The sequence below is a fragment of the Eleutherodactylus coqui genome, chromosome 10 (assembly GCF_035609145.1).
Source record: "Eleutherodactylus coqui strain aEleCoq1 chromosome 10, aEleCoq1.hap1, whole genome shotgun sequence".
Lineage (NCBI taxonomy): Eukaryota > Metazoa > Chordata > Amphibia > Anura > Eleutherodactylidae > Eleutherodactylus > Eleutherodactylus coqui.
The window spans coordinates 36,976,380-37,120,558 of record NC_089846.1 but is presented as its reverse complement, the minus strand read 5'-3'; the positions used below and the strand labels follow the sequence as shown (position 1 = coordinate 37,120,558).

The window sequence follows — 144,179 nt, the reverse complement described above, 5'->3', positions numbered from 1 at the left end:
GTCCTCTGCGGTGAATCTGGATGATGTAATAAAGTAGTCCGCACACAGGAATAACTTTCTGGACATACCGGGAACGGTCGGTAATGTCCGTTTACTTAACTTCTTGCAAACATCAGTAACGAAACAAACAGTTCATGAATAAATGCAGAATATTGGCAGTGGAGGTTCTCGGAGCATACAAGCAACTCACAGTCCCAGTTATCTGTGCGCTATCCTTCTCCCGGTACAAACTCTCTCAACACTGGCCAACTCACACTTGTTCCTATTCCTCGCTGTGAAGTGGTTTTATTTACTCGGCTCGCATTAGAAGTACTGGAAGCTGTGAACTTCAGATGATCGCTGCACTTCTTCCATTCCTCCACACATAAGGTAGTAGCTAAGTGTGGGCAGACTCTCACAAAATACTTTTTTACTCGCATCCTTACTAATATATACATGAAATCACAGTCACATGACATACAACAAGATACATTTCTCAGATATAACCCAGACCTTAACTCATTCAATGCTGCAAAGGTGCAATACACATCAAATGCATATCACATAGAAGACACTGACAATACAATTAGCACGAGACAAACATTTAACATTATGTAGGGGCCCCACTTACTCAAGGCCCCTACACATCCATAGAAGCCCCAGTTACAGGGGGAAACATTCCCCTGTAGTGACAATAGTCACTAACAGAGCTGATCAGGGTTTGCTAGGACCCTGCAGCTCTGCTGTAACGGGGAAGATCAAGTGGTCACGTGATCACCAGCTTGCATAGTAGAAGAAACACTTCCGCTTTCACTCTTTAGTGCTTAGCACTTATTGAGCACTATGTATCAGGCAAAGGAGAAGGCAGAAGTGGTTAAAAACCGCTTCTCCTTTCTCCTTTGGGACAAAGCACCATATATTTACTGTGCTTGGTCCTTAAGGAGTTAAAGAGGACCTATAATGCCTCTGGGGCTGGCTGCATAGCTTTGATGCATCTAATGCACCTCTTCTTTTCTCCTCCTTTTTTTCCTACACGAACCACCATTAAATTTGGCTTCCGGTATTTTGATAATGTCAAGTGGTTCTGTCTCCTTTAATCAATGTCAATGGGTGACGTCAGTGGGCAGAGGCAACTTTAAATTATCCATCAGGACTGGCTCCAGATTTATGTGGGGCATCAGAGGATAGAGACTCAATGGGCCCCTCCTTCTATCAATGCCTTTTTTGCCCCAGTCAGCAATAATATCTTGTCTTGCCATCTTTTAAAAATAATTTTAACTTTTGCCTCTTTTAGATATAATGCCACTTTTTGCACCTTTAGATTTGCCATCTTTTGCCCCCGTTTAGATATGTGATAAAATAAAAAAAACAACATACTCACCTCTTCTGTCGCTCCCCAGCAGCTGTAATAGGCGCCACCGTCCCTGCTGTCTGACCAGGTGACACACATGATCGCTGCAGACATTGCCCAGTGTCAGTGAGGCCGGGAATATTCTTAGCACTCATGTGACTGTCATCGGGGAACAGCAGCGGCGACGACATTTTCCGAGGAGTGACAGAGGAGGTGAGCATGGACTGTTTTTATTTTATTAATTAAACTTTACAATAAAAATCAGGGGGGGGCACCTGCTGTGCCTGACCCATCAATCTGGGGCCCCTCCTCAAACTGGGCCTCTGTGCTCCGTGACACAGTGGCCCATGGCACCTATCCAGGCTTGGCGGATGCTGGCCCTATCATCCATTGACAGTGAGCGGAAGAGAATGTCCACTAGAGTCAGTGGCCCGGAGCTGCTCAGTCAGCAACACTGCAAGTCATAGAAGAGGGGTATATCAATTCAAGTGATCACAGAATGTATCCATATTTACTACATAATGATTCAAATGCAAGGGCAGGTCCAGACACCGCATCCCTCAGCATGCAGACAGCCAAACTGCTACCCTGTTTCCCTGAAAGTAAGACATACCCTGAAAATAAGACATAGCATGATTTTCCAGAATTTTTGAGGATGCAAAATGATTTTTCAGGCTTTTTGAAAATGCTTAAAGTATAAGCCCTACTTCAAAATTAAGCCCTGCTAACAGTTAATTAAAAATGTCAATTTAAATAGTGTCCAGGCAGCTATACATGTAAAAAGGTTAAACCTTTTTGAACAAAAATTATTTTCGGGGAAACACGGTATATGGAGGAGCATTACAGAGGTGCAAAATACTGAAGAACATTGGGGAGGGGGTGTGACTGCTTAGTATTAGGTTGCTTTCAACCACGGCTTAATACTAAGCAGTTACTCCCTCCCTATTATGTGGTAGATTTGTGAGTGGTTGTTCTTCAGTATTTTGCACCTATGCAATGCTCCTCCATATAGCAGTTTGCCTCTCTGTATGCTAGAGACATGGTGTATAGACCTGCCCTTGTATAAGTATACCAGTAAGTATTGAAACATTCTGTGATTTTTTGGGGGGGGACCTTTCACACGGAAGTAATATTCTGCAACAGCGTTGCAGAATATGCCGTCCCTGAATCCCACGCCAAAATCTGCACGGCTAACTGTGGATTTTGATGCAGAATTGCCGGCAGCATTCAGCTATTTTTAATTCTGCACCAAAATCCGCATGTTAGCAGAGCATATCTTGATGCTGAGTATTCCGCGGGACAAAAAACACAACTAGAAATCATCAGGCTAAATTGCCTTTAACATCACGGTGGGGGGGGGGGGGGTGTCCCGCGCCCATGTTAGGTGGTCCTGTGAGCATCAAAAAGTACAGCAATATGCGCAAAGGCTTATCGTTCACAGCACAAATTCCTTGCACTTAGCGTTTTTGTGCATATGCTCAAAGGGGTCCTAAAGGGTCTTCATTTTTTTCAGACCAAGCACCACTCTTGTGCATAGGTTTTCTCTGGTATTGCAGTTCAGAGCTGTTCACAATAAGACGCAATACCAGACAAAAAAAACTAGACCCTTTTTCTCATGCAATTCTGCAAATGTCTTCCATATCATGCTGATAAGGGTCCAAGAAGATATGAAGGGTTGCTGGTTGGTGTCTCCTAAGTGTAAATCTTTGCAGTTCTTGTGTCATACTATGAGATAGATAGAGGGAACACACATCAGTGATTGTCACAAGGACAACTAAATGAGAATCTCTACTTTCTGGACCACAGTGATTGTCACTTGAGGTGAGTGAAAAGTATAGCAAAGTACTATATGGCTTCAATCAGGGGTGTAACTATAGGGGGTGCAGGGGATGCGGTTGCACCCGGGCCCAGGAGCCTTAGGGGGCCCATAAGGCCTCTCTTCTCCATATAGGGAGCCCAGTACTATGAATAAAGCATTATAGTTGGGGGCCCTGTTACAGGTTTTGCATTGGGGCCCAGAAGCTTCAAGTTACGTCTCTGTGCAGCATGGTTTAGGTATGGGTACGGGTACAGATACAGATAGAGGGGGGGGGGCAGCTCACCTTTGAGCCTTTACCTACGCCCCTGGCTCCAATGCATTGAAAATAAAAAAGCTATGCGTCTCTAAGGTTTGTGTAGTCTTATCCTGCAGTCATGTGTTACTTTTTTCTATCTGCTTCCTCTTCTTGATAACTTATAGACAGCAGGCTAAATGGTCAATGACTTTTCAAACAACTTATATTACTAGTCAATGTGATAACTAGAAAAAGTGCAAATCACTTTATTTACCTAAAGTGACATTTTTGTGTTCAAAACTCATTATAAGGCCGGCTGCACATGAACGGGTCGGATTCTGTATGCAGGATCCCACGCCGGAATCTGACCCTGTTCCCAGCCAGTGACCCCGAGTATCTGCAGTTTTCTTCTTTCTTCTGTACTGCAAATGGTCCGTCCGGCAAGCCGTCGGACATGCGCAGTACAGATTTTCCCATCGCCTAGCAATGACGCAGAATCCGCAACCTTTCCGCAATGTTAATTGCCGAAGAGCTGCGGGTCGGAAGGCTTCCATTGATTTCAATGGAAGCCGTCCAAGAAAATCTGCTAAAAAATAGAGCATGCTGCAATTTTCGATTTGCATGCAGGGAGAAGTGCTTTTCCATTGCATGCTATGGGCAATATTTGCTGCAGAACCCGGAGGCGGACGCTTGACCCAGATTCCACAATTCAAATGTGCCAGTGTGCAGCCCGCTTTTAATGCTGGCCACTGTCTATTGTCATGTGAAGTTTGCCTGTAGTAAGAGAGATAACAAGAACAGGCAGTGGGGCAGGATGATGTCTCATTCTACCCAGAGAAGCCTATGGAGACGAGAATGGGGGGAGGAAGAGGAGACTGCTGCAGCTCCAGGGAGAAGCACAGAGGCTAACTGGTAAGTGTTTACCGTCTGATAGCTACTGAAATCACATTTATACTGCTCAGTACTGCTATGTATCCTACATGATGCTTTTTATTAGGAGGGTCTGCTACAGCTAGAGAAGATATTCTACTTTTCTACGTGCACAGCATATAAAAGATATCATAGCCCCTAGTCTACACCAACCAGCTTAGGGAAAACTGGTGAAATCCAGATAAAAGTATGTAAAGGCCACAAATAGTGTTATATATATACGATACACACATGGCAGCTTATTCTTAAGTTATCTGAAAAGCAGGTTACGCTGTAAATTATACTTTAAAGTGAATGCGCTAATACATTTTAAAATCAAAATAATAATGGCCACCTGTCCGTGAGTGACTGTGTGAGTTACATGTGATGATATCACTGTCATGTGATCAGTCACCAGGCTCTAAGCTCCGTCTCTGATGACATAATGGTGACATCATCACAGGTCCTAAAATATGCAGAGCCTGACAGCAACCGTGTGCTTACAAGATCTGTGATAATGTCACCATCATGTGATCAGGGGCGGAGCTCAAAACCTCAGTGACTGATCACATGAGGGTGACATCATTACAGGTCCTAAAATATGCAGAGCCTGACAGCAACCGTGTGCTTACAAGATCTGTGATAATGTCACCATCGTGTGATCAGGGGCAGAGCTCAAAACCTCAGTGACTGATCACATGAGGGTGACATCATTACAGGTTCTGTGAGCACATGGCTGCTGTCCAGCTCTGCTGGTTTAGAAACTGTGACCAACTCCAATCCCTTTCACTATATCATACCCTGTTTCCCCGAAAATAAGACGCGTTTTATATTAATTTTTACTCCCAAATATGCGCTACGTCTTATTTTCAGGGGGTGTCTTATTTCGCTGCGGCAAATCCGTCTGTGGCCGCTAATCCCTCAATTGGCCAGCTTTGTGGACGAAATTTCTCAGAAATCTCGTCCACATGGGACATCAAATCTGTCACGGCAAAGCTGGGAGAAGCCGGTTTTGTGGTGCGGATTCACCGGCCACAGAAACGGAAAAGCGTGCAGCCAGGTCGCTTCAAAACAAGCGGCTGAGTGCCGTGGGTTTTGAAGCAGCGCTTTCCCGGCGGAAATCTCGCTGTTTATCGCTGTGGCCAAACTACAAGATTTCCGCTGGAAATACGCTCTGTGAGAACCCAGCCTTAAGAATCACACACAGGTTGCCTGACTCACACACAGAGCCATAAAAAAATAAGGGCTGTAAAGTAACGTACCTGTCTGCAGACAGAAGTTCCTGTACCACTTGTAAGCAAGGATGGTATTGCAGCTTCCGGACACCAGGGGGAGCTCATCACAGCAGACATGTACAGCAGGAACAGAACGTACATTATGGACTTTTCCAGCCAGCAAGGGGAGCTCACAACAGCACACTCGTACAGCACAGCAGGGACAGGATAACAGCAGACTGTCTGCAGATCTACCTATACATGTGGAGGTAGGAGACAACGGGGATGGCAGCAGGGGACAGGCCTCTTGACTTGCCTGCACACTTTACTATGCCTTACTATCGGGGGGTGCCTTATATTTGGGACTTCAGCAAATTTCAGGGGGTGTCTTATTTTCAGGGGGTGCCTTATTTTTGGGGAAATGCGGTATTAGTAAGTGGCGCATTGAGCCACCAGAAACATTGGTGCTTTGTAGTACTTCTGATTATTTCTTTTGATACAGAGCTCCAAATCCCTGTAAAGCCATAAAGTTAAAGAGGTATCTCCATCTTGGCCTGTCGTGGCTGTGGCTAAAATAGCTCGAAGTACAGAAACAGCTGAGTGGGTTGTTTTAGATAATTCTGATAGAAATAAATGAAAGTTTTGGAAACAGCGATGAAGCCGAAGTGTAAACATCTCAGTTCAACGCTCCTACCTAGGGCTAATTTCAAATTGCATGGGGGGAGTATGTGTCAATCACACAGGATTGGGTGGGTTACAAACCATGACATATAATTTGTATACATCGTGACTACTCATTAAACTTATTTTTACCAAGGGCATGGTTGGAATACCATTGAAAAGTTCTGCTTCACTATGCCCTTGGTTTAATAACCAAATAAATTACCTGCAGGTTCTTTTTAAGGTCTAAACTATGCTACGCCCTTAGGGTGGATTCAGACGACCGTATATCGGCTCGGTTTTCACGCTGAGCCGATATACGTTGTTCTCATCTGCAGGGGGGGGGGAGGATGGAAGAGCCAGGAGCAGGAACTGAGCTCCCACCCCCTCTCCGCCCCTCTGCACTATTTGCAATGAAATGAGGCGGGGCAGGGCTAGGTTCTGAGAATTAGCCCCACCCCCATCCCGCATCTCCCCATTGCAAATAGTGCAGAGGGGCGAAGAGGGGGTGGAGAGGAGGCAGAGAGGGGGCTGGAGCTCAGTTCCTGCTCCTGGCTCTTCCATCCTCCCCCCCTGCAGATGAGGACACCGTATATCGGCTCAGCGTGAAAACCGAGCCGATATACGGTGGTCTGAATGCACCCTTAATGGTTAAGAAATTAAAGGAATATTCCCATCATGGACATTTCTGGTATATCTGAAGGATTTCTTTTAAATGTGGAATAAATGTTGGTCCCAACACCTAGTGAGATGGCCACACGCCAATTCATGCAGTCGAAGAATGAATGGAGAAGTGACCACGAATGGCCTCATTCTCGACACATGTGTGGGTCCAAAAGGTGGAACCTGCAGCTGTCAGACATTTATGGCATGTGCTATGCTTATGATGGGAACATCTCATTAATGAACATACTTTGGGCCTATTTAATTTAAAAAATCTTCACTGTAAAATGTTTTTCTGGGCTTGTGTCTAGGTGGGGTGTAGTTTATGGAAAAATGTAGCTATGTTTTTCTAATTCTGGATGACCTCTTTAAGCCTAATTGTAATATGTTGGGGCCTTTATCCCAACGTGTCAGATGTGGAGTTATTGGAAATAAATAGTAGAATAAAACATTCACTTTTTCTTCATCGAAAGATAACTTTATTGTCTATGAAAAAAAAAAGATTCCCCGGGAGGATTCTCTGACAACATAATTGGATGTGCTGCCATTTTTGGGATTTGGTAACTATATTCACTATAAATGAATTGTATTGCAAGTAAATAGACTGATCGTATAATACTGAGACATGAGAACATTTCTTTCTTGGCAACTTTTTGGTCCAGTGATTTATATAATATGTCAGGATGAGAAACTAAAGGCAAATCTTAAAATGAATGATCCCAGTGTGAGGATCTCTAAACAAGCTTATTTCACAGCAATATATAAACATAACAGGAAATGTGAGAGATAGAAACTTGTTATAGACTTACGGAAAAGCAATGTCCACAGCAGAACAACAGGAATATATATGGGTGTGTGTGTGTATGTATATATATTTCATCCACATACACTATCGGTCAAAAATTTTAGAACACCTCAATTTTTCCAGTTTTTACTGATATTCAATGTCTCAAATGAACACTTAGGCTGCTTTCACATGGCCAGGAAAATCGAGCAAGATTTGTGCGTTGAAGATGGCATTCTTGTCGAAACAAAAAAAAAAAGCACCTAAAAGGAGTTCTAGGAGCTGATTAAAACTTTCCCTGTGTGATTGAAACGGTGATATAAGTAAGGCCGGCTGCATACGGGCGTATTTGCATTGCAGGATCTGGAGTGGGCGTCCGCCTAGGGATTCTGCAGCAAATACCACCCACAACATGCTATTGATAGCTGCTTTTTCCTGCACACGAGCGGAAATCAATTGCGATTTTCCACTCGCAAAGGAAAAATCGCAGCATGTTCTATTTTTAAGCGGATTCCATGTGAAGTCAATGGAAGCCGTCTGACCCACAGCCCTTCCGCAATTCACATCGCTAGGCGATGATGCGGGAAAAGCAGGGGTTTAAAAAGAAAATCTGTACTGCACATGTCCGACAGCTCGCCGTGCAGACCATCCGCAGTACAAAAAAGAAGAAAGGACAAGTATGCACGGATGCCAACTGGGCACCGGGTCAGATACTGCATGCAGAATCCGACCCAGTCGGGTGCAGCCGGCCTAAGTGATTACAATTAGAGATGAGTGAGTATATTCGCTAAGGCTTACATACTCGAGCGAGTATTCGGCTGGCGGCGGGTGACAGGTGAGTTGCGTCGGTGAGCGGGGGGGAGAGAGGGAGAGAGAGATCTCCCCTCCGTTCCTCCCTGGTCTCCCCCGCCGCCCCCCGCTGGCCCCCGAATCTTTAGAGACGAGCGGGAGGATACTCGGCTAAGGCACTACTCGCTCGAGTAGTTAGCCTTAGCGAGTATACTCGCTCATCTCTAATTACAACGTCAGAGCAAAAAGATAGTTTATTGTGGAAAACTGACCACTTGAAGGGGGTCTCTAGTACCCTGTTGTATCGCCTCTAACTTTGATACAAGATGTGATATGACCGGACATGGAGGTTTCCAATACCCGGTTGTACCACCTCTAGCTTGGATACAAGACGTAATACGGCAGGCATAAAGGCTCTAGTACCCTGTTGTACCGCCCAGGTGTGGGACAATTCGTCGATGCAACCATTAAGCTACTCGTCATAGAGGCGCCTAGTAGTCAACAAGCTCTACACAAGTATCCTTTAAGAGCCTTTTTATAGGCCAAGGGTGGAACCACTTTTAGGGCCTCAGATAGTAAGACCGTTCATCTAATCACACCACAACTCTCATCATTTCCATATCTGCCTGGGAAGTAACTGCATGCCGAGTGTCTCAGCCAAACCACAACAACCTCTTCTAGGGGCTTGATTGTTTTAGACAAATAGCGTACTTTGAGATGAAAGCATAGAACAAATAGATAAATTAAAATGAATACAAATAATCGAATAACTTTGTTTCACCAAATTAAATCTAAATTTTTAACTCTTCAAAGTAGTCACCTCTAGTTGATCTAATAGCTTGCGGCTGGGCTGACACGACTGCAAGCATAAGCGTCTTACCGCTGTGTCAGCCGGCTATTGCTGCGTATGGCAGCAATTGTGCTCTGCACATGACAGCGTATCTGACGCACACTGTCATGCGCAGTGTGACTAGTTTCTTTTTTTTTTTAAATTCTCTTCTCTGTCTCTTAGTGGTGTTGCGTATTAAACAAGCACATACGCAATGTATTGCATATGTACAGTGTCCCCTTCCCGCTGCAGGGCGTAAGTTTATGTCCTGGCAACCTGGTACTTCCCGCAACAGGACGTACACTTACGTCCTGGAGATAGCGCGGGATCACATAAGATCCCGCGCTATCCCGCAGCGGGAGCCGGCTGTCAGTCACAGCCGGCGTCCCGCTGCAACAGCGGGGGGGGGCATCGGAGATGCGCCCCCCGCTGTAAACCCCTTCCCTGCCGCGATCTAAGTAGATCGCGGCAGAGAGAGACTTCACAGAGGGAGCGCGGCTCCCTCTGTGTCTTCGGCCGGAACTCGCGATGTCATCGCGAGAGCCCGGCCTGTCACCATGGCAACAGGACGCCAGACACTGGCGTCCTGTATTGCCTATGCCTAGGATCGCTGTACAAGCGATAAGGCATGGCAGAGCAGTAGCTCTGCCATGCCTTATGACAGCGATCATCAGGGCAGTTGTTAAAGTCCCTCAGAGGGACACAAACAGTGTAAAAAAAACAAAGATTAAAAAAAGAATTTAAAAAAAATGTAAAAAACATTTAAAAGGCAATAAAAGTGATCAAAAAAGCCGTATGTACCCCAAAATGGTACCAATAAAATCTACAGCTCGTCTTGCAAAAAATAAGCCCTCATAGAGTGCCGTACATTAAAAAATAAAAAAGTTACACGACTTTGAATGCAGCGATTTAGAAAAAAAAAGATTTCCAAGAAAAAGGGTTTTTATTGCAGAAAAGTGGGAAAACCTAAAAAAAATTTAAGAATTTTGGTATCGTTGTAACCGTACCGGTCCGCAGAAAAAATGGAATGTCTCATTTATGCTGCATGATTAACGCTGTAAAAAAAAATAAAAAAAATCTATGGCAGAATTGATGCGTTTTCTCTCCCTGCTATCATAAAAAAAAAATAAAAGTTTTACGATATAGTCTATGTACCCAAAAGTGGCACCAATAAAAACTACAGTTCGCCACGCAAAAACAAGCCCTCATATGGCCGCGTCGACGGAAAAATAAAAAAGTTATGACTTTTGATAAACGGAGAAGAAAATCCGCCAAAAATTGTTGCGTCCTTAAGCCCAAAATAGGCCATGTCATGAAGGGGTTAATACACCCAACCCATAGAGAACAATAGGGCCATACACACATAATATGCTGTAAAATATAACATTCTTTTTTTTTTTAATACTGTAAATTTTTATTTGAGATTTTCAAATTTTACAATAATGTAATAAACATTTAACTGAAATACATCACAGTCTCATTAATATGTAACAAAAGCAGTTTGCAATGATATAGATTAGGGGAAAGAGAGAAAAAATCACATCTTCTCTTTTAGTGTCCCAGTCCAATCTTGAAGCTAGACTGTTAATTGAGAGTAACAGAATATTAATGGCCTGGCCAGGGTCTAACCTGGATTTAGGGGGAAATAGGGAAAAATTAGGAAAAGATAGGAAAGTGGATTATTAGATACCAGTCCATCCTGCGCTTAACCTCAGTAAAGTCCAAGGAGGTGATGCTTCTATCTTCTCTAGAGGAAAAAAGAAACCAAAGAAACAACCTTATAAACTATTTGTAAATCAACAATAAAACAACATATAACAGATTTAGTACTCATTAAACCGTGATGAACAATATTGGTCACACAGCAAAGTTTTCCTACCTTTAGGGCTTAAACATATGGGCGCATGCACTAATACACTCACTGCTACGCGGCATATTAGCACATTAACCACTTTTTTTGGTATTTGTTCAGTATTCAAACTCTGCACTATTGCGCACAATTAAAAAAAAAAAAAAAGGCTGAAAGATAGGTCCTACCCTATCTTTCTCGCATGTAGGTAAACTAGAACCCCGATACTGAAAACGAAACCATTGAAATCAATAGTTTTGTTTCGCCCCATTTTGCAGCTATGATTTTCACGACTGTAAAACAGAACAAAAACATGCTCATACGTTAAAGCCCTTCAACAGCAATATACATACGCTCTCCAAGTACTTATCAAGTTCCATGGCTTTTCTTGGTAATAATAGTCTGGTCTAACATGTAAATTAAGCTGATAAAACACTTGTCTCCTTATTGACCAGGTAGCCTGAAGATCATGCATATTCACAGGGTCAGGACATTAAAGGGGTTGTCCCACGCCGAAACGGGTTTTTTGTTTTTTTTCAACACCCCCCCCCCCCACCCCCCGTTCGGCGCGAGACAACCCCGATGCAGGGGTTAAAAAAGAACACCGGACAGCGCTTACCTGAATCCCCGCGCTCCGGTGACTTCTTACTTACCCGGTGAAGATGGCCGCCGGCATCCCTCCGTGGACCGCAGGGCTTCTGTGCGGTCCATTGCCGATTCCAGCCTCCTGATTGGCTGGAATCGGCACGTGACGGGGCGGAGCTACACGGAGCCCCATTGAGAAGATAAGAAGACCCGGACTGCGCAAGCGCGTCTAATTTGGCCATTAGACGGCGAAAATTAGACGGCAACCATGGAGACGAGGACGCCAGCAACGGAGCAGGTAAGTGAATAACTTTTGATAACTTCTGTATGGCTCATAATTAATGCACAATGTACATTACAAAGTGCATTAATATGGCCATACAGAAGTGTATAGACCCACTTGCTGCCGCGGGACAACCCCTTTAATGCTGAAAAATTTTCTTCCTGTTCCCTTTTGTGACAGAATCACACTACACACACAGAGTCAAGAACCAGTTCACCATTTACATACAGATGTCTTACTCAAAAACATACCGTCTGTCGGATTCTTTAAACGTGGATGTCATATTACGACAGAAATGAGCTTCCTTTGCAGCAATCTCAGAACGTTAATAACTTTGAGGGAGGGCTGGATGAAATTTTGTAAGAAAATTAGCTTTCTTACCTCTTTTTTATGGAAGCTCCTTAATCCGTCCATTCCAGAATGCAGAAACGCTTCCATCTGGGATAGCTGCCTTCAGAAGAATGACTCTTTATCTACCTGTTGGGATGCCAAATTTGTTAGCGCAATATTCGGTAGTTGGTATGCTTTCAGGTGGTCAAATTTAAAGAGTTAATGTTCGAGCTCGAGGAAACTTACAAATCACACACAAGTTTGATGGGATAGAAGGCCGTCTGAGTTTATTATCAATAAGCACTTATATACATAACACTGGATTTTGCCCGTGACTTAGTCTGCGTAAAATTTGTATAACGCTTTCTAGATGATACAAATCATAACTATCTTTTTAATTATTATGTAGCAACCCATCACTAATTAACTTATGTTCTAAAATTTTATCTGTCTTTATCATATAATGTTACGTTCGTGTGGGCAAATAAGCACCAGGCCCACACGAACGTGACCAATGGTCAGGGATTTGGGACAACTGACATACCGACAGACTAAGGAAAATGACAGAACTGGCATACAAAACACGGAGGGGGAAACTGACCCTTTGCTGAAGGGAAGATGGCGAGACCCTACCTAACAAGCAGAGCGATCGCCTCAATAAAGGCGGCCCTACTCTGGAACCTCGGCCCTGGCTCTCCTAGAATAGGTGGTACGTGGAACCAGGACAAGTACAGACAAACCCAATGCGCAAACTCACTTACCACACAACCTCGCACGCTAAAGCAGATGGTAAAGCTGAATATAAAGACGAGGGATTGGTTCGTACATTGGCCAATGAACTTAAGCTGCAAGGCCGCGATCAAGTATCCTCGCAGTCCCTACTCTAGCAAGACACAAAACAGGCAGCACAGGTCTCCAAACACCCAGCAAGCTACAAGCTGACCAGACACTACACACACAGCAAACTGCAAGCTGACATGACACAAACACAGGCAGACAAGACTGAGGAGATAACGCTTCCTCCTGCAGAGGAGCTGGAGTATATATATCTACCACGAAACCCAAGGGATTGGCTGACCAGCACACCCAGCCAGCTCAATTAACCCTCACCTGTGCAGATGTGCTCCTGGAACCCAGAGTACTACAAGTCCCAGAAGCACAACCTAACAGTACCTCCCCTTTAAAAAAGTTGCCTCTGGACATTTAAGGTATAAACAAAATTTATGCAGATCCTCCATACCACCCATGTGTACAGGATATACAATGGCCCTGACACAAATGGCATGGCTGAATAAATGGGATGGAGTAAAGTATTCGTGGTACAAATGCAGCTTCCTCTTTAGCACATCCAGTGATTACTGTGGCTTCGATAACATTTCAATAGAGAACTTTCATTTGCACTCTGGTGCCATTACTGCTCATAATTTCGGAGGGTTTAGGTTCATAATTGGTGCTCTAAACTTAAGAATGAGGTTATGGAGCGGGAGACCAGTTGGGTTGAGGGTATTTGGGAATTCCACAGGATATATTACTGCATCATCAGTTTGTAGTACTGAATGTCTAGTCTTATGTTGCATTTCTTCTCCTTCAAATGATTTCAACAAAAGATCATTAATAGCTGCTTTGTCTTTTTTGGGAGTTAGCTCGCATAACCAATTTATTAGCTTCGCTTTGATGTCAGAGATGTCGGGGTACACCTAAGTAGTCAATTCTGTAAGAGATGTCACCACTATGGCTAAGCTTGGTGTTATGATGATCTTACCCTCAAATGTAGAGTTTTCTCCATCTCCTCTTCTATGTAACATCTCTGAAAAATGTCCATTGGAAGCGTCACCTCTTAAGAGAGCTCTCATGTTTGTTATTAGGGCGAGCTTCTGATTATGAGGCCACAAATATGAAGATTTTAAACATGACCTTACTTTATCAGCTTGTGTTCCCCTGGCCACGACTGGTAAGGTTTGCCAAAAGTTTTCAGCTATGAACTTGAAACTTGGCAAAAATAATCTATTGAGCAAATTAATGGTGATGGCACTTGCATGTTTAGAGCAATATCCTATACAGTGGAACCTAGGGGTGCGAGCGCCTCAGCTTGCGAGTTTTTTGACTTGTGGGCAGGCTCTCTTCCGAACTTTTGCTCTGATTTACGAGCAAAAACTCGGGTTATGAGCCTGCTTGCAAGTCAAAAAACTTATAAGCTGAGGCTCACGGGGGGTCTATACTCACCTATCGCTGGCGTTTTGTCCTTGCGATGGTATGTGGCGCTGCTGCAGGCTGTTGCACCCTCCTCCACGCCGACAGAGCATTGCTTTCTGGATGCAGGGCTTGAATGCCCCGCCTCCAGCAAGCTAATCCTCTGATTGGTTAATTCAGCGCCGCGTCAACCGATGAAAGCCGGCACTGGGTTAACCAATCACAACCATTGTTATTTTAATGCCTCATGTCCGCGGGGCAGGAGGGACCCGCTGCGGATTCTCCATGGAGAATCCGTAGCGGGCCTGATTTTCCCTGTGGACATGAGGCCTTAGTGGATCTCTACATTATACAAAGAAGCTACTGTTTAAATTTCATGTTTCTAACCTCAGTAGTTTCGGGTCTGCGTTGATGAATCAGTCAGTCATTGTATATGTATGGATTCACACAAAGTCATTCCAACCAAGGTGAAAGTAAACTAGTTATTGGTTGTAAGAGTTGATGATGCATGATGAGTATACTCGCTAAGGGCAATTACTAGAGCAAGCATTGACCTTAGCAAGTACCTGCCTGCTCGGAAGAAAAGATTCGGGTGCCGGCGCGGGGAGTGAGCAAGGGGAAGCGGGGGGGAGAGAGAGATTTCCCCTCCGTTCCCCGCCCCCCGCCGCCACCTCGCTCATCACTAATGATGACTCGTCTCTGGGCTGTGAAGCGATCTTGAGAAGATGGCTGTTCCTGGCACTATTAAACTCAAGTAGTTAAGGTACTGTATAATTAAAATAGAAGTTAATTATTAATCTACCAGTATAGCTGTGCTCTATTATTTAAAGGGGGGTATATATATAATATAAATTAAAAACACACATACAAAAATAGAGAAAATCTTATTTATTCTCACAATGGCTTCTGTCGCTAAATACATATGGATGCAGAAATTGATGGTGGTGGCTCCTAGTGGTGGTCATGGCAATTGATAGGGATGGCAGCAGATGGTGGGAGAGGCAATTGATAGTGGTTGGTGGAGACCTTTGATCTTCACCATTATCACTAGCCAGCCCACCACCTGCAGACACCACCATTATGCATTATCTTATTCTTCCTGACTTTTCTTCTTGGTACAGATGTCTATCAGTTTTTTCTTCTGGGATTGTATCTGCACACTTATTGCACATTCTCCTCATGCAGGGTAATAACAGGCAAGCGCACAGAGCAATGATTACCAGGCCAACTAGAAGCCACTTGGTCAGCCTGGAGATGGCGGTGCTGATGGTCTCTTTGATTGTGTCCAGAGACCGAGACTTTCCTTGATCTTTACTTTGGATCATAGTGTCTTCTGGCCCTAATGTCTCTTCAGTGGAAGTGGTTTTCTGTTCCATTCCAGTCTCATTAGCGGAAATAGAGACCCCTGGATTAATCCTTTCCCTCCATTCTTCTTCCATATCCATTTTGTTCTTTGGCAATGGTTTTGCTTCCAAAGTATCTCCAAGAATTAGGCAGAGCAGGATGAACAGGTACACTTTAAACATTCGTGCCATATTTGGCTCAAGAACCTCTTGCTGGAGACTGAATCTCTGGAAGAGCTAGTGAACAACTGAGAAGATTCCAGTGCACCTTCACTTACCTAATGATTGCTGGCTGTGACATCACTACATTCTAATGCAGCACATTGACTCTATTGATATTACCTTTAGGTATGCCAGCAGGGCCATATTTACAGTTCATGCTTTCCTAAGCACTCAAGCAGCATATATCTAAATTTAGCCAATTAAGTTCCCATTTGCAATAAATTATATATAGGTGTAAATTTACTTCTACCAGTGATTTATATGTCAGTCTACATAAAGAGCTCACTGGAATAAAGTGTAATATATTAAGATATGACAGTCACTGCAGTACCCAGCTTCCTATAGGCTGTAAATGACACATGCATTACCACTGCTACTGTATGCAAGATTACATTCTGTAGCGATGGAGGCTTAGATGCCATTCATGGACTTAGAAAGCTGGGTAATGGTATCTGTTGGCATTATAGTGGCAGTCATTGGTCATCGTATGTTATAATACTACAATATAATGTATTATACTATGCTGTAATACACTGTACTATACTATGACAATCCAATGTCTATGTACTATTGTAAACGACACCATACTAAATAATTGTACTGCATACTGGAACATCCACATCCTTTAGACCCTGGTCAAGTGCAGGGGCATCCAATAACTCAAACCCCTTATCACCCTTATAAAAACAAAAAAAAGCCACAACATTGGTATTTCCATGTCCATGACAATCCAAACTGAATGGGTGACATGTTATTTAATCTGCATGATGAACTGTGTAGAAAGCAAAAAAAAGTGCCAGAATTGCTGTTTTTTGGGGATCTCATCTGCAAAAAAAATTAAATGAGAAGCAAGCTGAGCTGTAGGTTTTAGTGTTACTATTTTGGGGATACATATGGCTATTTTGATCACTCGTTTTTAGCTCTCTTTTTTTTTACAGCCTCTACCATGCAGCATAAAAAGTGTGCTCAATTTATTGTACAGGTTGGTTTTGGGAGAGTGTGTAATAATTTTTTTTTTCTATTGCTATTTCTTTTCAGTTTTATTTCTTTTTTTTTAAACTTTTTTTATGTCTCTGTGTAGGAATTGAACCTGTGAACCTATGATTGCTATGGCAATACATTGCAGTATGCAAGTACTCCAATGCATTATCACTAAGAATAGTAATCATAGGCCATTGGCCACCAAAAAGACAAATGTTTAGCTAAAATTTCAAGAGGTATCCAGAAAGGCAGAACTAATATAGTGTAGAAACCCTGCGCTTGCCTATAAGGCCCAAGTCTATAGATCCCTGACATATGGAATAATCGACCCAAAAAGGGCAGCCCCTCCTTCTTTGAACTCTTTACATGCCGTAATCAACATTAATGGCAGCATGTAAGAGGTTAATAGCAGGGATCAGTTTTTCACCGATCCCCCGTTGTTGCAGCAGGAGGCTGGCTGTCAGTCACAGCTGACTTCCGATGAGGATGCACAATAGTAGATCGGCAAGGGTTCGCCACCCAAGACCGCCAATGATCAGCCCTTCATCAGGACTTGTGCTCATGCTAAAATCTGATTTCTGCAGGAAGTAGACAGCTCCTTTCTCCCTGCATCGGAAACAATGCCTATAACATCAAACCTGGCCACTGCAGTGAGAACGGAGCTGTCGGCTCCCTGCAGAAATCATCTCAAAGCCCAAGCATAGTGACCTAGTGAACAGTTGATTGGCGGGGGTCCCGGGAGGCAGAAAATCCAGAAAACTTAGCCAAGATTTGGAGCACAGAAGTCAGAAAGGTCAAAAAATAGGCAGAAGTGAGAGCAAACACTAATTTAGGTTTTGTCATAATGGATGGGACCAATTGCTTAGGCATCCTCCATAGGGGAGAATGCCTAATTTAGCCAGGGGTGAGTGGTGATTGGAGGGGAACAGGTTTAGGAAGCATGCACTGGCCCTTTATGAGAGAGCGCTGGAGCACGTTTGAGCCTTAAGGGTAGACATCGAGCAGTGGAGTTAGTGCAGCACGTGGCTGACAGCGGTGTCCAACCACAGACCCAGTAGCCGGTGAGCAGGATGGGCAGCAGCAGCACACCATGACAATTATGTCCCTTTTCTCAGGAAGACGAACATATGTACTATAAAATTTACCCATACCCAACATATTCCTGAAAATATTAACTCCTTAACAACTGCTCATATGCCTTTTGACTGTGGTCACTAATGGGCTTTATTCTGATGCAATCACCTTTTTACAGAGCTGCAGCAGAAGCCTGGCATGGGTCTCCCATACCATGTGGTGCAGGTGCTTGGCTTTTAGGTGACAGCCTGGCTCTTGCTCTAGCAGCAGGGATCGGAGAAACTGCTTTTCTCCGCTGTTTAACTTTTTACATGCCATGGGCAATGCAACAGCGGCATGTAAAAGGTTGACAGAGGAGGGGGGCTCCCTCTGTCACCCATCAGACCCCCATAATCCTGAACGGGGTCCCAATGGGTTACTATGGCACCCAGGGGCTTGAATATGGCTTCTAGGTGTGTCTGAGCTTAATATGCTTTATAATACACTGCTATACTGAAGTATAACAGTGTATTATAAGAATTATAAAATATGCTGATATTCAAGTCCCCTAGTGGGACAATAAATAGTTTTAAAAAAGTATTTAAAAAAAAACACTTTTTCCCCTTTACAATGTAAGGGGGGGGGGGGGATCACCAATCTGTTATCGTCGTGTTCATAATAACACAGAGAAAAAAGTCAGTTCATTATTTAGCCTGCATGGTGCACGCCATGCAAAAAAATACAAAAAACATGGTGAAAATGGCTACATTTGCCTATCTCGTTAACCAGTCTGTAAACCTTACTAACGCCTCTTCCGCAAGAAGTATCTGCTATTACAATCTGTTATAATATATAGTATTAAATAAGTGGCGTACAGTTGGATACTGAAATAAGATTATTATCTTCCAAGCCTTTCCTGCAAGACCCACCGTACAGTATAATTTAAGTGTATTATCTATTACAGTTGGCAGGAATGGTGCGGTGGAGCAGGGCACCCCATCATACTGAGAATGGTTAATACAAGTATTTCAGCTGTGATAACAGGATGATGTCGTTTTCTAAAAGCATTTCAAAGAAAATGATGGGATATTGCTAATAAAAACCTGAACTCCTTAGTGACCAACTATTTTGTGTCTTAAGGACCAAGCGATTTTCTTCGTCGCATTGTAAGAACATAGCCAAATTGTTGACATAGCCAAATGAGGGCTAGTGTTTGGAGAAACACAAGTCATATATGTTAATGGTACCATTCTGGAGTACATATAATGCATTGTATAACTTTTATTATGTTTTTTTTTTAGGATGGGGAAGATGGTGAAATTCCTTCGATGTTTTGGGGTTTTGTCTTTATAGTATTCGCCATTTGGTAAAAATAACATATGTATATTTTTTTTAAATATGGATCAGCATGATAACTGCGATACCAAGTTATATCATTTTTAAATATTTTTAACAATTTTAGTACAATATAAACATGTTTTTAAAGAAAACCAATTCTATCTGCATCAATGCATTCTAAGGGCTTATTTACACGACCGTATATCGGCCGGTGTTTTCATGGCCGGCTGATGTACACTTCCATCTGAGCAGTCCTCCCCTTCCCTCCCCCTCACTGGCTCTCTGCTTCTCTCCTCCCCTCCGAGCGCATTGCAATGGTAGTGGGCGGGATGGGGGCAGAGCTAAGCTCCTGCTCCCTCCCCTCCCCTTGTTCTTAGCCAGCAATGGGAGTGGGCAAGAACAAAGTGGAGCTTAGCTCCGCCCTAGCCCCCTCCCATTGCAAACGCCAGAGTGGAGGAGAGAGGCAGAGAGCCAGTGAGGGGGAGGGAAGGGGGAAACGGCTTAGATGGAAGCGTATATAGGCCATCTGTGAAAACGCTGACCAATATACGCTGGTGTAAATAAGCCCTAAGACCAATAACATTTTTATTTTTCCAGCAGCAGAGCCATGAGACGGCTTGTTTTTGCAGGAAGAGTTGTCGGTTTTATTGATACCATTTTTAGGAACACGTGACCTTTGCATCGCTTTGTATTTATTTATTTGAGAGGCAAATAAAAGAAAAATAGCAATTCTGGCATTACTTTCTAAAATTATTTTTACAGAGTTCAACATGCGAGATAAATAACAAAATATTTGCTTTTCTGTGTCAATTATGTTTTTTTAATTTTTTTATTTTATTTTGCGCATTTAAAACAGATTTTCATATGGTAAAATATATATATATTTTAACTGGATTTTTTTCTCTTTAAATTGAACTTTATTGAACCTCTTTGGACACTGCTTTTAGATCCTGAAGGAGACTTGAAGATGCATTTGTTTGATCATTGGCATAGTACACTGCCTATTAGACTTTGTGATATGGGGGCCTAATAGGAGGCTGAGTTTCATAGAAGGCATGGAAGGCTTTATCAGGCTTCCAGCTGCCTTGGGAACCCCTTAGTACCTTGCAATCGCACTGCAGGGTGCTGATGAGTGATGGAAGGATCCCTCTCCCTCTGTCAGCTGCTTAGATGCTGCAGTTTCTATCAACTGTGGCATATAAGAGGTTAAACTGCCAGGATCTGAGGTTTCTCTGTTCCTGGTTGTTAGAGCAGGAGCCTGGCTATCAGTAGTCAGCTAAGCCACCACCTTAAAAAGATGTGCTTGTTTAAGGCCTTCTTCACACCAGTGATATCCCACGAGAGAATTGCAGCTCTATTGCAGCTGTGTTCTGTGCGATATCGCTGCGTTTTCTCATGGCGATATCGTGATTTTGCGGCTCTACAAAGTCGCGCCACTAAAGTGGCAGCTTACTGCAGCCAAGTAATCAAAGACTGGCACAAGGCGGCTGTGCTGGAGCAGAGGGGGCTTAAATGGGTGAGTAATGCTTTTTTAAAAATCTTTTCCCTGCTTTTGGCTACATTTTTTGCATATCGTGCAAATCCCCTTTAAGAACAATTTCGAGGCATTGTTTGTGTCATGAGCTTTGGACAACCAAGCTATTTACACAATATTTCTCTTGAGGAAGGGTGGGAGAGGATAAGGAATGCACCGAAAACTTGGTAAAGTGCATTCTTTATATGATATAGGGTCCTGAATGTTCGCAAATTCCCAGCTGAGGGCAAATGTACTAGAAGTCATGCACAAAACACCCTCAGCTCTGCTATATCTGCTGCAGTAGAGCTACAGTGGTCATTGTGTTAAAGGAATTGTTTGCAGTCAGGGTTGTTTACATGCAGTCTTATTTAAGACTACAGAAAAGATATCACACTCAACTCTACTACACACAGGTATATGTAGTGGCCTACAGATAACTGGGACTGTGGATTATCCGATTACCCCGAGAACCCTCCCTGTTGCACCACTCTGGTTTTTGCACTTGTACCAAGACTGTTTGGAATTACTTTGAGACATTTACAGTAAACGGATGAAGCCGACCGTTCCTGGTTCTTGTTCAGAAAAGTTGCCCTGTGTGTGTGTACTACTTTATTTCATCGGGAAGATCCACTGCAGAGGTGGGAACGATGGCGTCACGAGTGACAATTGGAATTAAGGTAGCCCCCTGTTACAACTCCTCTGATCTCCCCCAGCAGTAACGTGATCGGGTCCTGAGCTACCCCCCGGGGAGGAGATGGTAGAGCCCCGTGACAAGGCCTTTCTCTACTCTGCTGTCTCCTCGGCTGTGGGCCCGCTCCTCGGACGATGCATATATACACTCAGCTCTGCTACATGCAGATATATACACTCAGCTAAGCCAAATCCTCAGCTTGACAGCTCTTAAAACATTACAACCATTCTTGCTAACATTTTATGTTCGCGTAGCAAACACCGCGTCAATCTAGTTAGCCAAATTAATCAACGGTAAAGGGAACAATCAATTGGCTACAACAAACATAATATAATGCAATATATAATATAATGCAAGCAATGCTGTATACTAAAGATGCCAAGGTCACAGATAGATGTAATAGTTACATCAGGACAGTAGTAACAGCTGGCAGGTCCATCGCAGGATAGAAGCGCTGCTGCATAGAGCCATGCGGATATTATGGTCAGCTGATTAATGCAATCGATACGGTGTATTAAATCAATTATGCTATTGTGAAATATATATATATCAAGGCGTTGCATGTGGCTCATTAATTATTTTGTTTGATGAATTGATTGTGCTTTATGCATATACTGCTACTTTGTGTGTATTGAGACATTCATTCATTCATTGTCCCCTTATGAGCTAGCAGGTCTACTGAAACGCGTTGGTAATTCTTTTTTTTTTGAGCTATTGAGTATTTTTTGCACATTCAGCACTTTAAGGGATTAGACCTCTATTGTACAGTATTTCCTAGCATTCAGCACTGTATGGTCTGTAGAGCTGTTGGTCGTGTGCAAATGGTGCCCTTACTGATATGATTGTGATATTTTGGATATGACTAGTTCCCTATCCTTGTTGCATGGTACTGAAGGCAACAGGACAGAAACTTACGTCCTGTGCATGGCACCGCCTCAGACGTCGAGCCCGTGCCATCTGCAGTGGAAGCCAGCTGGGACTGACAACCTCCTCCTGCATCAGCAGGGATTGGTCAGAACACCGATCCCTGCTTTTAATGTCTTACTTGATGCAATTGATGTTGATTGTGGCTTGTATGACATCATTGTCCCGCCACAATATTTTTGTGTAGGACCAATGGATTGTCATGGGAACCAGATATATGATCGCTAGCAATGGCAATAATAATAATAATAATACTGATCATATGATCATGTTTTCAAGTCCCATACAGGGACATAAAAAAATCATGAAACAAAAATGTAAATAATGAAAATAAAAATGTGTAATAAAATTAGTAGTGAAGAAAAACTTTTTTGCCCACTTTCTCCATTTTTAATTAAACTGCACCTTTGGTATTGTCATGCCCATAACGGCCTGTACAATAAATTGAACACATTATTAATCCTTCACAGAAAAAAAATCCCCCCCCCCCCTAAGAAACAGCCAAAATACTTGCTTTAGTCATCTCACCTCCCAAAAAAAACAATAAAAATAATCAAAAAAGATGTATTTCCCTCAAAATGGTACCCATAAAATCTGCAGCATGTTGTGCAAAAAACTAGCCCTCACAGAGCTCTGCCAATAGAAAAATAGAAAAGTTATGGGGCTTTGAATGCAGCAATGCAAAAAAAAAAATTCTAGACACATGTTTTTTATTGTGCAAAAGTGGAAAAACCTAAAAAAGTATAATTTTGGTATTGTCCTAATCATACCAACACGGAGAAAGAAATAATCATGCCATTTTATGATGCATGACTACCACTATAAAAAAGGGCCAAACAATGGCAAAAATCGTTGCATCCTTGGGCTGCTGGGACATGCGTGAAATCTAAAACGAGGATATACTCACCTCTTCTGGAATCCCGGGCCACAGTTGACAGTCACAGCTGGCATTTGGCGGTGACTTCCATGAAGTCGGACTGCGGAAGCACTTGACAGCTGCAGCCAATCAGAGGCCGCAGCATCATGTTTCCAAACTCCTGGTATCATGGTGTCCAGTGTTGATGCCAGGAGCGCAAACATTCAAGAGCTTGAGAGAACTTTAGTGGTAAAAACTTCCAGCAGACAGGTACAAGAAGCTCGTAGATGGCTACAAATAAGGTTTGGAGGCTGCCATTGCTGCCAAAGGTTATACAACCAAATATTAGGGTAGGTGCCTTTAATCCTATCCACGTCATACATGATCAGTGGCGTGCTGCCAATGTAGGCATATCACGCGACTGCTACGGAGCCTGTGACACAGAGCGGCCAAGGCTGATGTTCCACTGCTGATCCGCCTTCCCCTTCTCCTAATGCCCGGCCATCAGCCGCAGCGCATATCTCTCAGTAACTCCCTTTCCTGCTGCCGGGACGCTTCTGCTTTCTCACTCTGTGCAGGCTGCTCCCCCTCCTGTCTCGGCAGTACTACACAGAGAGCAGAAAGGAGGGGGGAGAGCAGCCTGCACTGAGTGAGAGAGCAGAAGCTTCTCGCCAGCAGGAATGGCAGTTACTGAGAGATTTAGAGACCTAAGAGAAACACAAAGAGGAGACACCTGAACCATGAGGGGGACATCCGGGGGACATCTGCACTTTGGGAGGGCCACAATGAGGGATGCCTGCACTGTAGGGACGCCTGCACTGTTGGAGGGCCATAGGGTTGACACCTTCACTATTGTGGGGCCACATGAGGGACACCTGCACTATGGAAGGGCCACAAAGGGAGTATGTCTGCAATACAAAGGGGTAGTGAGAGGTTCATAGCGGATAACAGCTGGATGAGTATAAAGTGCAGAGACGAGTCATGGCTCGAGGAAGGCTTCATGAGAGTTTGGACCCACATAAAGGACAAAAACAAAAATGGATGTCACCAATCAGAGGAAATGTCACCACACTGTAATCACTATCTGACTATTATACAGTGACTGAGTGATTTAGAGATATACTAGAGCTGAGCCGCTGTATCTTCATGTTATAGATATACTGCCTCTAATATAATTTTTATTTTTGGGGGGGTCAAATTCTGAGTTTGGCTATGGGGCCCCATGATTACTATGTATGCTTCTGTATACTATGTTTATATTTTTTCTTTTTGTATGACAGCTTGTGTGGTGTCAGGAAGCTTTTTTGATGAATGCATTTGGACATGCTATTAACCCTTTCCAATGCAGTGTTGGACCCTGGCCGACATTGAGATTTTCCTGCATAGCTCCCATATCCGGTGAGGTCCATCACGGTTCCAACACTATGCAGAAGAGAGATCCAACATCGGACCTCTCTTCTGCATATGTATATTACAGTATGTGGGGGAGAGCCCCAACATCAAACCTCTCTTCTGCATATGTATATTACAGTATGTGGGGGAGAGCCCCAACATCGGACCTCTCTTCTGCATATGTATATTACAGTATGTGGGGGAGAGCCCCAACATCGGACCTCTCTTCTGCATATGTATATTACAGTATGCGGAGGAGAGCCCCAACATCGGACCTCTCTTCTGCATATCTATATATACATATTAACTCACATTTAATTTTCAAAAAATTGCTAATCATCGTGATTTCACTTTTATGTGTCTCTGTTGAGTAATTCCAAGCAATGAAATACATAGACCTTCTCTATTTTCTCCAATCTTATGGGCCTGTTTCGGGTATGAAAGCATTAGAACTTGATGCTGTCCATTAGTTACAAAGTGATATTAAGACTTCCTAAGGACGTCACTTTGTTACCAGTGTGGAGAGTCATCCAAAAAGGACCAACCTGTCACGGAACCATCAATACTGTTTGAACATTTGAAAAGCAACATAATTGAGAATTGTTGTGATGAAGACGGCTGGACGGAGACAGACAAGAAATTGCTTTCGAAAAAGTATCTGCCTAGTTTATGATTCTGCAACACAGATCGAGGCTGGCATGTCAAAGTTTACAGCGTGCATACATTTCGCCGTCTTCTCAGCAGAATGTCACTCCAATCTCTGCCTCCCACATTCACTGCTGATTAGACACTATTTCCACTGCCATTTTCGAAAAACTCAAGTGTTTTTTTAATCACTACAGAAGCTCATTACGGTTTCCCAGTGACTCTTATGTCCTTCAGTTTTCCTGCAAGATTAGATTCTATACTCCGATGAATATTGAATGATTTCATTACATACAAATGCAATCAACACTTTTGCATAAATTTCCCCCTCTTTTCTTGAGTCCCAATTGACCTTAGCACCCATCTAGGCAGTGGCACAATACAAATGCAAATGAGCCAACACAAGAACATATAGAGGCAGTCAAAGAATACATTATGAACGGAGAAAGAAGGGGACGCACATTTTCACTATATTGCAATGTATTATCCTGTATCATTTCTTTAGTGAGAGGGCAATGTATTCTGTTGTGCAAACCCTAATCTACCTAGATGGTGTAAATGGTAAAGTACACAGAGGAAGGAAGTGTAATTACACCTGATGGGACGGCTATGGTATGCTGAGTTTACTTTGTTAATAGGAACTAATACTTGCATCACTGCGTTCTTCTGTTACTTGGGTATAAACAATGTGTATTGTTTTTTCAGCAAGTGTTTAGTCTTGACAGGTTACAAGGAAGGCAGCCAAGTTTTGTGAAATGGTCACTCCCACACGACGGTCTTGAAAACAGGAAACAATAAGGGTCATTTACAAAGCACAAAGTATACGGATGCAGCATGCAAGGTGCCCCTGCCAAGTGAAGTTCTTTGAGCTTGGCCATCCCCTACTCTTACAGAAGTGCACCCCGTTACACCTACAGGGAGTAACGGGAAGGCTTTTTCTGATTATATTGTACGATAATCCATTTTATTAGCCAATGGAGTTTAACTTAAATTAAGGGCGCACAACATGCATCTACATGAGGTCCTCAATGCCATTCTGTGTGACCCCAAACATCTAACCGCGCCTGTTCACATGTAGTTTCCATGTCAGGGTGAAGAAGAGTGGCACATAGCAGGGCAAATGTAAAGGTGTAGTGACCCAGAGTTATGCCGTTCACATGGCATGCGCTCTGGCGCAAATATGCTGAGGCTACCATGCCGTCGACCCTTTCCCCTCCCTTCCCCTCGCAGGCTCACCTCTGCTCTCCTTCCCGCTCGCTCTTTGCAATGGGAGGGGGCAGGGGCGGGGCTAAGTGCCACCCTGTCCCGCCTCCCCCCATTGCTGACTGCGGACAAGGGGCAGGGAGGGGGCAGAGCCTAGCGCCAACCCTTGTCCACAGCCAGCAATGGAAGGAGGCGGAATAGGTGATGCTTAGCTCTCCCTGTCCCGCCCCCTCCCATTGCAAAGAGCAAGCAGGGAGGAGAGCAGAGGGAGGGAGTTTAGCAGCCACGCTGGTAAACTCCCTCCCACCTCCGGCCACTGTCATTGGCTCCCATAGGAACCCATGCAGCGGCCAATGTATTCCAGCCCAAAAGATATTTCCAGGATGGGCCGGTATATGCTCATGGGAAAGAAGCCTAAGTCAAAGGATAGGAGAACAGCAGGGCTGCTGGGGCCAAGAATGGGTAAGTACTGCTTGATTTATTATTTTACCACATCTGCAATTTAAATTTAAAAAGTTACCAAACAACCTCTCTAAGTACCAAAGTAGGCCGCATCATGAAGGGGTGTAAGCATGTTTTTTCTGAAGTACCGCAGTGTTTCAGAATAAAACATACGTGTCTGCAATGTCTGTGCCCGTAGATAGGGCTGCATGAACCTAATGACAGGTTCTCTTTAAATGACATTGGAATATCAAGTTTCAAATACTTTATTAGGGCACCCTGAGATAATAGAAGGGGAACTCATTAGGAATCGCCAACATTTAACTAGGTTGGGCATCTTTCTCTCACTCTAGATGAACCAATACTCCCATTCATTACACTTAAAGTCCAAATGGGGAGATGGAACAATGCCTCTACAGCGCCACCTATTAGAATGCAGCATTTCTGCATGTCAATGTCAGACCCTTTAACAAGTCTTATAACAGTGATTGGGAATATAAGCCAAAGCCAGAATCTTATATAGTAACAAAGACATGTCCATGCAGTTCTTCCTATTATCTCCCTATGTTGATCCAGAGGAAGACAAAACCACAATGCAGTAGAAGCCTATTTTACTCCATTTCCCGAGGGGAAAAAAATCCTTCCTGACTTCAATCTGGCAGTCAGAATAATCCCCGCATCACTGACCCTATTGAAGTAATCAGTGATATAAGATGTAATATTATTACTCAAGAAAGTCATCCAGGCTCCTCTTGTACTCTTTTAGTGAGTTCTCCATCACCACGTCCTCAGAGAGAGAGTTCCATAGTCTCACTGCTTTTACAGTAAAGAAGCCCTTCTATGTTGTGTAGAAACCTTCTTTCTTCTAGACGTAGAGGGCGCCCCCATGTTACAGTCACAGTTCTGGCTAAAAACAGATGATTGGGGAGATCTCTGTATTGCCCCCTGATATATTTATACATAATTATGAGGTCGCCCCTCAGCTGTCTTTTTTCTCAACTACTTAACCCCAATTTTGATAACCTCTCTGGGTACTGTTGTCCATGCATTCCATTTATTACTTTATTTGCCCGCCTTTGTACCTGCTCAAGCTCTGATATGTCCTTCTTGAGTGTCAGAGCCAAAAACTGTACACAATATTCCATGTGTAGTCTGACCAGTGACTTGTAAAGAAGGAGAACAATGTTCTTGTCATGCGCCCCTAGATATCTTTTGATGCATTCTATGTTCCTATTTGCCTTGGCAAATGAATGGGACTGAGCTGCTATATTAGGTACAACTGCTATACAATGTACAGCACTTTGCCTGGAAAGGACTGAAGAGCTCACCTGAATGCCAGTGTCTTTTCAGTCAGCAGATGAAGGGGGATCCCGAAAGGAGTAGCCTCATTGATTAACTAATAACCTATCCTGAAGATAGGCCCTCAATAATTTGGTCACAGAAAACTTCTGACATCTCATAATGGTACGTCAGAAGTTTTGATAGCTGGGGTCTGGATGTTCAAAAAAGGAACAAAAGCGCTCAGGAAGGTAGTTCAAATGAGCGCTTGTGCCCCTTTGTTTCAGCATTTGGATCCCACCAATCAAAATTTCTGGCATGTCAGCATTTTTATGAAACTTTAGTTACCCTTTAAGAATATTATTTCCTGTGGGAACTCTTCCATATGATTAAAAAGTACAACAAACTGTTAAATCTCAGTCTAAAGACTTTGTTTCAGTATTTCTTGCTCCTCACAACTTTCTTTCTCACTTTACTCATCCATAGTATATAAGGTTGTCGATGGTGGCGTTATAGGAACCTGAATCTTGGATACATTCTTGATGTATCAGTGCATGAATCCCTCAGTGTTATATTGGAGTTCTGTCAAGGCTTCCTGAATCATGTCCAGTACAGGATGTTTCCAGCTGGATCTTTAGCACTACAGTTCTTGGCTTTCATTTGTAGAATTAAATCTCTCGCTGTGATCTTCACTTTCACTATCTGATTATCCCACTGGGAAACCTGAATTTAGCACTTATGGATTCTGTACCTATTTTGTGTTACGGAATGACCTATCAGGAGCAAATGCCCAACAGCTGGTCCCAGTGATGATCGTTTCTGTGCTTTTACACAGGAACAAGTTTTGCTCAGTGAATGGAGGTGGAGCGCGCCGGGTGTCTGTTTACACGGGTGGATGCTTCTTTCAGTTTTCTGGATGCAGAAATTGAATGCCGAAGGGAAACAAATGAATTCTTGTTCGTCTTTCAGTGGGGCTTGCATGCGGAAATCTGAATCATTTATCGGCCCATGTAAAAGGGCCGTTAGTCAGTGGAAGGGGTGTTTGGGGAGCAGGAAAAGTGGAATCCCTTGACCAAATGGGTCGGTATTATGATGGAATCAAACAACGCCAAATGGAACCTATTGACTGTAATGGCGTCCGTTCCTTTTCCGCTCATCTGCCCACATTTTACGGGAAGGAGAAGCTCTGCATGCAACGCTGTTTCTTCTGGGATTTTGTACCAGATCTGTGACAGAACCTCTGAACATAGCTTCCAATGCAGATGTTCTTTAACGCCAGGCTCACACATGCGGTTTCCATTAACATTGTGTATGGACCATGGGACATAAATTTGAAAAAAAATATCTGTACTGTGCATGAACAACGGCAAGCCGCCACGGTCATCCGCAATACAGATTGTTCAGGTACGCAGGGCCGCCGGCCAGGCGTGTGAGCCCAGTCTTAGTTCTTCTCCCTCCACCCCATGGCTTGGCTACAATACATTTACTGACTGTACTCTACTGAAAAGTGTTTATCAGGATGTTTTAGTGACTTCAATTAGCTTATATTATTACCTGTTATCATTTAAGAGCTGGTTTACATATAGCAGTTGGGGGCAGTTATTTTCTGCCAGAGCTAGACACAAATAAGGTTGTGTACTCTGTGCCTATCTGAAACTGTAGCTGGGAAACCCAAGAGTGATGTCCACGATAACATCAGCAGGAGCAATCTTGCTCCATCGTTATTTCCTGCTTTCTAATGTTGCTATTGGGACAGTTGCCATGATCTATTGGAGGGGATCAGTTAACCACATTGCCGAACCCTGTCACAGAGAGGAGCATTTGATTGGGTAGCCTGTCTTTAAATATTCTTTGTTTTCAGCAGTGTGGTGCTTTTGATAGCTGTGACGATGTGTGTTCAATCCAGTATTGCTTGTTCAACAGTAATACTAAGCTTGCATAGACAAAAAATCGTAATGGACTATATCTCAAACTTGACATAAGTCCATGCATGGTTCAATGTCAACTCCAGCAGTATGCAAGTATATCTTGTTCTCATTCTAGTTCAGTTCTGTTGTCTAATCTGCCCAGTCAGCGTGTCTTGCTCCCTGGCTTTCTAGTCCCGTCTGTATTTCCAGTGTGTGGTTAGTCTAATCTTTCCTTGTTTGCTTCTTTTTGTCTTGGGGTATTCCAACATTTGCTTCTTTAGCTTCTTGTCTGGATCCTAGTGCCCTCTGTTCTCAGGGATAGTGTTTTGTACAAGATCATCAATAGGCATAACGTATGATTGTTTAGGGACAGTGGGATCTGGTGTTGAGGAAGAGTGTCAGGGAGAGATTAGGGACAGCTGTAGGGAAAGCCAGTGTTAGGGTCAGTGTTTTAAATTATTTCAGTTCCATACAATCTGCTCTAGCCACCCCTCCAGGTTCCTTCATACTCATCACCATTCTCACATGTGTTGATACATGCTTCATATTTCTTTAAATAAATAAAAATAAGGGAGATGGAATAAATCCTCCACAGTGCCACCTACTGAAAGGCAGCATTCCTTCGAGTCAAAGTGGGACTTTTTATACAAGTCTTGCTACAATGACTGGGAATCAAAAGCAAAGCCAGAAAAGAGCGTTTCTGACCCCTCATATTTCTTTGTCTTGTAATTTCCGTTTTTTATGATATTCAGCTCTACTGTAAGTTCTGGGGGTTTCTGAGCAGTTGAGAAATTGTTAGCACCCAGGAAAGGGGATTGCTAAAAGTAAAGCCATTTAGCCTCCAACTGACGTTGTTATAGTCCGGTGGCAAAATTGCTGACACCGGATTAAGAACTGACCCCTATTGGAAACTATGAGATGAGTTTTGTCTTCAGTACAAAAACACCGGAGGAAGAGAAGACTGCAGGGCTGGTAATGCAATCTAAAATACTAAAAATATTAAGTTTGCATATATATCTATCTCCATAGGCCAGGCATTTAGGACACTGAGATTTCATAACGGCTGTTTTTTTTATGTCATAAACACTGAAAAGACATTATGAAAGCCATTGGAGTATAGAAGATAGATTCCTGCCAAAATATTGGTCGTCAGGTCCCCTCTCCAAGAATCAAAGCTCCCCTTCTTTTCCCCTCAATGCATTCCTGCATCTAACTGAAGGGACAATATCAACAGAGCCTCAAGCGACAAACTTTCTGTACTCTATAATTAGATATAAAATGATAACATTGCCCAAAAAGCCTCCAACAGAGCGACCACTCAGACACAATACATCGCATTGCCACCAAACCCAGGAGCCGGCCAGCAGGCGTATTTAACCATCGGAGAATTCTATAATTAAAACACTGAGTTCTCCCTGTAGATACAATTGGAAAATTATCCATAATTTCAAAGTAAATCTCTGAACATTAAATTTCTGTACAAAAGTAGAAAAAAAATAGCACACCAGAATACACATTTTTGGCGAATTGTAATCTTTCCAAATGATGTTTAATTAGTGGGAATGTTTTGGGGTTTATACAAAGTGAAATGTAAATGCTTTCATTTTACAAGCCAGATTGTAGAATTCTATAATCCCTTCATTTTCCCAACTTGATGATATGGTAAAAGCTGTACTTTTATAGTAGCCCCTGTATTTTGGTGTGTTTTTATGCAGTGAGTTTTTCTTATAATTGCGTTATTTTAAACACCATATAGGAGTGTGGGGGCGGCTCTCACTTTTTTAATGGTACGTAAATTTGCATTATCCTCTCTGCCTCCGAGCTTTCATAGAATGCAGGATAATATATGCTTGTTTTTCAAATTCATGGTATAGTAATGATGTCTCTATAACGCACCCATCATTCTTTCCTGATGCAAATTTTTAGTAGTGCCAAGCACTGACCTTAATAGATCACATAAGGATATTAATTGTGACTGTGCCAAGAACCTAGATCTCCTAACAATGAGATTGGTGATATCCCAATCAGGCTGTTTGCATATCGATCTGCCCATGAATTAAATACATTGTAGCAGAGGCGTAACTTGAAGCTTCCGGGCCCCAATGCAAAACTTGTAACAGGGCCCCCAACTATAATGCTTTACTCATAGTACTGGGTTCCCTATATGGAGAAGAGAGGCCTTATGGGCCCCCTAAGGCTCCTGGGCCCGGGTGCAACCGCATCCCCTGCATCCTCTATAGTTACGCCCCTGCATTGTAGGTTGTCTGGACTACTTTTGAAACTTGCCAATGATCCTCCACTGTGCATAGCCCGTTTATAACACACTTAAAGAAAGATATCGGGTCTGCTTATCGCGGTATCACGTTCATACGCCTACTAAGCCCCGCTATGTCTTCCAGGTGCCCAGGACAGCTGCTTGGCACCAACCACAATCACAACATGAGCATGTTGTAACATACTTACCGGTCTGGCGATGCATCCGTTCTTTGTTCCGGCAGTGCGTCATGTGATCTGTGACATTGCCATCACCTCCCGGCCTAGTGATATCTCATACATAGTAGTCTACTGCCATCAATGCGTAATGACGGGTGGTAATGCTTGGTGTTGCAGGATGCGAGATGGTGAGGCGATGATGATAGGCAGAGGCAGATCATTTTTACTTCAAAATGGTTTTATTAACTTTTTCCATAAGTAGGGCAAGCTGTAGATGCATGGTATACAGCGATAGAGGATACTAGATCCTTAGCAATCATTTTCAAGTATTATGGTACATATGTCTGGTTCTGAGGACCCAATTTTAGTTTATAGCAAATGTTTAAAATATATCTTGTTGCATCAGGAAACGTTTTTGGGAAGAGTTGGAGGGGGGGAAGAGAAAGGAAAAAAAGAAAAGGAAAAAGGGGTGGATTAAAAGGGGTCTATGTGGGTAGGATTGGGGAGGGAGGAAGGGAGGTATGAGGTCTTGTAACTAGACCTTTATAACAAATGTAAACTGAACAGCAAACTTTGTTGGCTTCATGAGTGATTTAAGGTCAGTTTTTAGAGTCTGTCTCCTCCTGCATGGCCCCAACAGGGCTCGGATAGAGGCAGAGCATTTAAAAAAAAAACTTTATTGATGATCATTAGCATGAACATTATTACGCTCTATAGGAGGGTTCGTGATACTTTAACATTACCAAAAACTTGCCATTAACTTTCTCTCTAAAGCGACAGCACTCTGCGTACGTTCTATGACTTAAAATATATGTTATGTTCGTGTAGGCAACTAAGCACCAGGTCCAAACGAACGTGGTTGAAAGACACGGTTTGGGGGAAACTGAACCTGTGCTGCAGATGACTTGGCCCTACCTACAAGCAGAGCGATCGCCTCTATAAGGGCGGCCACACACTGGAACCTTGGCCCTGCTCTCCCTGAAAGGATGATACAACCAGGCAGAACTGACACGTTGAATGCGCAAACTCACTTACCACACAACCTCGCACACTAAAGCAGATGGTAAAGCTGAATATAAAAGCGAGGGATTATTTTGTACATTCGCCAATAAACTTAAGCTGCAAGGCCCCGACAAGGCTCCTCGTGTCTTGCAGTCCCTACTCTAGCAAGACACTAAACAGACACTACTCACACAGCAAACTGCAAGCTGACAGGACACTACTCAGACAGCAGACAAGACTGAGCAAATACATCTTCCTCATTGCAGAGGGGCTGGGGTATATATCTACACCCAGACCCAGGGGATTGGCTGACCTGAACAATCACACCAAGCCAGCTCAATTAACCCTCACCTTTGCAGGTGTGCTCCTGGAACCCTGTAGAACAACAAACTCCAGCAGCACAACCTAACAATATACTTCCTCTTGATACAGCATTTCTTGACAACATATACATCTCCATTACTTCTTCATTTTGCCAAAGCAAGGCACATGATTAATCACACCTTTATCCAATATCACTTCTCTTGATTATGGCTTAAGCACTACATAAATAATCATCTATGGCTGTAGGCTCTGTTCTCAAATGTCCCATAGGAGCATCGTCCCCTATACAGAATGCTTACACGCATCGTAGACATCACTTACATATCTAGAGGTCGTCACACACTAATACTGGCAGCTCATCTCCCGCGTTACATTGCTCGAATCCATATTACTGCTCTGACATGTGCCTCTTATATTCCATCATAGATGTATCATATACATTAAACATCAACATAACACTTTACATAACATTATAATATCACACCACAATGCATCATAACCATGTAATATTTCCCCTACTTAGCCAGGTCTTGCATTAACCTATGGCACCGTATTAAACCTTAAATGCTAATGTTAGCACAGTCCATTATCCCCAACCTTCGCCAGGGATATTACATAAAGGTGTCCTGGGAAAAAGAGTCCTATTACAAACATCCCAGTGGCATGAACCCATCCTTTTTCTGCAGCATCAACCTCTTTGGCACCACCGTAGTGCCAAGTAATTGCGGCGAGGGAACCTTCCTCTCCTCCAATGCACTGCAGGTCACTTCATCCCAGGAATCTGGCCACTTCTTCATCTTCAGTTTTGCCTGGTCCTTGGGGTCCTCTGATGGTCTATCTGGTCAGTGGCTGTGTAGTGGCCCAGGGTGATAGTGTATTTGTGTTTGTCTAATGTCACTGTCCAGAGTGGTGGATTGTATACTGTGATGTGTATTGACTCAGAAGGGTCACAAAAGGGTTAATGTCTGGTGTTGTATCAGTCTAGTCTGGTTATGTGTCCTTCCTAACCTCCTGTGTATGCGTCTGATGTAAAGTGAGTCAGATGATAGGGGGAGGAATTAGTCTGTGGACTGTTATTCGGGAGAAAGACGTGAAAGGAGGTGGTTGGAGAGTGGAGATGCAATGGAGAAAAGGAGCTGTGTGAGGAGGCAGGAGTCTTAGAGCTTACCCATGCTGTGTCCCAGGCGCCCTCCCGCAGCAATAGAAGGCCTTTACTTGGGAGAGATTGGGGAGCTGATCATGTTTTCCTGGAGTCGGTGGTGGCGTGTACATGGTTCATCCATATGTCTGCTTCACTAAGGAGTGCACATGAGAGAGACTGTATAGCTGGAGTTTGGGAGTAAGGAGATATTTAAGAGAAGAACTGTATTGAGTTATGTGCCTAGTTTTGCAATGGAAGCACTCCAATAAGGGTCTGTTAGATAACTTAGACTACAGATGCTCCCAAAAAAGAGAGTGACTTCTGGATACAAGGGAAGAATTTAAGAACAAGTGTTTGCATACTTTTGCTTAAGACTGTTGAAACCGTGTAATTGAACCGCACTGTTTGAATTAAGATATAAGAGAAAAACCGTGTGCTTTTGGCTTTGGAAAAATTATTCCTTTGTCTGTGGACTTTGTTATTTACACACAACATTTGAAAGGGGCACTGGCGTCACGAAGACAATCAGGTATTGAATGTTTCCCTACACAGGTGTTATTTACAGGACCTGTGAGCGGCTGGTTAAACTACACTTTGTGGCCTTGAAGGGGAGGTGGTGGAGCCGCCCGTGACAAAGGTAAGCGTTCTATCCCGCCATCTTCCCCAGCGCCAAGGGTGGTAACGGGTCGCTGCACCTGTGCGGGTACAGCCCACTGAACTGCCCCTCTCTATTGGCCACTGCGACAGCTTTCACAGGCATGCTGTGATGTGGGTCAGAGCCTTTTAGATCGTGACTGTGGCGCACAATTCTGCTGTGCTCTGGGGAGGTAGCTAGAGCTTTTGCAGGGTCTAGCCCCATTCCCTTTATTCCTATAGTGGGGCCACATCATTAAGGGAATGGAACCTGCTCTCAGAAGCCCCCGAAAGGCTACAACAAAATGGTGCATCCATACACCTTTCTGCTTCTCTCACTCACTGATGTGCTGTCTGGCAGTGGAGCAAAGACTCAAACTAGCACTGTGTGCGTCTGAACTCTTCACTCCCAGTGCTGGGCCAGCAGAGGTATCCATCTCCGGCACTGATAAGTGCCATTCTCCTCTTCCCTTCCTGGGGGCAAGACCTACCCCTGCATGCTCAGGCCGCTGTCAGAGCGACTTGTCTGAGGTGACCTGTAATGCCTGCATCGCACTGTGGCTCACTTATTCTTTTCTTTGGACCTTTGCACGGGTATCTCATCTCGGCCTTAGGGTGATGGCAGTGAGGAAGACTCCTTTTGCTTCCATGCACTGCGGGCTCCTCAGCCCCAGTGGTTCAGCTGCTTCTTCCCCTGGTGGCCACTTCTTTATGTGCTGCAACAGCCTCTACAGCCTTTCCTTCATCTGCACAGCAGACCTTTTGTAGGCCCCTCAGTTTTTCATTCTGAGCCCCCATCGATCATACAGGAGCCTTCTGGCCAGCCCCCACTATGAAAAAATGGTTGTTGTGTCTCTACGTGTTGGCGGACCTCCACTACTTTAAATCCTGCTCCTGCTGTGCCCCACTCCATGCTGCTGCTTTCTGCATCACAATGCCCAGGGCTGTTGTACAGGTACTTGCGTTTTTACAATGCCTAACCAGCACCTCGAATGTTCAAGCTCCATCCTGGGGGCAGAGCTTAGCCCTCTATACTGTCCCTAATGCGGGACAGTTCGGGGTGGTGACAAGCAAGCTGGATCATGACCAAAATCACTAAGGGGTAGGAGTCTTCTCTTCTAGCGCTAGCAGTGCCCGTCTTTTTATTGACATGGCCCTCCTTATACATTTATTTAATGGACAGCACTTGCACCCATTAGAGCCAATTAGGCTATTCAAATGAGTGTTTTTCACACAGACCGATGGTCCATGTGAAAAAACTCACAGCATTTTCTATTCTGATCTGATTATTGGACCAAACTCAGACACGCAATGTCCACTGCCCACGGGTATTAAACAGCATTCAGATGTGTGTGCTGCCAGATGTGAATTTTGCTTAAGAATCTCAGGCGCAACTTGCACTTGGCAGTCTGCATACGGCCTAAAGGTGTCTTTGGTTATGCATATGATGTTCCTGCATTGTTCCAAATGATGCCACTGACAGCAGATAGTCTCCCTGCATACAAGAATCATGTAGTGTCTAAACACTGCTGTCACCTTGCTGTTGTGCCTATGAAATAGTATGGATCATACAGTAGTGGTAAAACTATAATACTACCGACACAAAAGTGTTCATACTATTGTGCCCATAATGTAGAATGACCTCTATTATTGTTCCAGCCTTATAGCAGTCTGAACATATAAAGTTCACCACCGGTGGGGTGGATTGATTCCCGGAAGCTTCCTTCTTGGCCATATCGAGCATTCGGATACTCAGACCCAACTTACCATGGCACTCACCAGAAGGGCCCATCAGGAATTGCCCTAGACTGGGATCCGGCAGGGAGAGAGGTATAAACCAAGTTATTACCACTATAGAAGTGGCCTTCCATAATGTACCATAAGCAGTACCCATTCTGTGGGCTGACTGTATATATTTGTATGGGCTAGAAACTATGCAATGAGGCACTGTCATGTTGTACTATGGCCTCATGTCCACAGGTGGGTAGGATTCCGCACGCAGCATAATCCAACCCTACCGGCAGTGGTGTCCGCACGTACGTCACATTTTCTGTACTGCGGATGGTCTGCACAGCTCGCCGTTGGACATGCGCAGTACAGTTTTTAAAAAAATCTCCTGCTTTTCCCGTGGAATCTGTGGTAGTGGATCGGACGGTTTCCATTGACTTTCGTTTTCATAGTCATGGCATTTGGATGGATGGAAGGGATTTAGGCACAGATTTTAAGGAAGTCTGAGCTGGGGTAAAATGATCTGTATCAGGGCGGTATGCGGTGGGCATGGGAAGGAAGTACCCCATATGGATTATAAATTATGTCACATAACACCCCAGATGGCTTCATCTGATTTCATGCTTGGCGTTTGTCATCTCAGTGCAGAAACTTGATGGCCATTATCATAGCTATCATCATAACCTACAGTGAAGGAAGATGATCGGAGGGCAGGATTTAGCAGTCATGAGGTGTGAGAGGAGAATGCTATACTGTCTGAGATACAGCCAAGAGGATTATGGGAAATGTAGTAGATACAGTACACAGGAAGTATTTGGACATGAAGTGCAAGATGCGAACAAACCGTGTACAGTGGATTCCTGAGAATGAAGAGCAGAAAATCAAGAGGGAATGTAATGGATGGACTTACTATAGTATTGTGTGATGATTTATAACTATTGTGAACTCTGACTTGGACAACCCCTTTAAATGGAGAGCTTGACCTCCAATCTATTCAAATGGGGATATGGGATCCTTTTCCCCATGATTGGTGGGACTCCTCAGTGTTGAAACCCCCAGTGATCAGATATTTCTCACCTATCCTGTGGCAAAAATCCCTTTAATGGTACGTTCATATGTTGGATATTTTAGTATCTGTTACAGTATATACAGCAGAAATCCAAGGTTGACCATTGTATCTCTCTTGTGGATTTGCATTTTGAAGTGCTGTGGATACGTACGTGCATTTAGTCCCATTCATACATACTGTTGTGTGAATGGTGCCTAAATGTCTATTACTCTCTGATTGGCTGGTCAAGAGCCGCATGAAACAGACCCCTGGCCACTCTTGTTAATATATAAGGCTCTCTTGATTTAGATGTCTTTAAATTAATAATTATTAACGAGTGATAACCTTTCCAAAGTTCACCTACTAACTATATTACCATGAGAACATAGAAATAATGCAGAAAATTAATCATATTATAATTAGAGATGAGCGAATCAACTTTTTCCAAGTAACTAATTACTCGGACGAAAAGATTCGGGGGGCGGCATGGTGGAGCGGGGGGTAGTAGTGGGGACCAAGGGGGGAGCTCTCTCTCCCCCCCCCCCCCCCACTCCCCTCTGCAACCCCCCGCTCACCCCCGGCACCCCCCGAATCTTTTCGTCCGAGTAGTGAGTTACTCGGAAAAAGCGGTGCTCGAGTTCAAAAACACCCAAACTGAGTAGATTCGCTCATCTCTAATTATAATCCTTGAGATTTTTTTTTCTTGCATCAAAATACTCCTCATTTAGGACAATTAAATTACAACGACTCTCCAGATTCCTTCTTACTAGGGCTTATTCCTCCCAGGATACAATATGTATAGAAATGAGCTGATCTCTGTTTTTCTCACTGGTGATTTAGCAATCTGCACTTTAGAATCATTCTGCCCTTGCTTTAATAGTAATCAGCTCTCTGTGCACTAACTTTGCGGTGAATTTATGATAGACCTGCTTACAGGCAGCAGCCAATCAAAGGAGGTGGAGCTGCAGGGGAAGCCTGAAGAGCAGAACCCTGAACTAATGATGAGACAGTAGGTGTGTCTCCAAGAGCCAATGATAAGACGGGGGGGTGTCTTCCTGAACCAATGATGAGAGAGGGGTATACCTTAGACTACTGTAGAATCCCAGAAGACACTGTACATAAATCGTAGTCAAAGATCATAGCTCTGCCTTAATAAGGGCCCTTTCACGAGTACACTGGGCAATCTGTCGGGCACATATGCTCAAACGGTTGTCCCAACGATAATCATTACTGTGCTTTTACACATGAACGATCATTGCTATTGAATGGAGGTAAGCAGTCAGAGATTGTTCCGGCCGCCCACCTCCATAGCCAATATATGAATGGAGGTAGAGCAGACTGGGGATCATTCCGGCCTGTCCGCCTCTATACACAATGAACAGGCAGTCATTCATAAGTGAACAACTGCCTGTTCACACGGGCCAATCTGTCGCTCAGTTTTATGCATGCAGAAACTGAATGATGGGGAATGAGGGAATCTGAACTATTTATTGGCTTGTGTTGAAAGAGCCCTAGGCAGAGCAGAAAAGGTGCCAATGAGAAAGATCTGAGAAAAATGAATAACAAGTAGAGATGAGCAAACGTACTCGGCCACGCCCCTTTTTCACTCGAGCACCGCGATTTTCGAGTACTTCTCTACTCGGGTGAAAAGATTCGGGGGGCGCCGTGGGTGAGCGGGGGGTTGCAGAGGGGAGTGGGGGGGAGTGTTAGAGAGAGAGAGCCCCCCCCTGTTCCCCACTGCTACCCCCCGCTCCACCACGCCATCCCCCGCTCCCCGGCGCCCCCGAATCTTTGCACCCCAGTAGCCAGGTACTTGAAAATAGCGATGCTCGATCGAGTAATTACTCAAAACGAGTACGTTCGCTCATCTCTAATAGCAAGTAATCATATTCTATAGCACATGTGTCAAACACAAGGCCCGCGGGCTGAATCGCCACCTTATTTTATGTGGCCCACTGGCCATGTAACATACCTGTGCAACATTCCACTCACACAGCTTGCAGATACAGTTCGCCGGCGGCAGTGCAGTCTGACCTCTTTCCCTCGGTGTCTGCGTGTGCCATTCTGTATGTAGTTCAGACACTGAGGAAAGACGTCAGCAGTCACAGAAACGGACCTGCAAGATGGGTGGGAGGAATGCCCTAGGGGCGCTGCCCGGCCAGAAGCCAATAGGGAGGTTGCTATTACTACTTAGACTACTATGGGGGTCACTAATTAATACTGGGGCCAATATAGGGGGACACCATTATTACTGGAGGCACTATGGAGGTCACTATTGTTACTGGTATCACTATGGGGGTCACTATTAGTACTGGTGTCATTATGTGGGTCACTATTATTAATGTGACCACTATGGGGGAGCTACTACTACTGGGCTACTATGGGGGACACTATTATTACCACAGCCACTAACAAGCGTAAAAAATTGCTTACGCCTGTGTATTTGTGCACGCAAAAAAAGAATACAGATGGGCCCAGTAAGATGCAGTGAATACGCATGTTTGCGTGCATAATACGCTGCAAAAATACATTAATGTGAACAAGCCCTTACTATACAGTCTTACAATTATAATCGGCCCTTTGAATGCAGGCGCTGGACTGATGTGGCCCTCAGTGAAAATGAGTTGGACACCTCTGGTGTATAGGTAGTGACTTACATATCATTTTCTAGCCCATGACTGGACTTTGGCGTTAATTTCCTTTCCTGTGACAGAATATACAACAATCATGGCATGTTCAGCACCATGCTGTGATCTTCTGCTATTAGTATGTAGCCCTTATCAGGAATCATTCTGAATGAAAATGTGGTTTATAAGCCGTAGAATATTAACCTAGTCATAATGTGCGCCATTCTTTATCTTTATAGAAGATGTTACATTATACATCATATATGGGCCATGGGTCCAGCTGCTGAAGGGTTCTCTGCTGCATTACATGATGGCCAACCTCTCGTTTGGCACCTTCAATGTGAGGCGCCTGAACAAACCAGCTAAGAGAGGGCAGAGAGTAGACCATCTACATAAAAATAAAATCACGATAGCACACTTTCAAGAAACGCACTTCCAGGCAGGTCATATTCCCAAATGCACATATCGTTACTATAAGACTTGGCACCATAGCCGGCATCCTTTAAAAAAAGCAGGTGGTACTTTAATGGCCATTCATAAGCAGTTTCCACATAAATGGCCATTCATAAGCAGCTTCCACATAAATGTATTGCATCCAAAGAGGATTTGGAAGGGCGATACTTATTCCTGAAAATACAGATGGGTTTGGAAGTATGTTCAATAGCAAATGTCTATTTCCCAAACCAGGCACAGGTACGCTTCAGAATCTGGATGTTGGGGCCCTGGCATCCTTCACTGATGGCTCCAACGTTATTCTAGGAGGTGACTTCAATATCTGTATGGACTCGGGTACCTTGACTCCTCTGGGGGTAAGTCGGGGATTCCTCCACAGCTACATGTAGACTACAGAGAGAACTCACAAATTTGAATTTGGTAGATTTGTGGCGAATTCTACAGGGGAGAGGGATTGTAGTTTTTATTGATTGGCACACAACAACTACCAACACATAGATTACTTGTATATCTCACATAGGATACTCGATGGTAGTCCAAAAAGTTCCATGGGGTCCTTCCTGTGGTCAGATCACGCTTCGGTATGGGGGGGGGGGGTCGATAGAGAGGGACGAGGGGAGAGGACTAGTCATAGCTGGCAGTTAATCGACAACCTGTTAAATGACGCAGTATGCTTAAAAGACAATCAACGTGTGATAGAACACTTTGAAGCTGACCAGGAGACTGACAGTACCTCATCGCCCGTTAAATGGGAAGCGCTTAAATGTGTGTTGAGTGGCATTTTTCTTTCTCACTGGACATGACTCAAGAAGAGAGAAAGAGCTAAATCATTAGAAGGGCTGTTTGCCCAATTGGGTCTCTTAGATTTGTCAAATAAGGCCTTACCCTTAGACCAAAAATCTGCTGAGATATCGGCTGTCTGCAATAAGATTCTTCTCCTCTTGGATCAAGCCTCACTTTGCCAGAGAGATAGAGCATGGGGAGTTTCTATGAATATGGTAATGAGTGCAGTAGGGGGCTAACTAGGGCTCTTAATCTGTGGTCCCCACAGGCATATGTTTTTTCCATTCAATCTAGAGGGGAGGGCCTGGTCCATTTCAATTCCAAAATAGTGAATGGCTTTCACTCAACGAAGACCACTTGAGAAGAGATGCTAGAAAGGGACTCTTTTCTACTCAACTATGTTTCGGATAGTATCTCGGCAGACAACAGGTACATCCTTGAGGAAGATTTTTCCTTGGAGGAGGTAACTGACATAATTCAGTCCCTTAAAATGGGTAAGAGCCTAGGACTGCACAGCTTTACACCGCGTTTCTTCAAGCTATGTGGAGAAGCATTGGCCCCTCTTACGTTAGAAGCCTTTAACACCATTTCCCGTGACTGCCCCTTTCCTGCACAGGCATTGCAGGCTATCATAACCGTTTTGCCTGAAGCGGGGAAGAACCCTTCGGAGTGCAGTAACTACCGGCCGATTTCACTGCTAAATATTGATACCAAAATATACTCAGAGATGCTGTCCGCTTGTCTGCGACCTCCCATTCCCTCTCTGATACATAGGGATCAGGTAGGATTTGTTCCAGGGAGGGAGGTAGGGGACAATCCGATTAGGACTTTGGCCATGGTGTCAAGGGCTCGCAGATTGGGGGACCCTTTGTGCCTGCTATTGGTAGATGCCGGAAAGGCGTTTGATAGGGTGGATTGGGGGTACCTCAAAGCAACGTTGAGAAAGATAAGCATAGGGTTGGGTCATGGCTCTTTATTGTGGCCCTTCAGCAAGGGTCCGTGTCAACGGACAACTATCACACGCAATTCAGATCAGCAATGGCACTAGACAGGGTTGTCCTCTGTCTCCCTTCCTATATATATATATATATATATATATATATATATATATATATATATATATATATATATATATTAGTAATGGAATCCCTGGCAAATGCACTAAGAGCAAACCCCAACATACAGGGGGTAAAGATAGGGCAAGTAGAGCACAAAGTCGCCCTCTATGCGGACAATCTCCTGGTTTATGTCACCAACCCCAGAGTAGCCCGCACATGTATTCTGAAAGAACTTGAACGGTTCGGCAGGCTATCCAACTTTAAGGTAAATTTAAATAAGTCCGAAGTACTTAATGTGACTCTTTCGAAATCAGAGGTGGAATTGCTTCAGGGATGGAGGGCCCTTACTTCCCCTAAGGAGCCAGGAGGCATGAGACTACCAAATTTCATGTTATACTACAGGGCCTCGCTGACTAAATGCATTTTAGACCTATTCCACAGTAGTGCGCTTAAATTATGGTTAGAAGCTGAACAGCTGTTTGCTGGGCTGGTGCGCTTATGCACTGAGCTGCTTTCTGCAGGAAGAAGACAGCTCCGTTCTTACAGCAGTGGTGAAGCTTGGTATTGCAAGCCAAGTTACTACTGAAATGAATGGGAAATTATCCTGCAATACCAAGCCTGGCCACTGCTGTAAGAACGGAGCTGTTTGCTTCCTGCATAGATCAGTTCCAAGCATAAGCATGCTGATTTGGTGAAGAGCTGTTGGCGGGGGTCCTGAGTGATGGATCCCAGCATATCTACTACTGATGATCTCTCCTGAGCATAGGCCACCAATAGTTTACAACTGGATAACCTCTGTATGGCGCTTTTACACAAGAGTGCTCAATTGCCTGACTGCTTGCCCCTTTGAAGCTGCACCCGATTAGTCAACAAATGAGCAAACGCTCATTCGTCGGCTGATCACATTTTTTGTACAACTGAAAAAAATCATTGTTGCAGACGAGCGCCAATCTCGTTAATCAGCGCTCGTCTGTCAGAGCAAATCTTTCCATGTCAAAGGACCTTTATATTGTTTTCCTCCCTTTCCACACTGTGAAATCCCATGTAAAATCTTCTCCTGCTCCCTGCTGCTATCTCTTAGGGCTCATGTCCATGGGTATCCCGCAGTGTTTTACCAGTCTGTGTGAGCCGGCAGAGACCGCGTATGGGCAGCAAGTGCACTGCGTATGATAGCGTAGTTTTAATTTTTTTTATAATTTCCCATTTTATTTCATAGCGGGGTTGCATATGAAATTGCCGCAATGCATAGTGTATGAACAGCATTGCATACGCTGCTCATAGAAAAGAATAGGGCTCATGCTAGGAGTTCCCCAGCAGTGGGGCTAGAGGGGTTCCCCAGCAGCGGGGCTGGAGGGGTTCCTCAGGAGAAGGGCTAGAGGGATTCCCTTCTGCGGGGGAATTCCTCCATCTCCGCTGCAGGGGAACCCCTCCGGCAGCGTTGCTGGGGAATCTCTTAATCTCCCTTTGCCAGCCGGCTCACATAGTTTCCCATAGAAGTCTATGGAGGTTCCTGCTCTTTGCGCACCAAAGCTAGGTCAGGAGGACCTATATTTTCGCGCAGTAGGGAATTTCAGTCGCTGATGTCCTTTCTTTTTAGGTGTGATTTATTTATTTATTTGCTCGGCTAAAATTCCTTCATCTGAATGTTTCCATAGGAAACCATTGGTTCTAATAGTCACATTTTTTTTTGCACATGTAAGTTAACTGCACAAATTCCCTTCTGTGAACAAGCCCTAAGGGCGAATTCAGATGAGGGCGGGTGCAACTACGTTCGGCAGCATAGTTGCGCCTGAACGAGGGAGATTTTTTCTTCCTCACTGGCAATTCAAACTCCATGCCAGAGTGCAGGAGTTTCAAAAAAGAGGCGGGAAGCTAGTGGCTACCCAATTACCCTTGCACATAGTTTCTATACATGCAGGAAAGATAGGGCAAGTCCTATCTTTTCCCAGCCGTACAAATCAGAGCTGGGAAAGAGGTGCTGAAAGTGAAACCACTGAAATCTCATAGAGATCAGTGGATTTTGCTATGCATTTGGGTACGGAATCCACACCAAGATCTGCAATGAAATTCTGCCATATGAACAAGGCGTTACAGACAGTCTTCTGCCCAGTGCAATGAAAACTGAGCGATTCCAGGATTAATTTCATGGGAGCACAACTCTTGTGATTCCTAATCTTAGGGATTAATCAGACGACCGCATGCGCAATTGCGCACATTTCAGCGCAACGCATTTGCACAGTGAACAAAATGCTTACAGGCGCGAACAAAGCACCTCCGCCCTGATTTAAAAGACTTTTTAGCCTAATGAGGTCCAGATGTGTTTTGTTTTTCACAGAATTGCAGCGCGTATTTGCGCACCTCCCGTAGACTTCTATAGGGTCCTTTGCTGTGCAATACGTAGAAATAATATTTTTTTGCACATACACAAAAAAAAGAGAACAAACCCACTGACATCAATAGGTTCTGGCCTCTGCGCATTATGCTCATACGTATAAATAAGGGAGATGGGATAATAGCTCCACAGCGCCACCTATTGGAAGGAAGAATTCCCTCAAGGAGGTATTATTCCATCTCCTTTATTTGCATATTACCCAGAGGAACATGAATGGCCTTTTCAGTCTCCTCACTCACCATCTGGGTGCTCTCACTAAGAAGAAAAGACAGTGTTTCTGGACCATATATGTTACGCGAATACGCAAGAACCCCTAACAGCAAGTATTTGAGGATGTCAGACAATATCATAAAACGGGGAGGATGAATAAATGATACCTGGGGATAACACTTGGAAACCATTTTAATTACACCCTCAAAGGTTTTTGTGTTTTTCTGTCTATAACATCACTATATATTGTTTCTTGGATAACAGCGACCCCAAGTGGTCGGAAAACATAATGGACGTTCACGGTTAAGTTGAAACTGGACTGAAGCTGGACTGTTTTTACACTGATTTGGGCTTTTTCTACCCTTTGTTTTTCCAACCCAGTGCTGGTCTGTCCTGCTTTCTAGTGACCAAGACGGAGCAGTAAGGGTGAATATGTCAGATGAAGACCTTGGTGCTTTTCTGGCCTTTTTAACCCCTTAAGGTCCTAAAGGAGCAGACACTTCTCAGGGATATTACCCATGTGGTGATTTTACGGCCCTATTTTTCTTAATTCAGCTACCAAAATTATTTTTGTTGTGTTTTGGTTTTTTTTTGTCTTGTTGGGGGTAAAAAACTATTAAAAAAAAGGATTTTTTTAAAAAATTTATAGTTGTTTATTTTAGTATATTTTTGCTAAAATAAAGTACAGAAATGGGTTCATTTTTGCTCCGGACGTTTTGATATATAATATGTATAATCTTGGATTACATGGCGCATACGCCGGCGGTTTTGGTTGGCATCGGCGACGGGTCATTTTCTTTTTATATATATATATTTTTTTATTTTATTCAGTAATTTCTTTTACTTATTATTGCAACTATTTTTCACCATCTATGTCCACCATGATGTCATATAAAACCTCGGGGGGTCATTCACATTGTATTTTTTTTTTTATTTCACTCTTTTCCACCATAGCTGGGGCATCCATAGGAGTCCCAGTTACAGGGAACACATCCCTCTGTAGTCACGAACAGAGTTGATCTAGGTCTGCTAGGACCCTGCATCTGTGCTGTAGCAGGGGGCACCCAGTGGTCACATGATAACCAGGTTAAATAGCGGAAGTAACACTTCCGCTTTCTCTGTTCACTACATAGCGCTCGCTGGGCACTATGTAGCCTGTAAAGGAAAGGTAGAAGCAGTTAAAAAACACTCATGCCTAATGCATTTTTTTTTGCTAGCAGCAAGGATTAAAGCCCAATACCCATAAATCTATTGTGCTTGGCTCTTAGGGCTTATTCAGACATGCGTATATCGGCGGGTTTTCACGCCCGGCTGATATACACTGTCCCTCCCACTCACCGTCTCTCTGCTTCTTTCCTCCCCTCTGAGTGATTTGGAGTGGGTGGAATGGGGGTGGGGCTAAGCTCTGCCCCCTCACTTGCCCCTTGTCCATAGCCAGCAATGGGACTGGGCGGGACAGAGCAGAGATTAGGTCCGCCCCCTCCCATTGCAAACGCAGGAGTGGAGGAGAGAGACAGAGAGCTGGTGAGTGGGAGGGAAGGGGGGACTGCTTAGATGGAAGCGTATATCGGCTGGCCGTAAAATCACGGCCGATATATGCTCATGGGAATAAGCCCTTAATAGGTTAAAAGACAGACAGGGCAGAAACTATGTCAAATGGAGAACAAAGAAGTCTCCATCTCACATATTGACCTCTATGGTTCCATCTGGTTTATGTCCCCATGCAGTTTACTACATAGAAGATGTAAACCAAGATGGAACCAGCTTTGTATCGGAAAACAGTGTGTAAAGCCACAGTAATGACACTCTGCCATGCAGACCGTTGCACCTCTGTGGTTACTGTACTGCAGACCGTGACACCTCTGTTCTTTAGCCGCTGGTCATCATGGCTCTTTCTCCGTCTGTATTCGGCTCCACAGTCATCAGGGCTCTTTTGCTGCCTATCTTATGCTACTCTCTGGAATGTGGACAGCACTGATCACGCTGCTCTCCATTATCAGTATCCGCCACCACTTCAGCTGTCTCTATGTGGCCTCTCTCTGCAGCACATTCTTCAATGCTGCTGCTGCCCCTTTAACAGTCCTAGGCCCTCTCTCTGCTGTGTCCACACTTTTCCCTATGGAGCAGCTAAAATTTCCCTTTTTACCAGGTGCCTTGAACATTCCTGACTCTTCAGGTTGGGATGAGCCTTCGGCAGGGACTAACCTCGTTCAGTTCTCTGTTGGGGGCTGCTATTCCTAGTGGTGAGGCGCTAGTCGCATTACCGCTGACTTCAGGGGGAAGGCGGAGCCTCCTACTGGCGCTTCACTGTGCCTCTGTTCATCCTCCCTTACCCAGCTCAGTCTGGGAGCTTCTCACGGTTTAAAGGACAGCAGATCTACTTAGGAAACAACAGTTCTTCTTTTTTGGGGTTACAAAGTATTTAAGAACAGTGAATTAACTTGCGTCATCTCACACTGTCATTAGAATCTAGACTCCGTCATCCTACTGGTAATTAAAAAGGGGCACTTAGGCCAGATTCACATGAGCGTATGTATACTTTCTTGCGTTTTTGCAGAATGAACAATGCTTTTTCACACGATCATCTGCGTATTTTACTATACTTTTTCATATTTTGCATGCATTTGCACGTCCCGGTTGACTTCTATGTAGACTTTTGCTATGCAAATAGGCAGGAAAATAGAGTGTACTGCATTTTTTTGCATGACTGAAATATGCAGGAAAATACACACATGTGAACGAACCCATTGAAATTAATGGGTTCTATTCTCTGCGTATTGCACACGCAAATACGCCTTTATGAATTTGGCTCTAATGTCCACTTTGGAGTGGGTGATAAGGAAACTGTTTCTATATCAGTATATAACCTCACATCAGTACACCCTACAGGTATGCCCGCTCCCACTCCCAATATTTCAGACATGTCAGGGCTTAAACACACGGGCGAGTTTTTGTCGAGTTATGCGGCTGTGATAATCATGGCTGCATCATAGTTCAAATCAAAATCACTGATTTCAATAGTGTCAATTTCATTGGCTCCTTTCTCGGGCATGAATACTTACCCATGAAGAGCTTACCCTATTTTTACCACACGTAGTTAATCCTACGTGCGGGAAAGATCGGGCAGCACCTATTGTCCCAATGTTTTTTTCAAACTCCTGTGCTATGGCGCGAAGTTTGAAAAGCTAGAGAAGGAAAAAAAACGTGTCCATGCGCAACTACTCTCTGAACCGGTGAGTTTTGTTGCACATATGGCCATGTGAAACCGCTCAAAAATGTAGTTCTAGAAAATGCCTTAGGGTATAAAATCACGTCCACGGAGGTATTGGTCTACCAGACTTTGAAACTTATAAAAATGCAGTTCATCTCAACGGAATAATTGACCTAACTCATGCTCCAAAAGACAAATTATGGGTTGATCTAGAACTACAGTCTTTAATGACAAAATTTCAACACCTGGTCTGGACGACCCCTTACAATAAACACAATCTTAAAGAGACTGGAAATCCAATAACAACCCTGTCACTTAAAATATGGCAGAAATTCAAGAAAAAACTAAGATTAATCCCAAATATTAGCGGATATACACCCTTCCTAAACCTAATACCAAACAAATTTAAGCTTATTAAAAATATGCTATCCACAATATCACCTCTATTTGCTCTCTGGAGTTATATGAAAATAATATATTTCTTTCCCAAAATATGTTTAAAAATAAACTAGGACTCCCTCATCTTAGCGACCCAGACTTTCATATTATTAAGGACTCAATCTCCCTATACCAAGCAGATATACTTAATCCTTACCATGACTTACTTTTTCATAAATTAATGTGGAAGGATTATCGCACTAAGAGGAAGATATCTAGAATTTACCAAACCCTTCTGTACAACAAAGAAACTCCCTCCTATATAGCTAGTTGGGAAGGAGATTTAGATATATCATTCTCTCCAGAAGAAGTGAAACAAATCCTACAAAATTCACACTCAAGCTTAATATCCACGCGCTTTCAGGAACTAAACTACAAGATCATATCAAGACAGTACAAACCCCCCGAACTTCTTAACAAAATAGATCAGGGGCGTAACTATAGAGGATGCAGTTGCACCCGGGCCCAGGAGCCTTAGGGGATCCATAAGGCCTCTCTTCTCCATATGGGGAACCCAGTACTATGAGTAAAGCATTATAGTTGGGGGCCCTGTTACAGGTTTTGCATTGGGGCCGAGGAGCTTCAAGTTACGCCTCTGAAGTAGATCAAAACTACTCTTCACTCTGTTGGTTATGTCTCAAAACAAAAAGCACATATATACATATATGGTTCTCCTGCCCTTTACTTCAACCCTTTTGGTATGACTTGCAAACCAGGTTTAATTCTATTTTAGGAACCAAAATTACTATCACCCCAAAACTACTACTATTAAATTTAAATCCAGCTATCGGCAACATGGGAAAGACAAACTGGCTTCCATTCCTCATAAACGCCGCCAAAGTATTAATTCTCAGACATTGGAAAGATGCAGATCCCCCCGTTATTCAGGAGTGGTACAATGAGCTAAATACCATGAGCAGCTATGCAAAAACTAGATAACTACGAGATGAGAATCTGGATAGGTATCTGGAGACTTAGAGGAAATGGCTATGCTACAAAAAACAGATAGAATCTCTTACCTAATAGCAATGCATAAGCTTTCTAATGACAAACCACTCTCTCGATTGTAAGGAAAAAGGGGGAAGAAGGAGGGGGGGGGGAGGAATTTTTGCTACCTGACTACATTCAGCACAGATATACTTTCAATTACAATTGGTCAGAACCGTTATTTAATGATATAGGCATAGAAACACAGAAACTTGACGGCAGAAAAAGACCAGGTGGTCCATCTAGTCGGCTCTTTTATTATTTCTGACAGCAGATATCATTGGGGAAAGAAGGATCAGTCATGTTGGGTTACGGCATAGTCTGCGCAAATATCAACCGATGGGACATTGCATGGTTTACTATGGAGAAGCATTAAATGTAGATACAAAAAAGGACTAAATAGACAAAGTAAAAGACAGAATGTTACAGGAGTCATCAGTGGTATGTAGGAGTTTATATTCCAGCAGTGAATTGGAAGACAAGGAGGATTCTTCGGCAGGAGATGTTTGTACAAAACTGTCTACAACTTCCTGAATGGTAAGGGCAAAAATACGGAGACGTCTGCAGCTGCTTCTTCCAGTTTATACTTTATATTCTTTTCTTTGTCTATACAAATGCTCATCCTGAGTTATCCAGGCAGCTGCCACTAGGATCCAGTTCTTCCACTCCGATCCTGGTGTATCCTGGTGGGTGCTGCCTTGATAAACCCTTTAAAGGAATTCTACTCACCCCGCCTGCAGCTCCAGTCCAGCGGGGCAGAGTCTGTGACCACTGACCTCTGTGCCCATGTTCATTGAAATATTGCTCAAATACGGAGGTTTCCACTTCAATGCCCTAATGAGATGCGTAATAGGCACCAAAATAGGTCACGCTGTATATTTTTTGACGCGATTGCGCATGAAAAAATACGCTTATGTGAACAAACCCATTGAAATCAATGGGTTCTTTTCACTGCATATTGAGTGTGTAATACGCTGTGCAAGTACGCTCATGTTAACAAGTCCTTACTCTACTATTATAATTGGGTCTTTGAAGGCAACCATAAGGCTGATGTGGCCCACGGTGAACATAAGTTTGATACCCCTGTTCCGCAGCATATGAATCTCCCAGAGGAGCATGCATGGCCTTATAAGTCTCCTCACACCTTCTAGACGCTCTTCTAAGGAGAAACTGTATCCTTTGAGACCTGAATTGAATGTTAAAAGACCTAGAAAACGGATAGGCCAACTCATGACATCTCTACATCATATTTTGGAAGGAAAATGTTCTTTGGACCCATTCAATAGGTCGCTGATACTTGTCGCTTCTCTTCTAAAGCTCCATGAAGAGAAGGAAACTTGTGCTTCGTGTTGATGTTAGCAGTAATGGGAAGGAGAGAGTGACAGGTCTGATTAATGGAGCTGTTGTGTGAGGGAGTGTAGCAGAAGTAATACATAACTAGGGAAAGTACATGATGCGTGGGTCACAAACTGGGAGACATTCCATGCACACATGGTAAGCTGACACATCAGCGAAATATCACATCTAGTAGCAAATGAGAAAACCCTACAACAATCTATATAATGGTATTCCCTGTAACATTGTATACTTGGAAGAGCTACTCACCCACCTGGAACGTCGCAGACATAAGCATATTCGTTACAATCTCTAGCAGAGGTACACATGTAATGGCCTGGAGGGTCCTCCAGAATAGTCACATCAACTTTGTCCTGTCACACCTGTTTATGCACTTTTCCTAGGCATAGAACATGCCGTGCGTCAGAGAAGCCCTGTTTTTCCCCTTCCTAAGCTCAGAGCTTGGTGTTGGCAAATAGCTGGTTACCTATTGGCTTTCTGTCATGCCTCTACTGATTGGTGAGTGAGTCCAGAGCGGGAAACCAGAACATGAGTCCCTATGCAGAGTAGGCGTGGAGGAGGAAAAGTGCGGGAATCAAGAGGGGAAGTGAAGGAGGGGTCAGTGTGCAGAGCGAGGAGGAGAGAGAGGAGTCGGAGGAGTAAGGTGTGTGCAGCAAGTCATGGTCGGAGAGGAGGAGTTCAGCAGTTTAGCAGTTCAGCCCAGTGAGCAGGGTCTTCTAAAAAGCCAGCAAGTGTAGCGAGGTTCCTTTCCGCTCCCTTGTCCATCCTGCAGTGAGGAGATCTGAGTTGGAGGCCAGTGTTCCACAGAACAGTGAGTTTAACTACCCGGTGAATTCAAAGCCAGGACTAGTCAGCGGCCATCTTTAACTATCATCCAACACTTGCAACTTACACTTCCAGTTAACCCACCAGCTAACTAATACTGAGGAAAAATCTTTACTGCGTTACCTCTAGGAGAGTAGAGAGAGAGAGCTTTGAAGAAAATAGTTGTTTTAAAAGGAAAAATCTACTGTGTTCAACTTGTTCAATTACTGCATCATTGTCAGCTCTGGTATATCCTTACTGCTGCAAAGTTCTATTGTATTGTATTTTGTTATCACCAAAAGCTTCAGTAAATCTGTGTGCTCCCGGTTTTACTAATTCAAGCTGCCTGACTCGTCTCAAGTTATTCCGCCATCATTACACCTGTGAGCTCAGGTTGGAGTACTGGTGTCACCCATGACAAAACAATCGGCATGCTACCTCCTAATACACGTTTGGGTTCAACCCTGGAGTTACAGGTGGTAGTACTAGAAGGGTAATGGGTAGCTTCAGCTCCAATTGATTTAAATGAGAGTGAGTCCTTCTTTGATGTTTACACCTCTGACACTGATCACGACATCCAGCCCCACTACACTGACCTAAGGATAGGTTATCAATAGTATTTACCCAAAAACCTGTTTTACCCTTAAATGCCATAGGATGTAAGTTTACATCCTGGCTGGATGGTACTTAACGCAACAGGATGTAAATTTACTATTTGTGTCACCACTTGTGTCACTATGGAGGCAGAGCTTCATCTCATAGTGCTCACCAGTGCTATGCCATTCAATAAGATGTCATTGCTCTTAAATATGTGATATATTTGTGTATACAACAAGACACTTACATACTTGATAGGGGAGTCAGAAGTCCATACTTTTCTGCACCATAACATACTACCAGATATCATAGACTGCAGAATTCTGAAGCAGCTCCGGCTGCAATCAGAGATTATATAGTATCTCATGAGCAATAAAGCCAACTATACGTAAATTTATGCGATAATTCATGTATATGCTAATGTATTAAGGAGTTGCACATGATTAGAAAACCATTACTGCCCTTTCCCAAAAACAGAGCAACACTCATCTGCACGCTGTGTCTGGAGTTGTAGCTGAGCCCCATCCTTTTCAATTGAGCTGAGCTGGACACAAGACACAACCCACGGAAAGATGCCACTGTCTCTTGCAGAAAGCAGCCATCTTTCTCTACTCCCAGATAACCCTCTTAAAAGCAGAACTGCACTTTGCCGCCTTCCTGAAGTCAATCAATATTAGGAATTGACACGGTTGTGTTTTCGGCTTGTATGAATATCATGCTTACCTCTGATGGGGAAAGTGTCTGGTTTTTCATGAAATACACATAACTATCCATTCTATAAGAAAGGATGGATCCTGCAACAATATCCATAGAATTGTAGAATTATAGGGTTAGAAGGGACCTCCAGGGTCATCGGGTCCAACCCCCTGTTCAGTGCAGGATTCACTAAATCATCTCAGGCCAATGTCTGTCCAGCCTCTATTTGAAGACTTCCATTGAAGGAGAACTCACCACCGCCTGTGGCAACCTGTTCCACTCATTGATCACCCTCACTGTAGTAAACTCAACCCTGGACTGTGTCTTGTCCAGTAAAGTGTGGGCAGCCTTATTCAGCCACTGTCTGTTAGATGAAGACATGGAAAACAAAATCATTGTAGATGTACGATAGGTGAAAAAGAAGCTCTGTCCAAGACAGTGCGAGGACAGAACAGCGGAACAGCATCCTGGATGGGAGTCCCACCCTACCGGAGTTCCTAAGAGTAATTAAGAGAAACGAGACATGAGTTCTGTAGCTCCTCCCTATAGCTCTTTGGATAATCCAACCTCTGCTATGCCACACTACGCCTAGCTCGCAGGTTTACCACCCTCCCATAGGTAGCCTTCGGATCAAGGGTCCTGCCCTAACCAATATTCCTAGGGATGCGGAAAAGCCTTTGGAGGGGAGCTAATAGAGAGCAGTCTCATCGTGCTCACCGTTTCCTGCTTCCTCCAGAACTGTACTGCTGCTCTTTTCTTGCTGTTGTTACTCTGCACTGCAATATCTGAGAAATGGAACAGCCTATCTGTGAGTTACCCAGCATTTTGATATATTCCTGGAAGCAAGGTGTCAGTGATGCTAACTGACAAAGAAGAGGACTATGCTCTTGTAATTTCACCAGAAAGTTGATTTAATAAATCATACCAGAAACCTGTTGTGATGTGGCCCTGACCAATCACCTGTCCTCTCGACGTGCCCTATCTTGTGGGATCAGAAGGTAATGTTATTCATGCACCGGAGTATTTGTTACGTAGCGGTGTGGTAACATTTCCATGCCCTTAGGATGTTTGCTATCAGGGATCCTGTACAGCTAGACTCCCTCACCCCCATTTATCCCAAGTATCGGGGTCTTTGGCATCCAATGGACCACACCGCTGGACCTCTGCTCAACTACACCATCCCAGCATGCCTGTTTCCCGCCAGAATCGATGCACTGTCAGGGTCTCAGTGCATCGGGTTGTGACATACAGTACTGTACACCAGATGTACTAAGACCCTAGTGCATCGGGTCCAGTGGGGAAAGGTCTCAGTAAAGGGGAGAACGGCTTCTCCTTATACAGTGTCGGGGGACAATGGAGACTGATGATGAATAAAAGCATCGCTGGAGACAGATCATGGGGCACAAGCAAATCTGTCTGAAAATCAGTAAAATACTGTATAAGCAGGTTTTATAAATAAACTCTTATATGGAAACAGCTGTGCCTACACTAGAGAGAACAGTGCAGGCACAGCTAGAGCTCACTTTTCTACTATGCAGAGATGCAATAGAGGTATAACAACCTGAAAAACCTGCTTATGCTGAGCTTTTTTCTGCTATGCAGTTAGCTAGCTGAAGATGGATTTATCAGCACTGTCTTCACATAGCCGCATGGCAGAAGAGAGGTTTGTATGGCAATGTGCAGAATAGGCTGATAAAACCTAGTGCAAAAATGCTTCTAATTGCCTATTCTTTACATATTTTTTAATTAAAGTGTATTTACTCTTTAACATTGGAAATAGCTCTTGACAATGTAAGCCTAATATATTGTAAAATGACATTAAAAAGGTTTTTAGTTGTCAAGCTAGTTGTATGCTGTACTTTAAATTTTCAAATTAAGGAAATACATTCGATTTTGCAAATTGGGAGTTAGAACACTATGGAACTAACCCAATGAATTATTAAAGTATGCATTTTGGAAGTTAATTAATTTAACTGTTTGCCAATAAAGACTATTCTCATTGTGTTAAAAGAATGTAATTGAGTGTCTTGCGCACTCCTCTGGATGGTAGTCATCTATTATTTTCTTTCTGACAGTTTCTATACCACTGAGCTCATGTGTGGCATCTAGTTTCTACACTCAAAGGGCGTCATAGACAAAGACCTCAAGCCCAAAAACATTCTGGTGCTTGACATGGGCCATATTAAGATCACAGATTCCCCTTACGCCCATGACAGCACCAGTGGGAGACCGCATCCCAGACGGACAGGAATCAGGAACCTCTTAGTTGTCTTTAAATTCGGGAACATCCTTCACCTCCTTAGTTTCTGTTTCCCGTCCATGGGACAGGATGGAAAATGCCGAGGTAGCTGCTGCTTATGGCCTCTGGGCCGTGATAATGACTACATTTTTACGTATCTCTTATGGCCTCTGAGTTTAGCTGCTGGACTTTGATCTCAGAGGCTGACAAGTGGTCTTAAATGGGAAGACCGATAGACAAAGCCTTTTTCTTCACCATGCATCTTCTGTAAGGAATCTATGGTAAAGAATACCTTTGGAAATCTAAGGTAAGACTGTTCTAATAACTGCATAAGAGCAAGATGAGGACTATGGAGGTTACATTCGGCAAGTCCAGGTGATAGTATACCTCAAATGGGAAATTTATGTAAGAATTAGAGATGAGCGAACGTACTCGGATAAGCACTACTCGTCCGAGTAATGTGCCTTATCCGAGTACCGCTGTACTCGTGCTGAAAGATTCGGGGTGCTCCGCTGCTGACAGGTGAGTCGCAGCGGGGAGCGGGGCAGAGCGGGCGGGAGAGAAGGAGAGAAAGATCTCCCCTCCGTTCCTCCCCGCTCTCCCCTGCAGCTCCCCGCTCCGCAGCGCGTCCCGAATCTTTGAGCACGAGCACAGCGGTACTCGGATAAGGCACATTACTCGGACGAGTAGTGCTTATCAGAGTACGTTCGCTCATCTCTAGTAAGAATCTATCTTCCAAAAGTTGCATCCTTATGTGGAAAAATAGCTGTAGGATGCCTTTACACTCATGATAATTTATTTAGACAATATCTTTATCTTTAAAATTCTAGGAAACAAAGTGAGTTTCAAAGTCTGGTTGGAGGTAATAGACAATCTAGTACAACAGGGGATAGCTGGATCCTGTGGGCTAGTGAGCTGTTACATATCCTGTAGAGTTGGAACATCCATTTGGTTGTGGGGCATAGTTTCAACATAAGGTGAGAATACTACTACTTCAAAACTATGAGTCAGCTTTTGAGTATTGCTAGTACCCTAATAATGCATGAGCTATTAGCCATCTGTAATGTAGCACTTCCAGATATAACCCCCCCCCCCCCAGTTTGTAATCTAGTTTAAAGGGGTTTTCCAGACATAACCGGCTGCCAGTGCCAGGCTAAACTGGGGTCAAAGATTCTGCAATTACAAGCACAGCTCAATTTATTTCAATAGGAGCTGCTCCTGCAATTAGGAACACTAGCCATTACATGGGTCGGAGCAGTGGCTTCTGCTCCAACCCCACTGTAGCCTGACACTTGAAAACCCATTTAATTTCTCATGGGTGCTGTCATGGCATAGCATAAGGGGAATAACAAGATTACTTACCAGTAATTAGTTTTCCATGAATCCATGACAGCACCACTAATTCCCTCCCTATTGACGTGCTTAAAAAATAGGGGTATAAAACATAGGAAAAATAGAAAAAATGCTCAAATGGTCTATGAAATCTTGCAAAAATTAAGAGGTGGAAGATGTTCCCACCTTTAAAGACATCTGGGCTCTTGTTTGCTGTCCGGATGGGAAGCAGTCTATCATAGATGCCTGTCAAGGCGTCATGAAAAATGATTACTGGTAGGTAATCTGGTAATTTCGCTCGCACTCTTGAGAACATGCATGGAGTGTAAAAGCCACCAAATACACTGGGACCGAGAGCTATGTGGCTCCTAGGGTGAGAGAATTAGAATCTTCCTACTGTTCATTGATGTGATTACATTCATGATTTTGGGAGATATAGGACTTGTGCACACGGGCGGAAATTCCACGGCGGGATTTCCCTCAGAATTTGTGCCCAGGGAAGCTGCCATAGGATTGCATTAGAAAACGCAATCCTAGGCAGATGAACGCGATTTGTCCGTGCGAAATCACAGAAAACAAATCGCGGCATGCTCTATTTCTGTGTAGGGCTCGCAGACCCCCACACAGGAATGTCACTCCCCGGCCGCCAGCTCCAGTCTGCACATGCGCCGGCTGCCCTGCACCGCGGGAGCAGGTGAGTGCCGCGCTGGTCTCTGCAGGGGGTCGGGTCCCGCTGCAAGAATTCTCGCAGCCGGATCCGGCCTGGCCGTCTGCAGGCGGCCATAGTAAAATGTAAGAATACAGATAATACAAATACAGGGATTGTGCAAAGCAAAATAGCTATCAATAAGGCCTCTTTCTCACGGGCTACAAAATCGCAAGATGCGACAGCACTAAAAAAAACATGTATGCATCCACACGGGAAGCTCATGGCTTCCAATGGGTTCTTTATCATGAGCGATGTTTTGTAGCCTGAAAGAACCCATTGGAAACCATGGGCTTCACATACAAGCGTTTTTGTAGCCCGTGTGAAAGAAGCCTTAAGCAAAGTGGATCAGAGTAGAAATTGCTCCTATTGCATGTCTGTCATATAAAGAAATATGATCTCTAGACCGTGCTCCGGCATTGCTCCGCACGGATCCTTGGAAAGGTTCCAAAGTGTATCTACAGTATATATTTGTATGCCAAAAAGTTTCAGATGGGAGTACTCCTTTAAGCTGAAAGGCGATACTACGTTAAATGGAGGACGGGGGTAGCAAGTCTCAGTTGGGTGCCAAATTGAATCTTTTTCTCTGGTGAAGGCTTGTGCACTGAAGTGCTATATGTACCACTGAGCAAGGGAGCTAACGATCCTAATGAACAGATCAAGCCAAGTCAATTAGAAGATAAAGGAAAGATTTCTTTTGCAAAAAAGCGTAAAAGTATAAAATGTTATGTGATGGGATTGATGTGCCGGGTGTGGGCCGCCTTGATGTCTTATAGTTCCCTTCCAGAGAAGATAATCAGGTGTTTCAGCAGTAAGAACCCCCTCTAATGCCCACGCCCTATTATGCTAAGGACTGTTTGGTCTAGATGCAGCTAGTTTGGTTCGATATGTAAACAGCGAGGAGTGCGTCATGGTCAGCCTTGGAGTTACCAAAATATAGGTCAAACGGCAGATATGTAAATAGAGTCTGAATTCACAAAATAGAAGGACTCACAACCTTAGGGCTCTTTCACACAGGTGTATTTGCGTGCGTGCGCAGAGAATAGAACCCATTGATTTCAATGGGCTTGTACACATTTTTCGTTTTTGCATGTACATATCCCGCATGCACAAAAAAACTGGATGTTTTCTTTTTTGCGCACATTTGCGCACTAAGAGGTCCCATAGAAGTCAATGGGGGTGTGCAAATGCACACGCAATATGCAAGGGAATGCATCAAAAACAGTGCAAAAACTGCAGGGAAATGAACACATCTGGACCTCATTAGGCAAAATAACCTTTTAAATTAGGTCAGAGGTGTTCTGTGCGTGCATATGAACAGGCACAGTGAGTGCAAAAAAGTACAATGCGCAGATACCCTCGCAAAAGCGCCTCGTTCGCGGCACAAATATGTTGCGCTGAGGTGTGTGCAAAAACGTATTGTTACGGCACTCTGCCCCCCGAGTGCCAAGTGGGATGCCCTGATCTTCCCGCACCCCACTGTCCCTGCCTACTTGCCTCGGCCCTGGCTAACCCCAGGCGGACAACTGGACGGCGGTCCCTGCTCTGGCTGGGGACCTGGCGGCTGACAAGCAGGAAACTACCTAATGGGGGGAACAGAGTGCCGACAGAGGAGGCAGATGAATCAGACCAACAAAACTGACAAGGCTGGAGATGGAGCTCACAGGCAAACTGGCAGGGTGCAGGATAGCAACTAGTGCTGACTGGGCCAGACTAGATTAGAGGCAAACAGAACCAACACAAACAGACAGAGTAATAGGGGACCAGAGGGAGCTGACCAACAACTAGGGACTGACTGAGGGGAACCACAGACAGACTGGCTAGGTGCATGCAGAACCAATAACTGGCAATGAGCTCAGTTCACTGCCAGTCTTTTAACCACAAGGTTCCGCCCAGGGGCGGAGAGTGGGAGGAGGCAACTCCACCCACTGCTGTATAAGAAGCACAGAGGAGTGCGGGCGGCACCCTACGGGCGGGCACGCCCACGCCGCCGCCCACTGGCCAACCCAAGCTGCTGGGATGACCTCGACACAGGGCTCCAGGCTGCTGGAGCCGACGCCGGAGCGACGCGCGCCGACCGCGGGACCCCATGCCGCACTGTATGGTAACACATATACACCCATGTGAAGCCACCCTAAGGGCTTCTTTAGATGGGTGTATGTGCAACTACATTCGCCACTACGGAGTGTAGTTACGCATGAACCACCCTTTTTTTTGCTTTCGGACCATTAAAACTACCCTATTGGGCGTGAGTTTGAAAAACAAAGCGGGAAGATAGGTATTAACTACCTACGAGAAAGATAGGGCAAGTCCTGTCTTTTCTCGCATCTACTATTAATGCGCGGGAATCTGGTAGTGAAAACGAAACCATTTAAATCAATAGTTTAATGTCGTCCTGTTATGCGACCGTGATTTTCACAACCGTATAACGGGACAACATCACGCCCCTCTGTTTAAGCCCAAAGGCTGTATTTACACAGACTATTTTCACGCGCAGATTCTACGCATTGTGAGACGCACAGAACTTGCATGTGAGTAGAACCTAATATTTTTTAATAGTTTAATTTACATTGCTGCATGTGCAGCGTCCGAGGAGCAGGCCCACAGCCAAGGAGACAGCGGGGTAGAGCAAGGCCTTGTCACTGGGCTCTACCATCTTCTCCCCTGGGCGTAGCTCTGGACCTGACTACGTTACTGCTAGGGGACATCAAGGGGTAGTAAGTGGGGGTTATCTTAAAGGGGTGGTCTCGCGAAACAAAGTGGGGTTATACACTTCCGTATGGCCATATTAATGCACTTTGTAATATACATCGTGCATTAAATATGAGCCATACAGAAGTTATTCCACTTACCTGCTCCGTTGCTAGCGTCCTCGTCTCCATGGTTCCGTCTAAATTCGCCGGCAGCTTGCTTTTTTAGACGCGCTTGCGCAGTCCGGTCTTCTCCATTCAGCACGAGCCGCTTCAGTGTGCTCCCCGCTACAGCTCTTCTGCGCATGCGCAGACGAGCTGTCACTGCTCGGGAGCGCGCTGGAGCGGCCATTCTGTACCTTCCTCTGTTAGAGGAAGGTGCAGAGCTGCCGAGCTGTCCGGAGAAGCCGCCCAGCTGTCCCGCCGTCCAGCTGTCCTGGTAAGTGATGGGCCGGGGGGGGGCTGCCACTGCGCCGGGCTGCGCCGGGGGGGGGGGCTGCCGGGCTGCCGCTGCGATGGGGGGGGGGCTGTCGCTAGGCCGGGGGGGCTGCCGCTGCGATGGGGGGGGCTGTCGCTAGGCCGGGGGGGCTGCCGCTGCGCCGGGGGAACTAGCGCTGGGCCAGGGGGGCTGCCGCTGTGATGGGGGAACTAGCACTGGGCCGGGGGGGGGCTAGCGCTGGGCCGGGGGGGCTGTGATGGGGGGGGGGGACTGCGCCGGTTACCTTGTGCCTGGCGGTGGGTGACAGGTCGGCGGTGTTCACTCCAGGGGTCCGGTCGGCGGCTGCGGGGCGTCTGGTTGTCAAGGAGACACAGCTGGTAGCGTCTCGGGAGCGCGCACGTCGGGCTACAGCAAGCGATGCGAAAAGAGCTGGCGGCCATCTTGGGAAAAAGTTTTATAAGTTGCTGAAACGCTGGAACGGTAAGTAGAAACCAGCTAGGAAAGTAATTTACAGGGGTAATTAGTAATGTATGTTTAATTAGGGGGACTGGGCAAAAAAAAAAATTCACTGCTTCCTCGAGACATCTCCTTTAAGTCCAATTGTCACTCGTGACGCCACCGTTCCATCCCCTGCGGCGGATCTCTGGATTTAATAAATATGGCCGGTAAAAAAAAAAACAGCACCGGCCTGGCAAGCAAAATACCAGCCAGGCCTGTGAAGTACCGGCCGGGTGGCAACCCTAATCATAAGAGATGAAGAATCCTTGCTCATAGAAATTCTTTTCTGTTCTAGAGCTGATGCTCTTTTATGAAAGCCTTGGGGATACGGGCTAATTATGTGCAGTGCCCTACAATAAGCCAACATTTGCTTACTAGTATTGGAATAACAAACAGCATGAGACAGTTTTTTCCACTTACTTGTAGACATAGAGCAATCCCGGACAGCAGACTTAAACACTTTATGTAGCGGAAACACAGGGCGTCAGCCGCCTAGGGGGGCAGCAGGCGAGGGGTGATCACCCTCCTTAGGTCTACCTGACCAGATGATCTTCTTCCTCTGTATGGCAACATCTTGTGGAGCTACATGAATCCTCCCCCTCCGTCTGTTTTTAAGGATGAGCGAGTATACTCGCTAAGGCACTACTCGTTCGAGTAATGTGCCTTAGACGAGTATCTCCCCGCTCGCCCATAAGGATTCGGGGACCGCCGCGGCTGACAGGTGGGTCGCGGCGGGGAGCAGGGGAGAGCGGGCGGGAGAGAGGGAGAGAGAGATCTCCCCTCCGTTCCTCCCCGCTCTCCCCCACAGCTCCCCGCCCCCCCGAATCTTTAAGGATGAGCAGGGAGACACTCGTCTAAGGCACATTACTCGAACGAGTAGTGCCTTAGCGAGTATACTCGCTCATCCTTAGTGGTTTTACATCTGCGTTGGAACCTCCGGTCAGTTTTGATGGTTGATAGCCAATTGGCACTCCCAACACAATTCCTAATGTGTTTATGCTGTGAGCTTGGTTCTGAGGATGCATTTTTGTTATGAGCTTGATTCCGGTATTGTATGTATGTTGTGAGGTTGTTTCATGCTGGATTTGTTATATGTTTGGTACTATATTTATGTTATGACCCAGGTTCTAGTGCTATATTTAAGTACTGAGCTTGGTTCTGGTGCTGTATTTATGTTAGGAGCTTGGTTCTGATACAGCATTTAATCACTGGAGTGTTCTGGTGTGAGTATGCTGTTGTATTGCACAAGCAGAATACAGGCAAACTGCCTAACAGTCCAATATATATAGTTTTTTCCTCATTTGGGGGGGGGGGGCTTCACTGTTTAACTTCTTTCTCAAGCATCCCAGGAACAAGGAAAGAGGGACTGTATATACAGTATAATGGCGGCTTCACACGGACGTATTTGCGCACGTTTTTGAATAGAACAGAACGCATTGATCTCAATGGGTAGCTATCACCTTTTCTGTACAGGGCTGCTGTTACTGACTTCAGTAAGAAGCATTTAGCAGGTAGTAAATGAGCTCAGGACACCCCCTCCCTTGTGGGTGTGATGCCTCCCCTGCTATATAAAGTGTACACAGCACAGCTGCGCTCACAGCTCTCAAAGGATCTATCTGGAGAAGGTAGGTAAGTAGGCTGACTTTCCTGTCTAGAACACCTGAGTCGTGCGATCTGACTCATATCAGCGTTTTATTGATGGCTCATATAAATGCATTATTACGCAGAATCAGCAGTGCGGAGTTGGCAGGCTTTTTGGTGTTGCTTCTATTATGGCAATTTTATTTCACTTCTACTTATGACATGGATTGGAGTCTAGAAGTTCCTGTAGCCTAACAAGCTGGAATTGATTTGCTTCGTTTTATTATATAGATATTATTACATTATCTTATGTGCAATTAGATCATCATTATATCAGCCACATTTGTATTACTAAAAAGCAGTTTTTTTGCATTTCAGTCAGAGTTCTTGTAACTTCTGTATGGTGGGGTTCTGTCGCTGTTTTATTCATTTACGTCATGTTGCTTCCATATTCTGTAGCACAGGGCTTGTCATCACACACATCAGCCCCAGTCCACAAAGCATTTCATAGGAAGCCAATCAACGTATCAGTATGTTTTCAGAGAATGTACAGACAGAAACCAACAAGGAGAGAAGAGGAAAACAATATGCACATAATGTTCTTGATTAGAGATGAGCGAGTATACTCGCTAAGGCACATTACTCGAGCGAGTAGTGCCTTAGCTGAGTATCTCCCCGCTCGTCTCTAAAGATTCGGGGACCGGCGGGGAGAGCGGGGAGGAACGGAGGGGAGATCTCTCCCTCCCCCACAACTCACCTGTCACCGGCGCCGGCCCCCGAATCTTTAGAGACGAGCGGGGAGATACTCGGCTAAGGCACTACTCGCTCGAGTAATGTGCCTTAGCGAGTATACTCGCTCATCTCTATTCTTGATCGATTTTGAATGCCAAGACACCAAGCGGCTGGGAGGCAAGAATACTAACCAGTGTGGCACCACAAGTGCCATCCTTTAGGAGGACTTTATAGTTGTGAATACATACATATTGTTAAACTAACAGAACGATAATTGAGTAATACAGACTATATATAATCCATCTATCTCATATCTACCTATAACAAAAAAAAGTTTGGTACCGTGTTAGCCAGTAGAGCAAAATGTGATTGATCTCAGTAAGAGAAACCAAGTAATCTTGTAGATATGATACCTTTTAATGGCTAACAAAAATACATGATGTTATAGCGAGCTTTCACCCCTACTTAGGGTTCTTCCTCAGGCTTATGGAATAGATCTGAAGAAACATGTATTTATACATACATATGAACAGGCACAGACCTGGTGTGATTAATTTTCAGTTAAATCAATGCCATAACAACATGCCATGCCATAAAACTTTCACATTCCTTATCAGCGGACTATTTATGTATTTACTCCACTACTCATCTTGTACTGCTATTATTTTAAGTGCAAATTAATCACTCCATGTATGTGCTTTTTCATCCTGTTATGGCATTGATTTAAATGCATATTATGGTATTGATTAAGTACAAGATAGAGCATGTCCTACCTTTCCTTGCCCGTTAAATTAACCGCTAACGAGAAGGGAACCATTAAAATCAATGGTTTTGTTTTGTCCTGTTATGTGGCCATGATTATCCGGACCGCATAACGGGACAAAATCATGCCCAATGTGAAAAAGCCCTAACTCCTATAAAGTAAATACTGTTTTCCTGAAAGTAGGACCTACCCTCAAAATAAGCCCTATCCTGATTATTTTTTTGGGTTGGGTGGGGTTGAACTATAAGCCTTACCCAAAAGATAAGCCGTAGCTACACAACATTAAATAGGTCCTGCAATGGGCTAAATTAAAAAAAAACCTATACTTTCACGGAATACCACCACTTTCGTCAGTGCCATTCCTATACGGCACTCGTTCCCCGGTAGCATAATCATGTGCCATTTAACACGTGATTGCTGTGGACAATTACGGCTTCGGCCATACCAATGCTGGTGGCTCTTCCCCGCGCTGTAAATTCGCATGAATGGACGATTTTTTCGTGAACAAGTCCCATGCTTAATTAGCTTTTTCGCGTCCATTCAGATGGCCAATTGTGACGTTTTAAGCGAAAAAATATGTCGCATCAAGGAAAGCCCTCGCTCTGCATAAATCCTCGGAATGACTTCCAATGCCTATAAAGTGGCACCTGTAAGCTTTTCGCAGCATTGGAGGCTGCTAAACTGCCTCCCCCTCCCTTTTTTTTCCAGCTCCTATAGGAGTCTATGGGAGGCGGTGCATATTTCGGACACGTATGTTCCATTTTTTTATGGTGCAATGTTTTTACACGCCGTATATTCGCCCGTGTGAACAAATACATTGAACCAATGCCTCAGTTGGTCGCATATATCGGTTGGACATGAAACATGGCTGATATACACTCGTGTGAATAAAGCCTGAGGCAGGGGATTGGCTATAGCAATAACAACATTAGGCTACCTATAAGGGGACATTACTGAGGGGGGCATGCAGGGGCACTATTAAAGGGGCATAATCTGCCATGAAAAATTGCCACGGCACGTGTAGCAATTGCTGCAAAACGTTATTGTTCAAAAGTTGGGAGGCAGGAGCTGTTCATTAAAACACTGTTAAGGGAGATGTAACAGTACCTCTGCAGCGCCACCTATTGGAAGGCAACATTATTAGACTCTTTATACAAGCCTTGTAACAATGGCTGGGAATTAAAGGCTAAGCCAGAATTTCCAGTCATTGTTACAAGGCCTGTATAAAGAGTCTAACATTGACTTGCAAGAATGCTGCCTTCTAATAGGTGGCGCTGCAGAGGTATTGTTCCATTTCCTTTATTTGCATATTACCCAGAGGAGCATGCATGGCCTTATAAGTCTGCTCACCTTCTAGGCGCTCTCCCTAAGGAGAAAACATAGCATTCCTTGGAACACTGATTCACGTGATCATTACCCTGTGGAAACACAGCAGTGAACAGCTGAACAAGTAAATTCTTGATCGTCGACTGATCACATGTTTTGTGCAGCCTAAAAAATAATTGTTGTGAGCAGCACGTTTCTGTGTGAACGGGGAATGTGCTGTTGACAGCGATTAACGTGAATGAGGAATGAATAATCATTTTGTCCCCATAGAGCAGGGGTGTCAAAGGGGCCCAAGGGCCACATCAGCACCAGGGTGGCTTCACATAGGTGCATTTGCATGCACAAAATTTGTGCGGGCAATGCGCAGAGAACAGAACCCATTGATTTCAATGGACTCATTCCCACTTACCTTATTTGCGTACGCATTTCACGCATGCAGAAAAAACGCAGCTTGTTATACGTTTGTGCATATTTATGCACTAAAGCTCCCCATAGAAGCCTACTGGGGGTTTTGCAAATGTGCACAATGCACAATGGGATGCGCAATAATTCCGCAGGAGAAAAACACCTGGAACTCATAAGGTTATATAGCTATTTAAAGCGGGGCGTGGTTGTGTCCCGTGCGCAAAAAAGCATACCCTGGCTGTGAGCACAAAACGTACAGTAAAATAAGCCAATAGCGCAAAAACGGTGCATTGAGTCATACCCAATTGTGCATACGCCCATGTGAAGCCGCCCTTAGGTCGTATTCACACGACTGTAGGCGCAAAAATGCTTGCGTAAGCACAGCGAATTTCCACCATGAACAACAAGCTTTTGTGCGTGTTTATGTGCACATTACCATACTTTTTGCAGTAGCAGGGCCATGTCACAAGAGCGCGCAACACAACCCCGCCATGATTTTAACTATTAGCCTAATAAGTTCCAGATGTGTTCTTTTTCCCGCAGCATATTGCACAATCACGCGGGTATTGAGTCCGTATGTGTGCACGTCCCCTAAACTTCTCTTGGGCCATTTAGTGCGCAAATGCACACAAAATAGAGTATGCTGCGTTTTTTTTTCACGCACGCAGAAAAGTAAAATGAGAATGAACCCGTTGCTATCAATGGATTCTATTCTCTGCGTAACGCTTGTGTGAATCCACCCTAAGGCCTCTTCACACGGGCTACAAAATCTCGCTACAAAATGCATATATGTGAAGCCCAGGGTTTCCAATGGGTTCGTTCAGGCTACACAACACTTAGAGATGAGCGAGTATACTCGCTAAGGCACATTACTCGAGCGAGTAGTGCCTTAGCCGAATATCTCCCCGCTCGTCTCTAAAGATTCGGGGGCCGGCGCGGGTGACAGGTGAGTTGCGGCGGGGAGCAGGGGGGAGGGGAGAGGGAGAGAGAGATCTCCCCTCCGTTCCTCCCCGCTCTCCCCCGCCGCTCCCCGCCCCCCGCCGGCCCCCGAATCTTTAGAGACGAGCGGGGAGATACTCGGCTAAGGCACTACTCGCTCGAGTAATGTGCCTTAGCGAGTATACTCGCTCATCTCTACACAACACCTCTCATGTGAAAGAACCCATTGGAAACCATGAGCTGCACATACATATGCTTTGTAGCCCGTTGTCTCAATGAGATTTTGCTGTAGGTAGACTGGAATAGGTTCCTTTTTTCCATCGGATGATCCTCGTCTTTCTATTGTATTGGCTCTAGTGAGGTCATATAGCATGGGAAATATACAGTACAGGTGGTTGCCCTTGGGGTACAAGCTGTCAACTGTGGAAATATGCAGCCTAAAAGTTGTAGGGTATTACAATGGCCATTGTCTACAACCCAAGCTAAGCCGTGCATGGGAAACTTCATAGCTGTAGGTTTCCAGTAGGTGTTTCATATGTAATAGCATGTACTGCAGGATTTTGCATTGTACAGGGTGGCATCACCCGGCCCTGTTGGCTCACATTATTGTGCATGCAAAATCTGCGGGCGCTAAATACAGAGAATAGAACCCATTGATTTTAATGGGTTTGCTCTCGTTAGCGCGTTTTGTGCAATAGGACCTGCTCTATTTTCCAGCGACACTGCTATGTAAGACTATGGCTGGTGTGCAAATATTCAAGGGGAAAGCTGAAACGCTGCTCAATATGCAGAAAAAGAAGACCACTGGACCTTACCAGGCTTAAATAGCCATTAAACCCCACGGGCGTGTGAACTGGCCTTGGGTGCGCAAAAATTACAGTAATATGCGCAGACATGCGTGCAAAAATCTGATTATGTTGCTCTTCAAACCTCGTCCATGCACAAATGCGCTGCAGGGAGCATATTTGTGCAAACACTCGCGTGTTTCTGCCCATACTATGACATTTTTATGGGTGGGCAATGGCATGGAGGACCGCAGGAATCGGGGACCCTCTAGTGTCTGAAGTATCTACATTGTCCTTATTTCAGAAAGTATTAAAGGGAACTGAACTTTCTCTCGCTGGCTTCACATATAGACAGACAAACAAGGACAGATTTATGAAACAGCCTATTAACCCCCCACCCCGCCCCATCCAATGTTGATCCAGAGAAAGGCAAAAAAACTCAATGAAGTAGAAGCCAATTTTTTTCACTTTGGCGGGAAAAAATTCCTTACCGACTCCAATCTGGCAGTCAGAATAATCCCTGATTCAACGACCCTTCTGAAGTAATCAGTGACTATAACATGTAATATTGTTACACTCAAGAAAGGTGTCCAGGCTCCTCTTGAACTCTTTTAGAGTGTTTGGCATCACCACGTCCTCAGGCAGAGAGTTCCATGGTCTCACTGCTCTTACAGCACTTTTTGCCACAAAGCATGTCCGTTGTCTAGTTGCGAAATGCTGAGTTTCATTCTTTTGTCTCAACCAACAAAAGGTGTTTTATTGGAGGCAGAACGGTCATAAATGCATACGGGATTCCTTGGCGTCAGCTTATTCAAATTATGCAAAAAGTTACCATAACAACATCCCGTCCCGAAGACCAAAATGTCATATAAACCGACTACAAGAAAGAGGAAGAATAAGTAAAATGGCCGGAGAACTGACAGTTGCTGTCTGCTTCACCATGTTTTTGACTTCGATCTGATTTAGGTGTCCCCGAGCCTTCAGCAATGACATATTGGGGACATCGTGGTCATTCGGGAATTTCTTTTCCTGACTAGGTCTTGGCTTAAGGAGGAAAAGAAAACCTTGTGCCTCCATTGTCATCTTTTATGTGCTTCCCTCCGTCTGCAATCTCCTATTGTTTTCTTTCATAAACAACTATGGACCCATTGATGTAGTTATTAGGATGAGGCCGAATTCACACAAGCACTTGAAAATTTGTCCATGTCGTATCTGCAAAAAATGGCCATTTTTCATCTGTGTGCTGTTCCATATGTCGTTCATATGTTTTTTTTTGTTTGTTTTTTTTTTACTTCCGTAGGTCATCCATCTTCTACACCCACTAAAAAAAACTTTTCTGCATCTCTTAGCAGCACATCCATGAAATACGGTCAACTTATAGATAGCGTTCGTGCCTCCCCATTGACTTGAATGGGTTTGTCTTATCTGCAAATTGGACTAGATTAGTGCATGCTCCAAGTTTTTTTTCATGTAGAACATGTGTCCCCGATGCATGGGAGGTCTAGTCCTTAAAGGGGTTGTCCCGCAAAAAGAAAACTTCCAACTATCAGCTAGTTGCCCCCTAACCTGTGGATAGGGAATAACTTAATTTCGTGGGACCACCCCTTTAAGGCCCTTTTACATGGAATGATTATCTTCAAAAATTGTTCACTGAGCGAAAGCGAATGATAATTGTCCAGTCTAAACATGAGCCAACGACTGAATGGTAAAGTACATAACCTGAATAAAATTGTGCCTACACTCTACCCCATAAAAAGCAATTACTGTATATGTTTATTGAAGACAGCATATCTACAAGACAACTTTTTTATCTTTATATCTCCTCTGCCCACACCACTTGCTAAGAGGCTATCACACCCTGCTACAAGCTGGCGGCTGGTACACTGTGCCACCTGTGCAGGCAGCTAATGCCGGACATGGGCGGATGAAAACACTGGCATTCCCCGGTAGTTTCCTTAGCATATATACTGGTATCACTTACTATATTTCACTTTCATTTCTCTCTATGCAGAGTCCACACAAGCTCCTATGGCTACCCTGTGTTCTCCCCGTGGAAGCCCTGCTAAGCTAAGGACCTCCTCAGCTAGTGTCTCGTATAATGGAAGACCTTGGGTTGTCTCTCCAGCTCAAGTGCCCCATTCTCCACTGGCCCATGGACCTAATGAGAGGGAGGTGATGCAGAACCTCAACAATCGTCTCGCCAGCTACTTGGAGAATGTTTGTGCCCTGGAAAAATCAAACCAACAATTAGAGATAAAAATTCGAGAGAAATTATCGGAGGACACCGGGGTTAAGAAAGACTACAGTGATTACTTCACACTGATTAATACTCTCAGCAAGCAGGTGAGGCGCAAAGAAAAATATGGTGCACATAATGATGGAATGATTACATGGGTTCACACTAAAAGCTTGATCTAAGATGTTCCAAGGAAGGGCAGTAACCATTTATACTTGTTAGTTAAAAATATTTGAAACTTTTCTTAAAAACACCTTCCCAAATCATGAGAAAGCATATATAAAGTATATGTCTACCTAAAAATCTGCCATGTATTTCTAGTAGAATCGATAGCAGTAGTGCGAAGCTGAGCCTCGGATTTCTGCCGTACTGGTGGATCAGCACATAGATGAGTTCTATCCAGTTGGGTTATTCTGTATGGAGCTACCCAACATGAATTTGGGACATGGAAATCAACGGTTATTCCCATCTCATAATAGGATGGCAGTATAGTGAGGTTCAAACTCTGGGACCTTCACAATCCTAAAAATGAAGGGGCCACAGCTCTAAAGCAGCGCTGTGCCTCCTTCATTCTCAAGATTAGTAGAAGTCCCACCTCTGGCACCACTTTCTCTGACAGGATGGGAATAGCACTGTAATGTAATGGGCTAACGCCTTATTGTATGCAGGATCTGTATCCCATCAGTAGAGAGAGGACTAAAGTCAGGACTATTCTGATACCCCCTAGTGGGCCCTGTGCAGGCATACCCTGTGGATCCCTTGCCTGTGCCCCCTGGCCCCTCCATTCCCAAACTTTTTCAGCCTAAAAAAGTAATAAAAGCTTATACTCACCTAACACAGCAGGGTGCACTCCCTTCATGGCTTCCCACTTACTTTCTACTTGAGGAGTCATGTACCTGTCTAGGTGTGTGACCTCTGCAGCCAATCACTAGCTTCAATGGTAACTAGACTGCCATGCACTAAAGCCAGAAGTGAGTGGAGACCAGGAGCCGGAGCAGCGAGAGGCGAAAATATCTTGGTTTATTACTTTTTAACTTGCACAATACTTTTCAACTGAGGATGCAGAAATTCTTGATAGTGGTGCCGCTGCCAGGAGGCGCAGTGCAGGTGCATCTATTGCCCCATGGTTAAAGCTGCTGACAGATGTGATGTGCTGATGGCCATTATAAAGAGCATTAGTAGGAAGGAGGCACCCAAATCCAGCGGTACTTCTAGCGCATAGTACTGTACTTTTTTGCACGCAAGGCTAATTCACATGCGCGGTGCACTGCTACCATGATTTAAAAGGCTATGTAGCCTAATGAGATCCTGATGTGTCCTTTCTCCCACAGAACTGCATATTTGCTCACCTCCCTAAGACGTCAATGGGGTCCTTGGTGCACAATTAGGCAGGAAAATAGAGCAGGACTAAAGATGAGCGAGCGTACTCGCTAAGGCAAACTACTCGAGCGAGTAGTGCCTTATGCGAGTACCTGCCGGCTCGTCTCTAAAGATTCGGGTGCCGGCGGGGGGCGGGGAAAAGCGGGGAGGAACGGGGGGAGTGAGTTCTCACTCACTCTCTCCCCCCCGCCCCGCTCCTCCCTGCTCACTCCCGCAACTCACCGCTCTCCTCCGCCGGCACCCGAATCTTTAGAGACGAGCGGGCAGGTACTCAGATAAGGCACTACTCGCTCGAGTAGTTTGCCAAAGCGAGTACGCTCGCTCATCTCTAAGCAGGACCGATTTTATGCGTGTGCACGAAATACGCATGCAAAACACGTTCATTAGAGCGAACCCGTTGACATCAATGAGTTCTCTTCTCTGCACAAATACAGTCATCTGAAGAAGCCCTAAGAGTCCAAGAAAGAAAAATACATCTGTATGTAGGAAAATTGTTCTGATTGCAATTCTTTAATAAATAAGCAAGAATTGACCTTAGACGTTGAGATCTACATCCCGCCGCCGGGAATAGTGTTCTCATTATTCCTTATTTCTATAACATTTACATATTATGTACAGAATTTACATATTACACAAAGAGGCCATTCAGTCCCTTCAGGTACATCGGCATCAGATCCTCTTTTATCGGAAGGCAGTGTAATAGGAAATAGGATGCTTACTGGAGTTTAACGCAATTTCACTTTCTTATATGTGATGCGTTTATTGCTTTTCTTTCTGTGGGTTTCAGTTATGTTATAATGGGGTTCAGTCACACCAGGGTGCAGAGAGTCCAGGCGAAGGCATCCCTGTCCAAAAGCGAATCAGAGAGCGGTCACGGGGTAACAATGTGGTCGATCGTCCCTATTCGCACTGCATTGGTCATCCAGAATAAAATATTAACCCTTCACCATATTTCCAACTATTTCTTGTTGTACGAGGAAATGCTGTTTAAAAGTCAAACTATGACCTTCTACTTTCAGATTACAGATTCAGTCTCTGAGAATACAAAGCTCTTACTGGCTATTGATAACGGCAGACTGGCTGCAGATGACCTCAAGGAGAAGTAAGTATAAGAAATGCATAGCATACTATATCAGAAGGCTTATGCAGGGCTGGTTTGATAGAAATTGGGATCCTGGATTAGTTCCCTCCATTCCAATTTTTAGCCAGATTTTTAATGCAATTTTAGCCCATATAATGTGAAGCATCCAAATAATACTAAAAAAACAAAACACATAATGCTGCCATATAGTAACTCTTCACATACAGTAATACATCAATATATTCCCAAATAATACCACCATCCACTGCTAAATAATGCTGGATCAGTTTAGATTGCCCCCGGGGTTCCTATCCTCAGGGGTCTTTTAGAGCAGTGATTCCCAACCAATAGGGCGCCCTGAGAGCCCACTAGGAGTGCCGTAACACCCAGGCTAGGAAATTATGGGAATCAGCAATAAGAGCTAGCCAAAAGTACTGCCACAGCTTCTAGTCATGCTGCCTTACTAGAAAGAAGCATGCGGAGAAAGAGAAAAGCTGCGTCTTCCACCACCAAAGTATAGAAACACACACATTTTGATTACTGGGGGAAGCTGGCTGGCAAATCATTTTCCAATCACACTGCTGCTGGGGTAATAATGTGAGCAGTTATGGGGCAGCAGCTGCTTTGAAGATGGGGGGTATGGTGTAATTGTGAAAGTCCAGGTTCGTGTTTGAGCTGCTATGAACTCTATTATGGATCCTATAGTTATATATTGTAATGTAATTTGGATGGTATAAGGGCGACCTCTACTGGCTGTCATACATTACTGCAGTTAGTGTATTTCTCTATGGAATGTTGTATGTGACTTCCCATTGGCTGCAAACATCAGGTGGGAGATCTGGAGGATCTGAGATCATAGAGAGCTGCAAATTGGAAAGCAATTCTAGTGGTACTGAGCCTTAAAGGGGTTTTGTCATTAGAAGAAAAAAAATCAATACCTATTCCTCCCCAGGCAGTCTTCTTACTGCATCTTCTCCTCGTCAATCTTCTCCTGGCTCCTGCAGTCCCCCGCGTCACCTCACCGCAAGCTGGACCGATCCTCTTGTTTTGGAGCGTTCATTCTCAGCAATCTCCTTCCTGCAGGCCTGTATGTCACTAGTGACATAGCATTCCCTGCCTAGTAAGGAATGCCAAGCTATGCGCGCTGTCTCACCATGAGTGTTCATATACCATTGTTGCAAGACAGCGTGCATGCGCAGTCTTGGCAGTAGCTCAGCATTCCCTGTCACTAGTGACGTAGCGTACATTGACCTAAAGGAAAGAGATTGCAGAGAATGGACGCTTTGTCACTGGAAGAAGAAGAATCGGCCAGCTGGAGGAAAGGTGACCTGGGGGACTGCAGGAGCCAGGAGATGGGCGGAGAGAAGATGTGGTAAGTAGAATGCCTGGGGAGGAATAGGTAAGTATTGATTTTTTTTTTTAATGACAGAACCCCTATAAGAGAGACTGCATTGCCGAGAGAGAGTTGCCAAAGGAGTGAGGAGTTGGCTTGGGGAGCCGTAGAGAACGTGTCCTGCAGAATCTGTGTGAGAGCGGGACAGCAGCACAAGAAAATAGGCTTCATACAATGCCAGAACCAATGTCTTTGAGAGAACAAAGCTGCAGGGACTACAGCTAGAGAGACTGCTACAAATGATTCACCTTGCCCTGCAGCTCCCAAACAGACATCCAAAGACGTGTCCCCTATATTACGGTACTAAGCACACAAGTGACATGTAAGTGAGGTAGGCCCTCAGGAAAAGGCTCAACATGTGCACAATGGTAATAAAATGCAGGCCTGCCAGTTAAAATATGGAAGCTCGAGCCGACACCAGAGAAACACATATTTATCCGCCAGTAGCGGACAAGTTATTGGACAACACTTTCGTTACTTTCAGACTATGTGTGGGCCACTGCCATTGCAGAGATGAAACATTTGCTACTGGAAGGTGGGGAGAAGTGGGTGCAATGACTGCTGCTGGGAGGGAGCAAGAAATTGTGCAACGGCTGCTGCTGGCAGGCCTCTTTCTTTTCTATTTGTAAAATTCATAGTAGCTAACAGTAATTAATAGGTATTGGAAATTTCTTGTTTTCAACTGTTTTTAGTATTTTCTAAGAAAGATTTTTGACAGTGGTTGTCCAAGGTACATTTTTTCCCAGGGGTGCTCTAAGGCTGAGAAGCTTGGTAAACACAGCTGTAGAGAATGCAGACCCTAGGCAAGTGCCTAGTTTGGTGTCGCCTAGAACTAGCGCTGCAGGCGGGGGCATAACTATAGAGGGCATGCGGTTGCACCCGGGCCCAGGAGCCTTAGGGGGCCCATAAGGCCTCTCTTCTCCATATAGGGAGCCCAGTACTATGAATAAAGCATTATTGTACGGGGCCCTGTTACAGGTTTTGCATTGTGGCCCAGAAGCTTCAAATTATGCCTCTGTGCAGCATGGTTTAGGTACAGGTACGGGTACGGGTACAGATACAGATAGAGGGGGGGCCCCAGCTCACCTTTTGCATCAGGGCACCTGAGCCTTTAGTTACGCCCCTGGCTGCAGGCGGTACAACGTGAGATGTCTCAATGACCCAAGTGACATCCTATAGTCCTCACATTTTTCTATAAGAATTGCACAATTGCAAGGGCATTTTCCTAGTTGTTTGATCAGAAGCGCCCTATACCTTCCCCTACAGTCCAATAAGAGTATCGTCACATACAGATTTGTTGCATAAATTTCTGTGTGTTCCATTCCATGTGAATCAGGTTGTTTTGATGGTAAGCAAACTGATTTTTGAAAGTTCCATTGAAATTAGGAGTCTGATCAGGGTCAAAACACCAAACCAGTTGTCGCCAATTTGAGTCACTTTAGGTGTCTCATAGGAGTAATAGCAGGCTACAGAGTGGAAGTAATATACACTTATGGGCTAAAAGTCATGGGATAGCAGCATCTAAATTGATTATGAAGTGGCGTTACCTTAGGTGACACTTGGGAACGTCTGCACCTGTATAAGGTGTTATTTTGTAAGTTAGGTTGAACACTGACCAGCGTGCTCATGTCAAGGCGAAGTGAGTTATTGGAATTCGAACGAGGCATCATAGTGGATGCCAGATGGATGGGACATTCAATTTCTGATCACATACGGAAATTTAAAATTCCTCCATCTGTAGTGTCACATATGTACCAGGAAAACGTAATTGAAGAGATGAGCGAGAGATGAGCGAGTATACTCGCTAAGGCACATTACTCGAGCGAGTAGTGCCTTAGCCGAGTATCTCCCCGCTCGTCTCTAAAGATTTGGGGGCCGGCGCGGGTGACAGGTGAGTTGCAGCGGGGGGGAGAGAGGGAGAGCGAGATCTCCCCGCTCTCCCCTGCCCCCCGCCGGCCCCCGAATCTTTAAAGACGAGCGGGGAGATACTTGGCTAAGGCACTACTCGCTCAAGTAATGTGCCTTAGCAAATATACTCGCTCAGCTCTAATTACCATCCATGGCTGCTTAATAATCATGACCGGCAGCATCTGGCTCGAATTGTCCATGCAAATAGACAAGCAACTATGGCAGAAATCACATCCATATTTAATGTTGGAAGTACCACATGAATATGCCGCAGGTCAGTGTCGCGTTCTTCAGCTTCTATAGATATGGAAGACCCAACAGAGTGTCTTTGTTAACACAACACCAGACACAGCGCCTCCCCTGGGCTCGTAAGGTTGCTAACTGGACCCTAGAGGACTGGCAACATGTAGTTGATACCAATGCGTCTAGTGAGTCATGATACCAGATATTCCAGGCCGATGTTAGGGTTCATGTATGATGCAGACCCTATGAAACCATGGACCCAAGTTGTCAACAAGGCATTGTACAAGCTGGTGGTGGTTCCACATTATATATATAGAAATATATCATCTTTATATACAATAATCAACCATTATAATTTATGCTCCATGGTATGCAGTGGGTTCTGCACTTCTCCAATCTATTTCGGTCTTCCTAATGACCTTGTCTCCATGGCATATGGCAGGTAGAGTATTTTATTAGTTCACAGCAGAAACCCTGGAACTAAGCTTCTTTTAATAACGGTATCATAAATAAATGAACCCCACTCCACACAAGCTATACAAACTTGCCTTATTAAGGGAAATTCATTTTAATCCTCATAAGGTATGCCTTGAAGTAATGATAATCTGCACTGCTATGCATTATACCTTCACAATGAAAAGAAACATTGTTTTTTTATTAGGTGGAGTACAGAATTTGCCTTACATCAGTCTATGGAACGGGATTTGAACTCATTGCGAAAAGCAAAGGAAAATCATGCTGTTCTTAATGACAGCCTGAGGGCAGATGTAGACAGCCTACAGAGTGAGCTTCTCTCCCTAAAGAATGATCACAAGCAGGTACCATTAATAATTTACTAAAAAGCACTCCACCTTTTATGCACTGCAATCATTTCAATGGAAGCTGTGCTTGCAATACCACGCCGAGCCATTGCACAATATATAGAGCTATCTGCTTCCTTCTCTGTACAGGGTGACAGTGAACAGCTGACCGGTGGACCTCTGCCTATCTTGTGGATAGATCAGCAATTTTTAATAGCTGGAAATCCACTGGTAGAATTGTTAAGCATATTCTTGTACACACTCCACATGCAAATTAGTTTAACTGCGTCACCAGTTTTTTCCTGTGCACCTTTCCCTCTCGGAAGTATGTTAGGCCGAAAAAAGACATATGTCCATCCAGTTCAGCCTATTACTCCCCCACGCCTCCCCAATGTTGATCCAGAGGAAGGCAAAAAAAGAACAATGAAGTGGAAGTCAATTCTTGTTCAAATTTGCATGATCCAGCGATAATCTGAATGATAATTATTCTGTGTAAGAAATCCCTTAAGTGCTTACCGCTGGCAAAACTGTCAATCAACTCCATGGAGGCGGGATCGCTGAGAAGCTCAGGACCTCCTGAAAATGCAGAAACACCCAGCAGACTCCTTAAATATAGTGATAAGCGAGCATACTCGCTAAGGGCAATTGCTCGAGCGAGCATTGCCCTTAGCGAGTACCTGCCCGCTCGAGAGAAAAGGTTCGGGTGCCGGCGGCGGGCAGGGAGATGCGGGGGAGAGCGGGGAGGAACAGAGGGGAGATCTCCCTCCCGCTTCCCCCTGCTGACTGCCCCAACTCACCGCTCCCCTGCCGCCGGCACCTGAACCTTTTCTCTCGAGCTGGCAGGTACTCGCTAAGGGCAATGCTCGCTTGAGTAATTGTTCTTAGCGAGTATGCTCGCTCATCTCTACTTAAATATCATTTACATATGGCATGGGAAAAGTTTGCAATCAATTTTAGAAGGTTTCGGGTAGTGTTTTAGAAAACTCTAAAAAGGGTTGTCCCTATCCTCAGGATAGGTTCACAACAGCGCTAAATGGACCCCGTTAACTAAAATGGGGTCCATTTGGTTTTCGTTCAATTAACCGGCTTTTAGATGGGGAGAAAAAAGCATTTTCTGTTCCAGGATTTTGATGCGGTTCTGCGGCGGAACCTTCAACCGGATGTTTCAACGCAGATGTGAAACCGGCCTTACTTACGCTTGTGACCTGACATACATTTTGCAATGCAGGATCTTGCTGCTCTCAGAGAGAAACTAGATGGAGGAAAAGTTGAAGTTGCTGTTGATGCGGTTCAAGGGCCGGACCTCACGTCCATCTTGTCTGGAGTTCGTACGCAGTACGAGAGCATAATAAAGAAAAATAAAGAGGAGGCAGATGCTCTATTCCAAACTCAGGTATAATGTATATCCTTCAACATTTATATATGGTGCCAGAATAGACGGCATCTCATCAATGCGGTTGGCTGACAAGGTCATGTGTCCAGTACAACACATTATGCGGGATGTAATAGTGTCCTTTGTTTTATAGTATAAAGCTGTAACCCTGCAACTCGCAAAGGATGATGAAGACATTCGGAGGGCACAAAATGACGTACGAGAGAAGAGAACCATCTTACAAGGACTGCAGCTGGAACTGGAGACTTCAGGAAACCAGGTGATTAGCAGGGGTTTATATACCAGCATGCATTGCACATCCTAGCTGTTGAAGTTTATTTAAAGGGATTATCCAACTTGTAAAATTGATGGGTTCTCCTCAGTATAGGCCATCGATATGTGCTTAGTAGGGGTCCACCGCTCAGGATCCTTATCGATCAGCCAACTAAAGGGCTATTAATTTCAATTGGACAAGCCTGTTGCTAACAACCATGCAACATTCTGTAATACAGGCATAATTGTGCTCAGATGTTAAATAGAAGAAGCTCTGGCATTCGTATCTCTCACATCAAATCAGCTGGGATCACGAATAGTGGACCCCCACCGATCAGATACTGATGGCCTATACTGAGGATAAGCCATCAGTTTTTCCAAGGTTGGACAATCCTTTTAAATCTAAAGAGAACCTGTCATCATCAATATAAACACCATAAACTAAGTTATAGTACTTATCGTTTCATACTCATCTGGTACCCAGTTCCTGCGGTGTACCCGGCAAAGTCGGCGCACACAAAGCCAGCTTGACTCTTTACAGAGGGCTACATGCAGCCTTCGGGTGCATTCACACGAACGTATATCGGCTCGGTTTTCACGCCGAGCCGATATACGTTGTCCTCGGGTGCAGGGGGGGAGGATGGAAGAGCCATGGCCAGGAACTGTGCTCCCGCCCCCTCTCTGCCTCCTCTCCGCCCCTCTGCACTATTTGCAATGAGAGGAGGCAGGACGGGGACGGGGCTAAGGTCCGTTAATTAGCCCCGCCCCCGTCCCGCCTCTCCCCATTGCAAATAGTGCAGAGGGGCGGAGAGGAGGCAGAGAGGGGGCGGGAGCACAGTCCCTGGCCCTGGCTCTTCCATCCTCCCCCCTCTGCACACGAGGACAACGTATATCGGCTCGGCGTGAAAACCGAGCCGATATACGTTGGTGTGAATGCACCCTTACATAGAGAGACCCCGGACACCTGACATACGTGGGGAGCTGGGAGGGTATAGTGCTGACTTGTCACGGTGGCACTTACCATGCCCCTTCCTGGAGGGACACATGCAGCCAAGGTCAGAATATCACTGCAGGCCACCTCAAACCCCCTAGGACAGAGAATGCCCAGTATACTGGTTAACGGGGATTAATTGTCACTCGTAACGCCACAGTTCCTGCATATGCCGGTATGACCCTCGGCGGATAAGAAATGCAGCCACAGACAGTCTTCGAGTACCACGGGTCTCCGGGAATGGTAAGAGCCTGGTATAAACTTTACTTGAATAATAAGGGAAACAATACAAGGCAGTTCAATAAAAGTCTTCACAGTGCAGGTAGATGAACAGACTTCAGGAATTATTAACTTACAGTAACTCCACACGGTTCTTCTAGACTTAAAGATGCACAAGTGTTAACAGAAATTATTGACTTGTAGTACCTGCACCCAGCCTTGGAGACGCGTGGGTGTGACAAATGAATGGTGTACCTCTATGCGGTGATCCAGATTTCAGACAGTCGCGTAGGAAAATCAGAAGAGATAGATAGTACCTCTGCACTGGCCTTGAAGAAACACACTTGAACTCACAGAAGCGCTCTCTCTCCGGGGCTCACTCTCCTTACATCCAGCTCACAAGCAATGCAGGAAATCTCTCCTCCTCTTCCATGCTTCAGCACATGAGGGCTGAAGGTGCCCCCATGTACATGGACCTCCTGAACAGCAACACTCCGGAAGACATGGACCCTTTTCCGCTCCCAATCACTCACTTTTATAAACTCTCACATCACATGACAGGACATAACTTGCTATATTTACATGCAGCCTTTGGATTTTATTAAAGGTTAACCTCTCAAGCACTAAAGCTGTGCAAACACATACTGGAAATGACAAGACAGCTTTGCACAGTGCATCATCATAAGACATACATGTATGACATTTATGGAGGAGACCAGTATGATGTACTGGGTCACTACATATATGTGTGTACCCCCATAGAGATGAATGGGAATGTACTCGTACAGCCGTCTGTAAAGAGTCACCACTCTGGCTGTGCACGCACTGACTTTGCTTGGTGATACCACAATAACGGGGTACCGGGTGAGTATGAGACACAGCTCTTTGGACTCCTGGCCGTCACCTAAACTGTAGGTGTAGGAGCTCCATCATTGAAGGATGGCACACTACATCTGCAGCTGCCAATAACTTTGAATAGCGGCCACGCTATGCAATTAGTATAGCCATGTCTAGTTGCGGCTCAGTGTGACTCATTAACTCAGTATGAGCACCATAACTTTGTTTATGCTGCTTATAGTTGATGACAGGTTCCCTTTTAAGCTACTCATCAATTTGTCACATAAGCAGATTTGTCACACAGCAAGATTTGAAGTCCCCTCAGAGCACCATAAACATCAATCTATGACCTTGGTGACCTCTATAATTTAGTAGGGGGATATTATCAAGTATATAATTTATAATGCATCGCTGTATATTCACCAACGTTTTTTGGTGACTTCTCCGATAAAGGGCAATGAAGGATACAAAGACTTAATTGTATTACAGGCGAATGCACTAAGGGGAGAACTTGATGAAACTGAGCTGCGGTACAAGAAAGAAGTGGGCAGATTGCAGGGCGATATAACTGTAGTAGAGCAGGAGTTATCGGAGATCCTAAAGACCATACAGAACAACAAACTGGATTATGAGGCACTGTGGAGAATTAAGGAGACTCTGGAAACTGAAATCGCTGAGTACCGACGTTTACTGGAAGGAGAACCTGAGTAAGTGTTTGGTGGTGATTAATGACCTCTTGAGAATGTGACAAGGCCATGTAATATGTAGCCGCTCTCTGTAAACACATTCCTTATCTGTCCTTGGTATATGGGAGGTTTACGTTGATATTCATAGGTGGGTGAAATGTTCTACATTAATTCTTTCTAGCAGGGTGGATATATTTCACAGTGCTGATTCTATTGTGACTACTCATAATTAGGGATGAGCGAGTATACTCGCTAAGGCACTACTCGCTCGAGTAATGTGCCTTAGCCGAGTATCTCCCTGCTCGTCCCTAAAGATTCGGGGGCCGGCGCGGTGCGGGGAGAGCTGGGAGGAACGGAGGGGAGATCTCTCTCTCCCGCCCGCTCTCCCCTGCTCCCCGCCGCAACTCACCTGTCAGCTGCGGCGGCCCCTGAATCTTTAGGGACGAGCAGGGAGATACTCGGCTAAGGCACATTACTCGAGCGAGTAGTGCCTTAGCGAGTATACTCGCTCATCCCTACTCATAATCAATATCGGAATGTTTGCTTCCACACTACACAACTATTCAATTAGTAGACAAGTATTACAGTATTTTCTGTGTGAAGTGGTCCTGGTACCTGGTTTGAGGTGATCTGGAACAGTGTTGGTAGCATGGAGGTTCCACGCATGGAGGGTCCCGGAAGCCAACGTGTATGCCTTCAGTAATGAAACGTAAAATGTAAACAGATAAACAGTTAAAGTCTCGTTCCGGGGTGACTCACCCTGTTGCAGTCGGATATTAGAGGATCCGTGTTAGGGGTCTTACGTTAAATGTTCAGTAGCGGTATATCAGGTTTCTCAAAATCCTTACCCAATAACTGGTAACTTCCATGTTAGTCCTCTTTTGCCTATCTAAAGGGTTTCTTAAAAGTCCTTACCAGGTCACCAGTAATGTAGTCTCTGGCAGCTCTGTATCACATCATCGTTGTTGGACAGAAGGGAGGGGGAAAATGAGGAGATAGAAGTCTCTCAAATGCTTGTAATCAGCTCAACCTTTCTCCAAAAGAAATGTCCCTCTCATTGAGAAGCTCACACCTGTAGGGCTAATCCTGCACACTGGAGCTTCTCTCACACCAGGGAGTATCCCTTGCTCCTCATTCCATAGTATGGAAGTGCAGACTCAGGGGAGTATCCCCAGCTTCTCACACTGCACCATAGCTGCACAGACACAGAGGAGCATCCCCAGATTCTCACACTGCAGCATAGCTGCACAGACTCAGAGGAGTGTCCCTAGCTTCTCACACTGCAGCATAGCTGCACAGACACAGAAGAGCATCCCCAGCTTCTCACACTGCAGCATAGCTGCACAGACACAGAGGAGTATCCCCAGCTTCTCACACTGCAGTATAGCTGCACAGACATAGAGGAGCTTCCCCAGCTTCTCACACTGCAGCATAGCTGCACAGACATAGGGGGGCTCCCCCAGCTTCTCACACCGCTCATAACTGCACTGACTAACAACATTTCTGTCTCTTCTTACTGCTCAACTTTATTCCCCCCCCCCCTTTTTAAAGTCACAGTAATATACAAAATAACTGACACAGCAGAACCTCAAATGAACAATAAAATAGTCAGCAACAACCATACTCCCCTTCCATCTGCCTCAGACCCACACCTGGGTCCTCCTGACTTATCTTACTGTTGCTGCTACATGACTAACAGAACCCAAGAAAGCCTTTTACTTTTAGGAGTTTCCCTGCTCAGACCTCCAGTGATGAGCTGTAATCTGTGGGTGAACTGGGCAGAAAGTATTCAACCCTCATTGAGTCCCACCGCACAGTAAAGGAAACATTATACAGTGTCCATTGAAACCAATAGGTGTACTGTGTTATGCATGGATGTGGTGATCACTTAAATCACATCTCTTATATTTTAGTTTTCCTTTGCATTGTTCAATTCAGATGAGTCTTAGGCCTCATGTCCATGGGGAAATTAAGAATTAAAATCCGGAGTGTTTTTCCCACACGTGGATCCGTGCCCCATAGGGATGCATTAGACACCCGCAGGTAGTTAAATACCTGCGGATGTCATTTTCCCCTGCAGGCGCGGGTCCCGCGTGCAGGAAAAAATCCGGACATGCTCCATTTTAGTGTGGGTCTCCCGCGAGGACGGCTCCCGCAGGCTTCTATTGAGGCCTATGGACGCACATCTGCCTGCCAAGAAAGAAGATCCGGCCGCGAAGAAGGGAAGACCCACACCGTCCGCAGCAGGTGAGTTTATTCTTATTTTCAGCGCTCATGTCCGCGGGGCAGGAGGGAGCCGCTAAGGATTCTCCATGGAGAATCCGTAGCGGGCCTGATTTTCCCCGTGGACATGAGGCCTTAGGGGTTTACCTATCTCTGAATTAGTCCATGGAGTGGAGCATGTAGACTTATTCATTCAGGGCTTTGACCAATCATTTTCAGTACTGCTCAACTTTCTCCTGGTTCTCCTCCTACCTCTCTGACCGATCTTTCAGTGTCTCCTTTGCTGGCTCTATCTTCTTTCCACTTCCTCTTGTACCCAGGGCTCGGTCCTTGGTCCCCTTCTCTTCTCTATCTATGTAGCCCAAAAAGAACAAACCATCCACAAATTCGGCCTCCAATACCATCTCTACGCTGACAACACCCAACTATACACCTCTTCCCGTGAGATCTCTGAACCATTCCTCCAAAATATCACTGTCTGCTGTCTCTAATACTATGTCCTCCCTTTTTCTCAAACTTAACCTCTCTAAAAAAAACTGACCTTCTCTTCTTTCCGCCTTTGAACCGACCTCCCCTAAACATCTCCATTCCAGTGTCTGGCACCATCATAACCCCCAGACAGCATGCCCGCTGATTTGGGGGGGGGGGGGGTCACACTGGACTCTGACCTCTCTTTTACCCCCACCCCCACCCCAACCCCACATCCAATCCCTGGCCCAAACATGCCACATGCACCTCAGAAATATTGCTAAAATACGTCCATTCCTCACCATGGACACGCTAAAGACACTAGTGGTCGCCCCTCATCCACTCCCGACTACTGCAACTCCCTATTCATCGGCCTCCCCCGCACCAGACTCTCTCCACTCAAATCCATGCAGCAGCTAGGCTCATTTTTCTATGCGTTACTCAGACGCCTCTGCACTATGCCAGTCACTGTATTGGCTGCCCATCCACTGTAGAACTAAATTTAAACTCCTCAACCTCACTCACAAAGCTCTGCATGGCGACGCGCCACCATACATCGCCTCCCTCCTATCCATACACCACCCAGCCCGCTCACTCCGATCCGCTAACACACTCAGACTAAACACCCCCCTAATATAAACCTCACATGCTCGCATACAGGACTTCACCAATCCTCTGGAACGCTCTACCCTAAGGCATACGGACAATTCCCGATGCACGAAATTTCAGATGCGCCTTAAAAACTCCCCTCTTCAGAGAGGCATACCAAATCTCCTGCCTTCCCCTATGGCTCCCAAGACCTTCCACCCTGCCTATCACTAACGACCTCTACCCCTGCACCTTCTTACTGCCCCACCCGGTTTGCTTTCTAATAACTGATTTCCACATGATATCCCCTACTGCCTGTGTTCCCCATGCCTCGCCCCCCCCCCCCATGTACCTCCTGTACCACCCCTCCCCATTTGTTTCAAACTGATTGTACCTCACATTGTAATTGTTGTACTGATTGCATTTCTCCCATGCTTGAAAGCGCTGCAGAATAAGTTGGCGCAAGACAAAACTTCTGGTCATAAACTTACAGTTTTTGGAGTCAGTAATCTTTTTTTTTTATATTATTTAGTTTGTAAAAAAAAGTTTTTTTGTTTACTTTTCAGAGAGAAAATCATTATACCTACACCAAGACGTAAGTGCACAACATATGAAGATGGTATCGGATCAGAGTGCCACTCCATAGATTGAATGATTTGGCTATGATCAGGCGTATGTTCGGATATTAGAAAGTTGGCCTGCAAACCATAACCATACATAGATACTTGTGGAATAATCTTGTAAAAGGGGTTTCCACCATTGGGTCCAGTTCTCAGCACACCCAACAAATAGTTGATTTTGCAGAGGGATGCGCAGTCAACCAGAGGCCGCTGCACGGGAAGAGTAGTGTTACATGCCAGCTATTCAGATAACGAAAAGGATGTGAAAAGAACTGGTATGGAGGCGCAACACTCTAAGCTACTAGAAGATGTAGATCAAAGTCCAATGTGTGATGGTGAAAGCACTTCTTTTTTATTATTTTTTCAGAAATTAAAAACCAGCAATGGAATATGCGTTTCGGGGAAGAACCCCTTCGTCAGTTCGGCTGGATAGGACAACAGGATGCCTAGGGGTGACACGATTCCAAAGATGTATAGGATGTGTCGGAGGTCCTGTGTGCAGGAGGACAGGGGAGAAAAAAGTGCTTTAACTCCCCTGTCCTCCTGCACACAGGACCTCCGACACATCCTATACATCTTTGGAATCGTGTCACCCCTAGGCATCCTGTTGTCCTATCCAGCCGAACTGACGAAGGGGTTCTTCTCCGAAACGCGTATTCCATTGCTGGTTTTTAATTTCTGAAAAAATAATAAAAAAAGAAGTGCTTTCACCATCACACATTGGACTTTGATCTACATCTTCTAGTAGCTTAGAGTGTTGCGCCTCCATACCAGTTCTTTTCACATCCTTTTCGCTACACTTACGCCCACACTGGTGGAGCGTCATCTGGTTGGCAGCACCTCCACCATTCAAAATACTCAATCATTGAAAACTCTGTGTACTCCATAAATATTCCACTACCCTCACTGGGTCTTGCTCCACCCTCCTTTTTCATTTCTTTTACTCACAGCTATTCAGATAAGTCAATTTTTCATTGCCCGAAATGTAAAATTCTTATCTAATTGTTTTTAAGGTGGACCTTCACTTTTGAAAACATGAAGTTTTCATTGGTGGGAGTTTGTGGTCTGGGACACCCACCACTAGAATGTGCATTACAGTCTCAATAAAGCCTATTAATACGAGTACATCATCAATATAGGTTGGCGATTTTCAAAAAGTGCTGAGATCATATACGCCTTCATTCTAGCAAACAGTTACCAAATTCACCACCTGCCGCCGACTTCCAACCCCTCTCTATGGCATGTCAACAATTAAAAAAAAAAACAAAATCAGTAGACTTTGCAGTTGTAGCAAAAACACATTACAAGTTGTATTTTTCAATGGTACTATTTAACATACCATATAATGTACTGGAAAAATAAAATTCTTAGTGGAGTGAAATGGAAAATAAACGCAATATCGTCATCTATAGAGGGATCATGTTTCTACGGCGTACACGTATACCAAATTTTTAGTTTTTTTTTTCTGTAATACTTCAAAAAAATTAAATATTTTAATTAAAAAATTATTTTCTGCCGCCATCTTCTGACAACTATAACAGTTTTAAATTATTATTTTCTATTAGCACCATTTTGGAATACCTTTTGATTGCTTTTTATTCCATTTTTTCTTGGAGATGAAGTGACCAAATAGTGGCGAGGGGCGGAGAGGGAGCGGGCGCTCAGTGCACTGCTCCTGACCCGCCTCCTCCCCCTGCAGAGAGGGACAGCGTATATCGGCCGGGCGTGAAAACCCGGCCAATATACGCATGTCAGAATAAGCCCTAAGGGCTCCTGCACACTTGTGTTTTTCTTGTGAGTTTTTTTCATGCGATATCGTTGCGTTTTTTTTACGCGATTGTCAATGGGACTTTCTAATGTTAAAAACACATTGCAAATTGGTGCTTTGCAATTTTTGTGCGATACGTTTTTAGCATTAGAAAGCCCCATTGACAATCGCATGAAAAAAAACGCGATATTGCGTTAAAAAACACGCAAGAAAAACGCAAGTGTGCAGGAGCCCTTATACTGCAATATCACCTAAATAATTTAAAGGGCCCCCGGCTACTATGGCAACTGAACAGCTCCCCAAGATCTCATCGTAGGGAGGCCGTGCAGGTCCCCCAAACTCTGATCAGGGCATTTAAATGTCACTGTCAGAATTTACAGCGGGACCTAAAGAGTTAACAACAACCATGATCAGTGCGAGAGCTGATCGCGGCTGTTGCAGGCAAGTGTTGGCTATCAAAAACAGCCAACACCTGCATTGTATTGAGCGAGATCAACCTCTGATCCCGTTCCATACAAACCCCGAACCTCCATGACGTAACTGTATGTTATGGAGCGTTAAGGGGTTAATTAAAAAAGTGTCTAATCTCGCCACCCATTTCTTAGAATGAAGCCACCCTAGAGATTAGCTGATTGGCGTGCATCCAACTTCTTTAAAGGGGTTGTCCCACTTTAAAATATTTTGTAGTGCACGCTGATAGCAGCTGTTAACCGTTTAAGTGTCCTGATCAGTGTTTGGGGGTTCTGAACACCCCCCTTTCATTGCCATGACAGCCTAGGGCCATCTGAAGCCTCCCAGAGCTGCCATGATTGGTTGCCTATTAAGTTAAGACATGCCCCTGGCTTGATAGACTGCCTGTCAGAGTGTGGTATAATGCAGTACTTTGGTATTGCATTATAGTGCATGAGTGATCAAACAATCACAAGTTCATGAGGACTAAAAAGGAGTCCAAAAAAGTTTTACGTATTAATTAGAAAAATAAAAAGGTAGTAAAAGTTTTAAAGAACTCGTTTACCATATATTTATAATTTTAAAAAATCCAAACAAAAAAGTCCAATTTATCAAAGCATTATTTAACCCACACGGTGAATGTCGTCTGAAAATACTAGTGCTAGAATTGCACTTTTTTGGTCACTCCGTCTTCCAAGAAAAAATTTAACAAAAAGCAATCCAAAAATTAAATGAAGTCCAAAAAATTGTACAAATATAAGCTAAAGGCTGTCCTGCAAAAAAATAAAAATAAACCCTTGTACAACTACGTTGACCAAAAAATAAAGTTATGGCTGTCAGAAGATGTCGGCAGAAAATAATCTAATTTCCAAAGATATTTTATTTTTTTGAAAACAATACAGCAAAAAGATACCTATATAAATTTGGTACAGTTGTAATCGCACCGACCCATAGAATAAAGTTATCAGGTCACTTTTGTTGCAGTGTGTATGCTGTACAAACAAAACCCTCCCCCTAAACATGGCGGAATTGCTGTTTTTTTTTACATTTCCCTCCACTTAGAAATTGTTAAAAGTTTTTCAGTACATTACATGGTACATTAAATAGTAACATTGAAAAATACAACTCATCCCTCAAAAAACAAGCCCTCATACTACTACGTTGATGCATACATAAAAGATTTATGATTTTTTTTTTTAAGTGGGGAGGAAAAACCAAAAATGAAAAAAAATAGGAAAAAAAAAGACTGCATCATTAAGGGGTTAATATATTATCTTACAAATCGAGATGAGCGAGTATACTCGCTAAGGGCAATTGCTCGTTTACCTGCCTGCTCGGGAGCAAAGATTCGGCTGCCAGCGGCAGGCGGGGAGCGGTGGGGAGGAATGTAGGGGAGATCTCTCTCCCTCTCTCCCCCCCGCTCATGGCCGCAACTCACCTGTCACCCACGCCGGCACCCGAACCTTTTCTTCCGGGCGGGGAGATACTCGCTAAGGACAATGCTCGATCGAGTAATTGTCCTTAGCGAGTATGCTCGCTCATCTCTACTTACAAACATTCATTGAAGTTCAGTTACTGCTTCCATGTTTTTCTAAGCTCGAATCTCTTTTTACAGAACCAGATATCAGAACCAAAAAGATAATAAAAACAGTTACACAGACCTTTGTGGATGGGAAGATAGTTGGTGAATCGAGCGAGGTGGAGGAATTTGAGCACGCCGAGAAGGAGAACAAGTGAACCTGGTCCCCAGCTGCTTCCTCCAGATAGAAGTACACTACCATCATCATCGAAGCCAAGCAATGTAGAGTGCAATAGACACTCTATTGGTTTATTTTCTTGCCCAATCAACTAATTGCCCTCCCACAGAGTAGTACAAGAAGTAGTTTTTTTCAGCACACTTGTTATAACAACCTTTCGGGCAGCTTGTCATTCCTGCTCTCCGAAAGGTTCATTGTTGTCAATGCCATAATGATGCAGTTCCTGTAAAATGACATTAGTTGATGGGAGATACTTTGACTTCAGTGCACTATATGGATAGGCTGGAGTGAGTAATGTTTGCAATGCTAATCCAGACGTAGGACTAGTATTTCCAAAAATGTCATGGATCAATTTCCATGGCGACGTTTCGACAGCCAACGCTGTCTTTTTCAAGCTTGACAAAGACAGCGTTGGCTGTCGAAACGTCGCCATGCTATTACGCCTACTGGACTGTTTGACATTTCTTTGAGAATGTGATCTAATGTAAAGCTCTGGAAATTCTCTGTAAAGCCTGCTTTCACATCTGCTCTGGAACGCCCGTTTGGAGGTTCTATGGCAGATCCGCCGCAAAATACCGGAAGTAAAAATCCTGCATGCAGGACTTTTCCATTCGGTAAAATGACGGTCAGCTGAATGGAAACTGCACAGACCCCATAATAGTCAATGATGTCCGTCCGGCGCTGTTTGGTTCCGTCATAAGTTGGATTCATCCTGCCTTCCGTAACAGAAAACAGAACCCGACATGGATGTGAAAGTAGCCCAACTGCAGCACATGACACATAGAACAAACACGTATGACATGACTTCTGCATGGGAGAGAATCTACAGAATATGATCATGGATCTGAATGTCTAAAACGGAAGAGCGTTTGTGCATCGTACGATTAACAGCGGGGAATGCAATTTTTGGTGACTGAGATGTTAGAACATTTGAAGGTATTTTGGGGTAATAGATTCTGAAATGACATTAGTTTTTCACCATTGGGTCTGCTTAGCAAAATATGCCGTATGTGCATTTAAATGTATTCATGTACACATATTGCATTATACATGTAATGACTGACAATTAAAAGCTGAAGGTACAAAGATAAAATCCCAAAACCCTAAAACACAAATGAGATTTCCTGCGAGGAGATCTTCCTGGATATTCGCGCTGGATGTTTTACCAGTAGTCCGCCATCATATGCGTATCCCATTGTCCGCAGTCTTGTTCCTCTCCGGTTCTTATTTCCTGGTGACATCGTTCACCCTGTTCATTACTTACATCATCAAGAAAATCTGGAAATCCATCCACAATGACTGCAGATCCAGCAATCTGATCCAGAAGTGAGCGTATTCTCCATAAATTCACCAGTTTACAGCCTTCTAGTTCCCAAGGAAATGCTTTACAACCCTACAAGACTACGACCGCGCACGCGTCTCAAAGTTGTCCCCTGATTCTTGGAAACGCTGGTCCTTCAGGAGTTCCCTGGATTTGTGGTCCACTGAACTTACCTGCTTTTAGCTTCTCCATGCGCCTCACAGGAAATTTTCTACATTTGTAGCCGAAACACCTTCCATTTCTCTTCAGTGTCTTTACATATTGTTTCATCAAACCAAGTGTGATGTGCGGTGGTGGCGATATGTACCCTATGTACTAATAGTCAGCAAATGCTGGCGGGAATATAAAGCAAATATAACAAAAACAGACAATAACATCAGGAATATCTCAAAAACAAAAGCTTCTAGAACGGAATGGATGCGATTTTCGGAACCAACGGCACAAAAATATCCACAATAAGGTCTAAAATTCCAGGCAATATGACAATTTGTTTTTAAAATGTATAATTTTAGGTGCATTATGAAAAGCTGACATTTGTTAACACTGAGATTTGGGAGGATAGAACATATAAGCACCCTGTTTGCGCATCTTTCATATCCTGAATTAATAATCAATTAATTTTCCTGCATCTGGGCAACAATTGTTTTAAAAAACTCTAATAAAAACGGTTTCTGCTATTTATCACAAGCCGTGTGGCGTCCTGCTTCAATGATGGACTCAGTTCTGGATTTGTGACTAATGTTTAGCAATAAGAGTGAGATTTGGAACAGCCGTTTCTGCGAAGAACAGACGATGCATCGGGCAAATAGAGTGGTTTCTGCTGCAAGTTCTCAAAATTCTATTAAGATAAATGGGACAGTCATAAAAACTTCTGCAACGTCTGCTGATAATATGGCTGCTCTTTTTTGTGCCAGAATTACAGACACGGCACCTTCACCTCCTGAGCTACATCCGAGACGGAGTTATATTACCCCAGAAGCCTACAGTACTCTAAAGCCCCTGGTTCTGATGTACTGCAGGAGGATCGGGTGTTGCTTTACATCCGTAATACAGGCCCAAAACAAGCACCCATATTCTGGCCATTTGAAAGCGGCCTATGAGTGATCTCATCAGTTTCCTGCTGCCTACTATAGCGTTATAGGTGATCTATTTAGTCTTTCTTGTACTGCGGGGGCTTTAGTTCACTTCTGGATTACGAGGCACCTCACTCACTAACATTGCAGCTCTGGCCAGACTTCTCATAAAAAGGACTGACCAGCATTGATATTGGGGCTCTTCGTACCTTGGCCTCTCGGATAGGCGCTAGCCCATCCTAGACTTAACTTGCGATAATTCGTCTTATACAGAGCTTAGAGCACTCTGTAATTCACAAACCATTTTCTCCCATCTTTCCGCTCCTCCAGCAGCTTCATGGCCCTCCATGGTTTGTGACCGTACAGCATATGGTCCTTAGTTTTCATCCTGGCTCTGGGCAATAGCTTCAGTAAGCAATCGGTGGAAAGTCAGCGAAGGATCAACCAGGAATCGCTCACATAGAATCTGGCAAACGGCACACTGCATAATCCAGGGATAAACTGATCTCTCAAGATTGGGTCCATTGGGCCCATGATGTTAATTCTGCCTTGGTTTTTGTATGCTGGCTAGGATTTCTTGAAGACCGTTGGAATATTACTGTATATACTCTTCTTCTCTCAGTCTCTCTTAAGGTCTTCTTCACAGGACCGTGTTGTTACAGCATATTCTGTGCAGTATTTACACGCAGAATACACAGTTCCAATCTGCCGTTGTTTCCCATTCTGGCAATCACACATATTGCGTGAAATACGCAAGCCATAAAGATCTATCTTTGCGTGCATTACATGCGCATACACGCCAAGACGGTGCACGACAATGTCATTGTAGACTTGCCGCGTGACTGTCGCATGCAGGCGGCACGCAGGAAATTATGCTCGCGTGCAGCCGCCTAAGGCTCAGTACCACTGCAATTGCTCTCCAGTTTGCAACTATGATCTCAAGTCCTCCAGCTCTTCCACCTGACCTCTGCAGCCAATGGAAATTTACATACAGCACTCCATAGAGAAATACACAAACTGCAGTAATGTAGGATGGCCAGTAGAGGTCGCCACTATACCATGCAGATTACATAACTATAGGAATCATAACAGAACTCATTACAGCACAAACAAGAGCCACCAGAGATATAGATTGGTAAACATTATTATTGAATATAACAACTCTACCTTTTCTTGCATTTTCTCCATTCTTTTCATTCTTTTCATTATTATATCCCTTATTTCAAATTGATATATAACACAATGATGTTAGAAAAAATATGTCACCGCGCTACGTGGTACTTGTGTTATATGTGTGGGTACTCTTTATCCTTAGCGATAAGCATAAAGGTGAATAGTGGTATAAGAAAGACACTTACTGGACAGGAGGGGGTGTGTATAGTACAGAAGCCCCCTCCTTGAAGTGCTGACTCCAATCACTGATGAAAGTACACACCGGTGTACAGGGTAAAATCCAAGGTTTATTTTTGATCTACTGATTGTGAAATCAATAAAAGGCAACGCGTTTCGGTGTCAAAGTAACACCTTTCTCAAGCCAATGAAGTAAAGCATATAAAACATACTCACATTTATAATGAAAATGAAAGCTCAGTCAATACATGGGTAGCGCCATATTGTGGGAGGGGTCAGTAGTGACAACGTATGGAGTCATAATGAGGGGAGGAGCCAGCGTCAGAACGCATAAAAATGTGGGAGGGGCTGTATGCCAGAAAAACTGGAAAGAGGGATAGAGGCCCTCAAAATGTGGTCTTACTACCGGCATATCAATTAAAAAGGAAAAAAAAAACAAAAAAAAACTATGGTCCGTGAATGGGGGGCGTGGCCGGCTCTATGCCGCGGTCACGCTGTATTGGCCCCTCGGAGCAGACGCGGCACGCTTATACAGCGTGACCACATCTTATAGCTGGTCCCGTTCCCCTAATAGACACAGCACATCAATACAGCGTGACCGCGTCATATTGATCCCCCTAAGATAATGCGGCACGCAAACATCACGTGACCGCGGCATAGAGCCGGCCACGCCCCCCGCACAGTATACGGCCCGCTCTCATCTACCTCATTACTTATGCCTCCATTCACGGACCATAGTTTTTTGTTGTTTTTTTTTCCTTTTTAATTGATATGCCGGTAGTAAGGCCACATTTTGAGGGCCTCTATCCCTCTTTCCAGTTTTTCTGGCATACAGCCCCTCCCACATTATTATGCGGTCTGACGCTGGCTCCTCCCCTCATTATGACACCATACATTGTCACTACTGACCCCTCCCACAATATGGCGCTACCCATGTATTGACTGAGCTTTCATTTTCATTATAAATGTGAGTATGCTTTATATGCTTTACTTCATTGGCTTAAGAAAGGTGTTACTTTGACACCGAAACGCGTTGCCTTTTATTGATTTCACAATCAGTAGATCAAAAATAAACCTTGGATTTTACCCTGTACACCGGTGTGTACTTTCGTCAGTGATTGGAGTCAGCACTTCAAGGAGGGGGCTTCTGTACTATACACACCCCCTCCTGTCCAGTAAGTGTCTTTCTTATACCACTATTCACCTTTATGCTTATCGCTAAGGATAAAGAGTACTTACACATATTACACAAGTACCACGTAGCGCGGTGACATATTTTTTCTAACATCATTGTGTTATATATTTCTTTGTGAGGGTTACCCTTTGCAAGGGAAACCCTTTTCAATGTCCTGCAGCTCTCCTGATAACATGGGGATCGGGTACTTGTGGAGATACTTCGGAGTTTTTGAAGACCTTGTGGTGCATTCCTATCCTACTCAGTTATTTCAAATTGAGCTTTGTATGTATTCCAGGGGTGCTGAACTTTTTCTGGTCTAAAGGTTACATTGCCATACTAAACCACTTACAGGGGCTGCAAGGGTATTCCCGTGTGAGACATCTATGGTATATCCTAAGGATATGTATAATAAATCGAAGTACATTCCATTTCCAAGATTCCTGTCTTTTGTAATTACTTGTCCTAATATATAGGGGACCCAGACATGGCTACACAGGGCACCCTTAGTACTTGTCCTAATATATAGGGACCCAGACATGGCTATACAGTGCACCCTTAGTACTTGTCCTAATATATAGGGGACCCAGACATGACTACACAGTGCACCCTTAGTACTTGTCCTAATATATAGGGACCCAGACATGGCTATACAGTGCACCCTTAGTACTTGTCCTAATATATAGGGGACCCAGACATGACTACACAGTGCATCCTTAGTATTTGTCCTAATATACAGGGGACCCAGACATGGCTGCACAGGGCACCCTTATTACATGTCCTAATATAAAGGGGACCCAGACATGACTACACAGTGCACCCTTAGTACTTGTCCTAATATATAGGGACCCAGACATGGCTATACAGTGCACCCTTAGTACTTGTCCTAATATATAGGGGACCCAGACATGGCTACACAGTGGACCCTTAGTACTTGTCCTAATATATAGGGGAGCCAGACATGGCTACACAGTGCACCCTTAGTACTTGTCCTAATATATAGGGGAGCCAGACATGGCTACACAGTGCACCCTTAGTACTTGTCCTAATATATAGGGGAGCCAGACATGGCTACACAGGGCACCCTTAGTACTTGTCCTAATATATAGGGGACCCAGACATGGCTACACAGTGCACCCTTAGTACTTGTCCTAATATATAGGGGAGCCAGACATGGCTATACAGTGCACCCTTAGTACTTGTCCTAATATATAGGGGAGCCAGACATGGCTACACAGTGCACCCTTAGTACTTGTCCTAATATATAGGAGACCCAGACATGGCTACACAGTGCACCCTTAGTACTTGTCCTAATATATGTGGGATGCAGACATGGCTACACAGTGCACCCTTAGTACTTGTCCTAATACATAGGAGACCCAGACATGGCTACACAGTGCACCCTTAGTACTTGTCCTAATATATAGGAGACCCAGACATGGCTACACAGTGCACCCTTAGTACTTGTCCTAATATATAGGGGACCCAGACATGGCTACACAGTGCATCCTTAGTCCTTTTCCTAATATATAGGGGAGCCAGACATGGCTACACAGTGCACCCTTAATACTTGTCCCAATATATAGGGGACCCAGACATGGCTACATAGTGCACCCTTAGTACTTGTTCTAATATATAGGGGACCCTGACATGAATACACAATGCACCCTTAGTACTGGTCCTAATATATAGGGACCCAGATGGTGTCACTTGTGTCTACTGAGATCTGTAGTACTACAGGTTCTCTGGAGCTTTCCTGCTCAGGTGTGGAAGATTGTGCTGGCTGGGCTTGTGTGTGTCTATGTCAGTCAATCACTCCAGGTCAGTACACATAAGAGCTGTCTTCCCAGCTGTGGGTGTGGTCAGCTTTCTCTGTTCTCATTCTCTCTCTATCTGTTGTGTAAGCAGGTTCTATGTTTTATGGCTGCAAGAAAGGTTTGTGTTTTGAGTTTTGTTTAGTTGTGTCACTGGACTCCTGGTTAGTGTAGGGACTAGCACTATTGCCGGTAGCCAAAATGTGGCTCGCTAGCTTCCATATTTTATCCGGGACTAGCAGTATTGCCGGTAGCCAAGATGTGGCTCGCTAGCTTCCATATTTTAGCCAAAATGTCAACAAATAACTGGCATTTATAGCATTAATATCTGCTACTAGTGTTTGCGTATTGGCTGCTGTATGGTGTGATTATGGCTCTGTGGATCTTCTTATGCTGTCCAGTTAACCCTGTCGGTGGTGGTATATGTATGCGTCCTAGTCTGGTTGCGTGGGTTCCCATGGGCAGCAAGGGCCCAGATCTGAAGACTGCTGGGCCACCCTTTATTGGGGTGATGTCTTCGCTCAGGTAGGTCTTTGGTCATCTTCCTTTGTAGAAGATAGGGAGAGGTGTTAATTGGTGGTTATTTCACCTGGTGTTCCCTATTCATGGTAACGTTCGTATGGGCCTGGTGCTCACTTGCCCACACGAACATAACATAATGCCTCTCTTTTAAAACTTTGTCATATCCACAAGCAGTTCTGGATTTATATATTTGAAGACTTTAGGCACTGATCATCTTGCACCTTAGACCCCAAGCATCAATTAGACACAAATTTATTAAATACATCAGAGTATTTTGGTGCACTCCTTACAAAATCTAGCGTTCCCTGCAGCCTTCCTCTTGTCCGACGTTGAATATTATCCCCTCCTACAGTGAGAACTTAAATGGGTTAGTCCACCAACAAATATATGAATGCAATTGAAGGCCTAGAATTAAAGAGAGTTTAGTGTAGTGTAGGTCCTCATCTACAAGAGGTCACCTTGATGTGGCAGTTGGCTCACACATTTTCATCAAAATGTACTCTTAGAGCCACACATGTTTTTGTGGGTAGTAAATAGAACAACGTTCTAAACAAAATCACAGTGTAAGCAAGACAGCCCCTTGGTGTGTACGCCTATATAGAAATCGTTATTAAAAGATAATGGGGCTCACCTGGTGCTCAGCACGCTCACCTGCTAATGGATAACAGGGACTCCCTGCTGGCACCTGAAATCCCGGGAACCTTTTAAACAATCCAGTCCTTCAGACCCACAGACGATCCACGGTGCATGGACAGCGTCAAAAATAGGGATGTCCCAGATTTGGGTTTAAAAAAAATGGGGAAAATAGAAATATAGAAATATAGAAAAATCCTTAATGCGCTCGTGCTGAAGTTACAGTGAAACATTGGCAAATGTGACATTGATCATCCAATATAATGAATGAACACAGGGCTACCTCTTCATAAGAGAGTCCTATATTTCTAAGTCCAAAGAATCTGGCTGGGAAAAAAAAAACGCTCGTCTGACTGATCCCTTAAAGTGTAACTGTGGGTGATTTACCCTGCCTTATAAACATAAGATAGAGGGAGAGATGCTGAGCACCATAGATAGGTTAATGTGATTTTTAGCAGCATTCCTAAGTAAAAAGCACAGCAAAACCTGACAGGCCTCCTATTGGAGGGAGCGAAAACTCTGCTAACCCCGCCCACAGAGGCTGATTGACAGCCTTCTCACACACATTAATATAGGGAAAGCTGTTGATTAGCCTGTGTGGGTGGAGCAAACGGGACTCTCACTGTCTTGACAGGATTTACTTTTGATTCAGAAATCCTGCTCCAAAAACCAACATACCCCATAGTTCAGCTTCTCTCATCCATCATGTCCTGCTCTCAGATAGGACAGCATTAACCATCTGACCGATTTGCTGAGGATTTCTTGAAGCCAGAGAATCTAGAAAGAAGTCTTCAGTATGTTCTGGCTACCAAGTTCCAAACTGCCTCTGAAAGAGACATCAGCACAGAAACCTCATGGGATAACCTTTTAATATACAAATCACAGTTCATTGGTATTCACATACACTATACATGTCACTCTGACAACACGTCTAAAACAGACAGCCATTAAAAACTCTAAATTAATGTATGAAAAATGAAACAATACAATAGGTTGAGGGTAAAAAGCGACTCCTAATCACCCACCAGTAAAATCCTGGCATTACCACAATGTATCTATGGGGTCAGAATTTCTCAGAAAGTCATAAAGTCGCCCGCAACCTTGCTTCCCATAGGAATACATTGCTGCAGCGTTGCGTTGATGCGAAGATTTGGATGCGGATCGCAGGTGACCAAGAGTGGCCGTGTAGCCTCAGCTTCAGATCCAGATGTACAATAGTCAGGCTTTACACCTTAAGAATTGTAGTTAAAAAATTTGCCTGTGTTCACAGTTTTCTCCCAACTTCAGCAAGAATCCACGCAAAGCCATCTAATAACCCGAACAGCGTAGAGGCTTCTGTGTTTTGCACCTGTAAATGATAAAATATTCACATTTAGAAGTGTTTTTGGTGGGTTGCAATTTTTTGTAATAAAATATTTTCCAGATTGCCCTTACGGAAAAAAAAGCCACAAGCACTTCAAGCGGTTTTATACCCAGATGCATGAAATTAGGTTTAAGCCTTTTGTGCAATTCAACATACACATACGTGTCAGATGTGCTCAGGGTTTGGCATCCCAAGCCCCCTTTATACATGGAGGATGCCGACTGGAAAACACAGCTGACACCCAGCCGCAGTGGCCAGGATTGGACATGACTCCGATTGGTTAACCATTTAGGTGCTGCAGTCAGTGGTAGGGGGCTCTCTCTAGCCGCTGAGTGGCCTCCCCGCAACAAGATTGCAAAGGGACGTTCAGATGCCATAGAAGCCTGGGGTCTAGTGAAGGTTCCCAAGCCTGCTATGGATTTGAGTCAGTGAAGCTGACATTATACTGAAGTATATATTGTATAAGAAATCACTAGTGAGACGACGACGAAAAAAAAAAAGGAAAAATAAGTTGAAAATAAGTTTATATATGCATAGAAATACATAAGGATTACTATTTTGTTTGTCACAAATATATATTTACCCTCAGGGACTATCCTAATAAGCTATGGTTCCTATTTAATAGAATTCTGTATAAGAAGGGTTACTCCTCTAGGATATGTGGTATGGCATGCATGACGGGACCATTAGATCCAGGATTTACTTTAAAAAGTGGTAGTTGTTGGTGTAAGAGAAGTTTCTTGTAGGCACAATATATGGGGTGAATGAGAGCATATCTGTGAGAAAACCATAGCTATGGGGTGTTCCTAGTCCCTTGACACTCCATGACATAAAATTTATGATAGCCATTTGATAATAAAGGAGTTATAGAATAATAGGATTGTGGTTAGAAGCTTTTCTATTACATAAATAATACTGTTGTGTTGAAGGGCTCCTTCACACGAGCGCTGCGATTTTAAAGATGATCGCGTCACGGCTGCAGCGCAGGCAAACATGCATGAACGAGAGGCAACCACGACCAAGCCATGGCTGCATCTCCTGTTCATGCGCCCACTGAGATGGCCCAGGTGTGGAGAGTATACGCCGTACTCGGCATACCGTCAGGCGAGGGGAGAAAGTTTAACTCTGTTAAACTCCTTCCCCCTTCCCTCCCCTTGCCGGCTGCCTGCAATAGGAGGGGGTAGGATGGGTCAGGAGCTAGTGTGATAATCTCTCGCCCCGTCCCCTTCCTTTGCGGACAGCCGGCAAGGGGCAAAGAGGAGGAGGAAGTTTAGCAGAGACGCTGCTAAACTCCCTCCCATCTCCCTTTTCTGGCATAGGAGTCTATGGGACGGGCCACAGTATTCCGGACAAAAAGATAGGTCCAGATCTATCTTTTCCAGCTGGCATAAAAACAGCGTATGCGCTATCTTGGCCGGCCGGCCATGTTTACGCACCAGAAAATTGGCCATCTGAACTGATGCATAGGAACGGTCGCATCAGATGGTCGCGTATACCAGCCAGCCGTGAAAATGCAGCCGATATATGCTCATGTAAATAAAGCCTGAGCTTGACTGTGCATTTTGTCTTCTTTGACTCAGATGGGTGTGTCAGCTGTTAGTGTACATCTGAGGGCAATTAGGAAGTGTTTTTAGTTCCCTCCTGGCCTGGGTTCTGTGCTGGTCAATTTCAGTGCAGTCTCCTTCTGCTGTGGAGTGAGGACATCTCTGGATCTGGTTTCTTTGGTTCTTTTAGCGGCTCCTCAGATAAGTTCTGAGATTTATTCTTGTTGGTTATGGATTACTCTTAGGCTGGACACCCACTGGGGGTTTTTTTCTATCTTGCGCTGCGAGAGCAAGTGAAAACACTCGCCTCGCAAGAAAGACGCTGGGATGAGGCCAGGATATCGCCAGTCTTTTCAATGGGGCCAGTGGCAGCAGCGCTAGCCCCATTGAAAAGATAGGGAGAATACCGCGGACTTCTGCCACAGCTGTGACAGCTGTGGCAGGAGTTTCCTTCATCCCTGGGTGGACCGCAGGCAGAAGTCTACCATGCTATCCCATTGCTTTCAATGGGATCGGTGCTGCTGCCGGTCCCATTGAAACCAGTGGTTTGTGGCACGCGTCAACCACGACTTTCTCAGGTACATGAGAAAGTCGCGGTTGTCGTGACAAAACGCGTTGTACGAGGTTTCATGGAATTAAAAGTCATTATTACTGATCTCTAGTCGGGTTTCTCCTGCCAGAGTGCCGAGCCTTTTTTTATATCTTCTTTTGGCTTAACAATCTGATTGGAAATTCCGATACCCCCGGCTGCGCTGTTGTAGTATTAGGGTGCCCCCATACAAGACAATATCACAAGATCCACATCAGTCCAAAAGACGACCCTCACCATCCATGGTCGATTGAGCTTGCTCAGACCCAGCTCATGAGCCAGGTAGACACAAGGAATCCTCTTGTCTCCAGGGTTTGTCACACAAGCTAACACCAACAGGGGTTTCCTCGGTGCCCCAAGAAGAGGATCCACCATTGCTTGGATGTGAGCCATTTCTTCTTCACGGTTATGCTCTGCACAAGAATAGAAAAAATGTAACTAAATCATTGGCCCAGTCATCAAAAACAGTCACTTCTTATAAAATTTTAGAATGAAGCCATCCTGGCAATCAAATGATCATGATAAGTTCAGCTGCTATGTTCATAGATGTGCAACCACTCATTTCCTCTGCAGTGGCCACTATAGGAGATAAGTAGTATTACATGGTGCCCATTTAAATGAAAGGACTAAAAAGACACCATACACCAGGACATTCCTCCTGTACTTTAGGTTGTGGATATCTCAATCAACATATGTCAGCAACTTCACTCCTGTTGCAGTACTATGGGTAATACATTAAGACTATAAAAGGAAGGAACATTTCAACACCGACATTTACTCTTATAGTCAAAGAAATACCGTACTTATTCAAAGTAATTATAGCAGGAAACAATAAGCATGTACAAATACAGGATTAGGAATGCTTAAAGGGGTTGTACCACAATTGCAAGTTATTCCCTATCTCACTGCTAAGCCCCCCCCACTGATCTCAAAGACAGGGGTCCTATGCCCCTCTTCCTCCTCACTACAGGCTTACTGCACCCCCCGCACTGACGAGAAGACTGAATGGAGCACTGGTCTCGCAAATGCACTAGTATTCCATTTGCTTTCAATGTGGCTGCGGAAATACCCCAGCTGGTACCAATTGGCTATTTCCACCAGCCCCATTGAAATGAACTGAGCGCAGACCATGCATACTCGGCCAGGCATCCATTCACAGTGATGTCACTGTGGGGGGTAAAGCCACCTCACAGTGGCAGGAGAACGGGAGACGGGACTCCCATTTTCAAGATTGGCGGGGGTCTCCTATGGATAGGGAATATTTTGCGATTGTAGTACAACCCCTTTAAGAAAAAAGCTAAATGCTGTTTTCATATTTTTAATCCTGAAGCGCATTTCACAGGCTGGCATTAGCTCTCCCTTGAATTGGCCTAAACCCTACCCTTTGCCCAGCAACTGATGTACCCATCTCGCGATCCAGCATGTAAACTGGAGGTGGTTCACATTTGTATACCATGCAAACTATGATTTCAGAACCCAGGGAGCACTGAAATAAAGTAGAACACTTATCTTCCAATACCCCACCTATGGTTATAGCATGGGTTTATGGAGTAAAATGAGCCCGACAGACTTCCTTTTACACCAAATTTCCTAATAGGGGAGTTAAAAAAAATGGTTTTATAAAACAGACAATCCCTTTATGTTCAGAATGACCAAAAATAGGCACAGAACTTGTTTTACCGTACATGGCCTAAATGAATTGAGAGATAATTGAGAATAATTCATCAGAAACACGGGATATTATAAGCTGAAGCTCATTGACTTGCTTACTTTTATGTGATTCGGCATCGGCCACATAGATGAAGCCACTGACAACTTTGCACACTTCTTTTACTTGAGGGATTAGGCTGTATCCAGTTCTCTGCTCTCCATTAACCGATCCCTTCGGGATGAACATCTTGTTGACAGTCGCGCTCTGTTGTTCTCTAGCTCTATTCCGCTCTAACCTTTAAAGAGCAAGATTAAAGAAATTATCAGGAGATTCATTTCCATAATGATAACACGGACAAAGCTTTAATTTTCTGATACAGAAATAATACACAGAAAACGTAATGTAGACGTTAAATCTATTGTTTTCTATCAATACTTGTGTAGTTAAAAATAACCTCATAAAACACAGAAATAGGGTTCCCAAGCTCGTTCCACTAAAGGCCCATTTAGACACAACGATTATCATCGTTGTGTCATTTACAGCGCAAGATGATCGCTCAAACGTTGAGTGATCAACTTGCGCTGCAATCGGAGGATGCAGAAGACAAGCAGGGTGTCCCAGCTTGTCTTCTGCATCCAGCTGTTCCCCGCTCCGAGCGCCCGGCTGTTATATAGCCCGGCGCTCTGAGCGGAGGATGCAGAAGACAAGCGGGGTGTCCCCGCTTGTCTTCTGCATCCAGCTGTTCTCTGCATGGAGTGCCCGGCTGTTATACAGCCGAGTGCTGCGAGCGGGGTATGGAGACTAGAGCTGGACCGCTCTGTTCTTCATACCCAGCTTGTCACAGCTGAAAGCACGCTAAAAGACAATGATCAGCGACGGCTTAACAAAAACTGCACGATGTCAGTGCAGTTACACACAACGATTATCACTCAAAAGACGGCTTTTGAGCAAATTTTGAGCGATAATCGTTGTGTCTAAATGGGCCTTAACTCTAAAATTGTGAAAAAGTAATGACATCCCATGTTAATTTTTTTAATTTATTAACCTATATGGACATATCAATATTTGATCTTCCTTTAAACAGTATATAAAGATCTGATGCTATTCTGCCTATCAAAACAATGGACTCTGAGATACAAGCCAATAAAGCCCAGGTAGACTTCATTGTAGGTCAATGGGGTACGTTGGGCATTGTTGGTATTTATGTACAACGGATTCGGCAGACTGCTGTAGTAAGTGTGAACATAGTCTAGTAGTAACAAGTTGACTTTGCAATAATTGATGAAACAGCTTGGAAGGAGGAATTTGTCTTATTTGAACCTCAGGCATTTAATTTAGCTTATACTTTGTGTGGAATTGTGTGTTCTCACTATACTTAAAGCAGACAGAAACTTTAGATGAAAGCTGACCAAATCTGCCAATTTCGACGTATGCTGGCCAACCATCCAATATCAATGCGAATGCCTTGGCTTTTACGTAGTGGTAGATTTCGGACAAAAGAAGAGTCAGGTAATGGGAGTTTAACATTCTCTATTTTTTGTTCTCAAGGAGCACCCAGAGGCCAGGATAAGCAGAGATCACATATGTGTAAGGGGAGGGTGCAGGCAAGTTAGAGAATCTAGCAGTCAACAATTAACTAATGTGTATGACCAGCTTTAGGTTCAAAGAGCTCCCCGATGCCTAGAAGTCCAAAAAGGAATTTTTAAATGATTGTGAAGCAATTAGAAAAATCAATCATTCCACTTAAAAGCTTGTCGTTAAGTCAACTTGCCAAGGGCAGGACGTTCAATCCAGTTCAGCCTGCGAGCAGAACACAAGATGTGTTGATAGAGGTCTCTTAGAAATGCAGAGTTTCATCCCTGGACCTACGGGGACCTCTCTGCACTGTTGATGTCAAAGTGCATAAGTCTTCCATTAGAAAGAGACTGCACAAATGAAATGGGTATTCTGCTCATGGACACTTAGACACCAGGATTTCAACGTGCTCTGCCAGATGTTTCATGAAAACCAAACACAGCATTTCACCAGAAGAACTGGTGGGGTTATAGCTGGGACCAAACTGATATAGTGTTTGAGGTCTGAAGACATATATATAGCAGCATATATCAGCTTCCAGCTCATGCTTACCAGGTATTGATAAATATGAGTGGGCCAGGGGAGATCGCCAACCAGCAGAAGTGCTAGGGTCCCAAAGGGGTTTCTGTTCTCAAACTTGCATTCCCTCTGAGCCTGAGCTACATTGGACTTTTCTGGGCAGTGCCAATCGGAGTGGTTGATTTTGTTCAATTCTTCTTCACGATTCTGAACGAGTTGGGAACCTTGGAGGTTTACCTGGCCGACAGCTTAGCTTGCAGCCAATGATTCCATATTTCAAAGGGGCAATAGTCCAAGATGCACACAGTAGAGTTGGGTCCACACAACTTTTTTGCTTACTTCATTTCTACACTTAAGGTACCTTTACACCAAGCTGCTATGGTTCAGATAGTCAATCAGAAAAGTTGTTGAAATGTACAAATGAACGTCATTTGTTTCCATTTACACCGTTCATAGCAGGAATCTCCATGTAAATTTGCTCGCGAGTCGCTCAAATATAAAACGACTGTGACTGAACACCAGAAGACTTTTGATGAACCAGTGACTATTTTTTGGGTTAGATGAAATAAAACGACTAGTGACATATCAGCACCCTGTCCGTATTCACACTGAACGACTATTGTTTGAATTCGCTCTTTCAAGTAATTATTTGGCCAATAGACATCCAGTGTATACCACCTTTAATTGCGCCCTTTCTCCAAGCATAGATGAGCTTGGTCTCACTTCCTGGCCCCTCTCAGGTATTAAAAGTCACTTTCCTCCACAGAACAGTATGGCACATCTGTGCATTTCTTGTTTAGAACATCAAATTAAATTTGTAGTGTTCTTTTCCTAATTACATCACCTTTATCTTTAGAGAAATTTTGTATATACTCGAGTATAAGCCTAGTTTTTCAGGACATTTTTTTTGTGCTGAAAAAGCCCCCCTCGGCTTATACTTGAGTCAGGGAAGGCTTAAAAAAACCTCCATCCTCACCTCCCAGCCGGCCTCTGTGTCTCCGGCGGCAGTCTGCTTGAATTCTCTCGGCTGTCATCCCCCGCCGTCCTCTTTGCTCGTCTGTGTCATCAGCGCTGTGTAAGTAAGAGCTGTGATTGGATGGAGCGTCAGCCAATCACAACTGATGCTCGATCATTCACAGCCAATCAAGCTGCTTTAGAATTCTCCCTGCTGTCATCTCCCTGCTCGGCTTTCAAATCCCCTGCCGTCAGTGCTGTGTAAGTAAGCTCTGTGAGTGGATCAAGTGCCAGTTGTGATTGGCTGGTGCTCAATCCAATTACAGCGCTTACTTACACAGCACTGACAGAGCCAAGCAGAGAGGAGAGCGGGGAATGATAGCGGGGAGAATTCAAGCAGCTTGTCGCACAGACGCCGGCTGAGAGGTGAGTATGGAGGTTTGTTTTTTTTTACCTAGTATATACTCAAGTATAGCTCGGCTTATACTTGAGTCAATAAGTTTTCCCAGTTTTTTGTGGTGAAACTTATTGTCTCGGCTTATACTCGGGTCGGCTAATATTCGAGTATATACGGTAATTTAAATTAGTAATAAGAATAAAATAGAAGAAAAAAAAAAAAAAAATCAAGATTTACTTAGTAAAGAAGTGTTGTGCATTTACCGTGTTGCAGAATATAGGGTTAAAATATTAAATTTGTGTTCACCATTCAGCTGAAATGTGACGCCAGAACCAACACCTGTGTGGAAAGAGCAAAAGACATAATATAGTTGAATCATCACTGAAGCTTCTATGCCAGAACCAAGATCTATGACTTGCCCACAGAAGAAGATCTGAGGATCAGCACTTGCTAGGCTGCACTTAGATTTTTTTTTTATTGTCCGGCTCAATCATAGATGCTGAACAACGAAAATCACGAAGTACCAGATTCGACTCATCATAGACACCGCCCGACAGATGCCATTGATTATAACTGGATTCATTGGTGTTACGTTCGTGTGGGCAAATAAGCACAAGGCCCACACGAATGTGCCCAGAGACTAACAGGGATATAACAAACACAGGGACCTAAAATGGATTTCAGACTAGACGTGCTGACAGTAACACCAACTGGACAGACAACCGCATACAGCGGACTGGACTCACAGACAGACATCACATAGGACTGAAAAACATCCAAACACACTCGCCAAACATCCCCGCATGCTAAAGCAGATGGAATAGCTGAAATATAAATACGAGGGATTAGCTTGTGAATTGGCCAAGTCACTTAAGCCGCAAGCCCATCGATCAAGGGTCCTCGGGTCTTGCGGTCCCTACTTTAACAAGACGCATGATCCAGCAGCACCAGACACAGCTCACACAGCAAGCAGCAACAGCACAGACAACAGGACACAAATCACACCGCAAGCTGTACAGAACAGACAACAGGACACCAGTCACACAGCAAGCTGCAACACAGCTGGGTATATATGAGAGCAAAGACCCGGGGGATTGGCTAGCAGAAGATCACCACACCCAGCCAGCACAATCATGCCACACCTGTGGAAATATGCTCCTAGAAACCATAGTACTACAGGTCCCAGCAGCACAACCTAACAGTTGGGTTTACATTATGCCACCTGCCATTTTACCAGGAAGGCACAGCTATTTTGTCCAGGATTTTGGACCACATCTACGTTTGAGGTTTCATACGAAGCCTCCGATGCAGATATGAACGGAGCTTGATTATATAATTTGATACTTACCATTAATTTGCCTCTGCAGAATGCTGACAACTGGTAGAAGATTTGGAGAGGTCATCATCCGTGTGACCAAAGAATCATCTAGCTGCTCAAGACCAGGACCAAACATAGCAAAGCGGGGCTCCCCCTGCATGACAAGAGACTGCAGAAATGAGGTCACTGCTCCATAAATGGGATTCCTGGAACGCATGGACCTTCTGGTTTTTGGGCAACTCCTTAAGTAGCTACAACCACAAAAAAAGCATTGCAGTCAATTAAATGCCAACTGCAAGGTAATAAAAACATAACTACAGTTTCACATCTATCCTATGGTAGATTAATAAAACTTACTGGACAATAATGGTACAGCAGAGCCAAGGAAAGAAACATGTATGACAGCTAAAGTAGTCCAGTGGGGAAATAAAATCCCCAAAAAGTGTGGGCTGCATGAAAACCACAAAGTCACTTATACTCACCTAACTGATGTCCTAAGTACGCTGTTCCCCTCTAGCCTTCTGGGTAGTGTGGTCCCGTCCAAGTGCTTCACCAAAATAACCAATTGCTGGCTTCAGCAATGATATAGCCAGTTTGTTGTTTTCGTGCAGCCTCCTTTTATTGTGTTCCCCACCACCACCACCGGACCACCCCTTTAAATGAGTTGTACACAGCTAGAAAACCATGGCTGCTGTCTCCTAGAATCAGCCCCACATCTATAGGTTGCACCTAGTATTGTAGCTTATATTAGCAGTGGACCTATGGATATATTTGGCACGGTTCGTAAAATAAAACAGCCATGTTTTTCTAATCCAGTTCAACCTTTTAAAGGAACCACAGCATAAATAACACTCACAATACACATGTTCAAAAATAGGTGGAACCGCTTGCAAACAGGCCTAGCTTGGCTTAGAATAAGGATACATTTCAGACAATTTTTTTAATATGGATTAAAAGGTGCAGAACACTCAAGTCTCATACGAAAGGCCGTATTACAGATCACAGTTGTAAGATGAGGTATTAGCAGAACCCATAAAAGTAGAAGGGGTCTCTGCTGCACCTTTGCATGCCTCCAATTTCATACTGAGATTTTTTTCTGGTCCACTTAAATGTTTTAAAGGGGTTTTCCAGGCAAAATACTATTGATGACCTATCCTTAAGTTGACTGGCTGGGGTCCACCGCTCGGGATGCTGGCCAATCAGCAGAGTGGGCGCCCACTGTCAGCTCCTCTACACACAGGCTCGGAAGGGAAGCTACTGCTACGAGCAGTGTTGTACCTGGCGCTTGTAACTGTAGGCACATCTCTCATTGAAATCAAAGGGAGCTGCGCCCGCAATTACAAGCGCCAACCAAACCCAGGGATCGGAGCAGCAATGTGTAGTTGAACTTACAGTGGGCGCTCAATTAGCTGATCGGCCAGGATCCCAAGAGGCAGACCTGACTAATCAGCTATTGATAATCTATCCTGTGGATAGGTCATCAATAGTATTTTTGTCTGGACAACCCCTTTAAGTGCTATATTCTGCACATAGTAGACTGTTTGTCCCTTTACTCACATAGACATATAATTATACTCATTCCCATCAGGCAGTTCACATAAACAGGAATCCAAAACATCCAAGTCTGGCAAGTTGTGTGAATCAATGGACGACCATGTTGGGTGATCTCGAAGCAGAAAATACTTCCACAGTAGACGGTCCTGCACCATCGAATGCCAGTACTGATTTGTTAATCCAAGCCTGCACAAGTCTTGTGGTGAGAGAAATGTCAGGATATACCACTGCATGTCAACCTAGAGAGGGAGCAAAAGCACAAACATTAAAGGGGCATTTATTACTTTAGTCTCCTGTGCATCCCTGCTGATCAAAAATTTGAACAAACCCAAGTACAAAGCAGAAGAGAAAGATTCTATGAAGTAGGGCTGTCAGAGCTGTGCCACCACCTCTAAGCTGTTGAACAGACTGGTGTGGAGGTGTGTGCCAGAGCTCATCATGTACTTCCACCGGCCAACTACCGGAAGTCTCTGCTGATACCGGGGGCAACTGTCAGCTGTGTCCTAGGGCCCCAAGAGAGGCAAGTATACCGTAACTTTTTTACTTTGTGCATTGGCCCAGCTGGGGTACGGGGTTTTGTTTTAATGACAAAACCCCTTTTAAGTTTGACATGTGCTTTAAAGGGTTTTTTCAGGAGTGAAAATTATTTGTATGTGAAGGGAAAGATTGCAAGCAGAAAAATAAGACACTCACCTATGTGGCTCGCAATTCAGAATAGAACCCTCAGTCCCCACAGTTCCGTACCGAGATGCTGCAGCAGTCACATGCTCATTGTTATGCACATGACTGCTCAGCCAATCACAGGCTAACACTTAAACTAACCCTAACCCTCCATCCAAGGCGATCTGTCCCCAGCAGCCTACCATCATGTCAGGAGACAACTCTTGTCCATGCCTGTGCGGCGGGGAGAGCAGCGTGGAGCATACTCACAGTGGTCCCCAGCACAGGGGGACCAGTAGCGGAAATGAGAATACTGCGGGTAGAGCAGCAGGGACCCCAGTGACAGCGCTCCCGGCTGCAGCGGGCGCAGGTGGAATGGGAGCCCAGATTGGCAGTGCAGCGTGGAGAGGAGCCAAGAGCACATTTAGAGCGCCCCCGCCGGCAGTGGACGAACAGGAGTGGAGGTGGCAGTCCGCCGAGGAGAGCAGTGGGGGAGCTCAGAGACCGTAGTCCTGGCATTAGTAACATCCGCAGGCTGCAGGGGAGCAGTGCCCTCCCTGCGGCAGTACTACCCAATCAGAAGCTAGGGTCCTGACAGGGGCATTCCTTCCTGTTAAGTGCTGTCACACCCCTAGCTGTCGACAAGGCACAACAGTACCCATTTGTAGAAAGAATAGAGGAAAGCAACTACATAGAGTAGAGTTCTAAGTAAGGTCCTTTCACACAGCCGTAGGCATTTTTCCATGCGCCTGCTGGCGCCGTAAAGATGCATGAGCGGGCACACAAATCTAACGTTTGTGCACCCATGCAGACGGCCCAGACCCGGTGCATATATGCCGAGGCCGTAATGCCATTGGGCGGGGAGAGCTCTGCTAAGCTGTCTCCTCCTTCTCTCCCCCTCGCTGGCTCACCTCCTCTCTCCTCCCCTTCGGCTGTTTGCAATGGGAGGGGACGGGGCCCCCTCCCCGCCCCTTGTCCGCAGCCAGCAATGGGAGGGGGCGGAGCAGGGCAGAGCTTAGCTCTGCCTCAGTCCTGCTCTTCCTGTTGTAAACAGCTGGAGGAGAGGAGAGAAGGAGGAGGGAGTTTAGCAGTCACCCTCCTAAACTCCCTCCCACCTCCCTTCCCCGGCCGTTGTCATTGGCTCTCATAGGAGACTCTAGAACACCCAAGAAAATTTACCAAAGAGTGTTGAACCATAAGCACAGATACTGACAGGCCTGAGCAGCAAATGTGTGTCGTAACAGAAGGAGATGGAAAAAGCAACTATGGGGAACATCATAAAGCTTTCAAAATTGTTCAAAACTATAAAAAAAAAAATTAGGGTTCCTCAGAGGGATGTGTATGTAGTAAATCTATCTAGTTGCAAAATCTGCTTTAGGCTGCTTCCACACAGGCAACAGTGATATAGCCGCAAGAGCGATCTTTTCCTGGGATTTTTGGGAAAAGAGCTTGAAATACAAGCCATACCCCGAAAATAAGCCCCAGTTGCATAAAAAAAACAAAAACACAATACATCACCTATGACGTCTCCTCTGTATCTCCGGCACTTGTTTGAAGTCCTCTGGCAGAACTTCCTGGTCAGGAGTTTGAAAAACCCTGCCTCTGATTGGTTCTTGAGCGCTGCTGCTCAGCCAATCAGAGCCAGCGCTCGATGAACCAATCACAGCTATTCAATGAGCGAATGAATGGCTGTGATTGGTTCATCGAGCGCTAGCTCTGTTTGGTTCACGAGTGCAGCAGCTCAGCCAATCAGAGGCAGAGCTTCCTGGGGGCAGTGATTTTCAAAGTCCTGACCAGGAAGCTCTGCCGGAGAACTTCAAACAAGTCTGCCACAGCTTCAGGGGAGAAAAAAAAATGCAATAAAAAGCAATCAAAAAGTCTATATATTCTGAAATAGAACCAGTGCAAACTACAGGATGTCTCGCAAAAAATGAGCCCTCGCACAACTATGTCGACAGAAAAATAAAAAAAAGTTATTGTGCGCAGAAGATGGCGGCAGAAAAGAATTTTAAAAAATTAAATGTCTTTGAAAAAAAAATAAAGTAGTACAGCATAAAAAAAAAAAAAAAAAAGTTTGGTATTATGGTAATCGTACTGACCCATAGAATAAAGTTATCATGTCATTTTTGTTGCAGTTTGTGCGCCGTAGAAACAAGACGCATCGAAAGATGGCAGGATGTCGTTTCGCTTTTCATTTTACTCCATTTAGAATTTTTTTTAAGTTTCTCAGTACATTATATGGTACTTTAAATAGCGCCATTGAAAACTACAGCTCTTCCCGCAAAAAACAAGCCCTCATACAGCGATGTTGATGGATAAAGTAGTTACGATTTTTTAAAAGGGGGGTGGGGGAGGAAAAAAAGGGCCGCGTCATTAAGGGGTTAAAATAGGACTCTATTCTATACATATGTTTTGTTTTAGGTATTTTTAGTTTGATTTTTTTGGTATTCTATCCTGATTCTATCACCCCTTCTATCCATAAAACTTTTTTTTTATGTAAACACTAATATTCAAAATCCCTGCGATCCTATACCTGGTTGCTGGAACGAATAAACCATCACACTCAGACACATCCAGTTAATCAGGACGCAAAAACGTGCACTCCAGCGACATTATCCACGACAACACTTCTGGTAATAGGTAATGCCCGATTCGCAGCCTTTTAGCGCACCAGAACAAACATAATGGCAGGAATTCAACACCACACCCCTTAATGTCCCATTAAGGCAATTCTATCAAATATATACACTCTCACTGTATGTACCCTATATGTGCGTAAAAAAGGAGGCACTAGATTCCTCCAAAACGTGTTGAACTCCTAAAACTATATCCTTTTCTATTTTATGTTCTTGTTATGTATTAAACAAGACCCAAGACCATTAATAAACTAGTCCTCAATATACACCCATTGTGGAACGGGACTCGAGACGTCGTTGACGAATTGGCAGATCTGGATGAAGGGGGTGTTCTCGTTTGAGATCCCCATGTAAAGTAAGTGTAATAATTGTTAATCGCTAAGTGTCTGTACTCCCTGGAGCACCGTGTCTTATTTTCTTCTTTTGATTCTAATTAACACGTGACCCAGCAAGATGGCAATCGCAGGACCAGCAGACTCCGGCCAAAGCTTCAGGAATAGACCATGGCTGAGGAGATCCTCTGATACCAGGCAACAAGAGCAGCAGGTGAGGCACTGGGGGGCAGGCTCCAGTGCACAGAGTTAGCAGGAAGCACTCCAGTACAAAGTTGAGGTGTTCTGTGGCCAGGGAGCTAATGGAGGCCGAGGATGCAGTTGCATGTAGGCCGTACTACGCCTCAAGCAGTTCACGGGCGGACACGGCTGCAGGAGATTTACAAATGTCCCCAGGCAGCCTCCCCACAGGTTCTGGGCAGTGCAGGAGATGCATTCCTCAAATTCTCCATACTGCAATTGAACTATATTAGGTGATTGCCTTATCAAACTGGCCAGGGGCTTGATTGCCAAGGCAAAGAGAATAGCACCCTTACATATCATGATTAAGAGGTGTATAGTTCTAAATACAGGGGCAGACCATGACATTTAATCCCAAGCGCATGATTGTCTGGCGTTAAACTGATAGTGAAACAGGGGTCTTGATTTTAAATTTTTCATAGATGGTTTTTCATGAAAATGGACAAGCAAACAGGCTATGCAGTGGTAACCAACAACGAGGTAATTGAAACCACTCTCTACTGGGAAGTATGCTCAGGAAGCAGAGATGATGGCGCTCGCTAAAGCATGCAAGTTGTCTGCAGGTAAGATGTTAATGTCTGCACCGACCTAAGTTATACATTTTAAATAACACATGATTTCACATCTTTAGTCGAGTAGTAGAAAGTTCATGGGGTCTTCGGGTAAGCCAATCTGAAATGTAGAGGTGGTGTTTTTGCTGTACAAGGTTTTAGCTCTTCCCACACAGATGGCCATTATCAATGTCCAGGCTCATGCCAAAGAGACAACTCCTGAGGCTCTAGGGAGCTGGAGAGCAGATGCACCAGCCAAAGCAACAGCTCGACTTCCGTTGAATGAGATAATGGCTGTTAACCTGGAGTGCTTTATATCAGGAGCTAACTGTCACTCATAAATGTGGATTTTCCTCGATTCCAGATCAAGACTCAAAAGAGGGGTTGTATAGTTTGTTTTCTGGTGACTGGGATGTCCTCAAAAGGTCAGATCAGAAAAAGTTTGGAACTAAGATTTGATAAACTATACCAAATGTTGCAGACAACCTCCACCTCTGTGAGGGCTTATTTAGACGTCCGTATATCAGCTGGGTTTTCACGGTGTCCCTCTCTGCTCCCGGCCCTTCCAGCATCCTCCCCCTGCAGAGAGGGAAACCGTATATCGGCTGGGCGTGAAAGCCCGGCCAATATATGGACGTCTGAATAAGCCCTAAGGCCCGTTCTCCATGGGTGGACATAATTTGCGGAATGTGCATGGAGCACCAGTCAAAAGTTTCCCAGTTCAAGCTGCCCATAGGGAAGCATGGGCGTCCGCAAATGAATTAAAGCATGTGGATTTGTTTTGGGCATCTTTGAGTCCGGAAAACAAATCGCAGCATGCTCCATTTCAGTGCGGGTTGGCTTCCATTTAAGTCAATGGAAGGCGACCGATCTGCATCACACCCGTAGCTGACACTGCGGACATGCCACGGATCCCGCAGAAAAGCGGGAGTTTGAAAAAAAAACAACTGTACTTCGTACGTCCGACAGCGAACCATGAGGACCATGCACAGGACAGCGAACCCAGAAGTAGCGAGGTCTGTGCGGATGCCATCACCTGCAAAATACAGGTACACAGGGGTCACCGGCCGCGGGCAGGGCTGGATCCCGAGTGGAATTTTTCGCACGGAATCCGACCCGCCCGTGGACATGAGGCCTGAAGCTTAAAGGAACACAGAATTGGATCTACACCAGCCATTGTAAAAAGATCTTCATCCCAGAGGAAGAATAATTTTAGCAGCATGAGCTATATCCTTTTCTTGATATTGTGTATTGGCCAAAACGTAAGGGCCCTGAATGATGTCCTCAGGGAGTAACAAGTTTATAAAACATCACGAGGTCCTAATGAGTACTTTCTCCAATAGCCCAACCCTCACAAAAATTGCTGGATTTGCACACATATTTACATTGCTGCAAAAACAATGCAATACATAGCCATTCCTTTAAATGCTTCAGGCTTAACCCCTTAGTGACCAAGCTTGTTCACGCCTTAATGACCAGGCTAAATTTTGGAAATCTGACATGTCGCTTTAACATAGAATAACCCTGTAAAGGTTTTGCATATCCCAGGATATTCTGACATTGTTTTTTCGCCACATGCTGTACTTCATTTAGGTGGTAAAAATAGACCGATAGAATTTGTATATATTTATGAGAAGCACCAAAATTGGGAACATTTTGAAAAAAATTGTCATTTTTTTTCACATTTTCAACTGCAATATCTCAGCAAAAACATACCCATTGTGGCCCTAATCTTGTCTCTGTATGCACAACGGGGCCCAAACAAAAGGAGCAGCCGGTGGCTTTCAGAACAGACATTTTGCATGAAGGTGATTTAGGGCCCATTGCTCACTTGTAGAGCCCTTGAGAGTCCAAAATGTTGGAGAACCCCTACAAATTACCCTATTTTGAAAACTAGACCCCTTAACAAATTCATCTAGGGGTGTACTGCGTATTGTGACCCCACAGTTTTTGAATGAACCTAAGCAAAGCAGAAGGAAAAAATACGATTTTCATTTTTTCGTCAATTATGTCATTCTAAAAACTTTTTTTTTTTGTACAACACCCATATGAATAAAGACTTTTACCCCAAAATGCATACCCCAGTTTGTCCTGTGTTTAGAAACATATCCATTGTGGCCCTAATCTTATGTCCATAAGCACAACGGGGCCCAAACCATAAGGAGCATTACAGTTCAACTATTTTTTTTAACTTTTACGTGATCGTCGTTATCCATTGGATAATGGCGATCATGTGACCGGGGACTGCTCACCGCAGCCCTCGGTCACTGCTCCAGGCTCTTGGATACCTTTAGTAGCCAGGAGATTTTAAATTTCCTGGACCCTCCCTAGCTTCTGCGCTTGCGTCCGCGATTTTGCCGACGAATGCATGTGCCGATGCTGTGGAAAGGTCTGCAGATAAAGATCCTGTTGGAGTACATCGCCGGAGGGCTTATGTAAGTAATTTTACCTCCTCTCACAGTTCGGATCTGTGACGGGAGGTGAAACTTTAGTTTTTTTTTACTTTTACGTGAAGCGACCATGTGACCAAGAATCGCGGACCGCAGTCCCCTCTTAAAATCTCCAGGCTCTTGGCTACGTTTGGTAGCCAGGAGATTGTAAATGACCTTGGCAATCTGCTATTTTGGCGCATGTGTCCGATATGTTGGCGACGGGCGTGTCCGAAGAAGCCATGGTAAGTTCCACGGATAAATCCAGGGGCCTTAGGTATGTTTTTTTTATGTCCTCTTACAGATATGATCCGAGAGGGGAGATGAAAGTTAAACTTTTTTTACTTTACATGATTGCTGTTATCCATTGGTAGAATGCGAGCCCTTCTGTGCACACACCTGACGTTTACATCTGGCGCGCGTGCGGAGAAGGCAACAGAAGGTCCTGGAAGGACCAGAACCTCGCGGTTCATCGCGGAGGACGGGGGTGAGTAACCCTAACTCCAGTTTTGCAAAACCCTACAAGTGGATCCCTGTGGATACATCAGAAATTGCTAAATGATGGGGCATTGTATTATGTATGGGGCTAGTAAAGAAGCCGAGCATTAAAGGGGTTGTCCCGCGCCGAAACTGTTTTTTTTTTTTTTCAGTAGCCCCCCCGTTCGGCGCGAGTCAAACCCGATGCAGGGACTTAAAAAAAAAAAACGGACAGTGCTTACCTGAATCCCCGCGCTCCGGTGACTTCTTACTTACCTGGTGAAGATGGCCGCCGGGATCTTCACCCTCGGTGGACCGCAGGGCTTCTGTGCGGTCCATTGCCGATTCCAGCCTCCTGATTGGCTGGAATCGGCACGTGACGGGGCGGAGCTACGAGGAGCCGCTCTCAGGCACGAGCGGCCCCATTCAGAAAAGAAGAAGACCGGACTGCGCAAGCGCGTCTAATCGGGCGATTAGACGCTGAAAATTAGACGGCACCATGGAGACGAGGACGCTAGCAACGGAACAGGTAAGTGAATAACTTCTGTATGGCTCATAATTAATGCACAATGTACATTACAAAGTGCATTAATATGGCCATACAGAAGTGTATACCCCAACTTGCTTTCGCGGGACAACCCCTTTAAGGCCTACTGGAGCTCGGATATTTTATATCACACCCCAATGTCCTGCATGGTTATGTCACGGACATGTTTTGAAGCAATCATAAAATTCCTGCATTATAATGACAATACCTACTGTATACACTGCAATGACCCAATTATGAAATCAGGCCAATAAAAGGGCACTTTAATGCTGGGTTTGCCAAGGTGTACACCCCTACGAAATAAAGCATTTCTGTAGAGGAGTCCCCGGTACATTTCAAAGGGAGGCCATGATTCTGCCCAATAAGAGGACATGATATGGTGTAAAAATCTACCAGCTGTGCAAGAGCACATCAGAGTACACCCATACACCCTTCATAAATCAAGGAAAGGACACCAAAATTGAGCTCCCAGAGTGCACCTTCCAATCCTGAGAATTGCAGGAAAACAATTGTATGGGAATTGATGCATCCACTACTGGACCAGGGTTACCATCTCCACCAGGATCATTTTTACACCACTGTTCTCCCCAGAGCTTTTTCAGTGGCCGAGCGCAGACCTTACCGGGTGAGGGAGACAGCAGGGTTTGGAGAATGGCTGTCGTGGGTGGCTCTGCTGCTCCGCTCCATATGTCGGCTGCGGCCTGGCTCAGCTACTTGCCGATTGCAAATAAACACAGAAAGTAGATCGTGATGCCAATACCCTCTATCTTAATTATGCTGATTACGATGATGGAAACAGTCCAGACCACAGATGTAATAGTAAACCAAGGGTATAAAGTTTACTCAACTCTTGAACAAAGTTCATTAACAGTTTCTATGATAACAAGCAAAATATTGATTCTTCAGCTTAGATAATACTTAGTAAGGCTTCTCTCAGACACTCCGTAAACTTAAGTGATGCTGAGGTAACGATATTTGTGGAGGAATGAAGGGAACTTAAGCTGGCACTCCCGTGGCTCCTATCCCACTGATCTTCAGCGGTAGCTTTATTCACGGTTGACAATGATCGCTTGACAGTTACCCCCGGGACACGTGAGGGCTTACCCGCACTGGGCATGCTTCTACCAATGGGGTGGAAATAGACTCTCCGGTTACTGGGGCTCTCCTTTCTTGTCCACCTTTCTTAAGGCCCATTTAGACATAACGATTATCGCTCAAAAGCCATCTTTTGAGCAATAATCGCTGTGTCTAAACGCATGGCCATCGTGCACTGTTCGTGCACTATTCGTTCATCGCTAACTTTTAGCAAGCTAAAAGTCAGCTATGACTCTTATCAGCTTCGTGTGCCGAGTTCTCAGCGGGATACCAGCTGATACTATTCTTTCAGCTGGTATCCTGCGCGGGGCTCTTAGCAATAGCTCCGAGAACAAAGCAGCTGTCAGCGCTCCTGTTGTTCTTGGAGCCATCAGCTCAGCGTGATACAAGCTGATGGCTCGGAGAACAAAGCAGCTGTATGCAGATGACAGCGCTCCTGCTGTTCACGTACGATTTCTGTACATCTCGTAATGCACAGAAATCACACATGAAAATAACCCATGTGAATGCACCCTAAATATAGATTTCTCCTTACTGTTGACTTGTCAAAAATTTGCATCCCTCATGATATAACAATTGTGGAGCATCCTTTCTTAAAACTCAGCATTGTGCCGTTCCTCTGTTATACCTCCCAGAACTTTCTGAATAAATTGACAAGTGGGTGTAACTAATTGGGGGTTGTCCCTACAGTGTCGATAAGGTCAGACTTCTAGGGATTAACCCCATTCATAAAGGGGAAAGATAAGTTTATTCATTTACAGTATATTTAGTAGGAAGGTTCCATCGAAGATCCAGCACAAAATACCAGAATAAATAGTGAGGTCCATTCTGCGCTGTTGGGTGCCGTCATAAGACGGATTCGTTCGGCCTTAGTATTCCCATTCCTGCTACCATAACGGTGCAGGAATACGAATCCCCTGAGCGCAGGTGTGAAAGCACCCTAACACAATACAGAGGTGTAATAAAAGTTGTGTTCTTCATGAGATAATATTTCTGTTACAAGTATTTAGGGATCTCTCACACGAGAGTTTACTGAGCGCGTATCTCCCATGCATGGAGCAAGCGGCGATACACAATGCGTCCCGAGAATCCCTATACAATATCATGGTGTGTATGCGCGCATAATACGCACCAAGATAAAGCATATCGCGTTCTTATTCGTGTGTGAATTTCGTGCGCTGAGGCACCATTGAAAGTAATGTCAAGTTTGTTACTGCGTATTATGCGCACGAAACCCACATGTGCACTATGTGGTAAAAACCCTTTACTAAAACAGACGTGGCGGTGAAGGACTCTTGTAAGGAGTCCTACATGCTATTAGCCTCTGAATGTGTCCGCTCACTGACAATATAATGAGGATGTTCTGCAGATAGGAAGCACGAGACCACAGCAGCAGAACGGTCTGCATTCCTTCAAGCAAAAACTGCAAACTTTCTGACCTCACTGGGATTTTCCAAAAAGGTGAAAGCCTAAATGTTACATCCCATGTCTCTGAGGGTCCTTCTATTATAAAGCCTGCCAAAGATACCGCCCACAAGAGGGGCTTGGTTCCATTAGCCAATCATGATGAGTCTAACCACAGACACATTCTCGAAGAATTAAAATCGGCAACCCCCCCCCCCTTCCCCCCCAGTCGAGACTCAACCTAGGAGCGATGACACAAGACAAAATCGCACACAAGTTCTGGTGACACATTGTAAAAAAAAACTGCGCATACGCTCATGTCACCGCGACAAACTCAGAAGATGAATGGAGATATCACACCCACCTCCTGGTGACACATATCAGAAAAATCGTGCATGCGCTCGCATCACTGCAGCAAACTTAAAAAATAAACTGAATACCTAGCCGTGAGCATCCTATAGAGCATACGTTAAGCCAGTTGTTCAATAGCTGGGTAATCAGAGACCGGAGGCAAACAGGAACCAGATATCGTTAATATAGAAGACATAGTTAGATACAAGAGAGGATATTGTTAGGTTGTGCTGCTGGGACCTGTAGTTCTATGGGTTTCCAGGAATACACTGCCACAAGTGTAGGATAATTGAGCTGGCTAGGTGTGAAGTTCTCCAGCCAGGCAATCACCACCGGTCTGCTGCACATAAATACCAGCCCCTCTAGCCAAACGATGCTGGTTTCCTCATTTCTCTCCCAATACCATTGTGTTTGCATCCATGCATGTGTTTCCGTATGTGTGAACAGCGACAAGTTCTGTGAGTCTGTACAGGTGGCCGGACATGTGGTGTATGAACAGTCCTGTTCCGTGTGGTATGCATTCCCTGGTGTGTTGGTGTGAATTGTGTCCTGTTCAGCTTGGATCATTTACCATCTACGGTGAGCCAGATCCTTAGGTTTCAGTGTGGGGCCATCCCTATTGGGACAATTGCCCTGCTTACAGGCTGGGTTAATGGGGTAAGTTGTCTTGTGAGAGTAGGGACTCACGAGACAACAAGGACCCTTGTCGCAGGCTCGTGGGCTTAAAGGGGTTGTCCCGCGCCGAAACGTTTTTGTTTTTTTTCAATAGCCCCCCCGTTCGGCGCGAGACAAACCCGATGCAGGGGTTTAAAAAAAAAAAAACGGATAGTACTTACCCGAATCCCCACGCTCCGGTGACTTCTTACTTACCTTGCGAAGATGGCCGCCGGGATCTTCACCCACGGTGGACCGCAGGTCTTCTCCCCTGGTGCACCGTGGGCTCTGTGCGTTCCATTGCCGATTCCAGCCTCCTGATTGGCTGGAATCGGCACACGTGACGGGGCGGAGCTACGAGGAGCAGCTCTCCGGCACGAGCGGCCCCATTCAGAAGGGAGAAGACCGGACTGCGCAAGCGCCTCTAATCGGGAGATTAGACGCTGAAATTAGATGGCTCCATGGAGACGAGGACGCTAGCAACGGAACAGGTAAGTGAATAACTTCTGTTTGGCTCATATTTAATGCACGATGTATATTACAAAGTGCATTAATATGGCCATACAGAAGTGTATACCCCCACTTGCTTTCGCGGGACAACCCCTTTAAGTATATCAGCCAAAATACGAACCAATACCTCGTACTGCAGCAATTTTGTCTGTTTATTCGTGCAGGCATGCTTCGTAAGTGTTTTGGGTGTTTGACAGTTGTGTTAATGTCTGCTAGTGATTCCCGTTTGAGTTCCCGTGTGAACTAGACTAAACAGATAAGCTCAACAACAACTAATAACCACAAATCTTATGAAAGCACAAGATTAATGTATCAAAAGGAAAGAGGAAGTGATAAATCTCTTCGACAATTAACAAGAAAGTCTTCATAATTGGTTAACTTTTAAAGAATTTAGCCATGTACTGAGAAATGTGAAAAATCACATTAAATCACAGGAAAGTTGTTCATTCAGCTCTTTGGGTTGACAACTCTCAAGTCTGTGGATCCACATAGTTTTTTTATGCAGGAGTCTATTATTCACATCACCCAGTCTCTCACAGATACGCATTTTCTCAATTCCCTTAAACATTAAGAAGTAGCGGGTTCTTCACATGATGTGACTTAATGTGAAGGGCAACAGGAGTCAGTTCCTCTCTCAAAGGGTTACCAATATGCGCCAGGACTCGTCTCCTGAACTCGTGTTGCCATGTATACAATGTTACAAGTTGATACTATATTCTTTTGTTGCCACTGCATTTACAAAGAGAAAGCCTCTCTCAACATAGCGGCACGCCTTAGGCTTAGAACAACTCAACTCACCTAAGCCAACTCACGGAGGCAGAGAAGATATCAAGATGACGGTGTACTAGCCTATCTTTGAGGTTCCGACCTCTTCAATATCTAATAGAGGGATATATATATAGTACCCCATTAGATCCTTATCCAAACCCAAAAGCCTGCAGTCCTTATTCAGGACCGCATAGAAATCTTTCAATAGATTATCATATTTGCCAATATCTCCAATGAGGTCTCTGTCCTGAGGACGGACCCTAGGCACCATCAGACCACTTCTGTCCTGATCACGTGCCAACCTCTACCCTTTATTAATGATTTCACTAGGGTAGGCCATTTCAAAAAAACGATTCCTAAGGGCAAGTGTCTCTCTCCAAGTCACTATCATTTGAGCAACTACGTCTCAGCCTAAATAATTGACCCTTAGGGATACCTTTCTTAAACGCGGCCGGATGAAAACCAATTTAGCTTAAAAAATAATTGGTGGCCGTAGGTCTTCCGCAACCGTGGCGGCCGGTCTACCGTCTGCACCCTTGTTTATTGAGGAGTCCAAAAAGGAAAGGCTAGAATCTGGAATCTCAGCTATGAAGTGTAGGCCAAGGATGTTCTGATTCAAATACCCAACAAAATCAAAGAAGTGGTCGACTGAGGCCGACCATAGGACAAAGACGTCATCGATGTAACGAAGCCAGAGAAGCCCGTTATCACTCCATCCTCTAGAACGGTCCGTGAACACAAACGTCTACTGCCACCGGGCCAGGAAGAGGGTTTATGCAAACTTTTTTTTTGCGCAAAAAAAAATAGGATCTGCCCTATCTTGTGCACCAAAGAGCGCCTTATAGGTCTACGGCAGATACGTAAGCATGTACATCTTCCCGCGCGGGTATGCACTAAACACAGCATATACCCGCAATCATTGACAAAGCGTTAGCTAATTAGTCTTTTAAATCAGGGTGGGATGATTACCTCACCTGTGTGAATGAGCGGTGCCTGCGCAAATACGCTCTGGATTTACGCAGGTGCGAGTGCTAAATACACCCGTTCACTGCGCAAAAATAAAATAGTGCAGGAGCGAGCATATTATGTATCATGCTCATCTGTTTAAACCCCTATGGCGCCCCACTTGGGCGTATTTGCCCAGGTAACCTCGCTCTCACGGTTCTTTTATGCACATGCTTTTCGCTCGTGCATAAAAAAAAAAAATCTGAACATGCTTTTTTTCGGTACACATTTGCGCACATAGAAGTGCCCGCCGCAGATGTGAAAGCAGCCTTACATAATCAGGGCAGAGGTGATTCCGCTACCAATGTGAACGAGTGGTGCCTGCGCAAACACGCTCAGTATTTGTGCCGGCACAAAAAAAAACCAAACCTCCTTGACTGCACAGGAGCGAGCGTTTTTGTGCTTACGATCGTGTGCATCCGCCCCTAGGTCTTAGCTTACTATTTGACTTGTAAGGGCAGGCTCACACGAGCGTAATTTCAATTTACGCAATATTTGCGCGCATAGTCCGCAGTGAAGAGAGTCAATGAAAGTACATGGGTTTTCATTGATCCATTTCCACCTGCGTATAATACACACCTCAACAAAAAAAAAAACAGAGCACGGCGCGTTCTATTTTACCGCGTATTACATGCGATAGAACCCTATTGCTCTCGATGGGCGTGTATGAAAACCATGTTACATTGCGTATGTATGACATTTTACACGCAAGTTGATAAGAAACCGTACAAGGAAAGTGAAAAAAAAAAAAACAACCAGTGCATGACAGCATCAAAATCGCAATGATCGCAGCGCCCCATGCCGCGAAACGCAGCGCTTTATACGCTCATATCGGCGCTATATTTGTATGACCTCCTGTTGCGGTAGCGGGGTACTGCGTCACTTACCGGTAATGCGTCCAGGGGACTGTCGCTACCTGTCGCCAGTTCCGGACCCTCGCTCCCATCTTCCAGCGCTCCCCGACCCCTCGCACTGTGTAGATAACGATCTCTCAGTTGTCTGAACCCCTTGATTATAGCAGCTTCAAATCGATTCCATTCCACGGCTGGCACGGCCCCTCCTTCGGCCATGCTTGCTCGCCCGTCTCCCTCGCACTACTGAGCTCACCGTCCCTGCACGATCAGCAGCAGGGAATGCCTTCCTTGTGTGCAGGCACTTCCAGCATCATCACATCAGTGTCACTGCCTGGAAATATATACTTCCTTGTCACATGACCTCTCCCTAGCAACTCAGGCCGTGTACATAGCAACCGAGTGTCAGCTGCTGTACATGTGACCAGAGCGAAGCCTACAAGAGGGAGGAGCGCTGAGCCAGGACCTATAGAGCACAAACCTACACATCAGCATGTGCCATCCCTGCTGCGTGCAACTACAAGACGCAGTGTACAATGTAGCTCGTTTGTAGTTGAAGGGATTTAAGCCTTTAACCCCTTAAGGACCAAGCCCGTTTTTTTTCCCCCATATTCGGTATTTCCTCCCCCCCCCCTTCAAAGAAATACGTAACTCCTTTATTTATCCATCGATGTCTCTGTATGAGGGCTTGTTTTTTGCGGGATGAGTTGTATTTTTAAATGGGGCCATTTACTGTACCATATAATGTACTGAAAAACTTTTAAAAAATTCTAAGTGGAGCAAAATGAAAAAAAAAAAAGACATTCCGCCATCTTTCGGTGCGTCTCGTTTCTACGGCGCACAAACGGCAACAAAAATGACATGATATCTTTATTCTATGGGTCACTACTAGAGATGAGCGAATCTACTCGTTTCGAGTATTTACTCGATCGAGCACCGCGATTTTCGAGTACTTCAGTACTCAGGTGAAAAGATTCGGGGGGGCGCCGGGGGGTGGGGGGAGGTGTGGCGGCGCTGGAGGTAGCAGCGGGGAACAGGGGGGAGCCCTCTCTCTCTCCCTCTCCCCCCCACTTCCAGCTGCAACCCCCCACTCACCCACGGCGCCCACCGAATCTTTTCGCCCGAGTACGGAAGTACTCGAAAATCGCAGTACTCGGGCGAAAAAGGGGCGTGGCCGAGTAGGCTCGCTCATCTCTAGTCACTACGATTGCTTCAATACCAAACTTGTATAGTTGTTTTTTTTTTACTGTACTATTTTTTTTTTCAGACATTTAATTTTTTCAATTATTTTCTGCCGCCATCTTCTGCGCGCAATAACATTTTTATTTTTCAGTCTACGTAGTTCAGCGAGGGCTTATTTTTTGCAAGATGTCCTGTAGTTTCCGTTATTACCAATTCGGAATACATACGACTTTTCGATCGCTTTTTATTGCGTTTTTTCTTGGAGACATGGTGACTGAAAAAGTGCATTTCTGGAGTTCTTTTTTTTTTTCTTTTTTTTTTTCCCGGAGGATGCTCATCGTGCAGGGAAAATAATGTGCTACTTTGATAGATCGGACTTTTACTGACGCGGCGATACCAATCATGTATTTTTATTTTAGGATTTAAATGTTTTAATTATAGATATGGCAAAAGGGTGTTGATTTAAACTTTTATACTCTTTTTTTTACAATAAATAAAAAACTTTACTGCTCTGATTTACACTTTTTTCTTAAGCCCCCCTCGGGGACTACAACATGCTGACAGCGGCATTTAAAGGGTTATTAGCTGGGATCGGACGCACGGCGATTGCAGCTATTGCCCATGGGTGTCCGCTGTAATAAACAGCTGACACCCGTGCTGTATAACACCCCGTGACCTCTCTTCATACATACCCCAACACTCCAGGACACGTAACCTCCAGGTCCCCCTGTTACAGCAGTGCTGCAGGGTCCTAGCTAATCCTGATCAGCTCTGCCAGTGACTATTGTCACTACAGGTGGATGTTTTTAGCGGCCGGAAAAAAGAGGTGGGAGGGAGTTTAGCAGCTTGACTGCTAAACTCCCTTCCCCTTCTCTCCTCCTCTCTGGCTGTTTGCTCACCCATTCATGAATGGGTGAGTGCTGCCTCTGATGGGCTGAGAGCAGGGACCAATCAGAGGCAGCTCTCAGTTGTCATTCAATAGCTGAGAGCTGCCTCTGATTGGTCACAGTGCTCAGCCAATCAGAGGCAGCCCATTCAGCAGGTGGGGATTTTAAATCCCCACCTGCTGAATACTACTCAGAGCAGTGCAGGAGTACCAGCAGCTGCAGAGATGGGAGTATAGATTTTTATCTTTTTTTACACATCTTTGGATTGATTTTCAGGGAAGGGCTTATATTTGAAGTCCTTCCCCGAAAATCACTGCAGTGCTTGCCGGCAGCCGATTACTTTCAATGGAGGCGGCTGTATTGCCGACTCCATTAAATTCAATGGGAGAACATGGCTCTCCTCTGCCACAGCTGTCAAAGCTGTGGCAGAGGATTTCTTGATCTCAACGGGGAATCCTATTTTCACTAGACACTGTGACAATGCTGTCACAGTGTCCAGTGATAATGGGACTCCCCGCAGAGGATAGCAGGGGATAGCAAGCAGCGCTCTTTTTGAGCGGATAAATGCAGCTAGCAGCGTTTTTTCAGTCGTGATGCCCGCCTCGGTCACGCAAATTTTTGAACGCATAACTGATGCGTTCAAAAATTCGTGCATCAAATCGCCCGTGTGACTGAGGCCTTATATATCAAAACGTCTGAAGCAAAGTGAGAAACCCATTCACATCCTTTATTTTAGCGTAATTTAAAAAAAAAAAAAAAAAAGTAGAAATGTTAGCTTTTTACCTACAATAAAACGAAAAAAATGGGGGGAAAAGTTAGTAAAAAAAGATATAAAAAACAGCCCTAAGGCCTCATGTCCACGGGGAAAATCAGGTCCGCTGTGGATATGGAACGCGGATTTCTGCTGCGGATGAGCTTAAATTCCTTTTTTTTTTCCATGCGGGAGATCAATTGAGCTATGAGCTCTATGAGCTCCCGCAAATGGAGCATGTCGCATTTTTTTTCACGCACATGAAATTTTTAAATCACTTTAAAATACCATCCGCGGCTATTTATCTACCCACGGGTGGTCAATGCATTCCAATGGGAAATTCTAGGTGCGGATCACGCACGTGGGTGATCCGCTGCGGATTTAACTCCTTCCCGCCCCAGGATGTACCGGTACGTCCTGGGAGCCTGGTACTTCCCGCAACAGGATGTACTGGTACGTCCTGGGGATAGCGCGAGATCACATATGATCCCGCGCTATCCCGCAGCGGGAGCCGGCTGTCAGTCACAGCCGGCGTCCCGCTGCAACAGCGGGGGGGACATCGGAGATGCGCCCCCCGCACCCCCGCTGTTAACCCCTTCCCTGCCGCGATCTAAGTAGATCGCGTCAGGGAAAGAGTTCACAGAGGGACCGCACTCCCTATGTGTCTCCAGCCGGCACTCACGATGTCATCACGAGAGCCCGGCCTGTCGCCATGGCAACAGGACGCCAGACACTGGCTTCCTGTATTGCCAATGTCTATGATCGCTGTATAAGCGATAAGCAGTAGCTCTGCCATGCCTTATGACAGCGATCATAGGCACAGTGCTGCAAGTCCCTCAGAGGGACTCAAATTGTGTAAAAAAAGAAAATAAAAACGTAAAAAAAAGAAAAAATGTAAAAAACTACAGCTCGTCTCGCAAAAAATAAGCCCTTATAGAGCTCCATACATAGAAAAATAAAAAAGTTACAGGACTTTGAATGCAGCTATAGAGAAAAAAAAAAAGATTTCCAAAAAAAAGGGTTTTTATTGCAAAAAAGTGTAAAAACCTAAAAAAAAAATAAGACTTTTGGTATCATTGTAACCGTACCGACCCGCAGAAAAAATTTAGTGTGTCATTTATGCTGCATGATTAACGCTGTAATCATGCAGCTATATCATAAAAAAAATAATAAAAGTTTTACGATATAGTCTAAGTACCCAAAAGTGGCACCGATAAAAACTACAGCTCGCCACGCAAAAAACAAGCCCTTATACGGCCGCGTCGACGGAAAAATAAAAAAGTTATGGCTTTTGAAAAATGGAGATGGAAAAATACCAAAAATGGCTTGGTCCTCAACGCCAAAATAGGCCGTGTCATTAAGGGGTTAAAATTTTATTTTCCCCGTGGACATTAGGCCTAAAAGTCACAGGAAAAAAAATGCAGTAAAAATAATTTTGGCAGCTAAAGGAAAAAAATTAGGGTAGTAAAATCACCACATGGTTAAAATCCCTAAAAAGTGCCTGGTCCTTAAGGTACAAAACAGCCTGGTCATCACCTCAGCCAATCACAAGCAGCTCTTTTAGCAGCCAGGGATTTTAAATCCTTGCCTGCTCAAAGAACTGCATTGCAGACCCGGGGACAGCACAGACAGGACGCGGCTGAGCCCCGGCAGCTGAAGAAAGCGGAGTATGTTGTTTTTTTTTAACACTACTTTGCCTTGTTTTTCAGTAAAGGGCTTATATGTTAAGCCCTTCTCTGAAAAACAATTACGAGGTGCTGGCAGCTGGATCCCCTACCGCAGCTGTCATCTGTGACAGCTGTGGTAGGGAATTCTTTATTTCCCGCAGAGATTTAGAATTCCTTTGCCCCATCTGTCACATCTGTAAAAGGTGCAGCAGGGAATTCTTTAATCCCTGCGGGGATGAAGAAAACATCAGCCGCATACGTTGTTTTTCAAGGATGAGCTTATATTTAAAGCCCTTCCCTGAAAAACAATTCAGGGGTGCCGGCAGACCATTTTCTTCAATGGAGCCACCGGCAGCAGCCGTGGCTCTATTGAAGGCAATGTGCTGACCTTCATACACGCGTGTTTTTGCGCATACAGAGGTGCGCACATATGTACGTACACGCTCGTGTGAAGCCACCCTAAGCAAGCGGTTGTTCATAAGTGACCGACTGCCTGTTTACATGGAACAGTGTGTTGTTCAGTTTTCTGGCACGATGAACAAAAAATGAACGACTTCCGGTTCGTCGTTCAGTCGCTGCATTTACACCGAACGATAATCGTTGTAATTCTTGCTGGATCGGGGGAATCCGAACGAATCAGTCCATGTAAAAACACTTCTAAGCCTTTACATATGCTTAATGAATGGGATTAGTAAAACTGCCCCAGACTGATATAAGCAAATACCCTCTGGCCTTGGATGCGGTGATCCAGCGTTCCTTTGCTCTCTTTTATGACCCATATTTTGTCAAAAAAGGAGTTACGTGAAATGCTAATGTAAACGTGACCCTTGGCTGGTAGGTACAACCAGATGCACTGCATGCGGATGGAGGATTTTTTAGGAAATTGACCAAAGCACTGCTAGTATAAGGGCTTATTCAGACAACCATATTCGCACAGGTACTTAGCCACAAGAAAAAAAAGAATCGCCAAAAAGTTGTCACTAATCCGCACCCAAATTTCTGTCAAAATCCACAATCTGTTGTTGCAGATTCACTGCTGAACATCCGTAACGTGAACATACCCTCATGCCAGTTTCCCACAATTACATTGCAAGTGTATTTATGCACCCGTAATACAGACAAACTCAGATCATGGATTCCTATGATGCTCCGTATCATCGTAGTAGGTCAGAAGACCAGCAGTCGGGGAATGCTTGAGTGAAACTGGCCTTCTGCTTGTCACAACAGCGGGTGTGGACCCACCGTGCCATTGAGTAATATGGCTTTGGGCTACTCCTGAGGGCAGCACCTATTGACCCCTGCTTTTCCCTCCTTAACCCCTGAAATTAGGATCTGGTCTTAGCTGCAAGGGCCCCCATTCCATTACTGCAAGTGTAGTCTTGGTTCTGTAGCAGCAAACAAAGACAGGTCAGCAGCAGTGTAATGCAGTCCTGGAGGAGTAGGCAGTATACAAAGCCGAGGTCAGGACAGGTGGAGATGGGAAAGCTAGGTGAATCAGCAACAGATAAAACCAGGAGTCTGTCAGGAAACAACCACACCACCTTTGGAGAACTATATGAAACGAAGGCCGCCCACACATGGCCGTGTGCCTCCGGATTCCGTGGCAAATACCGTCCATACCATGCAATGGAAAAGCGATTTTTGTTCCTGCACATGAGTGGAAATCAATTGCAAATCTCCTCTCACGGAAAAAAATAAAAAACATCACAGCATGCTCTATTTTTAGGCAGATTCTTTGCAGACGGCTTCCATTGAAGTCACTGAAAACCGCCCAACCCGTGGCCCTTCTGCAATCATCATGGCGGAAAAATCTGTAAATCAAAATCTATTATGCGTAAGTGCTGGTGCACCAACTGGACCATCTGAAGTACAGATTAAGAAGATTCCGGACAGGTACGTGGGGTCACCGGTCGGGCACAAGGTCGGATTCCACTGCAGGATCCCGCATGCAGAATCCGACCCGCTTGTATGTAGGCGGCCTAAATGTTTAGGCACCCTCCAATGGGGGAATGGTGACTTAAATAACCAGGGTGCAGTCTGGATTGGCCAGGCATGGGTAAGTTGGATGCATGTGCTGGCCCTTTAAGAGGTGGGCTGAGTGATCAGTCAATGTACGGATTGCCGTGCTGAGTGTCTGGGTGGTACGGCATCGCCCAAACGTGACAGAAAGATTTTGCTGAGCACGATTGCAGAAGGTAGGAGGAGTCACCGGCCATAACAAGGCTGATATCACACCACGTTTTTAGCGTTTTTGGCGCAGGTGCTTTTTGTTGCCATAAATGCCACATCAAATTGTTAGCTGTAGGTGAATAAAAACTTTTTTTTTTTTGTGTTTTCTCTTTTGGTGCATTTTTGAGTTCATGTTGTTTTTCCTCAAAATTGCGGTTTGCTCAGGTTTTGGTGTTTTGTTTTTTTTCCTGCAGTTTCCCCATAATTTTTTCTATAGTAAACTCTGCACCAGCATTAACCCTTTCCATTCCAATTTGTATCCTGGTTTTCCTATGGGGCTTACTTTTTTTCTGCTGTTATACAATGGCGCTATCTGCTGGCTAAAGCCAGTACTGCATGATGTGACACGTTGGATAGGCTCTGACAGCAGAGAGGCTGACAATATACAGTAAGAGAACCCCGACGGACGTCTTCCAACATCAGAGCTGTACAGCCTTAAATCATAATATCTTTAGACGTCAGATAGTGGATTGTAAAGCGTTAAGTGTATCAAGTGCATTAAGGCAGGATTCACATGGGCGAGTTTCCTGTGCGCATTTTGTGCGTTGCTCAGAAATAGAACCCATTGCTTTTATTGGGGAAATTTACATATACATTTTTTACTACTTTTGTCCTATTTTTCTGCGAGATTGCTGAAAACTTGCCCATTATTTAGTATGGGCGAGTTAAAATATAGCATCGTACTCACATGTATACGCAAGTGCCATGTGAGTGTAATGCGATTTTAAAAAAATTCCCTATTGAAAAACTGGCTGATTTTCATGCATGCGAGATTCGTATGTTCAGCGATATGATTTTCTCACAACGCGCGTCACACTTGTAGCGAAAATAGAGTTTCTCGGGCTGATATCGTGCTCATTTTATCCGTTTTGTAAATATACGCTCTGACTTCTTTTTTTGGGGGGGGGGGGGGTTATTCTGTTCACTGTGTGATATACAGCAAGTTATAGGCTAACTTTATTCTATAGGTTGGTATGACTACGACCATTACTCCAAAACAAGGGCTTATAAACCAAACAATAAGGCTGGGCTCACACGGCCGTATGCGTACACACTGCGCGAGTCACGTTTTACCGCTGTGGAGCCGCTGGTCACCCGGACTATCCCCAGGTACGGCAGCGAAATAGTATTGCGCATGACAGTATTGCGCATGTCTTCCTCTATGTAATTGCTTATGGGTGGCGTTGATTACACGCACATAGAGAAAATGGGCTCTCTCTCTTTTTTCCCTAAAACCCACAAAAAAAGTTTAAAAAGTTATATAATACATTATATGTACCCAAAAGTTATATAATTAAAAAAAATACAACTAGTCACCCCCCACCCCCCCCCCCCCAAAAAAAAAGTCATATAGCTATGCCGAAGAAAAAATTAAAGTTATGGTTCCTGAAATACGATGATGAAAAAAACTGAAATAATCAGTTGGTCATTAAGGTGCAAACTAAGGGGTTAAATCACAAATATTTCTGGTGTGACCACCCTTTGCTTTCAAAACTGCAAAACAGCATTCTTCTAGGTACACTTGCACACAGCTTTTGAATTAACTCGGCAGCGAGTTTGTTCCAGACATCTTGGACAACCAGATCTGTGGACGTCGGCTCGCTCAGATCATTCTGTGTCTTCATGTAATTCCAGACAGACTGGATGATGTTCAGATCAGGGCTCCGTGGGGGCTGTATCATCACTTCCAAGACTCCTTGTTCCTCTCCGCCTCGAAGATAGTTCTTAGTGACATTGGCTATATGTTTGGGGTTGTTGTCTTGCCACAAAATTAATTTGGAGCCAATCAGATGCCTCCCTGATGGTATTACATGATAGATTTCTCTACGTTAAAGAAGACATCATTAATCCTGATCAAATCCCCAACTCCATTTGCTGAAATGCATCCCTAAAGTCATTATTGTATCGCTCTCCACCATGCTTCACTGCTACCTGCAGACACTCATTATTATACTGCTCTCCACCATGCTTCACTGCTACCTGCAGACACTCATTATTATACTGCTCTCCACCATGCTTCACTGCTACCTGCAGACACTCATTATTGTACTGCTCTCCACCATGCTTCACTGCTGCCTGCAGACAAACATTATTGTACCGCTCTCCACCATGCTTCACTGCTGCCTGCAGACACTCATTATTGTACCGCTCTCCACCATGCTTCACTGCTGTCTGCAGACACTCTTTATTGTACTGCTCTCCACCATGATTCCCTGCTGCCTGCAGAAACTCATTATTGTACCGCTCTCACCATGCTTCACTGGTGCCTGCAGACACTCATTATTGTACCACTCTCTACCATGCTTCACTGCTGTCTGCAGACACTCATTATCGTACCACTCTCTACCATGCTACACTGCTGCCTGCAGACACTCATTATTGTACCGCTTTCCACCATGCTTCACTGCTGTCTGCAGACACTCTTTATTGTACTGCTCTCCACCATGATTCACTGCTGCCTGCAGAAACTCATTATTGTACCGCTCTCACCATGCTTCACTGGTGCCTGCAGACACTCATTATTGTACCACTCTCTACCATGCTTCACTGCTGCCTGCAGACACTCATTATTGTACCGCTCTTACCCATGCTTCACTGCTGCCTGCAGACACTCATTATTGTACCGCTCTCCACCATGCTTCACTGCTGTCTGCAGACACTCATTATTGTATCTCTCTCCACCATGCTTTACTGTTGCCTGCAGACACTCACTATTGTACCACTCTCCACCATGCTTCACTGCTGCCTGCAGACATTCATTATTGTACTGCTCTCCCCCATGCTTCACTGCTGCCTGCAGACACTCATTATTGTACCACTCTCTACCATGCTTCACTGCTGCCTGCAGACACTCATTATTGTACCGCTCTTACCCATGCTTCACTGCTGCCTGCAGACACTCATTATTGTACCGCTCTCCACCATGCTTCACTGCTGTCTGCAGACACTCATTATTGTATCTCTCTCCACCATGCTTTACTGTTGCCTGCAGACACTCACTATTGTACCACTCTCCACCATGCTTCACTGCTGCCTGCAGACATTCATTATTGTACTGCTCTCCCCCATGCTTCACTGCTGCCTGCAGACACTCATTATTGTACCGCTCTGTACCATGCTTCACTGCTACCTGCAGACACTCATTATTGTACCGCTCTCCACCATGCTTCACTGCTACCTGCAGACACTCATTATTGTACCGCTCTCCACCATGCTTCACTGCTACCTGCAGACACTCATTATTGTACCTCTCTTCACCATGCTTCCCTGCTGCCTGCAGACACTCATTATTGTACTGTTGTCCACCATGCTTCACTGCTGCCTGCAGACACTTATTATTATATCGCTCTCACCATGCTTCACTGCTGCCTGCAGACACTCATTATTGTACTGCTCTCCACCATGCTTCACTGCTGCCTGCAGACACTCTTTATTGTACTGCTCTCCACCATGATTCACTGCTGTCTGCAGACACTCATTATTGTACCGCTTTCCAGCACGCTTCACTGCTGCCTGCAGAAACTCATTATTGTACCACTCTCACCATGCTTCACTGGTGCCTGCAGACACTCATTATTGTACCACTCTCTACCATGCTTCACTGCTGTCTGTAGACACTCATTATTGTACCGCTCTTACCCATGCTTCACTGCTGCCTGCAGACACTAATTATTGTACCGCTGTCCACCATGCTTCACTGCTGTCTGCAGACACTCATTATTGTGCCGCTCTCCACCATGCTTCACTGCTGCCTGCAGACGCTCATTATTGTTCCACTCTTCCCCATGCTTCACTGCTCCCTGCAGACAATCATTATTGTACTGCTCTCCACCATGCTTCACTGTTGCCTGCAGACACTCATTATTGTACCGCTCTCCACCATGCTTAACTGCTGCCTGCAGAAACTCATTACTGTATCGCTCTCCACCATGCTTCACTGTTGCCTGCAGACACTCATTATTGTACTGCTTTCTACCATGCTTCACTGTTGCCTGCAGACACTCATTATTGTACCGCTCTCCACCATGCTTCACTGCTGCCTGCAGAAACTCATTACTGTATCGCTTTCAACCATGCTTCACTGTTGCCTGCAGACACTCATTATTGTACTGCTCTCTACCATGCTTCACTGCTGCCTGCAGACACTCATCAGTCCAGAACACCTGCTCCTATTTTTCTGCATCCCAATTTCTATGTTTTTGTGCATTGTTTAGTGCTGGACATCTTCCGATTTCTAAGGCAAAGGGTGGGCACAAATACTGATGTGATTTACATTTCTCTTTTCTTCATTCACTTCACATTTTATAACTGACAAAAAGTACTAAGGGTCCATTTAGACGAGACGAATGTTGGGCAAACGATGCCTGACACTCGTCTCGGCATACACTCGCTCCTGTGCTGTTGCACAGCAGTTAGAAGCTTTGGCTCACTCACAGAGCAGCCAGCAGGGTATCAGGGAGGCTGCAGGAGATTTCTCTCCTCATGCTCCCCCGCCCCTCTCCGCTGCTCTAACATAGCAGCCGCTCAGTACTGAACGGCTGCTATTCACACTGACCGATCAGCTCATCTTTTATCGTTTATGCAGTATTGATGATTGACGATGTGCTGAACGATGATCGTTCAGTGTAAATAGCAGACATTCAGTATTGAACAGCTGCTATGTTATGTCGATGGAGAAGGGTGGAGGAAAGTGGAGAGAGAAATCTCCGGCAGCTTCCCCTCTGTGCGCCAACAGCACAGGATCTAGTATGTACGGGGACGGGCATCGTTTGCCTGACATTTGTCCCGTGTAAATGGGCCTTTACTCTTCTATTGTTGAAAGCATTCTGACTTGGCAGCATTCTTTCCACTTGCCCAAAACTTTTGCACAGCACTGTATGTAGTACAGCACTATATATGTGATGCATAGTATACAGTAGATATATGTAGTGTACACAGCACAGAACCTTATGTGTAATGTATGCAGTACAGAGCAGTATATATATTGGGCAGGGTATGTAATGTATGCAGTACAGAGCAGTATATATAATGTATAGGGCAGGATATGTAATGTATGCAGTACAGAGCAGTATATATATTGGGCAGGGTATGTAATGTATGCAGTACAGAGCAGTATATATAATGTATAGGGCAGGGTATGTAATGTATGCAGTACAGAGCAGTATATATATAGGGCAGGGTATGTAATGTATGCAGTACAGAGCGTGTGTATATATATATATATATATATATATATATATATATATATATATACACACACACACATATATATATAGGGCAGGGTATGTAATGTATGCAGTATAGAGCAGTATATATATAGGGCAGGGTATGTAATGTATGCAGTACTGAGCAGTATATATAATGTATAAGGCAGGATATGTAATCTACACAGTACAGAGCTGTATATATAATGTATAGGGCAGGATATGTATTATATACAGTACAGAGCAGTATATATAGGGCAGGGTATGTAATGTATACAGTATAGAGCAGTACATATAATGTATAGGGCAGGATATGTAATGTATGCAGTACAGAGCAGTATATATAATGTATAGGACAGGATATGTAATATATACAGTACAGAGCAGTATATATAGGGCAGGGTATGTAATGTATACAGTACAGAGCAGTACATATAATGTATAGGGCAGGATATGTAATGTATTAATGTATACAGTACAGAGCTATATATATATATATATATATATATATATATATGGCAGGGTACATAATGTATAGAGCTCTAGGTATACAGTACATAGCTGTATATATAATGTATAGGGCAGGATATGTAATATATACAGTACATTATATATATATATATATATATATAATGCATAGGGCAGGGTATGTCATGTATATAATATAGCGCTCTAGGTATACAGTACAGAGCTGTATATATAATGTATAGGGCAGGATATGTAATGTATACAGTACAGAGCAGTATATGTAATGTATAGGACAGTATATGTAATGTATACAGTACAGAGCAGTATATATAATGTATAAGGTGTATATGTAATGTATATATTATAGAGCTCTAGGTATACAGTACAGAGCAGTATATATAATGTATAGGGTGGATATGTAATGTATACAGTACAGAGCTGTATATATAATGTATAGGGTGGATATGTAATGTATACAGTACAGAGCAGTATATATATATATATAGAGAGAGAGAGAGAGAGAGAGAGCAGGGTATGTAATGTATATGATATAGAGCTCTAGGTATACAGTGGACAGCTGTATATAATAAAGGCAGAGCTGTCTCCCTCCTGCTCAGACATCTCACATGTCCCCTCCAGGCTGAAGCCTCCCCGCCCCTCCTCTCAGCCAGAGCCTGACTCCTCCCCCACACGTGACTGACCACATGCTCGTTACGTCACCGAAGGTCCTTTACCCACTCTGATTTCTCGTCTGCCCGTGCGGTTACGTCATGTTGAGCGCCACTTGTGTGTGACTCCATGGCGGTGATTTCTCCGGGTTGTTACAGGTGAGAGACCTTAGTGGGCCAACCCAGAGGTGTAAGTAGCCGCCTGCCGGGGGGAGGGGTGTGTGGGGGATGGGCGGTTATATCCAGGATGTTATTCTTCCTGCAGCTAGAGGAGGGGCTGGGGGTCTCCAGCAGGGGGCTCCCCGGGCATCACCAGTGCAGGGCATCTACCAGATAGCCCTTTACCACCTATCTATAGTCTCACTGCTGATCCTGATCACTGGGGGTCCCGTCTCCCCCTTTCCTCCTTCGGCTGGGCTCACGCTAATGGGTTGGATTCCGCGAGCTGTGATCATTAGCGGAAAGTAATTGCGAATTATCGCGGCCGCACACGAAGCGTCCGCACGCATGTTAGATCTCCTCCCCTCCGGCCAACTCTTCTATCTACTTTCCCATGAAGTAGCGAGTGTGTCTGCTGCTCCTCCACAATTGCGTACGGGCTGCGGATCGCTGGCGTCCATAGACATCTATGAAGGCCGTCCGTGTGGAATCCGCGCTAATTATAAGCACGCTGCGATTTTTCTGCCACTTACAGAATACGCAATTCGCACCCGCAAGATTGAGGGAAAATTCGAAAATGCATGAATTCAGTGCCCGCGGTTTACCACGGATCTCCCTCGCAGACGGCGATCGCATATTCTGCCATTAAAATCCGCTTTCCGCCAGAAAATTGCGTCTTTGTTCCCTCAATACTTTGGCGTTAATGTGTTGTTTTTTTTTATTTTATAAGAGTAATCTCACATTGCTGCCCCCTGCGATATCGCAGCATTTTTTTTTTTCATCGCGAAAGCCCATAGGACCTTCTAATGTAAAAATCGCATCGTGATGCCATAAAAAGGAGGCTCCGTGGGGAGACATGGGCGATTAACCCTTTCCAATCCAATTTTGGATTCAGGGTTTCCTAAACGGCTTTCTGTTTTTGCTGTTATACAACAGTGCCATCTGCTGGCTAAAGCCAGTGTGTGTGCGCCAGAGAGGCTCCGACAGTGGAGTGGCTGTCAATAGCCGGTAAGAATACCCTGTCGGACGTCTTCTGACATTGGAGCTGTACAAGCTTCAATCAAAATGTTGGAAGATGTCAGACAGAGGATTGGGAAAGGTTAAAAAATATATAAAATATTAGTTTTTTTTAACGGATCCGGTAGATCTATTTACAAAAAAATAAAATTGTCCGGAAGCAATTTATCGGATCCGTGTCTTTCTATCCTGCGCTTGATCATCTAAAAACGGAAGCAAATGGAAACCTTATTGTTCGGTTCCATCACCAGCTGACTATATAATGGGTTTTTAAAAGACAAAAATAAAACAGCCGTCCTTTACGTTAGGTCTTCATTTTATTTTTTTTAGTTAGTGCTGCCGTGTTCACTGCGCGCACGATACCCTGCGCATAGAAGCCGTTGCTTTTAATAGGTTTGTTCACATAAGCCTATGCCAACTTATTCCGTAGCGCTTTCAGGTAAATTAATTTATTACCTCCCAGCAAGCTGGGTTCTCATTTTACCGACCTTGGAAGGCTGAGTCAACCTTGAACCGACTACCTGAACCACACAGGGATTGAACCCACAACCTTCAGGTCATGAGCAAGAGCTTAGGACAGCATTCTGCTGCCTTAATCCTCTGTGCCACACAAGGCGTTGAAAAACACCAATTAAAATTGCGGTGAAACGCACACCGACGCTGTGTACAAGGGTGGTCTAAGGGTTTGTTCACGCAGTGGAATTTGGTAGTGGATTTGATGTAGAAACCACCAGAATTTTTTCACAGCGGCCCCACTGCGGATATTCTACGAGATTTTCGTCCCGTGTGAAAACCCAGCCGGAGAGTGGAAGTATTTTCCTTAGCGAACCCCCCCCCCCCCCCCCCCCCCCCGAGAAAAGAAATTCACGGCATGCCCTTTTTTTCCTGCGTCTTGTGTATTTAAAAAAAAAAAAATAATCTCCCATGATTCCCTATGGAGCCTCCTTTCTATCGCATCACACAGTGCGAACTTGCGATTTTCATGTGTTGCGTTTTTAACATTATACAGTCCTATTGACTCTCGCGTGAGAAAATCGCAAAAGGCAGTGATGGTTTTTGAGAGAGAAAGCAGCGCTGGTGATCAAATTGCGGGAAGAAAGTTGCGATTTTTCTCACGGCGATATCGTGATCTCCAGTGTGAAGGAGCCTCTAAGATCTCCGTCTCCACCAGTCCCTGGAATGTGATTACACAACGTTGCGTAATCTGCATCCTTGAAGAGCGATGGAGGATTCGTCTTATCTACAGGGGGGTTTGCTGGAAGGGTTTGCTTCATATTTGAAGATAGTCTTTGGAGTTTTGAAACCATAAAACTTTATGGATACTTACAAACGTCAGATATCGGGAAGCCGTCCAATCAGGTTCTGTTCATACTTTAGTTAATCTTGCCTGCCAGGTTTCTGCACTGCGATGGCGGAATAGTGGAGCTGCGGTATCCTATCCAGATAAATACTCCATGCGGAGAAAGCAAAAACGAAATATGGCGGTTACGTCCTATTAATCATGGACCCTGATGGCTATTCTGCTCTTTTGTCTCCCAGGGCTTAGAACAGATCACTAAAGATCTACTTGTATCACATTTGGCTTTCCTGTTGAACCATTTCTTTGACTTTTATTGTTTTTTCATGCAGATCTGTTCATGTTCTTCCTGCTCAGGACGGATTTCCTTCGCCCTTGTAGAGTAACCCTAAAGTAGCCAATGATGTATGAGATCTACCCTTGCTTTAAACAACTATTTCTCAGGCTATATTGCAGAGTTCATCTCACTTTAAGGCTAATTTCACATAGGCACGCGTAATATCGGGCTGTGAAACTCCACCCAATATGGAGCTCGTACGATGTCCCCGCCTCCCATCACTTCAGGAAAGTAGGGATCCTACTTTGATACCCAAAGATAGGACAGAGATGCGGGAAACATTTGCTCATGTATATGACCCCATTCAAAAGAATGGGGTTCATATTCGTGTGTCTCGCAATGCACATATCTCATCTATTTTTATCGGCTGCGCGAAAGCTGCCTAAAGCTAAGAATCTTTCCTTGAAAACAAGACCAAAGTCAGAGCTCTGTCAGCAGTACAGCCTGAGATACAGCAAGTTGTTGTGAAGTTACATGAAGGTAGACATGGTTATCAACAGTCTATCAAGACAGCTGCAATCAGCAGGTTGTCTAATTTCAGGAAAGGTATAGGGTTGTTTAGGGGTGCACTTATTTTTCAAGGTCTGTAATTCCTGTTTTTATACGTTGCTACTTTTTTAAATCCCCAGATTTAGACCTCTTTCACACGGGCGACAGCGATATCGCCACAAGAAAATCGCAGCGATATCACAGCTGGTTTCTCACAGCGATATTACGATTTTGTAGTGCTCTTTTGCCGGGATTTGGGGGTGGGGGCTTAAAATATAAGCCAGCGCTTACTGGTCAGGGGGTTACAAAATCCCACCTCCAGGAAGTGCTGGCGCTGATTAGGTCATCGAGCGGTGTAGTGATTGGTTTATCGAGCACTATGGCTCAGCCAATCAGAGCCAGCGCATCATGGAGGCGGGATTTTTGAAGCCCCTGACCAGGAAGTGCTGGCGGAGGAACTGCCGGAGGAGAAGTGCGGCACAGCGCCTGTTAGGTAATGTATTTTTTGCTTTTATTTTAATGCAGCTAGGCCTTTTTTTTGGGAGGGGGACTAACAGTAGGTCTTCCTGCTGTAAAAGTTGCATTGCACAGCACGAAAACCACGATTTCATGGGCTGCAAAACATCACAAACCACGGCTGCCGCATGCCACGATTTTTTTTCTTCTAGCAATGTTACCGCATACAAAACATCACTTATGTGAAGGAACCCATAGGAAAGCGTGGGCTTCACATACATGGGGTTTATAGCAGGGTGGCATTGTGAGAAAATCACGTGATTTAGTTGCCACATGTGAAAGTGGCCTTAAAACCAGATTTTTTTAACCTTTCCATTTCTGGTGGTTTAATGAGGATATGTGCGTGTAGGTACAGGCGTAATACTAAGTGGTATATATGAACTAAGCACACTTTGAACCATTATCTTTAGAAGGTGCTGGGCATCCAATTTCCTGCTTGGGTCACACTTTTAGCCACTAATATAATAATTGTTTTTTAAATGAAAAATTATGCTTTAGTACAAAATTGCATGAAGGTGCTTGTGTATATAAAATGCTTAATGGCATTCTTAAAGTGTACAAGGTGATTACTTTTAGAAAATACATGGGTATGGGAATTTAGTATGATTTTATTTTTAAAAATGTGTAATTTAGGATGTTTTTTGGACATGTCAGAAGTGTACAAATTGTCCTGGAAGTGTAATATGGTCAAAACCCCCTGGCAGCTAAAGGGTTAAAGCCGTTGTTCCCTGAAATAAAATTGTTCATGATCACCAGGATAAAGGATGACTTTCTGATGGATGGAGGTCCGATGCTCCTGGAACCTTCACTGATCATGAGACTGGGGGTTCCGAAGGTCCCAGCATGAGTGGAGCTACGGTTGAGCATGTGTAGTGCCACTCCATTCATGTCAATGGGACTGTTGGAGATGGCCAAGTCGTAGCTTCAGGCTACTTCCCGCAGTCCCACTGAAGTGAATGGAGTGACCATGCACATATGAGACCACTGCTTTATTCATTCGGAATCCCATTCTCATGATCAGTGGGGACCACCACTGATCAGATAGTTATCCCCTACTCTATGAATAGGGAATTACTTAATTGTTTTGATTGGTGATGACTATTGTACTTTTGAGTGTTCTGTCTCTATTTTCAGATGTGGTGCTTTGCGGACGATGCTTAGGATCTCCGTATAACTTTCAAGGCCAAGAGTATAAGGATGTGTGAGATAAAGGGAATGCTCCACTTCAAACTGGACAATCATGGGGACTCCATGCTGGGAAGAATGAATGCTCTGAGAGAACAGAACAAATTCTGTGATGTCACAGTGCACATCGATGACGTAGAGGTGCCAGGACATAAGGTGGTCTTTGCAGCTGGTTCACCTTATTTACGGGACCAGTTTCTCTTAAGTAATGCCCAAGAAGTTCACATCTCCATTCTCCAGAACTCTGAAGCTGGGAAACACCTTCTTCTGTCCTGTTACACCGGTGTCCTCGAGTTCCCCGACATGGAGCTGGTGAACTACCTAACGGCCGCCAGCTTCCTACAGATGAGTCACGTTGTAGAAAGATGCACACAGGCCTTATGGAAGTTTATTAAACCCAGACAAGCGTCTGAGAGGAAAACCGAAGATGAAGAAACCAGCGGAACACCAGATGTGGTGGAACCTGAGGAGGAAATGGAGGATACTTTGCAACCAGATTCCCCAGTGGCCACCAATTCTGAAGACAGTTCGGATAACGACGACATCCAAATCGTCAAGGTTGAGTCTATCGGCGATATGTCCGGCGACAAAGCCAAAGTAACTCAAAGCCAGTTCATGTCTTCGGAACAAACGTCTTCTCTGCACTCCTTGGAGCCGCAACACTCGCTTATAAACTCCACCGTAGAAAACCGAGCTGGGGAGACCGACAACAACCCTATACACAACTATACAGTGTCGGACAACAGCAGTGACAATATGGGGCCATCCCCTAAAGAACTTTTTGGTCCCAGCAACAGGATTTTGGACAAAACTCTACAGTGGCACCACCAGTGTCCCAAGTGCACCCGGGTTTTTCGCCATTTGGAAAATTACGCCAACCATTTAAAAATGCACAAGCTATTTATGTGTTTGTTATGCGGAAAAACGTTTACACAGAAGGGCAACTTACATAGGCACATGCGGGTACATGCGGGCATCAAACCCTTCCAGTGTAAGATATGTGGCAAGACTTTCTCTCAGAAATGCTCCTTACAGGATCACCTCAACCTGCACAGTGGAGACAAGCCCCACAAATGCAACTACTGCGATATGGTCTTTGCACACAAGCCCGTTTTACGGAAACACCTAAAGCAGCTTCACGGTAAAAACAGCTTTGACAACGCCCACGAGAGGAGCAGCCAGGACGTCAGCCTGGACTTCGATGCTTTTGCCGGCGCTCATGATGGCAGTGAAATGATTACCCAAAGTCTACATAAGTAGAATAAGGGGACGTATGGTATGAGGACGATGCAGTAAATCTAGGTGGACATCAGTCATGTATATGGTACCCACATCGTAGGAAACGACTCATTCAGATCTTAGGACTTTATTAGCCGTTTTTAATGTGAACAATTTTTAGTTTCGTTGGCTAAACACAGCATTTTATAAGGAAAAAACTGGGTGACTTACTAGTAACTTCTAGGCAGCTATGCTTTATGTGACTTATTACTTTGTGATCTTGCAGTCCTACACCAACCAAATAAACATAAGCGTCTGTATCTCAGTATTGCAGAAGGATCGGCATCCTGACAAGTCGAATTTTTATTAAGACTGGTGGCACGCCAATGTATTCGGGCTGGGGGTTTTACGACCTTCATATGAACATGTGTCTTGTGTTGACCATCGATCTTCTGCCGTGAACTTTTTGAGTCTTATAGATTCCTATGCTGCTCGGACTTCGGGTCTAGCTAATCGTGGTCAGGCCAGGACACATGTCCGTATTAAAGGTGCAAAAAGTTGGGTGAGATACGGTGGTATGTCACTGGTCATTACTAGGCTCATTACTACGGGTACTGTGAACACAGCAGCCTAGCCGTAGGGTGGGGGAAGTAACGTTCTAGTCGCTCCTTATCACCCCTTGACGTCCATCAAGGAATGCCTTTCCTAAAGGCACCATGCTGTACATGCATGTCATAGAAAAGGAATACTTGTCTGATCAAGAGTAGATGCCTGGGGGAGATTCACAGCTAAGCTCTCCATAAGGGTCAGCTAGCTCCTAAACATGATCAATACCGACCACCGTATTTTAACAAGCTTGAAAAAGGGAGAAGCTCACTGAATAAGACGGCGGGTCCCAGTGGGTTTCCAGATGAAATTAGGATTAAAGTTTAACCCTTTCCAATCCACTGTCTGACCTTTGAAGACATTATGATTTAAGGCTGTACAGCTCCAATGTTGGAAGACATCTGTCAGGGTTCTCTTACTATATATTGCCAGCCTCTCTGCTGTCGGAGCCTTACCAACGTGTCACCTTATGCAGTACTGGCTTTAGTCAGCAGATAGCGCCGTTGTATAACAACAGAAAAAGAGTAAGT

General features: G+C 44.6%; 3 protein-coding genes across 5 annotated transcripts; 2 read left to right on the top strand and 1 right to left on the bottom strand.

The window, feature by feature from the left end:
- The first annotated feature begins 63,688 nt into the window (after positions 1-63,688).
- LOC136580338 (keratin, type I cytoskeletal 18-like) lies at positions 63,689-91,916 on the top strand. Of its 2 annotated transcripts, none has more exons than XM_066580820.1 (9): positions 63,689-63,713; positions 70,627-70,958; positions 73,251-73,333; positions 77,518-77,674; positions 78,885-79,049; positions 79,183-79,308; positions 81,838-82,055; positions 85,880-85,908; positions 89,767-91,916. In XM_066580820.1, the coding sequence occupies exons 2-9, from the start codon at positions 70,644-70,646 to the stop codon at positions 89,886-89,888; spliced, it is 1,215 nt and encodes a 404-aa protein (XP_066436917.1). In that variant the 5' UTR covers positions 63,689-63,713; positions 70,627-70,643; the 3' UTR covers positions 89,889-91,916. The 2 variants fall into 2 exon arrangements, with proteins under 2 accessions (XP_066436917.1, XP_066436918.1); XM_066580821.1 differs by having other exon boundaries at positions 63,695-63,709.
- Positions 91,917-98,647: 6,731 nt separating this feature from the next.
- On the bottom strand, positions 98,648-124,109 carry FBXO4 (F-box protein 4). The gene is made up of 7 exons (XM_066580819.1): positions 123,806-124,109; positions 109,263-109,498; positions 107,736-107,956; positions 106,651-106,726; positions 103,062-103,237; positions 101,529-101,704; positions 98,648-99,143 (listed from the first exon to the last, which is right to left on the bottom strand). Exons 1-7 carry the CDS (start codon positions 123,986-123,988, stop codon positions 99,060-99,062), a joined length of 1,152 nt encoding a protein of 383 aa, XP_066436916.1. The 5' UTR covers positions 123,989-124,109; the 3' UTR covers positions 98,648-99,059.
- Positions 124,110-136,858: 12,749 nt separating this feature from the next.
- On the top strand, positions 136,859-143,371 carry ZBTB26 (zinc finger and BTB domain containing 26). 2 transcript variants are annotated; one of them, XM_066580816.1, is made up of 2 exons: positions 136,859-136,984; positions 141,775-143,371. In XM_066580816.1, the coding sequence occupies exon 2, from the start codon at positions 141,838-141,840 to the stop codon at positions 143,083-143,085; it is 1,248 nt and encodes a 415-aa protein (XP_066436913.1). In that variant the 5' UTR covers positions 136,859-136,984; positions 141,775-141,837; the 3' UTR covers positions 143,086-143,371. The 2 variants fall into 2 exon arrangements, with proteins under 2 accessions (XP_066436913.1, XP_066436914.1); XM_066580817.1 differs by having other exon boundaries at positions 136,875-136,961.
- Positions 143,372-144,179: the final 808 nt, after the last annotated feature.

Excerpts from the sequence above, each read along its gene's own strand:
- LOC136580338 (XM_066580820.1), top strand. The coding sequence starts at position 70,644 with ATGGCTACCCTGTGTTCTCCCCGTGGAAGCCCTGCTAAGCTAAGGACC. Across the intron at positions 73,334-77,517 it reads GCAGATGACCTCAAGGAGAA|GTGGAGTACAGAATTTGCCT; the intron begins GTAAGTATAAGA and ends TTTTTTTATTAG. Across the intron at positions 85,909-89,766 it reads CATTATACCTACACCAAGAC|AACCAGATATCAGAACCAAA; the intron begins GTAAGTGCACAA and ends CTCTTTTTACAG.
- FBXO4 (XM_066580819.1), bottom strand. The coding sequence starts at position 123,988 with ATGGCCGAAGGAGGGGCCGTGCCAGCCGTGGAATGGAATCGATTTGAA. Across the intron at positions 106,727-107,735 it reads TCTGCAGAGGCAAATTAATG|GTGTTGGTTCTGGCGTCACA; the intron begins GTAAGTATCAAA and ends CTTTCCACACAG. Across the intron at positions 103,238-106,650 it reads ACCCTATATTCTGCAACACG|GTTAGAGCGGAATAGAGCTA; the intron begins GTAAATGCACAA and ends TGCTCTTTAAAG.
- ZBTB26 (XM_066580816.1), top strand. The coding sequence starts at position 141,838 with ATGTGTGAGATAAAGGGAATGCTCCACTTCAAACTGGACAATCATGGG.